The sequence below is a fragment of the Cupressus sempervirens genome, chromosome 9, assembly GCF_028749045.1.
Source record: "Cupressus sempervirens isolate cs-2001-9-10 chromosome 9, ASM2874904v1, whole genome shotgun sequence".
Classification (NCBI taxonomy): domain Eukaryota; kingdom Viridiplantae; phylum Streptophyta; class Pinopsida; order Cupressales; family Cupressaceae; genus Cupressus; species Cupressus sempervirens.
Window position 1 is genome coordinate 571,841,339 of NC_143126.1, and position 143,563 is coordinate 571,984,901.

Below are 143,563 nucleotides of genomic sequence, written 5' to 3' on the forward strand. Positions count from 1 at the left end.
AGATTTGGTCGTTGGTGTGGGTGAAATTTGGAATTTGTTGGGTGCTGAAGGAAAATTTGAGTCAATTTGTTGAAAACTGGGATTGCCCCTTTTATCACCCTATGCCGATATTCCTATGGAGAATTGTCCCACCATACATTTGTTGGCACATATGGAAGGAAAGAAACAATAGAATCTTTCGAGAGGAGGAAAGGCTTGTGGAGGTAGTTATGGGAATGATGGAGAAACTACTAAAGGAAAATATAATGATTACCAAATGTAAGACACTAAAGGAAGAACCAGGAAGGAAAGAATATCAAATAACGAAAAGATAGAGTATCCACTGGAACTTTAATCATTTTGATAACTCTAAGGCAATAAAGAGACAATAGACAAGATGGAAACCACCAACAATAACACAGTTTAAATTAAACTTTGATGGTGCTGCAAGAGAGGGTGTTGGGGCTGTGGGTGGAGTGTTGAGGAATGGAAATGGTGAAGCGCTGCTAGTCTATTTGGGAAAAATTGGTGGAGGAAGTAATAACATGGTTGAAGCAATGGCTCTACTTTGGGGCCTACAATTGATTAATGATATGCAAATAAAGGAAATAACTATAGAAGGTGATTCTAAATTAATAATTGATATGGCAAAGGGAGTCTCTCAGTCAGGTTGGAATATCCAAAACATTATCACAGATATTAGACATATCCTAAATGGGATGGAAAAAGTACAATTACAACACATATATAGGAAAGGTAATATGATGGCAGATGTTGCGGCTACCATGGGATTTGAGTTAAAAGGAATGACATGTTGGAGAAGCATGGATATCCTAAAGGAGGAAATTAAAGCCTTGATTTGCAAGGAAAGTGGGGAGACCAAAATTTGAGCATGGCTAAACAAATAAGGATCAATGCCAAATTTGGCAATATCCTCTCTAAGAAGACGAAGCTTGCTAAATTTAACAAGTACCAAGGAAAGATGATGAGACACCGTCGTACAGGTTGGATAATAAATAGATGCAATTTGAGGCAAGAGTTACTTCGCAATTATGGTAACATAATGCAAAATTTTAAACATTTTCTTTTTGAAAGAACGAAAAAATATCATTACTAATATTGTCAGAGATTTCAGGGACGTTAGAGTTATGATGCAAAGTACACACAAATCCCATAATGAAAAGGTATGGGATTTCAAAGGGCCTCGAAACCATGCTTGTAGGATGTTTAAAATCCCTAGAGATGTTATTTTCAACATTGCAGTGTTGTTATTGATTAAAAAAATCATCGTTTTCAACAAGCTTGAGGGATGTAAGAAGGTTTAGATGCAAATTACTGAGGTTGAGGGGTCAGGAATCATAAGAGAAGAAATGGGTGGAGATTTGAATCAATTAGAGTCAACAAAGATAGAAAATTTTTAGGATAGGATGGCGACCTAGTTCCTATTAAAAGAAGGGGGATTTCTTCCTTATATGCAAGCTATGGCGGGTTATGATGAAAATTGTGCTCTTCAGTTTGTGAAGGGGTGGAATGACCGTAGAGTTACCATAAATGGTATCACATTCCAAGTTAATGAGGAGGTTATTGCTATGGCCACTGGTTTGTCTCTAAAGGGAAAAAAATGGAGGAAGGTTACGAAAATGACAGACAAGGCCAGCATGAATAGCTTTTTTGCTGAGGATGAAGAAAAACCTATTCGCTATAGGGGAGGCTTCTAGAGGGATAAGCTACCGGCTCCTTGGGATGATGTATGTCTGGTGATCATGAAGTATCTCACGCTTGAAGGTAGGTTTGGAGTCTCTTACTATTATCACTTCCCTCTCTTGAATCATTTTAGAAAGAGAGACTTTAGTTCTATTCCATTTTTTCTATTACATTCCCTTGAGGACATGATAAGAGATGTTAGGGAGAAAACAAGTAAGGGCAATAATTTCACTATCATTCACTAGGGCTTGATCTTTAGACTTTACCAATTTCATCTTGCCCTCTATCCCCCTAGGGTTGTTGGTGTTGATAATCAACGCCACCACCAAAATTCTTGTCCAAGTACCAGCACTAGAACTAGAATCCACACACCACATCCTTCGATAATAAGAAAAAAAAAACCAAACCCGGTAATTGAACAAAAGGGTAGTGAAAAAATCAAAATTGAAAAGCTAGTGGAGGTGGAAATTGGGGGTTCGAAGGAGGGAGGAAATGATAGGAGAAGGTTGAGAAGGTTAGCCAAAACACAAGCAAGGTATAAAAAAAGGCAAATAGATTTAGGGTCGAGGAGGCGAAAGAGGAGAATTTTGAGAACAATGAAAGAGTGCTAGAGGAGGAGAAACTTTCTAACTCCGAGAAAGAAAAGGGGAATGAGGAGAAAGAAAAAAGTGAAAAATCTATTGATAACACCTGGGTCTCTGCTGGAAATGTCAATACCACTGAGACTACTCATGTGTCAGCTAGTTTTACCTTGCAGCCTATTACCTTCTATGAGGAAAATGATAAAGTGGATACCTTCCCTATCACCATCTCCTCCCTAACAAAGGAAAAAACCAATGTTTTTACTTACCCCCAAGTTTTGCAGGATGAGAACCAGCCATTGAAAAAGATTAAGGAGGTGCCTAAGAATGTTGAAAAAGGAAACAAGGAGAAAGAGAAGGAACAAAACGAGAAGAATGCACAGATGGAGAAAAGGATAAAATCTTTAGAGGATGGGTTTTACTTCTCTAAATTTGCTTTGAAGGTTACCCATGCTGCTGCTACTACCCTCCAATTATTGATGTAGGAGAAGGACAATATTGGGCTAGACATGGAGGACAACAAACTCCTATATAAGTTTCTTGCTAAGGATTGGGCTAGGGTGTTGTTGGCTGGGAAAAGAAAGGAAAAGGATGATAAATAATGCGGTGGTCTCTAGGGGTTTTTAGCCCTAGTTTGTTTACCTATTTTGCCTTAATTGTTGGTTTACAGTTGTTTCTCAAACTTGGATTTGCTTGTTTATGCCAATAGTTTTATGTTTTGAACTTTCATAGTATGTTTGGTACTATAGTTCTTAGCATTAGTAGAGATGATACTCTGGTAGTTGTAAATGATTGTGTGTTGTTTTTGGGCTGGGTTGGTTTGTTTATGCCAACAGTTTATGCTTTGAACAATCATAGTATGTTTAGTACTATAGTTTTAAATTTAGATTAGTTGTTACTCTATTAGCTGCATTTAATCGTGTGGTGTTTTTTGGTTACTAGCTGTTGTTCTTTGTAGTAGTGGTTGCCCTCTGCTTGTTTCTACTAGTAGTGTGCTAGTTGTCAACTTTTTGGTTGTAAGGGTCGACCCCCTTGTTTTGGTCACTTTTTATTTCAAAAACAAATATAGTGGATTGGCCTTCACAATGGGGGCACCAACTACCTTTTATTTCTTCCCACTAGCCTTCATTTCTTTCTAGCCTTAATTTGATTGTGTACCTTTCTCTTTACTAGAATTAACATATTTTTCTCTTTGAGATTTTACCTTCTTCCTTTTGCATGTAGTCTTTACTGGTTATGATGCTCTCGTCTTTGGAAGCCTTGGGTTTATCAATCTTAGCAACTTTCTCCTTTCTTCTAACTGGCAATTTCTCTAGTTGAGTGATCTTTTTTTTCACTATTGTACTTCTAGTTTGCTTGTTGGTTGGAGCTCTACTGGTTGTTGAAGATAACACTTCAACATCTTCATCTCCTACTGTGATAGTAGTAGATGTGTCATCTTCATTTGCATAATATTTTGCTATATTGAATATTTTATTAAGGCAAATTTATCTTATCTTATCTTCTTTAAATCTTAAGGCAAATTGCTCCACTTCCTGCCTAATTTTATTTTCATGTCTAGTCAGTGTAATTGATTGAACACCTCTCTATCCTTCTCATCAAAGGTTCCAAAGCTTGGAACAATTTGGTTTCTTATTTTTGATAGTATATCTTCCACATAGACTATCAACAAAACTTCTTCAACTTCATAGCCCATAGACATCACACATGAATTTCTCGGTTCTAGTACTTCCATCAAACAAGTGTTGGTATCAACAATAAAACAAATTGTGTCCTTGTATTTCTCAACAACAACTGATTAAATTTTCTCTTTTTGATGCATCTCTTTCTGAAAACTCTTAAAAGTATCCCAAAACGTCACTAGTGAAATTGTTCCCAAACATTCTATAGCAATTCTTAATTTGAACCATCACCAGTGTGTCCTTTGACCATGTCATACTATCTACATTGAGAAATAAATTTTGGATATAAAAGAAAAAACCCTGGAGTACCTAACTATATTTAAAGGATTGTCTCTTATCCTTCTTGATCTTCTCCATGTTCTTGGTTAATTGTTCTTGCATAATCTCACAAAGATCATATTCTACATTTTCTTTCACCATTTGGTAAGCACTGACAATTGTTGTTGCTAGAATGGTGTTCATCCTACTTAAATGGTAGACCTTATATCCAACTACCATAGAAGCATGCTTCACAACAAGATCTCCAATATCATTCATATTTATTTCCCTTTTGTCCCATTTGGATTTGGTCAATTGGATCGTCTCATCTTGTTGTGTAGCTCTTGGTGTTGGTATCTCACCAATAACACAAAATCTAATTACAACCTCAATTGCTTCCTTAGTAATCTTGTAGGGTTGGTCCAACTATATAAATTGATCATGAATGCAACTCAAGACATATATAACTTGTTCATCTCCAAAATCTTTTGGGAAATATACCACATTCATGAGATCCTTGTCAACAATAACCTTATGTTCATCCTTAAGCACTAAACTGTCATCACACATCTAAGAACCCTTTACCGAATCACCAACAAATGCTTCTCCTAGTTTCTCAAATCCAATGTAATGGCTCAAATGAATACTTTAGTGGCTTCTAGATTTCTCTTCGTATGCATAAATGAAAAATGAAGTCCAAAACTCCTTTTATCTACTTTTGCAAACTAGCATCAAATGCATCATCAGTTGAGAAAAACTATACATTGTTTATCACAAAAAACCTTATTATTGGTTGGGTGAGACTTTATACAATGCAACCATGCTCTACATTATACTTAAATTCATCGGATCTAGAGTTTGGTTTGACAATGCTTTCTCCCCCTAAACCAAATTAGGCTTAGTTTGTTGATGGATTACCCACACTTGACTCATTTTCTTTCTAGTCTTTTCAACAGTTGCAATCTTCTTCTCTTTCTAATCATTCACCTTGTTCGCCAATTGGTTTTCTTGATTTCTTGACTTGTGGAACCTTGCAATATGTCCAATCCTACAAACATGGCATCATAGTAGATCTCTAAGGTCCAACATTACCTATGTTTGTCATCAATCTATAATTGATTACCATGTGACCATAGTTGTGGGATTGTGAATGAGTTATTCTCGTCTGATTCAAATGATCCTTGATTGTTCATCCTCGTGTCACACTCATTATCTCTATGGCCAAATTTGTTGCAATTGTAAAAATGACCATTAAACATAATAGGTATATTCCTGCAAACCCTAGTAGTATGACCCATCTCATGACAAATTGAACATGTAGGACTAAGCATATTCCTAGATACATTTGCAATATGACCCACCTTATGACAATTGATAGAAACAGTCTATTAAAATTTCTTACCATAACTTCTTTATTCACCTTTGATGGAGACTTGGCATCTTGTTTAGGCTTTTTGGATCCAAATGATTCACCAACTTCATAGCTGGTATAACCAAGACCATAAGTATCACCATGCATCCTTTGGTTCTTGATTTGTTCATCTGATTTCGCAAAGATTTCATTGAACTTTTTTAACATATCATTTTCATCTTTCATCTCTTCCTACCAATAATGCTCCTCCCAAATTTACTCGATGTTGTCTGCAAGGATTCAAATCAATGAACAAGCTATGATATCACTTGTTAACTGCTAAGTTTGTCGTTGCACCAAAAGATCAACATGTCAATACCTAATACAACCTCTAGACTTATAGAAGACACGAGAAGTTGTTAAACTATATTGTAAATCTAGTGAGGGACATTGGTCCAGTGTCAACAAACCTCTAGCTTCATATGCCAAATTCTTAATCTTCTACACCTCTCCAACATCCTTTTTCATATTATCTATAATTTTAAATTTTTTACCCATCTATCTTTCTATTTCATTGTGCAATGAAAACAAGTCAAAAGTTCATGCAAAAACAACTAAAAGAATTCACTTTTTCACATTATAGGCTATTCAGTTCTAGAGATGCTCAATGAATAGATCTCTCCAAACTCTATTATTTGTTATGTACCAACATCCTTCTAAATTAAAAGTTTTCCTTTAGAAGTTTACTCTTTTGTTAGCTTAGTGTACTGTTACTTTCATTTATTGAGTTTTTGGGATAAGGGTTTTGATAATAAATTTTCTAGGTTTTATTATGTTGCCAAAGTTACTCTTATTAAGACTTCAACTCCACAAGAGTTTTTTGCAACCTTCGACTACAACATAATATATTGAGTTTACTTTGATGTGAAGATATTCTTTCGAAAGAGATTTTCCATGGCAATCATTATGTTATAATATATCATTTTGTTGGTATTTTTCTCTTTCATTGTAAAACATTATTTTGTTTCTACATTTCTCCTCCTAATCTGATTAGTGTAAGAAATTCATTCCACAACTCTACTTCCTTTTACTAATCTCCAAAACTTTTGGTTAGTGTCCAAGTCTATCATGGACTCGGTAGTGTAGGAAGTGCATTCCACAACTCTACTTCCTTTCACTAATCTCCAACACTTTTGGTTAGTGTCCAAGTCTATTATGGATTCAGTTTTTATATGTACAAGATACTGAAATTCTCGTAATTATCTGCATTGCATTCAACAGCATCTATATATGTTATTATGCACTTCTTCAACCATGTATTTTTTCACTGCAAGGCATTTTTGGTCACTTAAATATATTGAAGTCAACTAATGATAAATGAATGACTACATCATTTGTTGATGATCCAATATGTTCCAAAATGTACCCATTGTAATAGTATGCTGAAATGGTGTCGATGCTACTAGTAGTGCTAATGTACTTGCTAAATGGAATTGAAGCTATTAAAAATGCCAAGGTACTTGCTATGATCTGGTCCTTTTGGTTTTGAGGATCTTGTTATGTTCTCTCATCAGTGTTAAGGTGGATATTCATCTAGTCATTTTCATTTTGTTTAGCTTTGATTGTGTGCAGGAGACCCCTTTCATATTCAGTCTTTAGTAACAACATAGCTTGTACAAATATGCTTATCTGAAGTAATATTCATCCAAGTCTGAGGAAAGAAATCAATTTGATCAAAATCTTTGAGCGAACATCAATCATATATTTATTATTTGAAATTCCCTTGCCAATACCTACAGAAAGACAAAATATAGCTTTGAGAACTCCGCTTCAAAGAAAAGGCACAAATATTATGTTTCCTTCGAGTTCTAGATATCAGCATGTTAGTTCACTCAAATTTAGTCCGAACCTTAATCAAATTTAAGGTTTATGCATAAGCAAATTTTATTGTACTAGCAGCTTTTGGCAGGGACTGCAACTGCATCGCAGCACTTCTTGGACAGGTAGAGGTTACTTCAATTAGTTTTTCTACATTGATCTTTTCAAGCAACTTGTGCTGAGCTGACGAAAAATATTTTCAGTATTTTACTTGCACCGAAATCATTCTAAATTTGCTGTAATATTACAAATCAGAATGGCATTGTTCCGGATTTACCATGTTTAGAGTTGTGGAGTGCAAAAAAGTTTTTTGAGGTCAAGTGGAAACAACTAGATGCCATGTATTTCATAAGCAATGGTACTGACCTGGAAGTAAAGCTCATAACAAATATTTCACATATTTTCCATGCTATATTCAGCAACTAAGCAAAAAGAAACATAACAATATAATATACATACTCGTGAGTATGAAAGCTTTGCAGTGATCTAATTCTTGAATCAGTGATATGCATCTCAAATACTACGGCTCAAGGTGTCTTTCAATAATAGGATCCTTTGTGTAGCAAATTTACCTTTACATGACTTGGCACTCTAGGAACTGTGTAAGTTGAAGGCGTAGAGGGTAAAACTGTTAATTTTTTAAACAAGTAAACCAACCTATCACTTATTGAACTTCAAAAATTTGAAACTACAATAGACTGCAAGAACCATTAATATCAGCAATTCTTTAGCCTTGATTTTGAAGTTGCTCCTGCATATACATTCAGATAAGAGATCAAATAAAAGAACAAAGTTAATAGTCATATAAGCAAAAGATAAGACATGCTATCTAAATGTCTCCTTTATGAGAATTGAGGAATGGGTTGCAGAAAATAAATTACAGAAAATAGATTATGCAATTAATCTTTTAATAGTGAGCATAAATTTAAGAGGACACACAAGTCAGAAATCATAGGAGTATGGTGACCTGGGTTAAATTGCTCTGTGCATGTCTTGAGTGGATCTAAAGAAATTCGAGAAAAATTGAGAATATTTTAACAACATTAATGGTAAAACACAAACCTCGGAAACAAAGAAGGCATGAAAACCATATGGTACCCTTGTTTGAAGATGAACAACAGCAACAGGTTCAGGAGACATTGTTTTTGCATTAAAAACATTCACCTCTGATTTTCTGCAATTTACAACATTGAAAAAAGAACAGTTGGAGCAATGGAAGACCAGGAAAAATAAATGATTCCAATTTGAATTATCCTTAAATAATGATTGTGCAATAACAGGAAATATTAGTTACAAATTCATTGTTATGAACCAGAAAACATTTGGTGCAATAGGACATATAGATCTAATATATACGGTGGAAGTTCCAATTTGCAATCTCATGAGACACAAATGGAAGACATACAAACGTTGTTTCAAATTTGTTTTTTCCTTCTACTGTATCTCTGAATGATAATCTTCTTATGTGTAGTGATTAATAGTAATACTATGATTTATCCCGATCCTAGTTTCAGTATTGACTATGGTATTGTTATTATTCTGAGCCATTTTGTTAAAGACTATATCTCTCGAAATAGTGACATGTACTAGACAACCTATTCATCATGTATTTGATAGACAATAGCCTTCACATAAATATAAGTTTCTTCTTATCATCATTAGAGAAAAATATAAGACAACTCGGGACTCAAAAAAACTGAGTGTAAGCTAGAACCATACCCAGTGTTCTCATCATGAACAAAACAGATCAAGTAACCATCGTCCTCCTCCAGATCTAACCCAGAATCCCTGGGTATAAATATTGCCTCGGAACCAAATCTTCCAGGTCCAAAGTCAAAAACCCCTAGCACATTGCCTCCAACTTCAATCTGAAACTTTCCCGCCTCAGGTTCTGCTTGAAGATCGAACTTTACGAGTCCCTTGACCTTAGCTACTGAATCTAGTGTAGTACCATACACATAACGCTGCTTTCTGCATGCATGTTCAATCATAAAGTAGAATTAGATATTTCCCAATCAACCTTGTATCCAAGGCAATAAGATCGACCAGAAATGGAGACAAAATCAGAGATGTAGTGTTCTGGTAAAGAGGGTATGTATAAGTATAATCACTCAGAATTGTCTTACCTGCCAATATACTTTTCATTAATCCTTGGAAAATCTACTGCAGACTCCGACAGTTTCTTTTGTGAAGCCTTCCCACTCTTTAAATTGAAACGCATCTCATATCTGATCACCAAAGTAAAACAGATAATAACTGATGACTCATCCTTTATTTATGCATGGGTTAGTAACTGAAGCACAAAAGAACTAGTTAAGTTGAATGGTTCACATACAATTCATTCTGGAAATTTTTGATTTTTTCTTTGATGGGTCCACCAACCAGTTCCAGGTCCAAGTCAACCAATCGACAAGTGTAGAGGACAACTTCATCGCCCTCCTCCCATGCATTGGCTAATATTTGGTCGACAGTGCCCAACAGAAAATATAGATAAGACTCCTAAGAGATATCTCAGCTTGTTTTCAAAGTGATTGACCAGCCTATGTAGGATAATCATAAAACTGATGATAGTAATACAAACTTATCCACTACTAGTTGTAAAAGAGAAAAATGTAAGTTTATTATTTATTAAATATAACATTAAAAAAAGCAAGGAAAAATGAGTCTTGAAGGAAACTTAAGGCAAAAAGTTCTATAAGTTATCAAGACAATACTATAATATTATGCTTGTTTCTTAACATTACCATTATGAAAGATGTAGCAGTTTGGTAGCTCAAACCATCTCATCTGAAGATCATTTTTGGCATATCGAGGCAGTATACCAAAACGTGCTTTCACTGTAGTATCGTAAGAAATAATGAATTTGCCACCCTTAACCATATCCTGAGATAGCAGCAAGTAAAATTGAGCAATTTGATTTATTCTGGAGAGATATATAGACAACCTCTATCCTATATTTTCTTTATGAAGAACAAAAGGAATCTAAAGTTCTAAGGCTTTAAATACATTATTCATACAGCTGAATTATTTCAGTTCAGATAGTTTCCAATAACTTCTCCATACTCTTCAAACAACAAGGCAATGATATAAGACTACCCTGAAATACAAATACCTTTGGGGCAAAATAGAGAGGAAGATCCATGAAAATTGCATAGTTATCAGTTATTGCAAAGTCATGCATCATGACAGGCTTTGAAAGCGTTATGGGAACTGGATCAAGCATTATTCCCTCCTTCGTGACAACTCGATAAGTAGCATAGGGAGGAGTATGTTGGTAGCCAAATGTAAACATTTCTCCTGCATATAATGGAAAAAGTAATCAGGCACACAAATCTATATTTTAAAGCAGTCTATAGCTTTCTCAAACATCCTTTACGAGTAATTACGTTTACTATAAAATCAGAACGTGTTCTGCTATTGTGATCGGATCAAACTTTGGCTGTGCATTACAGTTATTTGATTCTTCTTTTTTGTTCTAAAATAGCCTTTAGCTTACTTGAACATTCTTTACTAGTAACTGCATTAAGTTTTAACTATCAAACTGGAACTTGTTCTGCTACCTGTATTTGGATCAATCTTTGGGTGTGCAGTGAATGAATGAGTTAATTTCTCATTATAATCCATCAGTCCAAGAGTCTGCAAATCTCCATCTTCAAAGACTTGAAGAGCATCTGCAAAGGAGAAAATAAGAAATAAGTTCAATATAGGATTACTTTTCCTTCCCTGAAACACTAAATAGTTTCTTATCTATTGTATCCTTTTGTGAAATGAGATAAAGAAAAAAATCAACAGGGTAGAAAATATGCTAACAGACAAGCTATTGATGAAGAGTTCCATTCATGTTAGCAGTTTCTTGGTGCTTCACTGTTAAAGTTTTAGGTCAGATAGGAACCTATGCACAGGTTCAGTGTGAATGTGTTCGAGTTCCAAGTGCTTTGACTTAATCTATCTTGTACTTCACCATAGTGATTAAGTGAAATCTTTTATTTAGCCAAATAAGTCGTACCTATAATTTTTCACTAGTCAGTTAGCCTAATCTTCAATCTCATCCTTATAAGTGATAAAGATGCTTTTAAGTATAGCTGGTTTTCTAGAATATTTGATTTTTGGTTAAATTAGTATAAAGATAGGAACAAAATAGAAAGATTGTCACATACTGCTGTAAATTTCTGTGCAGCTGTGAATGGCATCAGTTGTGGAGATTAAGTAATTAAAAATAGATTTCAAGCTGTATCCATATATGCTTTCAAATTTTGAAGATTTCACCATTGTGTGTTTTATGCACTGTTATATAGTAATAAGACATAGCACTAGGTATTAAAATTTTATTCAATCACTTTTATTATATTCAGAGGATCACCAGTTTGAATAGGTTCTATTCCCTGGCTTAACCAATCAGAAATACTGTAAGGGCAAAGGGAAGAAAGAGAAAGTATTACAAGGCTTATCTGCCTCTGAAAGTGCAAGTAGCTTCCCATGATGATATATAAGTGCTGTGTTGGCTGCATAATATGAAAAACTCAGATTAGTCAAGTAAAGAAATATATAGAAGAGCCAAGATTGCAGATGCCAAAATATCAGCTCTTACCAACATAACAAGTTTCTATCACAACAAGCTAATATATAACTAACGACACATTTATAAAATATTAAAAGAAAGAATATCACTGTGCATTAAGCAAATGCCACCCACAGCATGGTTCCTAAGTTAAAGAACTTGCCTGTTCCACCTCCATATGACATGTCCAAGACACCAAATTTTGTACGTAACACATGTATCTGGACCATTAAAAGTCCAAATATTCCTTTAAGATCTCCAACCTGTAGATTAAATGCAGACTAATCATTATAAATATTTTCTTCAAACAAAATCTTTCTTCTTTGACAATATTCTGTTCACCTTGACTTTGGTTAGAGAAGGTAGAAGTCAGATGTTGGTCAGGAATGAAGGATAGAGAAACTTTTTCTGGCAGTAGCATGCATTTTGATGGAATGCAGTAGCCATGGCAGCCTCAGAGGTTATCACTAAATGATAGTTGATGAAATTTCTCAAGTGGGAATTCTCTCTCATGAGCGTTGAAGGCAGGCATGTCTAGAATGTTTCAAAATGAAGTGCACCATGGTTCAGAAGGCGGGATATATGTTTTTCTGCCTCCTACCACTCTAACAGAATTCCATTAGGTGGGCGGCAAAAAGAGGTCACTCTCACAGGGTCAAACCAATAAAAAGTGCATAAAGTTGCGGACTCTACCCCAGCGGGAGACAGTATTCAAAGAAGTGCATATTATAAATGACATGCATTGATGGAAGCAGATCAGGAATATTGTGAACCATCTCAATTGCTTCAAGATTGGTTTCTCCCACATGGCCTCATCCAATCTTCTTTCTATTTCTCCCCCCGCATTATTTCATATAGCTTTTGAAATGGATAAATCATGATCTAAAGTTTTAGCACTGGATTCAACCTACGCAAGTAAGGTTTTAGGGTTGGAGTCCATGTTTTATTAGTACTGGTGTACCCTCTACTTTGGCCGATATCTAGGTAAAGCTCTATGGCTCCCACTGGAATACAGCAAAGAATGTTTTGAAGCCACTGGACATAGTTTAGGAGACTTGAAAGAAATAGATGTTAAGTCCATTTGCAAGTTTCAAATGATGTATGCTTGTTTGAAAATGTCCACAGATTTAAATCTTCCCCTCCCAAAGAAAGTAATTTTACTGGTTTGAAGTTCTTTCCTGTTATGCTGACTTGCACGCCATAAAGTATACACTTAGCATCTGCACCAAGTCCCCCTGATTGTGAAGTTCATTGCTCTTCACAATCAAGAATGGATCGAGTCTGCTCATCGGAAAGGTCTAATGTGGGGAGACTTCCTGGCAGCAAAATGCAAGCGAAAAGGTTCAAGAGAGAATCTCAGAATTAAAGATATAGCCCAACACCTGGAATGTTTAGTAGGGAATCCAGCGAGATTAGCATCTCTTGAAGAATTCAGGGGAAATCTAAGGCTTGCAAGAGGCTACTATTGGCATAGCAGGATCAGATAAGATAAAAAGAGGTAGAAAACTGTAATGAAAGTCTAGAAAGGCAGAGCCAAAGACAATGTGGAAGGGACCCAGCAAACGCTAGATGGCATTAGAAAAGAGTGGAGGAAGAACACTCCACATCAGAAATGAATGGTCTTAAAATGTTAGGGGTATTAATGACCCTAATAAGAAAACACTGGACAAAAACCAACTGCTAAAACTAAAGTGTAGCTTGTACTTCTCGAAGACAAAAAGATCTTGAATGAAAATTTGAAAGATTCCTGAGATCTTTAGGCTTCTGCTGGCAAGGTTATGGTCTAGAGGCAAAAGGTGCTTTAGGAGGCTTATGCATATGAAATGCTATTTCTCTAGCAATGGATTTTATAGAAAGCTCTCAGAATTGGATATGTTGTTCTTTTAATCCTTAAAATAAGTCTTTCACGAGTAAAGTCTATTACGATATTAGATAGTTTCTATTTACTCTCTTCCGTCTTTTTCAAATGGTCACTCTTTTTGTGATATTTCCACAAACTCTTGTTCATTATGGAAACTTTATGTTTCACTCTACAAGAATGTTTCTATTTCCTCTCCTATTCGCTATAGAAACATTCTCTTGTATTTCGTATATATAGATCATTCATGATCTTTTTTTAATAACACATTCATTATTTTGCCATAATATGGTATCAAATAAAATACCTGGCCTCTTTGGAAAAAAATTATTTCTTTTTGAAATTATTAGTTCGAAATTTTCAAAATATTTGCCCGAGTGTGTTCAAAATTTGCATCTTTTTTTCCCCTCAAAGTTTTGCATATTCCTGGTGTGTTGTTGCAGATCTCAACTGAGTTAGTCTCTCTTTTTTCTGGGTGCATCGTTTTCCATGCCTTGATTTTTGAGCCAGCAGAATCAAAATCTAATTCCAGATTCTATCTAAATTTTTTGAGCTCTTAATCGAGTGTCTCTTCAAATTTTCAGAGTCTTCCGTTAATCTGTCTCAAAGTTTATGCCATCTCAGCGTTTCCACGCTTTTCCATTGAAAAACCAGCAAATGGTATATCTCTCACCAGTCTTATGCTGAGAGGTAGTCAACGATTCAACGGAATGAACTACAACACCTAGAAACAGAGAATGATGACAATCTTTGAGTGTCATCACCTTGAGGCAATTGTTCTGGGTACTAAGACAGAGTCAAGGGATGCTTGATAGTGTTGCCCCTATGTTAAATACTTTGACTACCCTTGTGAAGCTTGTTGAGGAGAAGACAGCATCTAGTACTGTACCACAAGGCTAACAAATTTTGTAAGCAAGAAACGCAACTTGGTACCGATCTCTATGCCCATCCAAGACATGGTAAGTAAATACGTGGTAAAGACCCCCAAACCTAAGATGAAAAACTCTGCAAGATTGGTGACAGATTCAAAACTGCTAGGGTGACTGTAAAGGTTGCTACATACATACCCAAGGAAGGAACCTTGGAATTAGATGTCAATAACTTTGAAATGACTAAAGTGGATTTAGGAGTTCTAGACAAGGATGATAAAAACAACTTGTGCGAACACTTTGCGCAGCACACGTTAACACAATCTCAGAAGGGCAATCGAGACAAGAAAGAGCTCAAACAAATCATTACAACCATGGCAAAGTATATTGACTCATTCAATAGTTTTGGACCCTTGCCCTCAGCCCAAGCACCACTGGCCTTTGACCCCAATCCCCCCAACAACAAGAAATTACTAAGTTTGATCGAAAAGGGCAAAATGCTAGTTGTAGTGATGGATGTCTAGATTAGTGGGATAATCAAGGATGGAAACAAGTTCACTTAGGAGTCCAGTATCGTGTTCAATGATGCAAAAGCGTTACTTGGGGAGATATAAACCCAAATTCCGGTTAGGAAAATGGATGAAGGAAAATGGGCTGCTATGGTCACCTTGATTTTGGAGGTTAAAAGGTATGGAACGTCCAAATTCCTAGCTGAGAATTGATTAAAATTAGTTGATGAATGTATGTTGTACGTCTTTCAAAAAGAACATAGGCCTGAGAAATTCCATATTCAAAGTTGTCATTGCTGGAGTTCAAGCAATTGAAAAAGAAATAAAGGAAATGCATGACAGCATGGTAAAAGATATGAAAATCATCAATCCTACGAGCATTTTACAGTATGAAGAGGGCAACCAAGATGCAAAGACTCTAGTGAAACCCTTTGAAGTGGTCATGGAGGCTATCAAAGAGGGAAGAAACCCAACGGCGGTGGATTTCACCAAGATCGCACGGGTCCAACCTATGTTATGTCTTTGTGTTGATCAATTGCCAAGTATGGTGATAGGATCCTGAAACTCAAATAGGACACTTGAAGGACATGGGTATCAAACCTAAAAAGCCCCAGTGTGCCTGTAGTACAAGAGTTCGTGATTGCATACAGGAGCTGGAAACTCGCACATAATGCCACATTGGAGGATGACCGAGTAAATGAAACAGAACCGATCTTATCTGTTTAGTTAGTTTTTAGAAAATTCTAATGTTGGTTAAACTTTGGGGACATGTGTCCACCTGACAATGTTTCAATTTAATAATTATTTCTTTTGATCGCTAGGAGGTTGGCTTTTTAGGGAGACCTCCTGGTTGCTCTAAAACCATATAATGTTTGAACATGAACTAATTAAGGCATAGACAGTACGAATAGTTAGACTAAGTTTATGGTTTTATGAAGTGAAATGAACCTACATATCTCTAAAGCAGAAATATCTTGTCTTTGAGCATAAATGAAATAAATTAACATATGGATGTTGGTTTGAATCTTTGAATTCAAATTCATGGAATGAGTGTTTCTTTGTGAATACAACATTTTGTGCTTTATGTTATCTTTATTGATTGAAAGTAAGTAGGCATTTCATATTTGATTAATTGTTTGGTTAATTACAAGATTGGCTTTTAGTTCATAAGTGAAAGAAAACTTTAATTTTCAGAGCTTGTGATTGATTTCATACTTTTGTTGTATTAAGCTCCTCATCCAAGAATGATGCGAGAAGCCTTATGTACTTTCTGGTTAAAAGTGCTTATGTGTATAGAGATTAATAATGATTCATTATGGTTAAAAGTGCTTATGTGTATAGAGATTAATAATGATTCATTAAAAATTTGTGTAAGGGAGTTTTACCTTCAAAAAATTCAAAGGGTAGTAACCATCGTGTACTTACCCAACTGTTGGTAACTATTTTGTTTCCAAATTTCCAAATAAGGGTAATAAATATAGCGGAACAATAGAGGAGACAAATTTTTTCACCAACAATTAGTTTGCAAAGGATGTTCATAGGTGGAAGGTATAGATTTGATGAGACATTTGCACCAACTACTAGAATTGAAGCTCTTAGATCGTTTCTTTCTTACATTTCTTACAAGAATTTCAAGGTATATCAAATGGATGTTGAATCAACATTTCTAAGTAGAGATCTGGAGGAAGAAGTCTACGTTGAGTGATTGGATGGGTTTACCAGTTAATGATCAAAAGAACATGGTTTACAGACTAAGGAAAGCTTTATATGAATTAAAGCAAGCTCCTAGAACCTGGTATGCAAGATTGGAGAAGTATTCATTAGAGCTTGGATTCAATAGAGGTACTGTAGATAGTAATTTATAATTCGAAGTTAATTCTGAAAACATTTTGATTGTTGAAGTCTTTATGGATGCTATCATTTTTGGTGGAAATGATGACTTCAGATTTTTCTAATGAGATGCAGAAAGAATTTGAGATGTTTATGATAGGTGAGATGAAGTTCTTTCTTCGTTTTCAAACTACTCAAAACTTAGACCGGGATTTTCATATCATAAAGCAAGTATGTGCAAGAATTGTTGAAGAAATTTGGAATGGAAGACTCAAAGCTAGTTAGAACACCGATGGTTACACATTGTAAATTGACAAAGGATGATGAATCTAAGAGTACTAATTAGACTAGATATAGATCTATATTGGAGGTTTTCCATATCTAACTCATATAGGACCTGACATATCCAATGCAGCTGAAATTGTTCCTAGATATCAAATTAATCTAAAGAAATCACATGTGGCGACTATCAAAAGAATATTTAGATATCTGAAAGGAACAATGGGTTATGGTATGATAGAGCTGATGATTTCACCCTTAATGTATACACTGATGCAGACTGGGCGGGTAATATTGACGACAAGAAGAGCAATGGTGGAGGAGCATTCTTCTTGGGAAGAAGATTAGTTTCATGGTTGAGTAAGAAGCAAGATTGTACTTCACAATATACTGTTGAAGCTGAATATGTTATTGCTATTAACTATCCACAAGTTATTTGGATGAAACAAATGTTGAAGGATGTCAGAGTTCCTATGATGAACAATTTACTATTCATTGTGACAATTTAAGTGCTATCAATATTGCAAAGGACCCTGTGTTACATTTGAGGACTAAGCATATTTCAATCAAGCATCATTTCTTGAGAATGAAGGTAAATGAGAAAGAAGTCAAGTAGGAATATATGGCTAACAAGGAACACATAGATGGCATGTTTACAAAGCCCTTACCGAAGGATGCCTTTGAATATCTTAGAGGTATATTTGGGGTAATGGCCCCTCCTTTTCAGAAATGATTGATGCAGGATGGCATCACTCCAGTAGTCTTAATTGACCTGTCCTACAACTAGACTTAACATTTTGGGAGCTGCTCCTAAGGAGGACTAGTTGTGTAGTTGAAAGATTGAGGGTTGTTGAGTTATGCGAAGGGTGCGTTGGTCCTTTGCCATTGATGTCAAAAGGGGAGAGAGAGAGAGAGAGAGAGAGAGAGAGAGAGAGAGAGAGAGAATCATGCGATAAACAATGGTAATCAGAGAAAATCATGAGAGAGAGTTATGTGCAGAGAAGAGATTGAGAGAGAGAGAGAGAGTTATTGCTTTGCCCATTGAAAGTTTTTCACATCATATGTCGTCATTAATTGAAAAGGGGGAGATTGTTGGACTATTGGAGAGCAGAATTGTTGATGGTTATGTTTGACATTAATGTTTTGTCATTGGTGTTAGCATATTTATTTATCAAACAATGTACCTATATTGATCAATGCAAAGATAGGTTTGCTGGAGACACAGTTTGATGCACCTGTGCTTGCAAATGTTATGAAATGATGTTTAGTGATTCTACATGATATGTTTTCCATCTCATATAGTTGTGAGCTGATTCGGTGAAGTTATGGAGGATTTGATGAAGACTGATTACCCTTAGTATTTACTGAAGAATTGTCTAAGACAACGGTCTGGTATTTTGATCAACAAGTTTCAATAGAGCAGGATTTCAATCTGCAATTCAAGATACTTCATGGAGACATACATTCTCATGTTTCTACAGATTTGCTTGAGTATTGTCGATTCAGAAGTCAGTTTGTTCATTGCATAGAGGAAGGGAATTTATTTCTTGGTCAACTCAGTCAGATGATGTATTGTTTGGATTTTTGTGATTATCTATTTGATAATAACATTATAATTATTAATGTAAGGTATTCTATGTGTTCTAGCTAACACTTAGGAAATTACAATGGTTGATGTAATGTATTTTGGTATTAGGTCTCATATTGAGCCAACCTACTACATGTTTGAGACTTGTATAAGTGAATTCATTTGTGAACTCAGTGTGCATATGCAATGTGTATGGATGAATGTGAATGTGTAAGAGGATGTGAGTTTGAATCAGAGCAGAGGTCATAGTTGTTTGAGAAGAGGTGTGACTGGAATCTAATGTTGTAGCTTCAAAGGAATTGTATTGGTATGTTTGATGCTATCAGTCAATTTATTTTAGTGGATTATTGTCCACAATGAATTGTTGTTCACTCGTTGGGTTGTTGCTCATGTTGTAATTGGATTATTGTCCAAGCAAAGTTGTTGCCCTTGTTGTAACGAAGTAGTGAGTTCCATGCAAGTGCCTGAATGCGCGTGCATTCTCCATTGTACCTTTAACAAGGTTATATGTGCTAGTATATCATCTTGTGGATTTGATCCCCACTGAGATTTTTCCCTTAACCGGGTTTTCGTCAAGAACAAAATATTGGTGTTGTCTTGTGGTGTTATTTGCTTTGCATTACTTTTGAGTTTTTAGATCTAAAAAGTTTTGGATGGTTTAATGTTTTGATTTGCTCACAACTTATTCACATCCCCCCTACTCCCTCTCTGTTGTGTGTGGTGCATTGTTATTCCTAATAGAGAGTGCCTCATGATGATGGTTAAGGATCAAATGAGGCCAAAAAGAATAAGATCCTACCTTGGACCTAGGGTTGAGGGTCAAGGACACCCTATTGCAGCTCCCCTACTAGCCCCACATTGATCTTATTGTTGAGGTGAGAAAATCATACAAGGTGAGAAGTTGACATGAGGGAGAATATCATAAAGCCCTCACTAGGTATGTCATCTCATAATAATGGTTAAGGACCACATAAGGTTGTACTGCACATAAACCAAGTCATTCAAGCGCTTCTAAGTAAACCTATTGTGTTGCTTTGTGTGTATGGCCTCAAAAACGCTCGAGTTTCACTCGCAACCAAAAGTACTACAAGGCTGCAATAATATTTGGATGGCAAGCTTTTGAAAATTAGGTGTTGTACCATAATCTTCCCACCACAAATCTACAAAATCAAAAAATGTCGTTTATAATTTGGTAAAGATTCCAATAAACTTAATGAGCGAAATAAATAGTATAATAAAACTAAACAAATGTTCTCTTTTACCTAGCTGCAAGGTGTCTCTCCTACATTTCCAATTAGGTGAAGAAAACAATGACCCAAGGTCTTGAAGGTCCAAATCAATAACTAATCTCCAAATACATGTGTCTATGCCAACCTAAACGTCTGCATCTGCTCTGAAAGTGTTCACAAGAAAATCAAGGGGTTCAAGTAGTAGGCAACAAAATGAATATGTTGGTAGAGATGTTGGTTCCACCTATGATAGATTATGTTCCGTCTAGGCCTACATTTGGTCTTACTTGACCCATACAAGTGTTGAATGGCCTCTTTGGTTTTATCGGTAGCCTCACATAGATACCCCATGGGTTGCCAACTATTTTGAAACCTATGCATACAAAAATAAAGAAAATCAGCGAATTGCAATATCTAAAAAATTAAATAATAAATCATCAATCAAGGTTTCAAAACTTACATTTATGATCTCCTACATCACCTTGTAAAATCTGACATTATAAAAATTCTTCACAATCTTCTCTACATTAGGCTTCTTGGCATAAGGACTCTCCAACCATCTCTCACTCACAAAATATCCACTTCAAGTTGTGCAATATGGAAAATATGCTTTGCAAGGTGAGAAAGTTAGTAGCGAAGTGTGAGACACCCAATCACAAGAGATCCTTACCATCAATGTGCTCTCTCACAAGACTTGGGACTCATATACAGTTGTAGATTTACTTTTTCATATTCCTTCCATCTTTAACCATCTTCTCCACCCAACTCAATTTCCGTAGGTCCTCAAGGAACAAGTCAAGACAATAGTCAGCACAGGGGCTCCAAAATAATGTGTGATGGCTATCCATCACAAGTCTACCAGCTGCCACATATGTAGTTACATTATCACTCGTAATCTGGATGACATTACCCACTCTTACTTCCACCACCATCTTATCCAACATGTTTCACAAAGCCTTTGTATTCTTCACTTGATCAGAGACAACAACTAATTTTAGAAATACTAATTGTACCCCTAAAGCAACTAGAAAGTTGATGAGCATCCTATTCCTACCATCTGTCCACCAATCAGATAAAATGGTGCAACCTTTTTGTTCCCAAATTGTGCTTTTCTCTTCCACAAGTTGATGAAAGTTTTGGACTTCATTCTGCAACAACGGCCCACTCACCTCATAACAACTTGGGGCCTTCAACACCTTACCAAACACGGTCATTGCAATGACTAATTGATCCCAATATGGACTACATAAAGCATTGAAGGAAATATCATTGTAGTGCCAAAATCTTGCAACTACCACCTTTGTCTTCTAGTGCATCTCTTTGTTCCATGAAATTCAGGTTGAGCATCAAGAGAGTTACTAGGAACCCAAGATTTTGATATATGCCTACCCACATTTCATGATCCTCATATCCATGGCCCAATGGAAGAAGCCCCTCCACATGTTTTCAACCCTATAGAACTAAAATCTCCCATTGGGGCTGCCATGGCCTTTGTTGTCCTCTTTTTTGTGCATATGCTTCAAGGCTTGCCAAAGCCTCCCTTGTAGTCTCTTCCAGCCAACCATCACACGGTATAATATCATAACATAGAATCTTTGCAAGGTTATACTCCAATTTTCTTATGCCCCACTCATCTCCTTAGGCACATCTCAATTTGGTCTTCATGTCCCATGTTTCCATAATTTATCTCTTGTTCTACCACCAGCCAAATGGCATTGAAAGTCTACAAGTCCAACAATAAAGAAACAAATATTAGATAAGTCTGAGATCAAGTATACATTATAAACTAACTAAGATCATTTTTTCTCGGATTTTTAAAGAGGACAGTAACCAAAATGTTGTCTAAAACTAGTCATTAAATGTAAGTTAGCTCATTTAAATTATATAAATTTGGCGACTACCCTTATTAAAATCTGATAAATACATTTTAGTTATTGCAAATTACATATAATTTTAGTTCACACTACTTATTTTATTTCCTCATTTTTTTCACACTTGTTTAGTTCATTGCTTTCCTAAGAATTGTTGATGCAGACAAGTCAACATAGGATACATTAATGAGGGCATGGACAAGGTGAATGAGACCATTAGATCTTTTTACTCAAGGAATCAAACTAAATGTGATCCCCTATGGGAGGTCATTGATTGAAAATGGCACAATCTACTTCACAAGCCTACACATGTAGCTGCCCACTACCTTAATCCGACATTTGAATTTCACCTAGATTTCAAGGGCAGTGAACAGGTGTTGAGTAGACTCTACAAAGTTGTAGAGAAAATGTATTGATACTTCAATTGAAGTACATAGTCCATGAGATAAACTTCTTAGAAGACATATGCAAGAAAAACCAGACACTAATGATGCCAAGTAAAAATCTATTCAGGGCATAATTTAAAATTTAAATATTAAACTTTTCTATCTATGATTTTGTTACCATTTTATGTAGATAGAGTCAAAGTTAAGAAAAGATTATAGATTGACTTCTATTTTTTCTTGTTTCAGGGCATGGTAGGAGATGTTTGGTGCTCTGCCAAATCTACAAAGGATTCCAATTCTTATCTTGAGCCAACCATGTAGCTTCAAGATGCAAGTGTAACTAGAGTATGTTCAAGCATATACACATGTTCAAGCATATACACTCCAAAAAGCACAACAAGTTGGTAGTGAAAAGATTGGATGATCTTGTATTTGTTCATTACAACCTTTGCCTCCATCACAAATAGATCTTGGGCACTGGTGCATCTTGTATCACTTTAGAGGAGGCTGATCCATAGGCGGAGTGGAACACTGAGGTTGATGATCTTTTCTTCAATGATGAAGACTTGGAATGGGTTGAGCACATATACCATGAAGCAAAGGCAATAGCAATGGCAAAGGCGGAGGCTAGTAGACCCACTAGAGGACCTTAAGAGTGAGGATGATGTGAATATCATGAAGGCTGAACCTAAGACACAGAAAAAAATCACAGCTATAGAATCTTCTAGGACCTATCTTAAGTGTACACATAGGAAGGTTGTGGGACCGAATGGGTCACTCATATAGGCTGCTCTAAGCCTTAGTCAACTAGGCTCTAAATTTTATTTTGAAATATGTTTTGAACTTTTGATTCCATGAATATTGTATACATCTGACAGTGACATTATTCATATTTATAGTGTTATTTTGTTTAATTTATTTCCTTCAAAAATTCGTATTTGACTTATTCAATTATTGTAAACTTGTGAATGTGCGCAAAGTATCTTCTATTTATCTCAGTTTATTCTGTTTTTAAGGTTAATTTATTAAATAATGCATCAAAAAAGTTTTAAATCTTTAAAAATCTTTGAATTTCTTTGGTTTTTCAATTTGTCAAGTTATTGCCAAGTTTTTGTCGAGTTTGTGTGCGAGTATGAGTCCAAGTCAAAAATCAGATTTTCAAGTCTGAGCTGAGTATGGGTATTGTAACACTAGCACTGACTATAGTTGTCTCAAACATAGGATTAAGGCACATGTCACAATCTTGTCTAATCCTATCCCTCAAACTTGTCTTTATACGCAAGCCATCTTATAGATTCAACCAATCCATTCAAGCATCCATAATAAAGCAAGCTATTCTTTCCATTCTCTCAAGGAAGGTTATTTTGTTTTGCAAGTGATCATGGGGTGTATGTTGTTCACAATCAACTCCTACATTGCATGCTTATTGTGGTAGTTTTGGTAGATTATCATTTGTACCACATCCATCAATTTCAAGGGCATCTTAAAATAAGTAGTTATTGCACTACATGATTTTTATGTGGCTCTTTTACTCATAGATTTTAGCAACAATAGATTTATTTTTTCAAAGTGCACTTTCCATCTCTAGCAAGAAACAAAAGGGGTACTGTACAAATGAAAATGTGCCATAGGTCAAGGTCATGGTTGACATGGAGAATGTTTCTCAAGGTGGCAAGGAGCAATGAGATGCGGTATGGCATTTGCCTTTGGCTTATTTATATATTGTCTCCTACAGTGCAGGTATAGCATTTATGCTGGCTTATGTGGGATGTCTAGGGTTACATGAGGATTGCTGCTGTGGCATCTGTTGTACAGACTTCAAGTTATATTTTGCCTATCATTTGGTATAATTAAGAGTAGTTTGTCATAGCTGTTAGATGCAATCTGGAAGTGTTGAATAATCATTGTCTTGAATGATTAACTAATGGTGAGTAAAGAGAGAGAGAAAGATTAGCAGCGGTTTACTGTGTGAAGATCATGCCATTCTTTTATCCCATATGACCTTGGTCTCCAAAAGTTTAGTAAGTTACTAATCAATTTTGAAGCTAAGTTGTCAGTTCAGGTCGGGGTTCAGGTTCAAAGAACCAGTTCGCCAATGGAAAAAAATTGAAATGGTTTTGGGTTCATTAATACAAATACATGATTATACATACATACATACATATATAGCCTAGAAGCATAAATTAAGATTAGAATGTCACATAGTATCATAAGAGAAACAAAAATACTATAAACTTATAATCATAACGTCATATCAACATCAAAATGTTAGAATAATAATATTGAGTTCAAGTATCATTGTTTTGATTTTCAACAACTGGAACTTTACACTGAGTTTTAATCATCTGATGGATTACCTAAATCTTGATCATCTTCTTCTTCATCAAAAACATTAGTTGATTCTCAAACAGTGCCAATGCTAATGTGACCAGCTGCACCAACAAGATTCCCACTCTTTCCAAGTCTTCAAAACACTTATACTTTTTCACAGCACAAAGAACTTGTCTGTTTGTATTTAACATTCTGCTTGAAAAATGTTTCAAAAGTAGCTTGCAACTCCCTTCACCTACTGACGATATCATTTAATGTTTAAAACATGATTTATCGCTATAGAGAGCTTCCAGAAAATCGGACAGGGGTCTTTATCAGCAATTAGATATAAAAGTTTCACTGGAAGAAATCTTGAGAGCCAGTTTAATTTGATGTAATAATTATCTGAACTTCAGCAAATTTTGTTTTCTAATGTTAAAGATCTATTCAAATTCTGTAATAATTGTTTTCCGTAATAATTTATAGAATATTTCTCAGAGGAACTGTACCTAGTCCGCACTTGGTTTGCTTGGGTCTGCTCTGGCTCAACCTTGGTTCGACCTGGGCTCGTCCTGGATGAATCAGCCTGTCTGGGTTCAAACCCTGTTTGAACCCACAAGTGAACTGCACCTGAACCAAGACCTGGTTCGAACCCTGGCAAAATCAGGTTCCCAAGCAGGCGAACCGGACTTCATAGTTTTGAAGGGATAATTTTGCAATCTCTACATATGCATGCATCTATACTTGTGTTCAGGTAACAATAGACAAGAGAGCTGTGTATGACTCAAAAACAACTGTACAATGTCGAAAGATAAATATCTAGTTTCAATTGGAGCGAGAATCTTGAATTGATGAGCAATGTCATGATTGCACATGACATAATTGTTTAACAAGAACAAAAGAAACTGCTATAATAACCACCTGCTAAATTTGCAACTCGATCTTACTATGTCATTCAAAAGCTCTCTGCATGTTCTGGGCACTAGATGAAGAAAAGAAAAAAAGAACAGGATGGGGTTAACAACATATACAAGCTACATAAACATAGAATGAGGGCAGTTACCTTCATAAATTTTGCTCTCCCAAAGTACTCCTCTTGTTTCAGGCGTGATGTCTTTATATATCGTGAGACATAAGTGGCTTTACCATCTTTAATTCTGAGACCATGGATCATTCTGTGCAAAAGCATTACATTAAAAAATGTAAGATTGAAAGATTAATACTTTGGCTCTCTGCAAGATGTTGAACATGTTAAGGACTCTATACCATGTAAGATCAGATTAACCACTGATGGTACATTCCACAATGAAATGCATACATAAAATAATAGTTTAAATTGGCAAAGTTAGGTTCTTTTTAAGTGCTTGAGCTCAAGGTAAGACTTCATATCATTATATTTCTTCTTTACTGTGTCTCAGAGAATATTAAATAATACTGCTTCATTTATTTCATGTATTATGCTCTTGATCTCTCATATTTGTTTTGTCTTTTTAACTGTCCATCCATTTCTGGGTCGGAAAAAGAATAAGCAGCAAAGAAAGCAGAAACAGGGATAACAGTAACTTGTTATAAACTTCCTGTTATTTTTGTTTGATAAGGGTATAGTTGTCAAGCTAACAGTGCTGTTGACTATCTCTTGGGATTTCTTTATTTTGATATTTAATTATAAGCAGTTCTTTATAAAACATGTTGAAGAAGAAAGATTGCTTAGACACCCATAAACATTAGCTGCAGCATTAACTTGTCAGAAATTTTCTGAATGTCAAGACTCAAAATAGTAAATTTAACTATTATTTTTGGTTCTTGATTGTATTAAGTAATATCCATTTGAAATTTGAGATAATGAAATCTTACTCTTCAATTTCTATATTCTAATGTTGTCACTTATCCACCCTTCAGACTTAGAACCATCCTCTGAGCCATGGTTCATACAAGGTAAATATATTTATGAAGCAATGCTATTTTGTTTTCCATGCCCTTTGCAAAGGTAGGGTGCCATCTTAAGTCTGATACCATTATGCAACTTTTGGGCATCTGCTGACTAATCCAGTTTTCAGCTTTGCTACCACTGTTAGTATTTGCTAGTGTTAGGGCAATCCTTTTCAATGAGAATTTGAATGCTATGCTGCAGGTGTTTCTGTTCAGGAAGAAATTCTTCTATTGGGAGTTTGAAGCCCTGGCCTATTACTGAACTCTTTCAACTTTGAAAGTTAAAAGATCTCAGAATCCATGGGGTTCAATTATAGGCTGAAATAAAGACTGATTTCTGAGATGAGGGGAGCATAGAATACAAGATCTGAGGTGTTAGAATCTTCTTGTGAAGGTGAAGTGGAGCTCAATCAGTGCCACAGATAATATACAAAGCCCGCAACATTTATATATGCAGCAATAGAACTTTTGCATTCTATTATGGTTGAACCATTTGGCTAAGCACTCCATAATCTTAGCAGACAACTGAACCACCAGAAGGCCATTCTTCCATAGTGTAAGAAACAAAGCACCAAAGCAATGCAACAAACTGATGAAGCATAGAGTGAAAAGAGCACGGTCCAACACACAAGATCCATGGATCTTCACTATATTGGATGCCACATGCCACAGGAACCATTCATGGTCATATCTATCCACTACACTAACATCATGGTTCATTTCTAGTACATAGGATTCATGATGTGAAAGCAGTTCCTTACGACAAAAGGTTCTAAGTCAGTAAAAGTTGAAGAAGATATACCAAAAAGAATACATTCCATATTGGGGAAAATTGTCATGTCCTCTTTCTAGAGTGGACATCAGAGACGATAGAGTTGGCCTATCATTAGAGTCTCGTAGGCTGGCAGTGGTGTTTAGGGACTCAGTCAGGGTACACAGTGTTCGGATTTGGAGTTTCAAAGAGTAGGAGAGCAGTTGAGATAAGTTCCTTAATTATAGGAGGAGTTTCCTACATTTTAGGAGGTGGAGATGGGTTACATTCTTGAGTCTCTATGAGATCATTCTTTGGTTTCAGTTTCGAGAGATTCGGAGACATTCCTATTTTTTAGGAGTATCCTTATTTTTGAGAGATGAGACTGTCAGTTATTTCAGATTATCCGACATCAGTCATAGGTGGTGACGGGTTTAGTTTCACCTTGTAGAGGTGTCTTGGCTATCAGTTCACTATTTGAGAAATATTTTAATATATTTAAATATTCTCCTAAGTTAGCATTTTAATAATTTAAATAAGGCTAAGTTATAGCCATTTTGGAGTAATAAGGGGTTTTTGGGCCTCATCTGGATGAATATCCCTTGGTGTAATAGCTCGTTGGAAAGGTCTTGAACTTTTCTAAATATTTCTCTTTTGACTCAGAGCATTTCGGTGAATGGATTTCTTTCTATTGGGAAAAAGGTCAATTTCTAGATACTTGACCACTTAAAAAATGAGAAATATATTATTTTATAACCCAACGCCACATGGAGACACTTTTAGGGTTCGAGCTAAGTATGGTGGGCTATAAGGAGCTAAAGACAAAGTTCTAAAGCATTATTGACATATTACATTTTGGATTTGGGTTTTGGGCTCTGATTGAGCTTTCAGCACTTGGGACGCCAAACCCACTTGCTTTGCCTGTTTGGGACGTAGCCCCCAAAACAGTGGTTTGGATTCTTAGCAGTCAGAAGCATCTTGGAAATTGTGCATTGTTTCTTCAAGGGAATGCAGTATTGAGTCAGAGTTTTAGTTGGGGTTTGGGCATTTTATCCACGTGTGGGCACTTTGCAACTGTACGGCCGCAACAACTATATTCTTTCCCATGTGCAGCACTTGGAGAGTTGGAATCTGGCCGTACTTCTTTCTAGGCTCATATTTCTCATTCATGCCTTCAGGTTGGCTTTGTCCTTGGTTGTATTCATCTAGATATGATTATAAATCTTCATCTGGTTACTTATTAGGCATATATTCAAGAAAATTTGCTTGAAGCGACTTTGTTTTAAATATATTTGGAATACATTATCAAAACTGGTTCATGTTATTGTACTTCTATTATTACTTATTGAAAATCATCAAAAATACAAAACAATCAAACCCTTTTGCAACTTCTGTCTAGCTCTGCAAAAAAAATTTAATAAATAGGGAAAACAAATTTAAAAATATAAATTTACAACAGATTAGCAGAAGAGATCCATCAGGGGTCTTTCAGTGATATCAGAGCCTAGAACCTGCCAGCCTGTTGGAAAAGAAATCAATTTAGTTACAGGCCAATACCATGGCTAGAAATAAAAATGGGTGCTCTAAAGTTTCATCTTCGTTAACAAGCACAAGTAAGATGCCTCTTGCCAAGACATTCAATGTTGCAGTTATGAGCAGCTACTATCAGTATTGTTCTCCTCCTAAGGAGATACGCAACCTCCTTTCCTTTACAGAATTTATGGGTGTACCTGAAGCAGATGATAATTGGGTATCTACAAGCTCCTTTCAGCAGCAAAAAGAGAAAGAAATATTAAATGATAATAAAGAAGCCATTGGTCACAAATTGGAAGAGATTACAATCAGGGGACAAACTATTAGAGATGTTGGAAATGTGACACCAAGGTGTGAGGCCTATTCTGAAATTTGTAACAGCAGTTCAAATCATGAGGTAACATTTATTTCAAATGGAGGTAATGATGTTGATGATGGTATTCAACTTAAGAATGGGATGACAACTTCAGTATGCAGGCAGTCTGATTTTGAATCTCATAGAAGCCAAGTTGAAGACTTCTTTGTGCCACTTCTATCTAAGCATGTGAAGAATCAAGATGGGTGTTGTTTGATGATTGGAATGGAAGCATGGAGGAGGCTCCCACAACTCTGATTTGGGGCAGCGATAGCTTACACCCTCCTTGTAATACGGTAACTCTTTCACTTGGGAATAGTCATGAAGGCCCATATGCAAGTGGTGGCCATGAGGCTTTCTATGATAATACACTTAAAGGGGTCAAAAATATAACTAGAACACATCATAATAATTCTGAAGTTCATAACAGCAGTGACGCAACTTCGTTACTTCAAGATGTGGAATCCTTTGGTCAAGAAGAGAACTATGATTTGTATTCTATATTTGAGGGTACACATGGTGCAAGCATAGGACGTGATGATGGAAATGGTACAAGTCATCATAAGTCTGATTTTGTGTACTTTGGGGTAGATGATATAAAACATTGTCAAAGGTTGAATAAATATTGGTTAGATAGAGTTATGCAAGCAAAGATACTTGCTGCCCAAGCAAGACAACGTCTCCAAAGAGTCAAAGAATACCATAATCAGATAGATGATGCAAGCAAACAAAGGGAATCATCCATTAGATCTTTATTTCTTCCAACGGAAGAAGAGGCCAGTGCTGATTTTGATGGAACAAGTAATACAGAGGGTCAGGATTATTTTGGTGAGTTTGCACAAGAGAGTAATCCGGACATAGGTATTTCAGAGGCATTGGGTGATGAGACTTCATGTCATGATGAGTCTGATTTGTTAGACCATACCCTAGAAATCAGAGTAGTGTGTACTCATAGTGACATTGAATCCCAAGATCGTGATTCGGTTGTCTGTGCAGACACATGGGGAGCTGATGAGAGTGAGCATAGTGTGGTGATAGCAGTTTCATCATTGATAGAGGAGGTGGTCTCAGAGGTACAAAGTTGTAGTAGTATAAATGAGGATACATGCATTAGTGAATGCATACTGGATACTCCTTACACCGATGTACATGACTCTGACACAGTATCCTACCATAGCGTAGATTCAGAGGTAGTACACATGCCCGAGAACTATCATTTTCAGACTCCTCATCACTTAATTAGACAACTTAGGGTTGATGATAGGAGGGTAGACATAGTGGTTGAGCACTTTGATGTCACTCGACAGATGTTATCGACACTCAATTGGAGTGCTCTTATGACTGATGAGCAGGATAGTGGAGGATTTTCCATGGCAGATTTCCATGCTCTTCATAAGGCTATGGGTATATTGAAGTAGGACTTATACTATCCGTGTTGCGATAGTGCGCTCCCATCTTCACAGGATAGAGTTATTGATTTTAGGCACCTAACTCAGTAGTTTGGGAGACTGGTTGGTGGGACCAGAAAACGATCTAGCATTATGTCAAGCAATTTCCGACATGGGCTATCACATCTATATCACAAAGACTTCATCCGAGATCATGGTTACAGGATGATGTGGGTATTAGCAGACATGATGCTTTGGACAATTATTACTTTCGTGGTGGTATCACAGTGGTTGCGGAGAGATATGGCATGATAGAGGTTTCCAATTATCCCTGTTTATACCTGATGGATGGGTGTTGGTTCAGATGGTGTTGGAATTTGGGTGTTGTTTTGTTTGACGCCTTGTCTCATAGGGATTCCAATATGTTACCACCTTGGTTGCGGGAACACTCTCATCCAATGAGGGATCCTAGTATTATCCTATGCAATGCATTTGATTGGGCAATCCTTGATGTGTTGTTTTATTTCACAAACCCAGGAGTGTATATTAGAGTGGCGCAACAGGAGTTTGTTCATTGCTTGTGGACAAGCAATCTCCGGGAAGGGAGGATTTTCATGTCCTCTTTCTAGAGTGGACATCAGAGCAGAGTTGGCCTATCATTAGAGTCTCGTAGGTTGGCAGTGGTGTTTAGGGACTTAGTCAGGGTACACAGTGTTCGGATCTAGAGTTTTAGACAGTAGGAGAGCAGTTGAGAGCAACTCCTTAATTGTAGAAGTTTCCTACATTTTAAGAGGTGGAGATAGGTTACATTCTTGAGTCTCTACGAGATCATTCTTTGGTTTCAGTTTCGGGAGATTCGGAGACATTCCTATTTTTTAGGAGTACCCCTATTTTTGAGGGATGAGACTGTCAGTTATTTTAGATTATCCAACATCAGTCACAGGTGGTGACGAGTTCAGTTTCACCTTGTAAAGGTGTTTTGGCTATCAGTTCGCTATTTGGAAAATATTTTAATATATTTAAATATTCTCCTAAGTTAGCATTTTAATAATTTAAGTAAGGCTAAGTTATAGCCATTTTGGAGTAGTAAGGTGTTTTTTGGCCTCATCTGGATGAATATCCCTTGGTGTAATAGCTCGCGCTCGTTGGAAAGGTCTTGAACTTTTCTAAATATTTCTCTTTTGACTCAGAGCATTTCGGTGAATGGATTTCTTTCTATTGGGAAAAATGTCAATTTCAGGATACTTGACCACTTAAAAAATGAGAAATATATTATTTTATAACCCAACGCCACATGGAGACACTTTTAGGGTTTGAGCTAAGTATGGTGGGTTATAAGAAGGTAAAGACAAAGTTCTAAGGCATTATTGACATATTACATTTTGGATTTGGGTTTTGGGCTCTGATTAAGCTTTCAGCACTTGGGACGCCAAATCCACTTGCTTTGCCTATTTGGGACGTAGCCCCCAAAATAGTGGTTTGGATTCTTAGCAATCAGAAGCATCTTGGAGATTGTGCATTGTTTCTTCAAGGGAACGCAATATTGAGTCAGAGTTTTTAGTTGGGGTTTGGGCATTTTATCCATGTGTGGACACTTTGCAACTATACGGCCGCACCTAGCAGCCATATTCTTTCCCATGTGTAGCACTTGGAGAGCTGGAATCTGGGTGTACTTTTTTCTGGGCTCATATTTCTCATTCGCGCCTTCAGGTTGGCTTTGTCCTTGGTTGTATTCATCTGTATATGATTATAAATCTTCATCCGGTTACTTATTAGGCGTATATTTAGGAAAATCTGCTTGAAGCAACTTTATTTTAAATATATTTGGAATACATTATCAGAACTTGTTCATGTTATTGTACTTCTGTTATTACTTATTGAAAATCATCAAAAATACAAAACAATCAAACCCTTCTGCAACTTCTATCTAGCTCTGTAAGAAAATTTTAATAAACAAGGAAAACAAATTTAAAAATATAAATCTACAACAGATCAGCAGAAGAGATCCATCAGGGATCTTTCAAAAATACACGTGTTTTTACACACAAAATCATACACATCAAGTTGGCTAGTAATCAGACACTCTCAATAAAAGAATTGTTTGAGCCATAAAATTCCACTTGACCAAATAACAATACACATTACTCTTGGATGCCTCATGAAGAGTGTATTGTTAAAACTTAAAAGCATACTCTTGGAAACCTCAAAAGTATATGTCTGATTTAGATCATTTTCCTCACATGATTCAATCCAATTAAACATTTCGCATGATTTTAAAGCTTTTTAGAGATTTCCAATGGTCATTTGAAGTGCACTTGTCAAATGTTAAAAGCTTTTAGTTTGCTAGTTTTTTCCCACATCTTGGATAGAAAGTCATCCAGAAAATCCAGTTTAGATGTAAAGCTTTTGTTTGCTATTTTGAAGATGTTAAGATATAAAGGTTGACTCATATTTAATGTATTTGGAGCAGATAAATTTTCCACAAAATCAAAGGCAATAGTGGGGATATCTTACACGTGGTCCTTTATTAGATTTTTCTGCATGGGGCAAGGAATTAAGGTGTGAGATGTTATATTGTCCCCATGCTTCCAATGTTCGGCGATTATGCAAGCTGATAACTTTAGTAGGCCAAAATTATATTCAACGTCTGACAACATTGGAGATACTATTATTTGGAGAAATATTTCAGTCATATTTTGTCGAAGGTAGACTCTTGGAGGTGTGATATATTTTTTTAAATGCATTGATGTGAATGGCCATTTGTGAAGAACCAAACCTTAAATGCTGAAAACTATAGTGGTTGGCAATAAATTAGGTCTAACAATTATTAGGGCTATTTGGATGGTTTAGAACTTCCGCATTTGCATTATTCATCGATTGCATCTGAGTTTCATTTAATTATATTGATTGGTGCTGATGTCTGTATTCTGTTCACCCACAAAGGTCTGAATGCACTCCAAAATCCCTCAAGTCTTCATTTCAGCAAGCAGGAAGTTCCCAAATCCACCAATGTATCCAGAATTGTGACATTTCTCACCACAGGTCCCACCTATCCTCTTAAACAACTTAGAGCTTCATTGATAGTTTGATTTGACCCTGCAACTACTAGATTCAATTTGAAGGCTCCAAGAAAATTGTCCTTTATGTGGTTGGGATGGAGTTGAAAGGAAAATCGATGCTCATCCATGCCACCTTTATTATTGCATGACCCAAAGATTTACAGATCATCTCTAGGCCACTGTTTCAGCTCTTTTTCAAGTGATTTCATCATCATTGCACAAAATTTAACACACCATCAAGGGTATGGTGAATGTATAGGAGGCTCTTCTAACAGGCAACATTTATCATCCTAACAATAAGGTATGATTCTCCTACAACAAGTGAGATCGCAGATTTTCACAACGTGTGTAAAGTCTACGTGTTTCCCATTTTTGATGACATACAGGTGATATATGACATCCTTTTTCAATTTACAAGGACGGAAAAAATAATCTAGAGAAGAACAAAGAAAGAAAAGTAGTCATATAGCCAGGGCTTTTGTTCTAGTGAAGAAAAAGACAAATGTTTTGTAATTTTACAAACTAGGCTCACCCCAAATGTGTAATTGACATATTGTACTTTCAAGAAGAGAGAAACTCAAAGAGTAGAATCAACCTTGTTTGAAAGTCTTCATTAACACTGTGTTTATGGATTTGTCTGTGATTGATTGGCTAGTTAGACGACTATAAAAACCTTGCAAGGCTTTTGCATAGTTTCTATTCACAAACAATAAAAGAAACATGTGAGTTTTTGTATGGATTACTAAGTAGACTCTCCTAGTATTCTGCAGATTCATTTATCCTTATTTAATTGAATGTGGGTATTGAAGATAGTTTGCTTATACATAGTCTTCAGTGGAATTTTCCATTAGGTTTCCCTCTAAGATTTCAGTAAATTGCATGTTTGAATGAGCTTGAGCTCATGACTTTGTTGCCCTGCTGGAATTGGCACCGGTCTTCTGTTAACTCCACTTTGCATCACGCCGACACCAAAACAATTCATTAAGATCACTTTAAGTTATGATTTTGGTAGTTTTCCCAACCTTATAGCATAAGAAGTATACCTCAATATATCCATTTCATTAAAGCTCATGCCTAGTAGGTTTTTCTACTGTAAAAGGTATGCAGCCTTGACTGTCAAACTAGCACATTGGTATAATGTGACACCAGTTTTGGGACACATTGCATAAATGATATAATTTGTAACAAGGAAAATATCCAATTACATTATTATCAATCAGTTCAGCATTTCAGGGAAAACTTTCTTGGTCTTGCAAAACTAAAACTGGAGGAGGTCTCACCCACCTCAATAATTGGTCCTAAATTGCCCAACCTGAACATAGGTTCCATGACACTCCACCAGATTTGACACCCTTGGCACTTGGGATGAGATCCAGCCTTAACAGATTTGGGGTCCACAAATCAGATCACCAATATCTACCATAGGTCATTTAGGCCTCGATCCTTCCTGGATACAGAAATTGACAGAAAGAGTATGTTGGGACTATTGTTGACCAAGTGCAGGTTATTTTATACTTACTTCATGCATGGGATTGAAATACAGTACAGTGATAATACAAAGGGATTACTTGATAATGATGGTGGTGATAACGATGATGGCCCAAGTGACAATTCTATTTAATGACTTACATGATATTCTTCCAACTCTTTTTTCGTTGTATAAGTAGCTTATGATTTTCTATGGACAGACAGCTGCTCTTTCAAAGCTGAAACTTGTATCAATATTGTGTAAGTAGTTTATGTTTCTACATGGAATCATGAATAGACAGCTGCTCTTTGGGAGGCTAAACTTATTAACTAAGATTTTTATTTCGTGAAAGTATTCAATTTAAAGCTTGGACCTTCAGTTATAATTTACATTAGTTTGATTGTTCTTTCTAGGCATATATGACTTGTAGACTACTTAATTCAAAATTTATTTTTAAAATAAGTATGATAACCATTTGTTTGAATTGTTTAGAACTATAATGAACAGTAAAAAATGCCAAAACTATAATATGCATTAAGCAAGCAACTTTCTGGATGTAGAGAAGCAAACAAATTTAAGTTTGTCTGTTGAGGAAAGAGATCGAAAACAGACCCATCTCCATCAAACCTGCATAAAATAAGACAGGGCGTTGGAAATTTCCATCAGTTATCTATCACACCTATTACACAAATCATAAATAAATTGCTACATTAGAATTACAAGGAAACAGAAAGCTTACAGGACCTCTGCTCATTTACGCCTGCATTAACTATGAATAAGTATGTGTTAAGATTAAAAGGATTATGTACCAGTAACAATCGTCTAATTATACCCCAATTGTTTGCAACTTATAAACAGTGATCCTATATGGCCAAACAATTAAACTACTATACTGCAGTCTGCTAAGAAGATCTAATAAATGTTCTTCAATAAGTGATTTCATTCTTGTTATAGATGTAATCAGGTAGCATCTAGAGCATCAGAATTCTAAAAGCATTGATTAGTAATTTGAGACAAATAGAAATCTAACCACAAATAAAGCAGTTTGAAGTTTTTTCTTTTTCCATTTTTACAATGGTGAAAATGAAAGAAACAAAATATGCCAATTATATGACTAGTATGGCTTAATTTGACTTAAAAATACACCCAGAAATAGGAAAAGAATGAAGTGCTCAAAGCATCTTCCCCTCATAAGGAGCCTATCTATCATAGGAACATATGGAAAAAGCTACAAAGAAACACTGTCCATGAGCTAAAATGTAGTGAAATGACGCAGCATCCTCGGAGCAGCTATAATGGCAGTAGGTGAAGGAAAAAAATGACTCTTCATTAGCAGCAGAAAGAAAATCTAGAGATGTCAATAATTGTGTAATAAGCAATTTGAACAACAAATAATGTCATCCAAATAATGACCAAGGATGAGAGGTGTTGATAAGATTAAGATAATAAACCACTAGGTGTGTTCCTAATATCAATGGTCAATGATATCATGCAGGGCATCATAGAAGGGGTGGCACTGGCTATCAAAAATCTGGACCAAGTAGAAGGGGCAGCAGTCACCTATGTAGTAGACTGTGAAGAGCAATCTAAATCAATCTCAAAAACATCGCATGGAAGGTACATTTCCTGCATGGTCATCTAATATCTGCGTCAATGCTGGAAGAAGCCAAAAGATTACTTTATTCACTGATAACTGAGATGACTAAAAATGATAAAATATACCTAGTGGGCCTAGAACTTCCTTAAGTGCCTATGGCCTAGAGGAAACACCCTATGTAATAAACATATTCCTGAATGGTCATCTAATACCTTTGTTAGTGCTTGAAGAAGCCAAAAGATTCTTTATTCCACTGATAGTTGAGATGGCTAAAATGATAAAATATACCCAGTGGGCCTAGAACTTCCTTAAGTGCCTATGGCCTAGAGGAACCACCCTCTGTAATAAACATATCCAAGAATGTCTACATAAAAACGTCAAAATAGTTCTTCCAAGAATATGTAAATAGAAAAACAGTAACTCTCAAGGATCTCATAAGATACCAGTCTTCTGCAACTGATGCATTCTTGCCACCCTCTGTAATAAACATATCCAAGAATGTCTACATAAAAATGTCAAAATAGTTCTTCCAAGAATTTGTAAATAGAAAAACAGTAACTCTCAAGGATCTCATAAGTTACCAGTCTTCTGCAACTGATGCATTCTTAGTCTCCAAATCTTAAATAATAAATAATGAATAGTTAAGACCATAGCTTTGATTGACATAGGTGCTACTCATAATTTCATTGATGAGGGAGTTGCAACACATAGGAGACTTTAGAACAAAGAATGTGGATGGTTTCATGGTGATGGTAACAGATGGATTCACCATTACATGCACTAGGATGATCTCATAGATAAACCCTACAGTATTTGAGTATTGAGGATTAAGTTCCAGACATCTTCACTAAACCTTTAGCATTGCCTCACTATCTTGTGTTATATCAGTTTCTTGGGTTGAAAGTGTTAATGTTGTAGCTTCAGTCGGATTGAATGGACATAGAGATAATCCTTCTAATGGTTAATCATCAATTAGGCAATCTCTCTCTCTCTCTCTCTCTCTCTCTCTCTCTATATATATATATATAAAATTATGTTTATATATATGTTATTGTTAATATATTGACTAATGATGATTAACTTATAATTTACCATATAGAGACATGTCTCTTCAAGAGACCTGTCTCCTCTTCTCATATTTATATGACATTCAAATCTGCATTTGGAACACACAGAAAAAAAAAAGGTAGTGTTATTACATTTGCAGAAAAATGATCCTATAAAACTCAACATGGTATCAGAGCCAAACTGCAAGTGTAAGAAAGGAATAAAGGATAGAAGAAACAATAGCAGCTTGGATTTTGCACATTGTAAATATACAATAGCGATTGATTCATTTATCGAACACTTGATATCAAAAATAAATAAGGTAGTTCTATCTGAAGAGCGATGGCGAGATCTGAGGCAGAACTCTGCACAAGGATATACCAATCAGCATTTCTATATGCATTTAGAACCTGTTCAAAACAGTTACTCCCAATCAACCAAATCCACATAGACTCAGCCAACCCAGCAACCATACAAGACAAGTAAAGAAGAATATATCAAACAGGATAACCAGACAATATTTATTATAAGACTCTTGAAAATATATTGATAGTGGGCATTCTCGAACTTCAACGTGGAACCAGATTTCTAATCTAAGACACCCAACATTTGTATAAGTTCGTAAAGAAGGACACGAACAGATCATCGCAGAAAATATTATCTTAGGTGGATCAGAAGGAAGAGATTAGAGGCAGCGAACAGAGAACCAAATATAGATATGACAACATTAAAGTGGATTCAGATAATCAATTAAGAGAACTGAATATAAGAGTTCTAGCAAAGCAACAAGGATACTTATCAAACACAGCATCTAATAAACCAATTGGAGAATTGGCTGTACAACGATACTGAACAGTGACAAATAAAATGATTTGATTCAGAAATACATGAAGTCCATTTCAACGTAGTTGAATGTGCCCAGTTTGTACCAAGACGGAGGTTATCAGACGCTTATGCAGGATAACTTAGAACTGTAATAGAGCATATAAGTGACATACAAATATAAAGAGGAAAGAGGATGGTATAAGAAGTTCTATGTTAAAGAGAAGAAAAATATTGTGAATATATAAAGATTCTACAACTGTGGAAGTAATGTGGATGAAATGGTCCAAATATATATAGAAGAAGGATTTACAATAGATTTTGAAAGAAGTATATAGACAAATTTGAGAAGAGAAGGAAAGCGCTTGCAACTGCGAGAATATTTGCAAAAATTGAAAGGTTCATTTTTTTTAATATTTTGGTATTATAACTATGTAAGGAAGTTGATATGTACAAATAACATATTGTTATCATCCAAACTCTAAAGTACAAAGATTCAGTAGAAGAAGTCTGTTACAAAAAAATTGAAGATATCAATCGCAAAATCCCATATGTTCAGCTAAGGGACATTACAGTGGTTAAAAATTATCTCAACATAACAGACTCAACGAGATACTATACGTCAGAGAATCAATTGTAGAGGCGATGAGTTACATCGATTCGGCTTATCATTATGTTTGTATGACCAAATTCACTACTCATGCAAGACATAAAATATGGTGCTTGGCACTAGAGAAAGATGTTAAGTTTATAACAGTGATAATCTACTAGTCTGAGAGTGCAGACTGCACCTAGGCTTCTTCCTTTCAAGTATCATTTAAGGCATTAAATATATAACTTACACCTCTTGTGATGGGTGGTGATTTCTGAGATAAATTAATATTAACACCAACTTAACACATTGTGTTAGTTATTGTTTATTGTTAAACATCTTTGCTAGTCACCGATTTCTGGGAGAGGAGTTTGAGCCGACTTAGAGAGGATCATGTCCCTTTGAGGGACATGCCCTTTGGTCATGATATTAAAGGAGGGTGTTATTGTAGTTTGAGGACACATAATAATTACAAGTCGGCTCCCTCAAGCAATAATACCAATTCGAATTTATTGCAAAGATAAATAACATTCAGTTCAGAATAAAAGTTGACAACTCCTCCATACTTCAGAATATTAAGAAGTTCATTTTCAGCAATCAAGGATATTATACAAGTCTGACTTATTTAGTACAGAATTTGCAGAAACTTTACAAAAGAAACTTACTATTGGTGCAATATACAGAAGTTTTCATGAGACATCCTCATTTTATAAAGGCTGTGATTGTTCATCAATATACAAAGATATTGACATCGAATATTTTCTAAAGGAGCAAGTGCTGATATAGACTCCGTATACAATTAAAGATAGAAGTAGGTTTTATTCCATGAAATTCCTCATGATTGGTGGAAAGGAACAATATCAACATGGTAAAGTTGAAGAGAATAATAATACACCGGTGGTATGTAATTGCGACAATTGGATAGCGTTGAAGAGAAATACAGATTGCAGATTGAAAACAGTGGTCCCAGCATGCCAAAGACATAAGAAGGAACAAACTCAAAATTGACAAGTGATAATCCAAGTCAACATGTGTTAATGGATCTATGATAGTGTTGAAGTCGGAAGACATAAATTGTAGAAAGATGACAATACCAATAAAAAGAATGAAATTCAAGGAAAATAGAAGCGCAGTCAAAATGTAGCATTCTCGTATTTGACCGCAAAGACATTATATTACAAAGCCATTAATCCAAACTGTTAATATATGGTGGCAGATATAAGAAGTGTATAACGTGGTGACTCAATTTTTTCAAAGGACATCATTGTTATGATATCCCAGAGGCTGGATGTGATACGTAGGCAAATAGGTCAAGTTGTCAATGTTGCAGTATATTGATGAACAAGATGTCATAGACATGTATATTATTAGATATGTTCCCTTCGATCATGCATTGATTCATGATCACTATTTGACTTGAATTGTGGAATGTCGTTCTGCTGAATTGTGGGGTTTCCTTGGAACATATAAATGGAACTACAGATTTATTATATTGGTCGGTGATGTAAACTATCAACATGGGTGGCCACTAGAATTACACATGTTGATGAATTTATATTGTATATGGCTAGAAAAGACTGCTCTCCCAAGACTAAGTTTGAGCATTTAAAGTAAATATTCACAACCCTGGGGCATTTTAGATGTTTTGAACATCTTGGAGAGATAAATTTTCATTGTGAAAATGTGATAATAATTAAGGAGCATATTCTGTGTTTCTTTTGCTATGACCAAGTTGCATGCATCATTTTGCTAGTCGTCGATCTCTCTATCTGGCACAAGTTCTCTAATACGTGAACACTATAAGGAAAATTATGACAGTTCAAACTCTTGATGGAAGTGGTAAGTTTGTCATCCAAAATATATGCTTAATCTTACCAGACATTTGTCACTCGCATATTATGTCTCAAGGATGCCAAGAAAGCTCTCAGTAATGCATAAGTGGGAATTTTACATTGAGGGGGGAATAAACCAGTGTTCTATTCCCATTTTTTGGCATATGCTTATGTAAAGGCATTTTCTTACTTGATGGATATGGACCTTCATTAAAGCAACTTGTATCAAGGATGCACAGATAAGTACTCATTAGCTTTGAGTATTACATTTATCTATTACTATATTCTCTCTCTTAATTATATTCATACTATTAGAGTTATTTTCCTTGATCTTTTCCTTTATGTGTAGGGATGTTCTTGCAGGAAAAGAAGGTTGGTACCTTATACATCCTACCAAATATTGTGCAAACTCAATCTTATGACAGTAGTTTCAAAAGAAGCTTTGATTTAGAATTCATTAGTCATCTAATGATCTAGCTGGATAAAGTGAGGCTCATGAAGTGAATATTTTTTATGATTGAGATTATGAGTATCCTTTCATATCAAGAAGGAGTATGAAACTTCATCAGAGACAACCTTATACGAGGAGCTCAGAAGATTGATATTTAGAGGGAGTCTAAAAATACGTGTATGATTGTATAATTTTGATGGGCCTACCCCTGTGTACGTCATGAGGAAGTGACGACTTGTCACCAGAAAGTCAAAAGATTGATATCAAATTCAAAGGGAGTCTAACAAGTTGTAACATGCATCCTTGAACAAAGAGGTCTGACTTCCTAGGATCTTTGCTTAGAGGGAGAATTTCGAAGTACAATTCCTTGTTCATGAGTTCTTCTCCATGAAAAGTTCTAGCTGAAATTCCTTAAGAGAGAAGTTTGAGGTGAAAATCTTCTTTCCACCCTTTGACATGGTTTGTGGTGGATATCATGAGAATTACTATTTTGCATGTGTGGATTATGTCACGAAAGGTGATGATCTTTCATTGATGTATTTGTGAGGTCGATATTGTAAGGTGATGATCTTAACAATGGTTTGACCTATTATGATGATTGACTACATTAAATTGTTGTCCTGGAGTGTCAAATATCTTGATAACAAAAGTATCATGATAGACTACATTAAGTTGCTGTCTTGGAGTGTCGGAGATCATGATACTTGTCATGATGAAGAACATGACATTTTGATTACTTGTCTTATAGACTACATTCAATTGTTGTCCCGAAGTGTATCAAAAATCAGATAACTCATATCCTTCTAGGAAATAACATATTCTTTTGGTAGGCATCATGAACATGATGTCAGTGCACATACCAAGAGAATATAAGTGTGATTGATATTTCTTGTTGAATCATACTTCGGATGGTATAGAAAGATAACGTCTAAGTTAATGAATATATGTTGATATCCTTAAAAAAATGCCATTCCAAGAATATCATATTGAGATGATATCTCTCTATGCTTGAGAGCATAATGTGTTCTATAACAATCCTCCCTAGCTAAGAGGGAGTGTTAATGTTGTAGCTTCAGTTGGATTGAATGGACCTAGAGATAATCCTTCTATGGTCATTGGTTAATCATCAATTAGACACTCTCCTATATATATATATATATATATATATATATATATATATATATATAGATATATATATATATATATATATATATATATATATATATATATATATATATATATAGATATATATTGTCTAATGATGATTAACTTATAATTTACCATATAGACATGTCTCCTCTTCTCATATTTATATGACATTCAAATCTGCATTGGAACACACAAAAAATAAAAGGTAGTATTATTACATTTGCAGAAAAACGATCCTATAAAACTCAACAGAAAGAAGTTGTCCTTGAGGGATCCATAGTCCTCCTCTTGTTATACAATTCTCATTTCCAAGAAGCATTTTTTTCCTCAATGGGTTTTCTCTTTAACTTTGTTTTGTACTTAAGTGCCTCATTAGGCCTTATTGTCAAGTGTATCTTTTAGTGACTTACTCTCTATGAACAAATGGTACGATGGGGACTGTAAGGCGTCTCATTGGATCCTTTGATCGACCTTCATGTCCCATCACCCTTCTTACACCTCCCTTCAGTACTTCCACCACCAACTCATACACAATAAGAAGCACCTCCACATTTCCCAGTGCAAGTGTTACCTTCTTGTCTCCCTCCATTGTTTTCTCAAGCTCATTTGGCATATCCTCTTCCCCAGACATTCCTGACCAGAAACCTTTCTAGGTTACACCCCCTCTGATTGTCACCTCTTATCCTACACCACCATCAAGGAGGTGGTCATAATCATGCATTCTAGTAGGGTTGTTGATGAGGAAGATTTTCAAGTTGAGTTCTTCATACACGACATCACAGTTTTGGGGTCCTACTTGGCTGATCTCTTCAACCAGGTTGTTTGCATGGGTTTTCCCCCCTCTTGGTCACACCAAATCAATTATTTGATTGTAATGTCCCTTGTTGGGGCCTTAATTTATCTTATATTTCTCGATTAGAGTTTGTATTGTAATGTTTCCTACTAGGATTAGCTATTCATCTTATTAAATTTTAGTTATCTTTAACACTCATATCCAATCTTATTACTAATTCAGGTTAAAGGCGGAAGGAGTAGATGTTATCCAAGTTTCCTAGACACCAACTTGCAATGGATTCCCCCAAAGCTAACAGATCCAAGCCCTTAAGCCTTTTTGGAGTCAATGCCTATAAAGTGCTTAGGGTCACTGATACTCACCCTATCTTGGGACAAAGATCCATTGCTTGGAATTTATACAACCCCCTCCTCGATAGCATTACAACTCCTCTTCTATAAGTCAAATAGTAATAGGTTTTGTATATATCTATTCTCATCTTTTATTGCAACTCTTCTATAAGATTCATTCCTTCCTGATCTCTTCCTTGTGAAGAGTAAAACTCTATTTATAATCACTCTTCCAAATTGATATCATCAACTACAATAATGGATTTGTATCTTGATAAGAATTAATATATTTATAATAAAATTTGTGCTCTACCTTTAAGGGATTGTATACTGCTGAATTTATAATCTATAGTGTTTGTAGTAATGCATGATTTATTTCTACTTTTTTGTGGTTGGTATGTCAGTTTCATCAATGATTCATTGTTCTATGCCTTCTTGGAATTTAGATTGTATACTACTGAATTTATATTCTATAGTGTTTGTAGTAATGCACGATTTATTTTTTCTTTTTTGTGGTTGGTATGTCAGTCCCATCAATGAATCATTGTTCTATGGCTTCTTGGAGCCTTCCAAACTCCATCTGCAAATGTCCCAAATACTACCCCTACATCGTTAGTTCTAATAATTCATTAATTCCCTACAAGTGGAATACAAGTTCTTCGTCATTGGTTGCAACCCATAAAGACTTACTGCGTGGTAATGCCAACATGGGTGCTCGACGGCTTGATGGATTTGATTTAATTCACTTTATTAATGTTAATAATATCATGAATGTTGATAGATATTAGTATTATTGATTGGTGGATTAATATTATTAAAATTACATGAATTAATAATATTATTTGTACATTGATTATTAACGTTGATTAACTAATAGTTAATTATAAATTTACCATTATTATTATGGATAATATTATATTATATTGACAGCATGCAAAAATGCAATCAAATGCAAATCGACAAGGCAGTGATCTAACTGCTTTTTCCCTCAATCCCGTTCGGCTCCTCGGGACGAATTCAATGCTCCTACCTAGGAATGGTTAAAAAGGATGTTGAAAGGACACATGTTGGCCATCAATTTTCATCCTCTACTTTGAGATCAATCCACTTAGCTTCAATGTGTGGGTTTAGGGTTGGGACCATAGCTATGTCCAAATGAAGATCATCACAATGGCAAGATCAAAGATAGTTCAAACATAGGCGGATGGGTGAAAACCTTCCTCTCCACAATCATGTTGAGGTATCAAATACCAGTGTTCCTAGGAATGGAAAACTTTGGGTGATACCCACCCAAATTCCGTCAGTGGCTACAGGGGCTAATGCGGTCCCTCTTGGATCAGGCTCTGGGAGCAATAATCTCTCAACCCCCCAATAGAAGGAAAAAAGAAACAACCCTAATGACACCAGAGAGAAAATCACTCATAAGCTAGCTAATCAAAACCCTCCTCTGGAGAACCCTAGGGAGGAGTATCAAACCATCATCATTAGCAACCCGCACTCAGAGGAATTATGGGAAACTTGTAATTCACAGGGCATCTTTGCGAAATGATGTGGCTCTAACCCCAACCCATCATACTTCCTTGAAAGCATGGCTTCGATCTTGAGGCATCAGGTAAGTATCACTAACCTTCTTAATAATACATTGCTTCTAGATTGTAATTCATTAGAATTAAAAGACAAATTACTAGTTGAAAAACCCTTTTTCCTTCTGGGTCAATATGTTAAATTCATGGAATGGAACCCTAATTTCAATCCAGAAACTATTAACAATCTAATGATTCCCAAATGGGTATCCTTTAAAAAATTTCCTATGGAACTCCTTAATGTGAAAATCCTGAAACAAATTGGAGATTCGCTGGGTGGATTTCGGGGGTGTCTAGGTGATTTTGCCTCTTCATCAGACATCAAAATCTTAGTTGATGTAAAGATAGGCGAAACCACTTTGTAGCCCACCCGAATTATAACTAATCAATCCATATATTACCTTATCCCAGTAATCTTTCAGGGGTCTATGGATGGAAGTTTTCTATGGCTCCCATCGACAGAAATCCCGATCTCAGATGTAGAAACAATTAACTTCTCTGAGCAGTGCTGGCATAAGATGGGGTATCCATCTCCTTTGGAAACCTCTACTGATAAACAATCCCAAATGGAGCCTGTTAAGGACATGGCATCTCGTCCTCTTCTTTCGATCTTTCCAACCTCTCTTCAGATTAGTGATCACAATGCGTCTCTCTGCATTTCCCTTAATCTAGGGCAAGGAGGCTTTACTATTCTGGATGGATCAACTTCCCCTGTAGGAGATATGGTAGCGAATAGCCCTAAGCTACTAAAGGAGGACATGGCTAAGGATATGAGTCTTCAGGAAATTAACTATAATGACAATTTGGAAGTTTCTCCTGAAGACCCTCTCATCTCCCATCCTATGAGATTAAGGTTTGTTGTCATATCTCCTCTGGGTTTTATGGAGGAGGAAGCTCCATCCCAAGGTAGCAAAACTTCCTTTTCCTCTAGGTTGAGTGAGCATGAAAAGGATGATGTTTGTGACAACTCACTGAACAACTTATTAATATGTGTATTGAGGAGGCAGTCCTTGAAGGCTTAACTATGAAAAAAGAAAAAATTATTAATAAACTCCTAGCTTTAGGAGGCGAAAGCTATACACATGAAGATCTCAAGAATGATCTCTTAAGGATGGAACAAGAGGATAACCTAAGGGGACTGGAACAATTCCAGGAACCAAGGTCTTCTCCTAATTTTTATAAGCTCTCAAAAAAGAGAGGAAGAAAATCATTGAATGAATTGAGGTCTTGGGATGTGGAGGCTAATGGTCAAACTAAATTAACTACCCTTTTTGATGTAGGGAAGGGGAAGGTCCTTCCCATGGCCAAATGAAGGTCATTACGAAGAATGTTAGGGGCCTAAATGCCCCTAACAAGCAATGCTTAGTTAAGTTTTGCATCTCTAACTACAAACTTGACATTCTAATGATCCAAGAAACTAAATTGAATCAGGATGAGCTTAGTTCCTTTGGAATGAAATTAGGCCCTAGAAAAAAATTTGGGAGCCCGACTATAGGAGCCTTAGGGGGTCTAGCTATAATTTGGAACCCTTGGCATATTGACCTGGATCTAGTTAAAATTGAAAGGCATTGGATGTGGATCCTTGTCAAATTTCATAATATGCAAATCTCTTTATTTAACATTTATGGGCCAATCCCAATAGTTGACAAAAGGAACCTTTGGAAGGAACTGGACATAGCTATGAGCCAGTCAGCTTTCCCCTGCATTCTTGGGGGAGACTTCAACGTCATCTCCTCTCTATCTAAAAAAATAGGGGGCCTTTCAAATCTCTCTCAAGCATTAAAGGATTTCAATAACTAGTTATTCCAAGCTACTCTTCTCGAAGTAAAATCCAAGGACACTGCTTTTACTTGGAACAAAAGAAGACTTGGCTTCAGTTAGATAATAGAGAAATTAGATAGATTCTTGTTGTCGGGAAATATACCTGAAGCAGTCGCATCCATGATTTCATAAACTCTCCCCTTCTTAGGGTCGGATCATTATTTGGTCCTCTTATCAACTGAGTCAGAATGCTCTCCTACCCGTAATCTTTTCAAGTTTGAACTAATGTGGTTTAAGGATGCAACATTGCTTCCAACCTTAGAACATCGGTAAATTAATGCCAAAATAGAGGGGTCAAGACTCTATAAGATAGTCCAAAAACTCAAGTTCATTAAACTCAACCTCATCATATGGAATAAGAAGTTTGGCAACATCTTTGACTCAAAAAGGTCAATAGAGGTAAGCTTAGCCCTAATCAACTCGGAGGTGATGTCCAAAGGAATGGACGTTGATGTTTATACCAAATAAAAAGATCTTAGTCTTCAATTAGAAGATATTCTAGCCAAACAAGAAATATATTTGAAACAAAAATCTAGGGAAATTTGGCTCAAGGCAGAGGACAAGAACACAAAGTTCTTTCATAACAGCACCAAGCAAAAAAGAGCTTTTAACAAAATCTCTAAAATTACTAACGACTTTAATAAATCCTATGAACAACCAACAGAAATTGCACAAGAAGTTGTAAATTACTTTAAGGACATGTTAAATAATCTAGAAGGGTCCTCTCTCCAACATTAGAATTTACTTCTAAGTCACATACCTAAAATCATTTCTAAGGAGCAAAACAACATTCTTCTTCACAGTTTCTCTAAGGAGTTAACAAAAGCCCTCTTCCAAATGGCCCCAGATAAATCTCCAAGTCCTGATGACTTTCTGGCTAGCTTTTTTCAGAAATGTTGGCATTTTATGGGGGATGAAATTATCGATGCCTTAGATAGTTTTAGAGCCTTTGGTGGCCTCTTGAAAGAAGTCAATCATACATTCTTGGCCTTGATTCCTAAAAAAGCTACCCCGGAGAGCTTTAAGGATTTTAGGCCTATTTCACTTTGCAATACCCTTTATAAGTTATTGTCTAAAACTTTGGCTAATCACCTAACTGGTCTCCTCCCCACCTTAATTAATGAAGCTCAATCAGGATTTGTTCCAGGTAGATCTATCTATGATGGTATGATAATAGCTCAGGAAGCTACTCATACATTTCCTAAGAATAATATACCTAGCATGATGATTCAATTGGACATAAGCAAAGCTTATGATAAAGTAGATTGGCGATTCCTTTGCAGATGCCTCTCTGCCTTTGGCTTTTCCAAGCAATGGATGAATCTAATTTTTGAATGCATTTCAACTCCCAAATTTTCGGTCTTGGTCAATGGAACTCTGAAGGCTCACCTTTTATTTTCATTATCATGTCTAAAGCTTTGGGCAGAATGGTGAATAGCTTCAAGCTTAATCATCCCTTCATAAAATTTGCATTTCACAAAATTTGGAGGCAAACGACTCATCAACAATTCGTTGATGACACCATGTTGTATGGGGAGGCATCCTTCAAAGAAGCCAATACTCTTAAAGTAATCCTCCAATCTTACTCGAAGGCTTTGGGTCAAGATATCAATATGACAAAATCAGAGATTTTTTTCTTTAATACTTGCCCTGCCCAGGAATAGGGGATCATGAAGATTTTGAGCATCAGACGGGTGACCTTCCCCTATAAATACTTAGGAGTTCTTCTAGAACTAGGATAGAAAAGTACTCATAGCTAGGAAGCCCTAGTCTGTAAGATGAGATCCAAGATACAAACATGGAAAGGTAAATGCTTATTGCTTGCAGGGAGAATCACTGTGCTTAAATCTGCTCTCTCTAGCATTCCCATTTACCATCGATCCTAGAGCTACCAGCCTTTCAGAGAGATCGCCTCAACAAGATTCTGAGTGATTACCTTTGGCAGGGCTCTAAAGATAAGAAGAAATATGCTCTTCTAGCTTGGGATAAGGTATGTAGGCCTAGACAGGAAGGGGGCTTGGGTATAAAAAATTTAAAGGATTAGGCTATGACCTTGGGGGCCAAATTAATATGGAAAATGTTGCAGTACCCCAATTTAAGATGGGTGAGGATTCTCTTGAACAAATATTTGAACCCTAATGGCCCCCTTAGTGTTCTTAGAACCAAAAACCCCCCAAGAGGGTCCAATTTTTGGAACTTCCTTCTCTAATGCAAGGCAATCATCGCTAACAAAGTGACTTGGAAAATTGGAAAAGGTGATCAGGTAAGATTTTGGACACAACTCTTGGGAAGGCTTCCCAATTTTATGTAAACTTTACAATTTTCAAACCTCGAGATCTATTCTTGAAGCCAGTCTGGGTCCCTACCTTATTAACTATGTGAACTTGGATAAGGGATCCCCATGGGGCTGGAAATGGAAATCTCTTTCCATCTATCAGTTGCCTAAGGATGAGGAGGTTGCACTCAAGTACATATTGGGGCTGAGAAATTTCTCTTTCTCAAGCCAAGATGATATTCTCATTTGGGATGGATCTAAATCAAGAAATATAATACCAAGGATGGCTATTCCTACCTCTCTTCTCTTAAGTTGCACCCAAAGGTAGAGCTGCCCTACTCTCTGTGTTGGGATGCTTTATGTCTTCCCAAAGCAGGAGCCTTCTTTTGGCTTGCTCTTCAAAATCATATCTTGACAGCTGATAGAATTAGGAAATTTGGATTCATAGGACCTACATGCTGCTCTCTTTGTTATTCTACAGGGGAAAATATGGACCAGTTTTTCCTCTTGTGCCCAAATGCTTCCAATACATGGTATTGGATCTGTAGGAAATTGCACTATAAGATAGCCCTACCTAATCTAGTCTTGAATTTGATGTTTTCTTGGCCAAAGTTGTACTCTGGCAACATTTTTTATAGTCTCTGGTTTATTGCTCCATCCATCATTATTTGGGAACTATGGAAGGAACGTGATAGAAGGATATTCAGAAATTCTAGTATGAGTTGGGAGCAACTCACTCTTAAAATTGAATCTATTATTATTGAAACAATTAATTGTAAAATCTCAAGGACCAACGAAACTTCCAAACCGATGTAAATCTGGGACTCATTAATGAGATTTTCATGGCCAGGTTTAAAACTTCCAGTCTTTCTGGATCAAGGGGGTAAGGTTAGCAAATTAAGTAGAGCTCAATGTAAATGGACCCCCCCGTAGAAAACTAGGTCAAACTAAATTTTGATGGGGCCTCTTGTGGCAACCCTTGGACGGTTGGGATTGGTTGCTTTATTTCCAATCATAAAGGTAATATACTGACCAAATGTATGAAACCCATTGGCAGGGCTACCAATAATGAAGCAAAATTCAGAGCACTAATTGAAGGGCTATGGCTCTACCAAAAAATTAATCTTAATCAGGTTGCAAGAGAGGGGGATTCTGCTATTGTGGTCAATGCTTTTAGAAATAACTCCACCCCTAACTGGAGGTTAAACTCTCTCTTGTCTAGGGCCCTTGACTTGGCCTCAAGCATCAAGCACTCCACCATTAACCACATCTACCGCAAAGGGAATGGCGTGGCGGATAAACTGGCCAAAGAAAGGGGCTGGTGATAGAAATGAAAACATTTTTTATCAACACTAGTGTACACCTTAATTATATTGCTATTTTAATCATTAATCTCTTGACTAGTTTATTTTAATATTTATTTACTTTAAGCCTTTTACTTTCCCAAGGCGACATTTATCTTGTGTATCAATTGGTGGTTAACTCCATTTATTGCTATATTTTGTTGTGTCTTTCGCATTAATGCTCTCTGCCCAATACTCGTGCTTTTAATGATCATACTCTTCGCTAGGTTGGATGACATTTTTTCTACCTATTTATCAAGGATGGTTTTTTTCATTCAGAATATAGTGGTATGGAGGACTATCCTTCATTGCCATGGACCCCAATTCATCAATTGCCCTAACAGGTATTGAACTAACTTGGATATTGTTGCCATGTTTATTGCCATCTCCCGTCATTTCTATTCAGACCATGAGGTTATTGGTAGTCTTTGTTGGGAACCTTTTGTTGAGAATCTTCTTGGAGACTTGGACACTATCATCCTTAATATTAGGGATGATATAACCATCCCCTTGGCAGAAAATTACAATTAGGGTGTTTTTTAGTGGTGAATATTCATAATTTTGTGAATTTTAGAAAAATTTTGCTAGTAATTTGGCTAATAATTTAAGATTTAATGCAACCTAAATCGCCACATTTTTATTAAATTTAGTTCTAAAATATTTAAAATCACTCAATAATTTATTTTATTAAAAAATTTAAATTCAAAGATTCACCACAATATTCGATACATGATTAGATTTGATTCACCTAAATATTATATATTATCGAAGAAATTAAAATTAATTCACCAATTATTATCATTATTATTAGTTACTTTAGGGATATATTACCAATATTTAGTTTTCACTATTGATTTAAAATATAATGTAATTATCCTCGTAACTTCCATGAGATAAAACATGTTCAATTTTAAATTGTAATATTCCATGACGATTAGCGAACTTCCTATTATTATTGAGATTCGCCAATATTTTCTACTCAAAAATTATGATTTCAAAAAATCGCCAATGTAACTTATATTTAAAATTTAAAAATTGAGAGATTCGCCGATAAAAATAATTTGGTTTTTCAAAATAATGAAAGATTCGCCAATAATTTTTATCTTTTTCTAGAGGGGGGTTTCTTAAAGTTTACCCTGATTACAATATTTGTAAAGTTTTTGCAAATTCTAAGTGATCAAATCTGAGATAATACCTTTCTCTATGCTTGCTGAAGATGATCTTCCTTAATTAGGCTTGTATGAAGAAATGTCTATAATATATTTATTATTCTGAATTTTTTTATCTTTGCATTAATTCGTAACGAGCAGACTTGCTTAAAGGAGTAGACTTGTACTTGTTTGTGTGTCCTTTAACTCCAACCAAACCCCACATATATAAGGTAACAAAAGGGTATGTCCCTTGAAGGGACATGACCCTATCTAGGTCGGCCTTTACCTAACTTCCCATAATCGGTGCCAAAGGAAGATAATCAATGTTTGTTGCCAAACTAAGGTTAGTTTAGTTTCATACTTAAGTATCATCACCCAAGGGAGATGCCGATCATGCCTTAGACAAGGAGCAAGTACCAATAGGCCTTTCATGCAAGAACAGATCTGAATGATCTTGTGCAATCAGATCAGTATAATATCGAAGTTACAGATTTAACACTCCCTCTAACTTAATAATAATACTAAGAGATAACATATCTAGCATCATCAATTACGATGAATAAGCATAGAATGATACTCTATATCTATTTGAATCTTCTCAGCATGTGGTATGATTGAACACATGATACAATGTCATATTACTTTACCTGTGATATGACATATCACTAATACTAGTGATAACAATATTGAAAAGAATACAATATACAGGATAATATCCAAAGAATAATTAAATTCTTCATTTATCCAAGTTGTGACTCATAGGTACAGGCATTTCGATATCACAACATGGTCCTGAGTTAAGATCTGCGAGAACACAGCATAAACTCTGGAGAATAATAAAATTTTTCCTTTATCCAAATTGTGACTCACAAGCATAACAATGTCTACATCACAATGTGATCTTGAACTCCTCTAGATCTGACAGTAGATCTCTATTGTTTAGCACATTATCTAAGAGATCGTCATCTCTCATAATGTCTTTTATACAAGTGTTTATTATCTCAAAGATCATCACCTCTTAGATAATGAATTCAAATGGTAGAGCCCATAATAGTCAATAGCCTGACAATAAAAATTATAGGGTTATGAGTTTCAAATCCTTCAAGTTGCTCCAAATATCCTCTTCTGTAATCTTTCCATTCAGAAATGTTGTTTTTACATCCATCTGATGTACTTTCCATCCCTTCGATGTTGCAATAGCTAGGACTACTCTTACAAAGATGTATCTAGCAATAGGAGCAAAGGTTTCTTCATAATCAATCCCCTCTTTTTGAGAGAATCCCCTGGCTACGAATCTGGCTTTATATTTTCCAATGCTACCGTCAGCAACATGCTTGATTTTAAATATCCACTTCGAAGAAACAACAAATTTTCCTTTAGGTCTTGGAACAATTTCCCAAACATCATTCTTCATAATGGATTGATATTTTTCCGTTATGTCACCCTTCCAAGCTGTATGTTTAATAGCATCTGAAACATTGGTTGGTTTTGATTTAGACAAATCATTCATGTTTGTTGCATAACTAGAAAATCTTTTGGGTCTTTTGCTTTCTCTAAATGTCCCAGATGGTGCAACAAAGTCTTGTGCTTCATCTATTGTCTTAATGGCCCAAAGTGGTCTTTTCTTAGAATTTTGAGTTTCTTTAAGATTGAGATTTTGAATTTCATCTTCAATTTCTTCAATGTTCTCCCTCTAAGACTCACATTTAGTATTTTCTTCAGAACTAGGTAAGGGAGAGGGATCTCCAGAACTTAGGGCTCTTTTGAATGCTAAATCTTCTTCAAAAATTGCATCCCTACTAAGTTCAATATTTTTCTGACCAAGTCTGAAAATCCTATATGCTTTAGATGTTTCACTATACCCTACAAAAATACCTTTCCTCCCAGAGGGTTCTAATTTAGTCCTCTTTTCTTTTGGAACATGTATATATAGTATATACTGGGCACCCAAAAATCCTAAGTTGACTTATATTAGGTTTAACCTTAGTAAAGACTTCTTTAGGAGTTCTATCTCTAAGATAGGAGTGAGGACTTCTATTTTGAATATAGACAATAGTACAAGAGGCTTCTGCCGAAAGATAATATTCTAGATTTTGATCAAATATCATAGCTCTTGCAGCTTCTATAATTGTCCTATTCTTCCTTTCTGCTACCCTGTTTTGTTGTGGGTTATAAGGAATGGTATACTCCCTCTTAATTCTCGTTTCTTTACAAAACTCTTTAAACAAATCTGAGGTATATTCCCCTCCATTATCAGTCCTAAGAGTTTTAATTTTATGTCCTGATAAGTTTTTTAGTTAAGGTTTTAAATTCTTTAAATCTCTTAAGGATTTCTTCTGATTCTTTTCATTTTAATAAGTAAATCCAAGTTTTCCTAGAGAAGTCATCTATATAGTACTAGAATCCTCCAAGAGAAGGAACAGACAGAGGTCCACATAAATCTGAGTGGATTAATTCCAAAACATTGTTAGTTTTTCTAGTACTATCATGAAATGGACTTTTGGTGTTCTTACCCAGAGCGCATCCTTTGCATATGCTTGAATGATCTTTACTTAACTTAGGTAAACCAATAACCATCTTCTCCATAGTCGATAAGGTTTTGAAATTTAGATGTCCTAACCTTCTATGCCATATTTCATTTATATCAGCAGCTTCATGAATTAAGGCCTGAATGGGTCGACTAGGTTTTGAATTTAATTCATACAAGTACCCCTTTCTTTGACCAATCAATTTTGCTTTCTTAAATGAGTTCTTAGCCCAAGTCATTACTTTACCATCCATGAATGCAACATTATGTCCATCATCTTCAAGTGTTGTAACCGAGATTAGATTCTTTTTTATTCCTGGTACATATAGTACTCCTTTGAGATGTAGAGAACTACCCCACTTTAGTTTCAAGGTGCAATTCCCAATTCCTTTGATTGAATGAGCAAAATTATCACCGATGGTAACTTTGCCATCCACTATCAATCACCCATGCTTTGCTTGATACTTCATTTGATAGTGCCGAATACAATACACGATTCTCAGGATCATAGCTATCTTCTTTAGTAATGTTTGTACAGTTTACTTGTTGTTTAGAATTCTCAGGGCAATTAGATCTATAGTGTCCAAACTTTTCACATTTGAAACATTTTACTTTGGATAGATCTTTCTTAGGTTTTTCATTCCTTTGATTACCCTTCTTCTTGAAATGATTTTTCTTACCTTTATAGGAATTTGTGTTGAGAACATGAAATTCTTCGTCTTCAGTTTTCAACTTTCCCCCTTTCTTAAGTTTTCTAGATTCTTCCTAAAGAGAATCTCCCTTAAGTCTATTGAAGTCAGGAAGCTTGTCTCTAGCAATTGCTCCTTGTGTGAACATTTCCCGTGAATCTGGTAACCCATCTATAGCCATCAATGTTAGTTCCTTCTCATCAATTATGGTTCCTATACTTGCAAGTTCATCCCTTAGACTAGCAACCCTTAGGAAGTAAGAATTCACTGATTCTCCCTTCTTTTTTGTATATGATTTAGTTGCATTGTTGACCTCATATGCATTTAATAATGCATTCATCATATTAAGTGTTGTTTGATGTTTCGTTAGCATGGGTACTATTTCATTTTTTACTCCATCTAATATGATATGCATGGCTTTCCTGTTTCCTTTACTCCAGATAGTTTTATTTGCTTTAATAGTAGGTTTTTTGGATGTTGAACCAACAAATTGTTTTACATCATTTTCTTCAAGAATCATCATGTTTATGAATTTCCAAGCATCAAAGTGTTCTTTCCCATCAAACTTGTCCTCAGGTCTGATTGTGTATGCCATTGAAGATAGAGGAATGATGCCAGATATCTATATCAAGTTTGATTGTCTAATTTGCAGAGCCTAGGTTCGACTACCAGAGCTCTGAACCATGTAAAGTTTCTACAAATTCTAAGTGATCAAATCTGAGATAATACCTTTCTCTATGCTTGCTGAAGATGATCTTCCTTAATCAGGCTTGTATGAAGAAATGTTTATAATATATTTAATATTCTGAGTTTCTTTATCTCTGCATTAATTTGTAAGGCGCAAACTTGCGTAAAGGAGAAAACTTGTACTTGTTTGTGCGTCCCTTAACTACAACCAAACCCCACATATATAAGGTAACCAAAGGGTATGTCCCTTGAAGGGACATGACCCTATCTAGGTCAGCCTTTACCTGACTTCCCATAATCGGCACCAAAGGAAGATAATTAATGTTTGTTATCAAACTAAGGTTAGTTTAGTTTCATACTTAAATATCATCACCCAAGGGAGGCACTGATCATGCCTTAGACAAGGAGCAAGTATTAATAGGCCTTTCATGCAAGAACAAATCTAAATGATCTTGTGCAATCAGATCAATATAATATCGAAGTTATAGATTTAACAATATGCTCTATGTAAGGGGTGAGCCAATCCGAACTTACCCAATTATCTTTACGCAAGACCCGGTACACTTCTGGGCAGAAAGGGATGTTTATAGGAGGAATTTACGCTTCCTCCTTCATTTTTGCTCAATCTTTGATCCTATGGAGAACGATTCACTGGAAAAATACTTTGAGGAGGAGGATATTTTACAAGATACCTCCCTACAGGTAGCCATGGAAGACCTTTGAGATGCCTTTAGGGTTGAATAATGTTTTTTATTAAGGACTTCCTCAAAAAGACTTATTTGTGTATATAAAAACTAATGCCAAATAAGTTGGGTGTCGGCTTGCTTTTTGCTTTGCTTAAAATCTACTGCTGACAAGTTAAACCTTCGATAGACCTAAAATTTTGTTTAATATTTACACTAGTAAAATTTTCATTATCTTAACATTTTAAATACACTCTCTGCTTTAAGGTTTTATATGTTTACTAACCAATTTAATGCAGCCCATCATCTAACTGGCAATTCAAGGTGGTGTTTTTGTTTCCCTCTGTAATTATTTACTTTACCAGTTTGTAATCATTTATTCTGTATGCTAGAGCGTTCCTACATTCTTTAGTTATGGAATGATGGGATTGTTTAATGTGATTGTCATCTTTAGCTTCAGTTGGGTTTTCTTGGGTCAATCATGGCAAAATCATGGATTCAGTCGTGGGCTTTTTTGAGCTAAAATGGGTTCTTGTTCTTTAATACCCCTCTTTGGGTCCTTCTATGGTTTGGTTTCTCCTTACTACCAAGTTTTTTGCAGGATGTGGGACTTCTTTTGGGTTTCTTACAACGTTGTTTGGCATCAAATGGCTGCTTTGACTCCCCTTGCAGGTTGTCTCTCCTCTGTTTTGCAGGTTCATCTCCATAGAGTCTTCGACTCTTGTCTTCTACCTCTGCTTTATCCATCTTCACTGAAGCTCGTTATGTCATCCTTCTTATGAGTCTTCAGCTCTTGTCTTCTACCTCTACTTTATCCATCTTCACTGAAGCTCGTTATGTCATCCTTCTTATGTTATGTAGCAAATTTGAGTAATAAAGCTCTTTTCTACAATCAGTATGTAATTATGGGGGTTTATCCACCTCTCTGTAATCTAAGGGAAATCTCTCTTCTAAGCCCTAAGGGCATCTGTAAGTATACAGGACTTCGGTCCCAGGGAATACCGGGGGTTTTCTTTACCCCATTCTTTTTCTCTCGGTGCTTGCACTTGAACGGGGTTTGTACATATTTTGATATTAATATTATACAAGCATTTGCCTTTTACTGATCAAAAATAATAATAATAATATTCTTATATTGACCATATATTGGTAGCTTTTAAATATTTAATTTGATTACATATATTAATTATTATTTAAGGATTTTTTATTAAAAAATAACATTATTTACTAGAATCATTATTTGATTGTTTATTAGTAACATTGATTATTTCTTAATAATATTATTCATTATTTACTTGATATTTAGTTTTATTATTTTTAACATTTTATTTCTAGAAGGGGATATACAATCTTACCCTCCCAAAATTGCTTGTTCTCAAGCAATTCGATGTTTACTCATTATTTGATAGTGAAAATTTGAATCTTAACTTAAGACAAGTTTTCTCTCATTTTCTAGAGATGATCTTAGGTCATCTTGTTGCCAATCCTATTTGCATGATAGTAGGTCTCAGATTTATCTCTCGGATTATTGTATTATTCAAGATAAACCAAGTTTAATCACACCAAGAGTACATACTTGAAGATGTATGAATGAATATGTGAAAACACAAAGTAGACACGAAGCAAACACATCAATGCATGAGGATACAAAGCATACATATTGATGCATGAAGACACGTAATATACACTTAATCCACATTGTTTGGTTCATTCCTATTAATCAAAAAACAAGAAATGAGAAATGCATCTTTCAAATTAAACCATGATTTAGCTCGGTACGAAAACCTCAAGAGGGTGCCCATAAACTACTCAGACCAACTAAGCCCAAGATTGTGTAGTGTCCCATTATGACAACTCACCTTTGGGCCCACAAGAGGCAAGAATGTCCTACTACGACAATTCCATCCCTTGGGGTGGCCTACTTAGCTTGGGGGAATTGGTAAACTATAATTCCCAACTTGTTCATCTATTTGATCCAATTGATTACAATACAATCAAGACCATAGTCTATTCATTATGTGTTTCTATTAATATATACATATATTTTGATTAGTTTTCATTTAGTAAAATGATTTTGTGTTTATCATTTACCCTACAGGATCATGATCTAATACCAGTTGTAATGTCCCCTGTCGAGACCTTAATTTATCTTACATTTCTCCATTAGAGTTTGGATAATAATGTTTCTTGATAGGATTAGTTGCTCATCTTATTAGATTTAGGTTATCTTTAACACTCATACGAACCTTATTACTAATTGAACTCAAAGACAAAATGAGTAGATGTTATCCAAGTTGCCTAGAAACCAACTTGCAATGGATTCCCTGAAAGTTTACAGATCCAAGCCCTTAAGCCTTTCTTGGGTCAGTGTCCTCAAGGTGCTTAGGGTCATTGGTCCCCACCCTATCTTAGGGCAAAGATGCATTGCTTGGAATTTATACAAGCCCCTCCTTGGTAACATTGCAACTTCTCTCTTTAAGTCAAATAGTAATTGGTTTTGCGTATATCTATTCTCATTTTTTATTGCTATTTATTTTATATATATAAGATTCATCCTTCCCGATCTCTTCCTTGTGAAGAGTAAAAATCAATTTATAATCATTCTTACATATTCATATCATCAGATGGAATAATGGATTTGTATCTTGATAAGAACTAATATATTTATAATCAAATTTGTGCTCTTCCTTTAAGGGACTATATACCATTGACTTTATTATTTGTAGTATTTGCAATAATGCTTTGTGGCTTGCGATTTATTTATGCTTCTTTGCGGTTCGTACGTCAGTCCCTTACATTTTTATTTCTAACCATTCATATATCCTTGCAATTGGAATACAAGTGAAGCTTGCCTCTTCATCATTGATCGCGACCATAAAGACTTACCACATGGGAAAGCCAACGTGGGTGCTCAACAACTTGGTGGATTTGATTTAATTCAATTTATTAATGTTAATAATATTGTGAATGTTGATTGATATTAGTATTATTGATTGATTGATTAATATTATTAATATAACATGATAAATAATTATTTTTGTACATTGATTATTAATATTAATTAACTACTAGTTAATTATAGATTGATTAGTATTATGGATAAAAGTATTATATTGATCTTATATTGGTAGCTTTTAAATATTTAATATTATTAAATACATTGATTATTATTTAAGGATTATTTATTTATAAATAATACTATTTACTAGTATCATTATCTGATCGTTTATTAGTAACATTGATTTTTTCTTAATAATCTGTCATTATATATTTAATATTTAGTTTTGATGTATTTAATATTTTATATATGGAAGGGGATATCACATTGATACACAAGACGGGTCCTACATTGGGTCCCAATAGTTACTACACATTATGTTCGGGCACAACCTCCAAGTTATACACCATGATTATTCATATTCTTCTTTTGAGGGAGTTGGATCACCTTTGTATCCAGGCCAAGGGGCGAGCTGGTTTTAGACAGGATTATCAGACTATAGATCACATCTTGATTCTCTGGGGCCTAATTGAGGAGGCGCACCATCACTCCTTGAAGGTGTAATGTTTCTTTGTGGACTTCTGTAAAGCTTTAGACTCTGTTCCTAGGATAGCCCTCTTTCAGAGACTTCAGGATATTGGGAATTCTAAGACTCTTCTAGCACCTTTCATGAGAATCCACGAGATGGTTTGCAATCATCTCAAGACCCCTTTTGGGTTCTCAAACTTTATCAGGAGCACTATTGGGGTTAAGTAGAGCTGCCCCTTGTTGCCTACCCTCTTTGGTATTTACATTAACAAGCTTGATAGGTATCTTCAGGACCACACTCTTCTAAGGGATGGTTGTCTTCTTCACCAAGTTATGATCTCTTTTCTACTCTTCATGGACGATGCCAATTCTTAGCTCTCTCCTTAGAGGGTTTACAACAACAGTTGAACAGTCTTCCATCTTTTTGGACGTCACGAAATTTGACAATTAATTGAGGAAGACCAAGGTGATGGTCTTTAATGCTCTTTTAAGACCAATTTCTTACTCAAGGATTTGGAGATGGAGATCTCATCCTCTTACACATATTTGGAGGCAAGTTTTTTGGGCCCCACTTTACCATGACATCCACTCTTAAGCTGCAAATATATAAGGGTTATGGTTTGTTGGCCCTCCTAAAGCAGTAGTGTTTTCAACACCATTTTCAGGACATTGTGTCCAAGATGACACAAATGGATACACTTACTAGACTTGTTGTCCTTTATAGTTTGGTTGTGCAGGGTCCTTTGTTGGTTATAATTGGGCTTATGCTGAGTGGGTTCAAATTCTCCTCTTTCGAGACATAATCCAATGCAAGAAATCCATCCTGCACAACATTATTCCTGCAAATTTTAGGGCTTATCCCTTTAGGCATGAGGCCATCTTTGATCTCGTTTGGTACCTTCACTGCCTTTGGGGCTTTTCTGGTTCGTTGAAGGGCCGTCATAGATACCCGTACCTAGCCTATTGCTCTTCAAAGATTACCAATGCTTCCACTCTCCCTTCTAGTCGGGCTTACAATTGGTTTATTGAGAAGTCTACCCTTTTTGGTTCTATTGGAATTGAGATGGATTGCCTTCCCCCTTCTAGTACTCGCTTGATCCACCACCCATCTTCGTCCTCCCTGCCAAGAGCTGAATAGGTGCATCCAAGATGACATTTACAGGCAGTTCATTCATACTATTTGGGTTGACCCCTAGAAGGGGCCTCTTCCCAAAGATGACCTTGCAGAGCACTTTTTGGAGCTGGACAATGGACTCATTGTCCATATTTCCTACTTATCCCTCCATTAGTCGCATTCCCTCAGGATTCCCCTTGGCTTCTTTAGGGTGGGATCACATAGGCTCCATTGCGAGACGGATCACCTTATGGACAGAAAACATAGGATTTTCCATCTTTGCAGCATTGGGAAGTTTGGGTTTGAGGAGCACTTCATTTTTCATTTTCCTCTATACTATGAGATCAAAGGGAGGTTCTATTGCCTCTTCGGGGAGGCATGGTAGCTCTCCATTTTCTTCAAATATACGGATCAGAGATGTCTTGCCCTGTATTTTCTAAAATCCCTTAGGCTTCGAGACCACACACTCTGGTATTGACATCCCACAATGCCTCTGCCTTGTCAGCTTATTACTTCTGTTAGAAATGGAAAAAGAAATCTGTAAATAAGCAATACCAGGAAAGAATCTAAGTGATTAAATGCATGAAAAGATATTACCATAAAATAGGAGAGAGAAAGCTTCAAGCTCCAACACCATGAGACAAGATATTTGGAAAGGGGAAAGCAAAGAAAACCCCTTGTGACATTATGAATGAGGCATGAAAAGCCTAAGAAGAGAGAGAGAGAGAGAGAGAGAGAGAGAGAGAGAGAGAGCAATGCTCATACAATAATTGAGAAGAGGAAAAAACCTCATTGTGAAATGAGAGAAGAGGGTCATCTCTTAAATAGAGATGAGAGAGAGGAGTTAGAATGTAACTCCCATGTCTATGAATGCCACCATTCACAAGTGTGTGAGGCCAAGTGTGAGATTCCTCTTAAGGAGGAATAATCTAAATTACAAATTACAATAAATATTTGTCCTCACATATTCCACTAGAGGACAAAATAAGATGTAGTGGAAAAAGGACAAAAAAGAAATATATTAGGATACCTTGGCTTATATCCTAATATATTACAACAATAAAGGAAGAAGGTCTAACCTTGGTTTATAAATACACCAAGGAAAGATTACAACTTCTAACACCCCCCTTTAATCTTTACTTGGGGTAATTACATCAAAGGGCATTAAACCCATATTTTTACAAAAAAAACTGCAACTTAATCTTCAATATGAAGTAATTTGATTGTCTTCAAGCCATATGGAACATATGCAGATCCAAGAGAAGTACAGGAATCCTTTGAATGTGATCAAGTGGAAGCATAGACACATCTTCATATGTGAAAAATTGAGAAGGTTCCTTGATGGACCACCTGAAAAACAGAACAAAAACAAGACAACTATCCACTAGTAGAATTTCCTCTTATATTCAAATTAGAAATCCTTTTGAATAAGGATAAGAAAATTTTCATAGAGACATAGAGGAAAATAAAACATGTTACCACAAAACAATGGAGATAACCTGATATCAAGATAAATTATATGCTCAAAAATTGTCAACAAGGACAAATTGAGTAAAAAGCTTGATCAATGCTCTCATGAAAAATATATTATACTAATGCACAAATGACCACAGACAAGGCCAACTAATGATACTTGCATCAATCTTGCATCAATCACGTGGATATAGACAGTGCACTTAATGAATCATCTCACTGCAAGTTAATGGGGGCGTCCCTCCATAACATGCATGACTCATGATCTAAGCAATAATGTATGCAGATCATTATCACATTAATATATAAAAATAACATTAAGGAGAGACATGCTGATCAAAGTAGAATTATCATGATTTTTGTTAGAATAATCAAAAGAATGGATTATGAGGATATAACAACATATTGCCTTCAAATTGGATCAAATTATCTGAATTTGGAGGGGAAACTCCAATAATAGCATCCTCTTCATTGAGGAGCAAAAATGGAACAACATGGAGGGAAACTCCATAAAAATATTATCCTATCAAAATGGAACAGATAGGATCAAATGGAGGGAAACTCCATATAAAATGAGTGCATACCAATATAGGATGGAGGGATACTCCATGGGCCAGATAAGGAAACTATGTATCAGTTATACTGAGGGGACCTACATAGTTATCCTTGAAAAAATTGGCTCCCTATGCAACTCAAAAAAAATATCATATAAATCATGTAGATCAATGGTATAAAACCATAAAGTGCCAACATGGGCATAGAATGATGCTATAAAAGCATAAAAGTGCAGCTATGGGCACATCAAAATATCAAAATGAAGGCAAATGTGTAAGATTACTCATAATCCAATTAAGTAAAATGATTTAAGGAAGATCAACTAAATATAGATATCAGGTATAAAACTCCATTAAGGGTAAACATGGGTATTTAATTCATTTTTTGAAGGTATAAATAAAATTATATATTTATCTAGGTATATATGTGTGCACCCATATATACTTAAATAAATATATCTAAAAAAAAATCATAGTATGAAATCACACCAGTACAATTATTAAATCATAGCTTAATGCCACAAAATTACTGTACACAGTGCAGCCGGTAAAAAGTTGAACGCTTCGCTTTATGGGGGCAGAAGTGGATTCTGCACACTTCCATGGCATGTTTCTTCATCCAAATTACAATTTGATGACACAAGAAAAAGACATATGTTTCACACCTTTGTCAAGGCTACACTTGCAGATATTGATACTACAGAAAAGTGTGCAAAAGACATCACACTGCCAAGAGGAGAAACGTGGGCCATTCACAAATTTGGTGGGACATGTGTCGCTCCTTCTGAAAGAATATGGAGTGAGGTAGGAATTATAGCCGAAGATCCATCAAACAGAAAGGTGGTTGTTGTGTCTGCAATGTCGAAGGTTACAGACATGTTATATGATTTGGTGTGCAAGGCTCAGTGCCGCGTTGATTCTTATCTGACTGCTCTTGAAAGAGTGCATGAGAAGCACAAAGCAACGGCCTCTGATCTATTAGATGGAACTGATATTAAAAGTTTCTCTCACAGCTTCAAAGTGATGTGTACAATCTCAGAGCTATGCTCCGCGCCATTTACATAGCTAGACATGCTACAGAATCCTTTTCGGATTATGTTGTTGGGCATGGAGAATTGTGGTCTGCACAGATACTAGCTGCGACAATCCGAAAGATAGGTATACTGAGCCAGACCCTAGGGATGATCTATCGGGCATGGATGTTGCTAGAAAGGAACTAGTTGCTTTGCATCCTTGTTATATATATACTCGATCTGCCCAATATTGCTAGGCATCGAAATCTATCAATGCAAGCATATCAAAGGAACACAAGCATCACATATACAAGAACATCTCTGTTATTACCGTAGTGCCACCCTTTTTAATGCACTAGCAAAGGCCAACATCAACATCCGGGCTATTGCCCAAGGTTGTTCCGAGTACAATATCACTATGGTTGTGAAGAGGGAAGACTCAATTAAGGCCTTGAGGGCTGTCCACTCACGGTTCTATCTTTCAAAGACAACATTGGCTGTAGGCATTATCGGGCCAAGACTAATTGGAGGAACTTTTCTGGATCAGCTTAGAGATCAGGCAGCTGTTCTCAAGGAGGAGTTAACATTGATTTGCGAGTAATGGGGATTATTGGTTCTACAAAAATGGCTCTGTGTGATCGGGGCATGGATTTGCAAACAGAGTTCCGTCGGTCGTGTCTAGAGCCGACAGTGTGTACCATTTCTTTGGGGTTATTGACGGCCATGGTGGATCCCAGGAGCGTCTCCATGAGGCTTTGGCGGAGGAAATCCGCTTGACGGACCCTATAACGGCAGCAGAGTGGGAGCCCATAATGAAGGCATGTTTTCTCAAGATGGACATGGAGTTCGCGAGGCTTTGTGGAAATGGGAAGCAAGTGGACAGGCAGCAAATTCTTGGTGTCCGGTGGATGTAAAATCATGCAAAATGTAGAGAGACGCTGCCAATGCCGATGAAGGGCTTAAATGAGACGGGGAAAATGGTTGGGCGCTTGCGGCTTATGGTAGAAATAGTTGGGGAACATGGCAATCTAAGAAGCCATGAGAATTTTAAAAAAAAACGCAATGACAAATACCATCCTCATACAAAAAAAGAAGGGAGGATAGGCAAGACAGATATCAAGAGAGCACAGAGTGGCTTAAAAGGAAAAACCCTTTGGCGGCAAGCCTCCCAAAGGGGGTTAGATGAAAACTAATAGAAAATAAGAAGTAACCTGCACAAATTAGAGCACACAAAAGTTAATCAGGTTTGGTGGAAAACCAGCCAAATCCAAAAAAAAAAAAAATCAATTTCTTCCATCTTAAAAAGATTAAAGAAGAAATTAGTGAAATCTCTCTCAAGAGTCTCCTTCGAATCGTACCTTCATGCAAACACTCAAAACAAAGATTAAACTGCTCTGATACCATGTTAGAAATGGAAAAAGAAATCTGTAAATAAGCAATACCAGGAAAGAATCTAAGTGAGTAAATGCATGAAAAGATATTACCATAAAATAAGAGAGAGAAAGCTTCAAGCTCCAACACCATGAGACAAGATATTTGGAAAGGGGAAAGCAAAGAAAACCCCTTGTGACATTATGAATGAGGCATGAAAAGCCTAAGGAGAGAGAGAGAGAGAGATAGAGAGCAATGCTCATACAATAATTGAGAACAGGAAGAAACTTCATTGTGAAATGAGAGAAGAGGGTCATCTCTTAAATAAAGATGAGAGAGAGGAGTTAGAATGTAACTCCCATGTCTATGAATGCCACCATTCACAAGTGTGTGAGGCCAAGTGTGAGATTCCTCTTAAGGAGGAATAATCTAAATTACAAATTACAATAAATATTTGTCCTCACATATTCCACTAGAGGACAAAATAAGATGTAGTGGAAAAAGGACAAAAAAAAAATATATTAGGATACCTTGGCTTATATCCTAATATATTACAACAATAAAGGAAGAAGGTCTAACCTTGGTTTATAAATACACCAAGGAAAGATTACAACTTCTAACAACTTCCTCGTTCACACAGACTCATTTAGCGTGTGGTACCAAGCTGTTATTTGGCACCGCACCTTTTTTGAGATCTGTGAGGTCCAGGATAGTGTCCTATCTGCTGCAGCCTTCCTCTCCTAGGATCACTCCAACACAGTCCAGGGTTCTGACTGGCCCTATTGATAATCTTTCAGTTTGGAAGTTCTTCACAGCTATTTGAAACCCTTAAGTGGGTTTGAGAGGGTTCGCCCTTTCCTTCATTTTTTTTTTCTCTTCTTTTGGTTCACCTGTTGTTGTTTGTTCTTTGGACACCATTTGACCCTTTGTGGTCTCTCATTGGACATTAATAAATTTATTCTATCTTATCTTATCTAAGTATCATTTGAAAGGGGTTGTTAGCATGAAAAGAGTCCATATGCATCTATATATCTTTTATCCAATTCCTACACCTATTAATCCTATTCACACTAGCTCAAGTTCACTCAATGGGTTAATCATCTCAACTCACAGACACATAATTTTACATTTATTGTTTTCTGCTCCAACATACAGCTGTACACAATCATTCTAGAGTTGTACCCTTTCATTCTATAGCTGTACATAGTCATATCAAAGTTCTACACTTTCTTTCCACAGTTGCATGCAACACATTTCCTCTTTGTACAATAACTGTTTTTTGTTAAAATGTAATCAGACTACTGGGGGGTATCTGACCATCTCCAAGAGATTTGAGCGACGTCTCAGACATTCTCAGCAATCCTAGGGATATGTCAATTTCCACAGTAAAAAGGACCCTGCTGTTGCTCTGTATATGAGGACGCGAGTTGTCGTTTGAGAGTAATTTAGTATTTGCACTCTCACAGTCCATGAGAATCAAGCATAGCTTCTGAAAAGACCCTGTGAGAGTTTTTAATCAACATTTTGAATTGCCTTCCATATATCATCATCAGTTTAACAAAGGGAGTTGGAATCAGGGAGGTTAATAGAAAAGCATCAGCCACAGTAAAATCACATGAGTCTTTCTAGAAGCTTTGTTCAAGCATCAGATTTCCAATTTGTTCCCTTTCCTGATGAGATTACCCAGCCTTTGAAAATCATTTTTGAGGATTCCTCAGCTCTAGTCTTTTCAACTTTGTTTATGTTGTCAGGAGCAGGAATTGGTCTCCAAATTTACTATGGCATAATCTGAAAACTGAAAATAAGTATAAGGGCAATTTAGATCCCTGATTTCTCCCTACTCAGTTTTCAGCTGCTGAATTGTGCAAAGTTTGCATTAGTTATGATGGGTGATTATTTTAATTTAAAAGCAAAGTAATTTCAATTGAAGTCTGATTGTAAGCATTACTAGATTTAAAAAGAGAGAGGCCCTGCTCCTCAAAGTTTTGAAAAAAATTAGTTACAGTTCAAGGAAGTAATTACCAGTGATAACCAGCAACTGGAGTGAATTTAGGATTTGGACCAACTCTTACGAACTCTCCATTCAAGCATTGCTGGCATATACACACAAAATTATGGTTAGTTAAGTGAAAAATAAAAATTAATTAAGATTTATAAAAGTATATACAGTGGAAAGCTTAAAATACTAGCACAATATTCAAGCATTGCCAGCACGGAGACAAACTAATGTTTAATGAAATGAAAAGATTTGATTTGATGGAGCAAGTACATACAGCAGAAACTTAAACAGACTATCTGAAATACTTCGAACTTTTAGTTTACAAAGTTGCTGAAATATAGTACATAGTGTTGATAATGTGAAGTTTAAGGGTCATCTACTCTTTCATTTCTTCAGTATGTTCATTTATTTGTTGTCTCTTCATATTCAAAGAGCTGAACACTTGTATAAAAATGAATGCAGATTGTATTAGATATATTGTATCTCTGAAAAGTGAATAAAGATATTGTCCTGCTTGAAAAATGGATGAACTATCCTGTTAAACCACTATAAAACTGTAGTTTTCAGGTTAATTTTCCAATTTCTATTTCTTTCTTTTGAATTCTATTTCTTGCTCTTTCATTCCAACACATTGAGCCTAAAACTTAAAACAGCTGACATGTTATTTCTTATCTAAAACATTTAAAGTCTCAAATAACAAACAGCATGCTCAAATTGCCCACAGCATAAAGTTTAAACAGCCTCCATACCATTTATCATGGAGAGTTTCTGTTATAAAGAAATTGCATTTCAGGTGACAGCCCATAATTCAATCATCATAATGAACATAAATTAAAATTCCAAATAACAACCACCAGGCCAAATGTCTACTCATGGGCTACTTACAGGAAGATGTCCCTCGATTGTCACGTGTGGATTAGGGTCGGTCTCCTCCACAGGGGCGAAATTTCCCAAGAGATAATGAATTGGCTTTTTGGAATGCGGATACAAACCCTTTACCACTATTTTCTCCACACTGTCGATCAGCCATGAGAGAAGCCCGCCACTGGGGCGAGGCTTCACAACCTTGTAATCCTCTTCTCCCACAGTCCCCATGCCAAATCAAATTACAAAACCTTCTCCGCATATGCATTATCAATAGCCCAAAACTGATTGTTCTTGATCATTCTAGGAGACAGGGACCCATTCACATTGGAAAGAAGCGTAATGAATTATTATTTTTATCACGCACTTCCATTCGATACGACAAAGATTGTGATAATTTAAGGGGCATTTTTAGACCTGGTAGACGTGTTCATACATATAAAGCTTCCATTTATTCCAGTTGGATGGACAAGATTCACGTGATCCCATATTTGGACGCTAGCCTTTGGACCCATATAATGTCTGACACGTAAATTGTTGATACCATTTTTGATAAGTAGGAGATAATTTTCACGGCAAGTCAAATTGTGATATTGTTATCAAGATTCAAGTGTGACATTTTGAGTCAAACTCACTGACTCATTTTCCTTATTGTACTAATGTGATGATTTAAGATCTACGCTTTCCAATTTTATTTTATTTTAATTTTTTCCGTAATACCTTCTAATAAGCTCCCATTGGGTCTGTTTTAAACAAGGTTGGCTGGGCACCAGAAGTGTTTGACTGTTGCCGGTTTCTGATTTCCTCTTGACAACTGCTAAATTTTAGTTCATGCCTATTATTTTAGACAGATTGTTGGACGGCTGGTTATGTGATAGATTAAGAGACTCCAGGTTTACCATTTTCCCCAAACTCCTTGGGATTTCACACATTCAGAATAATTAAACCCTCTAGCAATCCCATGTTTGAAGGAATTCCACCTCCCAAGTTGTTGTTTGATAAATCAATACATTTAACCAGTGCCAATGATCTTACAAACTCCGTCTCCTGTACTTTGTTAATGATTGTTACTCGATCTACATACATATCAATTAAATGAATAAAAGTGACATTAATTTTCTCCCATCCTCTCTTGCAAATTGTAAGCAGTTGCAGATACTTGATTTGAATAACAATCAAATGAGACGGATCATTCCAAATTGGATAGGGAAACTTTCAAACCTCAAGATTTTGATCCTGAGATCAAATAGATTTTGCGATTTCTCATGGCCTGCACACTTGAAATGGTAGCTGGAGTTATTCCTGAAAATCTGTTGGACGACAGATCCAAGATTTGTAGAAGTGGCAATGTTCTAGCTTCAGAAGGTATTTTGCCTCAAAATCTATTTGATCTCAGGATCAAAATCTTGAGATTTGAAAGTTTCCCTATCTAATTTGGAAAGATCCTTCTCATTTGATTGTTATTTAAATCAAGTATCTCAACTGCTTACAGTTTGCAAGAGAGGATGGGAGAAAACAGTGACTACTGAAATATTTAATGTCACTTTTATTCATTTAATTGATATGTATGTAGATCGAGTAACAATCATTGACAAAGCACAGGAGATGAAGTTTGTAAGATCATTGGCACTGGTTAAATGTATTGATTTATCAAACAACAACTTGAGAGGTGGAATTCCTTCAAACATGGGATTGCTAGAGGGTTTAATTATTCTGAATGTTTAAAGAAACGATATTGCTGGTGAAATCCCAAAGAGTTTGGGGGAAATGGTAAACCTGGAGTCTCTTGATCTGTCACATAACCAGCAGTATGGAGAGTCTATTATTTTAGACAGATTGTTAGACGGCAACAAGAGGGCTAGCATATCTTGCTAAGTTATAAAATATGGCATGATACATAAGCTAAAATATATATATAGAAATAATAGTCAAAATCACAGGCATCACTGCCGATGAAGAAATATCTCTATAAAATTATGTTTATGATTGTTACCACCAAATGTACAAATCTTGAGAGATTGAAAGTATGAGTATAATTAATCATTTTAATCATTTTAGATATATAAAAATAAAACGTATAGACACTATATTAAAAGTAAAATTTAGATTTGGTACAATTTTTACTTTTAAACTTATAAATGTTTTCTTCCTAGTCTCTTCTATGTTTTTCATTCAAATTATTATAAATTTTACAAATAAGCTGAATTTTATTTATTTTATAAAATAGACATTACTATCAAACTTTATATTGTTCTAATAAAAAATTTAAATAATCTAAGCTTGGCAATAGTGACTTAAGTTTATATTTAAATACAAGATTCTAGATGTTCCATTTGAAACCTTATAAGATTTTATATGTTCAATTTAAAGTCTAGTTAATTATGAACAAGTACCACATAGTATAGTGACTTAGTACTTACCTTTAGTTTTTATATAAATCTAATTTTAATTTAATAAATCTATTATAATATGTTTAAAAAATTAATAAATATAATTATTGATATATTATAAATAAATTATAATATAAAAATAGTAATATTTTCATAATAATATTATAAAATAATATTTCTTAAATAATTATATACTATAAATAATATTATTTTTTTGTATTTTTGAACGACAAAAATTATATTATAAGAAAATACAATATTAAAATATAAAAATCTAAATCAACCTATTTACATTCAAAATATTATTAAACAAATATGAATAACATTAGCGTAATAAAAATCAGTCTTAAAAAATATTAGTTTTAAAATCCATAATATAAGAGGTAAATGAGTTCACCCAATCAAATTGTAGAAAAATATTTTCTAAAAATTGCAAAGTTATAAATCTTACATCTATAATATACAATGTAACAGTTTAAAAAAAAATTAAAGAATAATTAATTCGAACATGTAGAAACCAAAAAAAAATTAATCATTGTTTAAAATATAAAATTCAAAAAAGTATCACAATAGTACAAGTAGCCTACTGTAGGTGCTAATAATACCATTTTCCACCACTATACTCCACCATTCAAATAATAATAATAAATTTAAAAAATAGATAGAATTACTGGAAAAAAAAAAGGACTTATAATAAATCGTCACAAACATTTAAAATACATAAAAAATAAATTGTAAATACAATGAAGAACAACGGGAAATTAAACATATAGACAATTGCACAGGGAATTTCTCATCATGTTTCAGCATGTAATTAAAATGGATAGTTAGTACTTGCCGGTAGGCTAATTAGTACTTGTCAGTAGGCTAAGTACTATTGTGACATATTTTGGATTTTACGCTTTAACTAATGATTAAATATTTTGATTTCTACAATCAAAATTAATTAATTTTAACTTTTGTTATCAAACTAATATGTTGCATAAGCATAGATGCAAGATTTTTAACTTTACAATTTTCAGAAAATATATTTCTAAGATTTGATTAGGTGAATTCATTTAGCTCTTATATGGGTCGGGTTTGATGGATTGTAGATTTTTATTAAGGTGACTATGATTCAATTTTAATTTTTTTTTGAGTGTAAGTGGGTTGGTTTAGATTTTTATATTTTAATATTGTATTTTTTTATAATATAATTTTTATCATTCAATTAAAAATACTAAAACAATGATATTTATTATATTATATAATCATTTAAGAAATATTATTATATATTATTATTATAAAGATATTATAATTTATTTATAATATAATAATATCACATTATATATATGCAATAATATATATATATATATATATATATATATAAGATTTATATTATAATTATAATTAATATCGTTAGAGAAAACTCTAAATATTTAATATTTTTATTAATTAAAATATTTTATAAATTATAACAAATTTATTAAATTAAAACTATATCTGTATAAAAACTAAAGGTAAATACTAAGCCACTATGTGGCACTTGTTCCTTATTGGCCCCTTCTTAATTTGCTATTGACTTGGAGATGAGGGCTTTATAGGCAAGCATCATATCAATATAAATGTTGAATTGATATTAATACTAGCAATTGCACATTTATCATGCAATAATTAGTCGATAAGAATGATTTGTGTAGTTGATTGAAAGGAAAAGAAGAAGTATTATGGTTAATTTTAGGATTATTATTAGATTAGGTTAGAATTAAGTTTGAGGTTAGGTTTCAAGTTAGATAAGATTGGAGTAAGGATTATGATTCAAATATATCTAAAAAAATTAATATCAGTTAGGATAAGGACCTTGGTACACACACAAAAAAATTCTTAAAATTAATTTTATGGTGTAGGATTAGGGTTCACTTATTTAGATTTTAAATAGATTAGGATTCAATTTGGTTGTGTAAATATTAGATTTAAGTTCAAAGTTTGATTTATTGGAAAAGATTTTGGAAGGTATTGAAAACTCATTTTTTTAGGGTAAGGACTCAATTTCTACTTATGATTTAATAAAGTTTCATGTTAGGTTAAAGGTTAATTTATTAAGATAGATGAATTTATGTTTTCAGTAGGTGAATACAAATTTCAATCCATACACAAAATTGAATTAAGTTAGGATTCACATTATATTTAAGGTTTATGCCATAGTTATTGTAATTACATTATGATTAAAGTTTGGATTAGGGTTTAGCCTAGCATTAAGGGTCGAAAATGATTAAGGTTAGAGTTGGGATTACAGTTATAGTTGGGATTGAGATTATGGTTATAGTTAGAATTTACATAATAGATAGCTCTAAGAGTTGTGAGAATATAATGGCCCTAGAATATATTATTATAATATATGTAAATAGATGATTATATTATGTATTATGTTGGCATTACAATAAATAAATTTATTTTAAATGAATAAAAAAAATTATAATTATGAAAATAAAGAGAGGTAGAAATTAATTTACACATATGACAAACATTTCTAAATTTTAAGTCTTTTCTATGTAAAACACAAATCAAATTATAAAATTAAACTATAAATTTAAAACTAAAATCTAGATACAAGTAAAATCTTGCTATAGAGAAAATGAAGCAATACATTGGGCTAAGATTATCCAATCAGTAAAAGATTGAATTGCAGGATGGAAAGCGAAATGGTTATCTTTGGTGGGTCGTGTTGGGTGGATATTTTGCAACCGACAATTTTGGGTAAAAATCTAGTCACAAAATAAGATGACCAGCCATAGCGTGTGAGACAGAGTCTCTCCTACCTTAAAGGGAAGACTCCCCCTTCTCACAGTTCCTTGGATCAACTCAAGGTAAGCAAGAAGTCGAGAGATTTTTATAAAATAGGTGTTACCAATATTCTTTCTTCTTATCTTTCAAGAAAGAATCCACTTACTCGTGGAGCAGGTAATGGGTAGGGTGAATCTCTAACTACACTTCTATCAAGAGATGGAAACAATGATACCAATAAACTTTCACTAACTCAAAGGCTAGCTAAAAATGTACCAGTTTGGCTCTAAGTCCAGTTGTATTTCTAAATGAAAAGCTTTACAATTAGGGCACAAAGACTCCTAAAAGTAAGAATACTTAACTATTTTGGGAATTAAGAAAGAAGTATAAGCTACAAACAAAGCTTCTAGCTATATTTCCACAACTGCTCCCAATCAAAGCTATGGCTTCAATTGCTTCTTAACTCTTTTCTATTCAATTCACGAGATACAATTACCAATAACACAAGATAACATGAATCTAAGACAACTTGGATGAATTATAGACAAAGCTTACAATTCACAAAAGTAACAATCTCACTTAATCAAAGTTAAGTCTCAACTACTCCTTTGTATTCACTTTCTCTAAAAATAGTGCTTACACAAACAAAGTTCTGTTGGCACAATTTCTCCAGAGCTCTCTTGCATAAAGATAATGATTTTTACAATGAGGGAGAACTCCTTTATATAGCACAAGAGTTGAAAAAAAGATGGAGGAAAAAGTGGGAGCAACTCAACCAACTTTGACCTAGTCTAATTATAGAAGAAAATATAGGGTTACATGCAACTGCACATACAATTCGCATTACATCTTTTACATACACATGTAACTCGCATTACATGTAATTACACATCTTCATGCAATGCATCCTCTCCAACGAAAAACATGAAAGACGAAGAAGAAGAAGACAAAAAGAGAAGGAAACAATCCTAAAGGGCATTGTACTTGACAATGCAATCCCAGATGATCACAAGATCGAAATTTTCTATACTTTGTACTGTTACATTCACTTTGATAACCATGGTGTTGCTTCTTTTGATAACCTCTAACTCTCGTTGATGAATTTTCCATTGTCATTTGAAAACTTGATGGGATCTTGCTTTTCTCACTCAAGTTGTCATGAATTCTCCTTTGTAGATTGGCACATTTTGGATTCTCTAACACTTTAAAAACCTTCTTGATGATGTTTGGATGTAAAATCAGAACAACTTTCCATCACCACCTTTACCTCTCTCTTTTTAAAGTAAAGTGTTTGGTGCATGGGAATGCATGCAAATGGAGATCGTTGATTTTCAAAATGTGACTTGGGCTTTCAAGATGTCATTGCACGGAAAATGGATTACATGTAAATGCAACATGTAATGAGGAATGAAAAGTGAGATGACATGCAAATGTGAATGGTGGACGAGTTTTTACATGTAATTGCAAATGGAAGAGATGCAAAGCATGTAATGACATGGGAAATGAAAAAATATGTATTTGCTCATGGAGGCGTGAATGCATATGGAGAGGCGAGAATGAAAATGGAAGAGGAAAATGGGATTACATGCATGTGCGGATGGTGAATGAGATGGAAAATATGTAATCACATTTGTTGGATGAGATGCAATGTGTTGTGACATGGACAATGGAAGTAAAACGTGATGATGCTTTCGCATGAAGTGAAGTAAAAACAAGTTCTCGAAAAAGAACTTGTAACTTCTCCAAAGTGGAGAAAATCAACAAGCAAGCACAAAGCACAAAAACAAGCACAAAACAAACACATGGCTTTGGCAAAAGACTCAAACATATCAAGATGCAATGCACTTCAACACTTAAATTCAAATTTGGAGTTTGAGAAAATTTCAAAAGTGTGAAAATGAGAGTTTTCATCATTTTTAAAAGAAAAATGCACTTTTCATGACATATATATGGACAAATGTGCAATTTCAAGCTAAAATATGCATAGAAATAGCAAAATAAGCATGAATTGATGAGCAAGTTTGACAATGTCCACTTACTTGGAGGTTAAAAAGCCAAAATAGCAATTTTTATAGACTTGAAGACCAATTCTTCCTCAAATCCGAATTTTCAAACAACTTCTTGATTTTTTTTGTACTTGCATTTAACAAAAATTAATGAGCAATGAAGGGTCAAATTTGACATGAAAGTGCCAAATACATGGTCTCCAAAGACAATATCATGCATTTAAACTCAAAAACAATCCTTCTTGATCAAAGGTATGGGCTAGAAATGCATTTTTTTAAAAGTTTTTTAAACAAAAACATAACATTTTTATGCAAAAATCTGGGCTGTTTTTGCAAAAACATGATCAAAAAATGCATGTTTTTGAGTCATTTTTGACTTGTAAATGCAAAAACAACTCCCCCAAATGCATATACATGGATCAAAATGCAAAAATGTGACTCCGAAATGCAAAAAAGTGAATTAAAACTCTAATTTTCTGGGCATTTTAAGCAAAAACGTGATTCATAAAAGACATAAAACAAAAACATTTTGGCTTTTAAACACCAAAATATGTATCAATATGTAATGCAATCCCAAAAAGAAGCCAAATTGATTTGCTTTGGAGTCAAAACATGGAGCAAAAGTGGATTTATTTGAAAAAAATTCCAAAAACGTGCCCTAGATGGGAGCTTGGAAAAATGTTTTTTAGCAACATTAATCCATTTTTGATGTTAGAAAATCCATTGCCAAGCAAAAACCTACCCTATTGGAGAAAATCTCTTGCAAAACCATGAAGTAAATCTCTCACAATCTCCAAAATCGGGTTCTTCAAGGGCAAAGACATGTTCTTCTTCAAAATCATACTTTTTGGAGGTCATTGCACATATTAAAACATCTTTTTAGTTAAAATTGAACCTTTTTGGGTCAATAGCATATTTTAAAATGTGCAAACAATGCAAATCAAACCTTTTTGGGTCAATGACATGTTTTAAAATGTGCAAGCAATCAAAATTAGACCTTTTAGATGCAATTACACATTTTAAGTTATATCTCACATTTTGGATGCAGAGACATAAAAACTTAACTTTTGATGCAGTGACATCAAAATGGTCCACCTTTCATAACCTTTTAATGTAATGACGTCAAAAAGGTCCACCAAGTTGAACTTTACATGCAGTCACATATAAAATGTCCACTTTTGATGGATTTTACATGTAATTGCATATAAAATGTCCACTTTTGATGACTTTAAGTCATTTAATTCACTTAAATTTATAAAAATATTACGAAATGGGCCATAAACAATATTTATTTATCATATTTGAAAATATAACATATAAACATCATTTTAAAATAACATTTAAATAAATATTTGATTTTTAAAATCAAAAATTAAACTGAAACTATATAGTTATATAGTTATATAGTTATTTTAAGTGAAAAATTAAAAAGTAACTCAACTTAAAATTATAACATAAAGTGCACTATAGTCACTTTAAGTTAAAAATTTAAAGTTAAAGTAACTTAAAAACATAACATAAAGTGAATATAAGTTATATTTTTCAAGAAGTGAAAGTCAAATTGAAAATATAACATCATATTTTTAATTCTTGTTGTTGCACCCAAAAGGTCCACTTTTGAAGCACTAAAATGGACATATCTTTTGACTGACAACTTCGATTGACCTCTAAGTTAGACTGAATCGAAGAGAAAAACAAAAGGCATGACATGAGAAAAACCAAAGAACTAAAAACAAACAAACGCAAACTCAAAGAAAATAGCAGACGATGAAGGACTCAAAAATCAAGCAAAGGCTAAGCAGAAAACAATATGAAAAAGACTTGACGAAGCCTACAATAAAAAGATTCATTATATCAATTGGTATCGATTGGTTAATCAATACTAACCAATTAAATAATGAACTAAACTTAGAGAAATGCAAAACTAATTTAAAAAAATTTCGTACTGTTCACCAAAAAATGTAGGACAACAAGTCGCATTCTTTTGGTAAGAACAATCCTTAATACAATTCCTAACTTTGTCATGTCGATTATTTTCGCTCCTAAAGGTGTTAATGAAATGTTGGAAAAATTACTAAGAAATTTCATATGGATAGGCAACATGGATCCACTTGTGTCATGGGACAAAATCTGCCAACCCAAAGATGAGGCTAGTGTTGGTCTTTTCAATATGTATGAGAGAAATTTGAGTTTAGGTGCTAAAATTACTTGGAAGTATTATGAAAAACCATCAGTATTCTAGTCAAAGATCATTAGAGCTAAATATTTGGATGAGGATGATCTAGCTAGGATTTTTACTGTGAGGAATCCCCCTTCTGGATTTGCTATGTGGAACTTCATGATAAAAAGTAGAGTGATTATCCTTCCTTACATATCCTAGGTTATAAATTTGGATGATATAGCATCATTGTGGGCTGATTTCGAGAATGACATGCCCCCATTTCTTCTATGTGTAATATTCCTAGAGCTCAGTGAGTTCTTGAACAAAGCTAGGGTGTTAAAGTTTTAGATTATGTTTTAGTGGAAATTCATGATAGTTACCCATCAACTGTATGGAAAGATTTGGAGTATGTACCCATCCCAGAGAAGGAAAAGTCCCAGCTGAAAAGGGTTCTCCAAGGTAGAAGAATTAATATTAACCATGAGGTGGATAGGCTAATATGGGCTAAGAGTAACAGTCATAGATACTCAGTTAAAGATGGATACAAATCACTAGTTTATAAGGGTTATAGGGGTAGCAAGGAGTATAGGTTATGTTAGCATGATTCAGTCTTACCCAAAGCTAGGGCTTTCTTATTTCTTTCTCTACAAGGTAGAATCCTCACTAGTGATTGGCTGGAGAGGCTAAATGTAGCACAAAGATTCCTTTGTTTAATGTGTGGGAAAGTTAGGGAGGATGCTAATCATCTGCTAGAACTAGTTGTGATTTTTCCTAGTCATGTTGGATATAAATTTTGCATAAGCTTGGTTGGTATGGTCTACTTCCTGTAATGCCTCGCTAGGGAACCCAAAATAAATTAACTTGAAGTTTCACTAAGTTTTCCAAACATTTTTTTTTAAATGATAACAACAAGAGATAATATAGCAAAAGCAATAACTTGCATACACACAACCATCATAAACAAATTACATCTCCTAAGGGTCCTATGACGTTGAATCACATAAATAAATAAGTTTTATTAATATTAAATCTGATACACAACAAAACCACATCAAAAAATTATTACAAGTACAATTCCAATTCAATAATATACCATTACATAAGATGCCACTTGACATAACTAGAATGCATAATCATCCACTGTAAAAGCCATAGGATATGAAAAGCTCAAAGAATATACATCAAGGATAAAATACATCCTCTCATAAGATCTATAATAATCAAATACAGTACAACAAAATATAACCATCCAACAGAATACAAGATCAAAAAAGAAAAGAATAACTGCACAAGTACATCCAACAACGACATCCAACTATCGGATCTCAATGGTATAAGAAAATGCACTACCACCCAACCTCGTGGAACCTAAATGGCCCACTCCCACCGTGTTGAGGAGATAACCTCAAGTCCCATACATGATATCAATCCACAAGTCATAACCAACATCTAGGTCAAGGAAACACCTGATAGAAATCTACCTCAAAGGTACCAAGACATAAGTATCATCTAATCCTAGAGGCAACAAAGACACATAGGAAATTTACTATGTAAGTAGACAAGTGTCATCGCATGAGCCAACTCTAAAGTTACCCTGGCATCCTCTCTAGACTTTGGCCCCCTAGTGTCTCTATGTGACACCAGTATCCTTTCGTACAAACCAAGCATACTAACAAAGCAAAGTCACAACCAAGCATGCTCTCTACTCCCATCCTAGCTTGTACTAGCACTCTAGACATGGGCGAGGAAAAATGTTGACTCTTTTAATTCATTTCATTCCCATTTAATAAAATGTTATCACTTATTTAAACAACTTACAATGGATTGTTCAGCCAGCCACTTAGGGCTCCAGTCTCCATTGCAAGCCACTTCTCAACATACACATAGATTACCTACCCTAAGCTCATAAAAAGTACCAATCATAAAATCACAATTTTCACCTTAGTCCTTTACAAGCAACTAGAAAACACCTATAGATAAAACACAATATTCACCTTAGTCCTTTACAGGAAATTGGAAAGCACCTAAAGATAAATCACAATCATCACCTTGGTCTTATACAAGCAACTGGAAAGCACAAAAAGATAACCAATCAAAAGCTCAAAAGTTACAACAAGAAAGTCACAATAATCACCTCAATTCTATACAAGCAACTAGAAAGGACCAAAAGATAACTAATCGAAGACTCAAAGGTTACACCAGAAAAATCATACCATTCACCTCAGTTCTATACAAGCAACTGGAAAGCACTACAAACATCTAGATCAAACTCATCATAGAAAACATGTGACTACATTGCAATGGTCAGGTATAAAAGATCATACACATAACATCATCTTTAGAACAAAAACCCCCAAGCCTCTGGTAAACATCCTAACTGGTCAATGCGCTAAGTCAACCCCAAACCCAACACAAAAGAAAACATACAACATAGTAGTGTAGTTTCATAGATTTTGTTTGGTTTTAAAAACATACGATTTTGTTTAAACAACATGGATCAATTTTTTTTTTTTTTTTTTGAATCTCAGATTTAACAAAAGTTTACAAATTCCCTTTAATAAATAAATTATTATTTAATTAAATCAATATTAGATTTAAAAGAATAAAATTATAATTATACCCTATTGGTTTAATTCAAAACTGAATTCCCAACTTGAAATTCATTAGTTAAAGTATATATATTTAAAATTAAATAATAACTTAAATTAGTATTATAATGATTATTAAATCATTAATAAAATAGCATTAACATTATCTATTAATAATAATAATCATCATCATTTTAATAATAAAGGTTATTAATAATAAAATATTTAATATTATTTACATATTCATAATATTTAATATTAAATATATTACAAACTTTTAATTTAATAAAATGATATTTTAAAAAACATTAAAAAAACATTTTAAAAAAGAATCCTCATGTTTTAGGTTTGTCGGCTTCGCTAGCTACTGTTGCTAGCCTTGGTTGCCTTCGCAACCAGCTACGTAGTAGCATGGGACAGGGGATCATGCCCCCGATCTCCTTTTTTTAAAATTTTATTTTTTATCAAAAAATATTTAAAAAACAACAGAATTGCCTCCCATTAAAAATTGCTCAACCCAATTTTTTAGTTGAAAATTTTGAAAACAATAATTTTGATCTCTTTTCCAAACCTACCCGAATTGTAATTAGTCAAGAGCGCAAATCTTTAAAATTTACAAGATGGGTTTCAAAATTTCAATTCATTTATAGATGTTTTTCAAATGAAGAATGATAAATTCACAAACAAGGGTTTCAACCCAATTGAATTCTAAAAACAATTTCATTCAAACACAAAGAAGACAAAGATTTCAAAGAAAGAAACTACTACGCAAAACCCACAAGATCCTTCCTAGATCTGATGCTAAAACAACCAAATGCATAGAACTCACAAGCAATTTTCCTTTCTTTCAAAATCCTCTTCTCGAAAATGGGTTCCTCCAAACCTGTGTATGGAGAAATGAACTCTAATTCCTTAATAAAAAACTTTCTCTAATTAGGGCTTTGGTTTCACAATCACGTGAAACCTTTTTGTTAATTATTATATTATATTTTAATTTTTATGTGCAACATTTTTACAATTTAATTAAAATAACTTTATTAAATCAATTTTGTTCTCTATTTTATTAATTCACGAGATGTTTTTAATAAAATATTTATTAATTTAACTAATAATAATATTTAGAGTTTATTATAAAAAAATGAAACTCCTAAATATATTATTATTAAATTAAACAAATATGATTATGCCAAAATTAGAACTTTAACTATATTCTTTAATTTAATTATTTTATTTAATTAATTTCTCAATTAAATAAATGTCATTAAATATCTATTTTTCTTTATAATTTTTTCATTAAATTAAATCATTAAATTATCTTTTAATTTGATTTAATTGTAACTGAAAATCACCACAAACCCACAAGACTAAATATGAAAACTCATTATAAAGAAGGGTCAAACTCTTGAATTCACATCACTTGATGAATTTGGAAGGGTAAAACTCAAATAGTTGTCCTACTTTTTAAGACAATTGGCTTAAGGTTAGGATTTGGGCTCAAGAATTATCTCCCCTCTTTTACCATTGAGATATTGTGATTGGGCATGCTCATCCAGGCAATTATCAGGGAAGTCAATGCCCGATAACTACAATCTACATAAAATTCGAGCATGTAGATACACATATAATTTAAACTAAACAAGCAATGGTGGGAGTGATGCATCATGTAGATCCTGACTAGTAGGTGACTACGACTCCCTCCCTCAACCACATCATAAAATTCAAACATAAAGTAAAACATACAAGTACACATTACACATTCAAGTATGGGGTAAGTATTCCTAAAATTGCATATAAATCATTCATCTAACTAATCATCATGAGATAACTACAATCACTACATGAACATACATATATCATCATCAAAATAATCATGAACACATGAAATAACTAAGTCATTCATCACATACATGAGTTGAGTCTAAAATTGTGTTGCATAAAAATGTAACTAAGGAAATAACACTAAACAACTAATGCATCTTCCTACATGATTATGCAAACTTCAAAATATGTAAGATAAACATGTAAAAAGCATAACATGAAATCAAAATAGCACTATGCGAACCTCACAAATCACCAAGTGGTTGATGATTTCCTTGCTCATGAGATATGGTTGCTCACAATTCCTGCAGCATAACAATGGGATAGATAGTGCTTGTGGAAATGAGGAGAGGGCTCTCCTTTTATAGAAAAAGAGATGCAATGGATGGCTAAGATTGAATGCAAGATGAATGGCTAGGATCTCTCAGTATCGATGAGGTGTCCATGAGGTGGAGGCCAAGTAGACTCCACATGGATTAAGGTTTTGACCATTCAAAGGGGGCAATATGCTCACACGTGTGAGCAACCTTTGATGGTGACATGATCAATGAGGTGTGAGAAGCATGGCTTCTCACACATGTGTGAGACAAATTTATTCTCATGCAAGAGGACAAGTGTACAAGAGGTGTGAGAAGGCATGGCTTCTCACACATGTGTGAGACAACTTGATTCTCATGCAAGAGGACAAGTGTGCAAGAGACATGCAAGACATGAGGGATATGGGAAATGTGAACATCTCTCACACATGTGTGAGGATTCCTCACACATGTGTGAGCACACACTTAGGATTGAAAGGAGATTAGCAAGGATGATTATGCAAAACAAACATGATTAAGGAAGTGGGTAGGTTTAGCAAGATGTGTTAGTTAGGAGTAGTGAGGTTAGGTGAGGGTTAAAGGTAGGAGCCATGTGCTCAAATTGGATTAAATGTAATATTTAATTCCAATGGAGATTAGGAGGGAATTAATTAAGTAAACGAAGTACTTAATTAAAAGGTATGGGTTAGGATGCAAGTGGGAAAGCTAGGATTTTAAATAAACCTTAGTTTATTTAAATCAAGGAAAGGAAAACATAATTAAATTAATGTAAAATTTATTTAATTAAGGTAGGGGAATTAAATAAATAATGAATATTTATTCAATTGGCCAGGTTAAGGGTATTTGGACAATTTTAGGTGTTTACAGAAATAACATCAAATCAAATATGGTAACCAAATACTGCTAATCATAAAACAAGCCTAAAATAATCTAGCAATCCAACATGAAAAGTAAATTAGAGGTAGGCATTACACTTCTTCCTTCTCTTCAACAACTCCTTTTGGGGTGGCCCCTTCTTTATAAAGGTACTTTCTTCTTAGAGATTTGGAGAATTTCTCCTTCAGCTATGGTGTGGGAAATTTGGTGGAAACAGAACAAAAGGATCTTCAACAAGGTTGTTATGGAAGTAGAGAAAGTATGTGATCTAATAGAATCTTTCATTGGATAGTCTATAAATGCCTTTTTTATGAGGTCTAAGTCCCTCTCATCTACTTTTGGGTTAGCTGATAACACTATTTTGAATAATTGGAGAAATGTGAAAATTCCTTTTAAGGGTGTCCTAGTAGGTAAACCTAAAAAGTGAGATGTTAGAGGGAAAATCAAATAGGAAAGGCCCTTGGAACCTTTTGTCAAATTAAATTTTGATGAGGCTTCAAAAGGCAACCTAGGACATTTAGGGATTGGTGCAATTTTAAGAGACCATAAGGGTGCTCTCTTAAAAGTTGTGTATGCCAGGGTTCCTGATGGATCAAATAATGTGGTGGAAGCCTCTGTGGTTTTGGAGGGAATCAAGTTGGCCATTTCATTCGGTTTCTAAAAAATTTATATTGAGGGAGATTCTTAGATCATCACATCTTCTCTTATTTCAAAGAAGGTGGTTAACTAAAAGTTGCAATATATTTTAGAGGAAGTTTGGAGACTACTTCCTAGTTTTTTAGAGTTCAAAATATCCCATTGTTACTGGGAGACAAACAATACAACAAATTGGCTAGCTAATTTAGGAGTTTTGCAAAATGAAGGGTCTTGTGTGATGGAGGGTGTTTAGCTCAGAAATTGTTTTCTAGATCACAACCTTCCTTGAACCTTGCAGGAGGAAATTTTTTAACTATAGCTTGTGGACCTTGTCCTTGCTTTCCTTTGGTTTTTAGTTTTACTCATGGAACTCTCTTTTGAATGGCTTCCTCAAGTCTAATAGAGATCCTTAAGCTCCTCTATTCTTTCATAGAGCGCTCTTTCACATTGTTGCCTTTATGACGGGTTCTTGGTATTCAAATGTCTTGCATAAGATTTTGGACCTTGCTTCTCTCAGCTTCAAAGTATACATTGCTTTGTCTTTTGTAATTTCTCTTTTTCTCTAATAAATTTATGGGTCTTTGACCTTTTATCCCAAAAAAAAACTTGGTTTATATAAATCTATTAAAGATATGTAAACAATTTATTTTCTGCATCATTTCATTTTTATCTAAATAATTACTAAATTAAAAAAGAAAGAAATGAAGTTTAAAAATAGAAATAAATATGTGTAACATATATTTTAATTTTTCTTCTTCCTTGTAAGTCATTTTAAATTTTAAAATTATTCAAAATTATATTTCTAATTTTTCAAAATGAATCAACATAAATTGAAAACTTAAAAACTAAAATCTAGAATTAAATGTAAACTTTGTATATTTTTTCTAAAAATGTAAGTATTTTTATTCTATTTTATGTTTTTGTATGATTTCAAATTACAATTGATATGAAAATAATCTATCTATATTTTTACTATAAACAACATAGTAGATGCTAGAAATTAATCTACACATATAACAATTTTTTTCTAAATTTTAAATCATTTTCATGTAAAAACAATTAAATGATAAAATTAAACAATAAATGCTAAACTAAAATTTTCATACAAAGAAAATCTTTCTACATAAGATATGTAAACTACATTTTTTTTTTGCATGCATTTTATTTTTATCTTAATAGTTACTAAAAAATAAATATGTGCAAAACATATATTTTAATTTTTCTTCTTGATTATAAATCATTTCAAATTTTAAAATCATATAGAATTCTATTTTCAATTTTCTAAAATTAATCAACTTATTTAAATTCAAAAAACTACAAATCTAGACTTAATGTAAACTTTCTATATTTTTCTAAAAATGTAAGTATTTCTATTCTATTTTATATTTTTGCATGCATATCATTCCAAATTGTAATTGATATGAAAATAATATTTCTATATTTTTCTTACAAACAACATTTCTATGAAATAATAAAATCTAGATACAAATGCAATATGTTTATTTTGTGTTTAAAATTTTTGTATTCTATTATATTTTTGCATTTCAAATCTTATTACATTATACTCCTATGGGACTTGGTGCCTGAATTTTTAATGGAAGAATGCAATCTTAAGTGTTAAGTTTTTGATAGGTATTGAGTACTGAGTGTGATGTTATTTTGTATAGGAGTGGTGTCAACAATAAATTCATAATGGGATCTGGCTACTCAAAGCTCGTTAATCCCTGCCATTTGATAATTTGCAAGATGGCAGCTCATATGTCATTCTTAGACAATCTCCACTTTTCTGTCAAATTTCTATGTTCGATCACTAGTTGTTGTTTTTGTTGTTGGAAATTCTTCTAAGATTTCTCCAGATCTTCATCTTGTAGTGCTTCAACTTTCCTTCGCCAGCTTTGTGACAGTGATGTCAGGCAAGGGGGTTGTGGGAAATTCTCCTGCTCATTAGTTTTTTGTCTACATAGTTTTTGGGGATTTTGTTATGTATTGTCCATTTTGGTGGTTGGTTTCATATACATCTAACTCTGTCATGGTGAGGAATGAATGTTTTCTTCCTACTTCTTTCCCTTAGGAGCATCCTGAAGCAGTTTATTGTTATTAATACTTAAATATTAATTAAATATAATGGCTCTGCCCATTTTTGCCAAAAAAAAAGTAGTTTAGTCATGAATCTAAAATCAAAATTTACATATAAATTGATTATTATTATTTTTAACATTTATAAAAAGCATGAATCATTATCAACATATGTGATAATAAAAGTAATACAATTTTAAGATCTTTCATAAACAACATAGATCTACGAGCACATGATGTTTGTAGAGAGATGAATACATTTGTAAATCAAATCTAGCCTATCAAAAATGATTTGAGCATGAAATTAAAACAAACCTAGAGTTGCATGAAATTGAGGAAAATTTATAACTAATATGATTTAGTTATGTTTACACATCTTTGTTGTCATGTATGTATTACCATTTCAATTTGTTTTCTCAACTTCTTTATAATCTATATGCATTCATGTTGTAACTACTCACTATGTATTTATTATTATGTTAAACTTGTCAAGCAATTCAAACCAATATATAAACTTGTGGGGTTATAGTCTGTGCATATATATGAGAAACCATAATGGAACAAAAAGAGAAAATAATAGAAATTGGTGATAAGAAAAAAAATCCAATAGAACCTTTCCAATGTTAGAAATGAGAGAAAAATATAGGTTGATTAGTAAATTGTATGAGTTAAATAGAGGAAAAATAAGAAACTTATGGAAAAAAATATATAGAAACTTTTCCACAAGATTGACAATGCTAAAGGAAACTTCAATTTTTAAAAATGAGTTTTTTTACATCAATAGAAAATCATAAAACTGAGAAGTCTTACAACATTTCCGTCGAGTCTTGCAACATTTTGGTTGAAAAAAACTAATTTGGGAGCAAAGCTTCCACAATAAGCTTATCTGCTTAATTAATAGTGTTGTCACATCACTGACACTCTATATGATCTCATTGTTCATTTTTTTTCTTATTTTTTGTATTTAAAAATTGAAATACTTCAACCAATAAGAAAATTGAAATTATATCTTAGAAAATGATTTTTAAAATATTACTATCAAAACTTTAGAATTGTAAATATATTTGTTATATCAAACAAAAATGCCTTCAACCAATAAGAAAACATAAATTATATCTTAGAAAATTATTTTTGAAAAATTACTATCAAAACTTTAGAATTTGAAATTGTATTTGTCACATCAAATTGCTATTGATATTGACTTGGAGACGAGGGCTTGTCTTTTTAGGCAAACATCATATCGATATCATATCAATTTAAATGATGAACTAATATAAATATTAATAGTGTTGTCACATCACTGTCACTCTATATGATCTCATTGTTCTTTTTTCTTCTTATTTTTTTGTATTTAAAAATTGAAATACTTTAACCAATAAGAAAACATAAATTATATCTTAGAAAATGATTTAAAAATTATTACTATCAAAACTTTAGAATTTAAAATTGTATTTTCCATATCAAACAAAAATGCCTTCAACCAATAAGAAAACATAAATTATATCTTAGAAAACTATTTTAAAAATATTACTATCAAAAATTTTAAATTTAAAATGTTATTTGTCATATGAATTAATTGCAGGTGGTCTAATGAAAACATTAGTTATGAGAGACTAATGATCATTAACCAGCCACTGTATTTTAAGATTTTTATAGGCAATGGAATCTATGGGATAGGCAACATGTCCAAGCTACCTTAGTAAATGTTCACTATTGAATAAAAAAAGGAGAAATTATTAAAAAAAGCTTGACTTAAAAAATAATGATGTATGTATAGCTTTGATATCTAAAATATTTATGTTTTAAAAGTAAGGTTTTTCCTGAAGCAAAATATTGTTTGGTCTATATTTATTCTTGATGAGGTTAAAACAGATAGATGGGTCATTATAATAAACAGTTGTTATGTAATAGTAGGTGGGTGCCATTGTGTTAAATGCATGGTTCTTATATTTTATATATTTGTGTTTTAAAAGTATTTATTTTCAATAAGGTTTTCATTTGTGAAGAAAAACTAGTATCATATTTATTAGTTCCTGTCGTAGGTAGGTAACTAATGCATTCAATGGATGCCAACTTTTTCTGATTGATTGAGCCAATCAAGTAATAGAATTTTTTGCCAGTATTGGTTTTATATAATGTTTATATTTGTCATTGAAATATTTATTGATCATCTTTTCTTTATTTTTTCCTTCAAGTTTTTTGTTCTTTGAATGAACAGTCAGTGTTTTGGAATTTTTTTCCTTCAACTTTTCATTTGCCAATGCTTTTTAATTCTGTGCTTTTTGGAACCAGTGAATAAGGATGAAGACAAAAAACTTGTGCCTGGGAAAAGACACATTTCTACCATTTTGTGAGTTGTGGGCTGTCAACATTATTTGATACGAACAAGTGCATTTACTAAGTATGGTCTTAGTTGAAAATAGGCTATAAAGTATTGTTTATAAAGTAAATACTTAATGTGCATTTACTGAGTATGGTCTTAGTTGAAAATAGGCTACAAAGTACTGTTTATAAAGTAAATACTTAATGTCAGTGATTGTTTCTATTCTATCCATTTTATGGTTGCGTGAGAATTTAGGTATTGTGACATTAACTTTCCACACAATCATATTGTTGCAACGTACATCTCCACTCACACGCATATCCATTTGTTTGACTGCACAGTATTCAAATTAAATTATACAATCTTATATTTATTGCAAGTTCCCTTGAAAAATGGTTGAATTGGATACAATCATTCTTAATGTGGGTGTTCATAAGTTAGAAACGGAGATATGATCATAGATGTATGGTTATTCAACTAAGAGAAATTTGTAGAGTTCTTGGTTCTTATCAGGTATTGTAATTACCGATTTACTTAAAATTTGTGATAGTTTTTTTCCTATGTTTGTCAACAAATTTGTTTTCATTGAGGTGTCGGATGCTTGCTATTTTCATTTTAATGTCAAATTTAATGTCTTCTATAGTAATTTCTAAGTACCTAAATATCCTCCAAATTTTTGTCCTGGTGATGAGGAGGATTGTCTTCGGAGAAGGTTGCAGATGGGGTGTTGAGCATCTGCACTGTACTTCATGTGTAGAGTAATGGGTATCAGTGTCTTTGTTCATCCTTGTACATGATTTAACTGAAACCTATGAGCGCTTCTATGAGAGCACTCTTCCCTTTTGTCTGGTGTCGAAGGTGGAGAAGTGGGTGCACCTCCAACCCTTTGTGTCACTTTGGCTTTATTCAATGTGAGCCCCAAAAAAATTTCCTGTTGTGTGAGGTGTAAACCCTGATTTGGTTTCTAAAATGTCTTGATTGAATGAAAAAGTAAATTTATTTTCAATTCATTTACATTTTTCTTTATCATTATAATCGACAGCTACCTGGCTAATAGTATGGGAAATTGTTTCAGAGATTTCTCACCACCTGTCAAAGTTAAATTTTTGCCTTTATCTCCATCTCTTTTTTGATATTCTTTATCATTGTCTAATATTTATAGATGGATATAAATATCGATGTGTTGATGTGATCTCATAAGAAAGTTTTACCATCTGGGTTTGAATGTGTTCCACATTGCATCACTAGTTCTAGATGTCTTGCCAAGATATTGACTGAGAAATTGTAATATATATGGATGAAACAATTTTACTTATATTTGTGCTCGAATCTTCAATGTTCAAATTCAAGACCTAATATATGAAAATAAGGCTTTGATTAAGTAATCTTTGCTATGAAGAATGTGAATGAGTTTTCATGTTGTCTGCTTGACTTTATTGTTTTAAACACTCCAACCCATCTCTTTCCTTACTATATTCTGACTATTAATCAATATTGATTGTCGTTAAATTCCCTACTGACCGCCTATAAATCATGATCTTGTTTTCTATGTTTTTTCATCAGTTTCTGGATGCAAGTGCTAGTAATATTATTTTATATTATATTTATTAATAACTATGTTTTATAATTGACGATTGTGTAACTCTACACTAGAGAATCACATATGCCTTGCCTTTTATGCATGCTATAGAAATAACTAATATAATTCATGATAATCAAGCATTTAGTTTAGGTAGTACATTTTCCCATATAATTAGTGATTATTTAGTAAATGCCTAGATATGACAAACTTCATAATTTTAATTTGAACAAAATTGTCAATCGCGGGTCTTTGAGTAGTGGACAAAACGACGTTGTCTTACTCAATAACTCCCATCTGAGCGTTTCTCAGGATTTTTTTAGTAGATCATATAATGTCTATAATGAAAATTATGATTAACCTTGTTATATGATACTATAGTTAACTCCCTTTCTTTTGAAATGTACAATGCAAGTGAATTTTTGGTTTATAATCAACATAGTATGTTGCTACCCATGATGTCTACTCTAAGAATACTAAATATTGCTCAGATTTACGCTCTCAATGTGCAGATTTTCACCAAAAACTTCCATAATTGACAGATAACTCTTTTCACATTCTAACAACAACAACATGAAATGATTTTCTCTTAGGCATAGCTCTATTCACTTAGGGAAATCTATACACAACTTGTGAGAAATGCATGATTTGATATTTTCAATCATATGCTTCAAATTTGATATTTATAATAACATATTTTAATACCAAGATGTATATTGAATATTAAACTAAATCATTTTTTATATTTTTATATTTAATTATTATTAAGTTAACTTAGTTAATATTTAATCATCATTTGATATTTGTGGTCACTTAAATATTAGAAAAATATATACATAGTGCTCTTTAGGGTTTTGTAGAAAAAAGCCAACCCAGACATTCATGAGGTTGTCCCGAAAGAACTGTTAATTTGCAACTTCACACCATTTTTGGGGGAATTTCGAATCCTCCTTGTGGCTTTGATCATCATCTTTCTTGTTTGTTTCTTCATTACAATACTCCCAAGATTTAAGTTCAATTAGAAAACTATCAAAATTTTATTATTATATTATTGAAGATCCATTTGATGATCTAATTGGCTTTCATTTAACAACCTTGTAGCAGGAAACATGTATATATAGTTTGTAGTTTGTATTTTATGTATGATTTTATTATTGTTCTTTATCATATTTTTATTCCTTATTTGCCTTTAGTTTTGTGTATAACGATAGAACTATTTTTCTCCTCAACAAAAACAAATTTGATAAAATTTGTAGGCTAGAAATTACTTTTTCTTTCATTTGTTTGTTTTAAGTAATACACGGTGCACTGGTCTAAATGGAGTGTGAAATTTAGTGTCAGATCTAATCATTATTTGTCTAAAGCTATAAAAGTGACAGGTTTTGTTTTAACAATTTTTTAAAAATGTAATCCCTTTTCAGGAAAGATTTATTTTTCAGTTACAAAACAAAAATTTAATGTCTTTGAGATACCATTTTATTATGTAATTCTTAATTGAATTCATGTATATCTAAAATGACATGAGAGTATTTTTACAATTATTTAAAAATTAAATTAGTAAAAAAATAGAAAAAAATTATTGACCAACTAAGAAGGTGGATAGAGAAGTAAGTATAAATATATATGAAACAATCAAATTCAGAATATGATATCAATGTCCTTTTAAAATTGTAGGTTCTTTTATTATTTATTTAATTTAACATTTGTTTTAACAATTTTTTAAAAATGTAATCCCTTTTCAGGAAAGATAATATTTATTTATTTCTTATTGTAGTAAATAAAATAACTTCAAAACAATTAAATAACTTTGAACTTTAAAAAATTCAAAACTGATATGTCTCAAAATTATTTAGATAGACGTATTTAAAATATTTGTAATAATTAGATCAATTTTAGGTATATGTTGTTAGAGCATGCATTCTTGTTGTATTAGACACATTTTAATGCATATTATTATATTGATTGATCACATGCATGTCTAGCTTAATTTCACTAAGTTGAGCTTAGTTGAACCTATTTTAGTTTAATTTAGTCTAGTTGGGATTTGGTTTTCCTTTTCACTTGAAGTTTACATATCATATACTACTTAATATGTTCTCCATTTTAGAGACATCCTTTTCTATAAATTATTTCATTGTAATAATCTAACAGTCATTCATCTTGCAATCGTGCAATATTTTCTTCTCAAATTTACCAATTTTTTTCTTTCTCCCTCCTTGTGCAAGGTTTTCTTATTTTACTATTTAATCTTAGATGTGCTTATATTGAAAATTTTAACATGGAAGTAGTAAAGAATGGATTGTGTTTATTTTTACCATTAATGTCCTCAATTTGCATACATGTAACAAAGGGACTCTATAGAAATTTGACATTTTTTGCTGAATAGGTTTGCGATGATGACGGTTCTTATTGATTTGTTGATTATAATTATTATGGAAGAGATACTTAGCCCATTTTTAAAACTCTTCATTAGACATGAGTTATTTTGAAAATTGTGCTCTTTGTATGGCTATATGTATTGGTTTTATACTAGTATTATAGAGAACATGTAATTGTTAGATAGTGGACTTTGATCATAGATTTCAGATAGACTCTAATCAATTTTTTAGAAATTAGTCCAAAAAGTACCACAAGCATTACCAAAATGTTAAATTCAAGAACCTGTCGATGTTATTATTGCACGAGAGTTCTAATGAAACATGATAATAGCCATACTTTTATATATAAATTTCATAAGAGGAGAACGTTATGTTTTCATGCTACATATCCTAGGTCTAATTACGTTTAAATATCCTAGGTCTGATTAGGCTTAAATAAGATATTATATAGTTTTTTGAAATATATTCAGATATATTATCTATTATGGTGGATAACAGTATAAAATAGGTTTTGTTTAATGTGCAAAGATCTTCTATTATTTTTAAATTAGGATTTGTGCTTTAAGAAGAAAGAAAATTTTGCATTTCTTTGTATATGTGCTAATGTTTGACATTTGATTGGGGAACAATGAAATCAATGTCCATTTTGAAATATTTTACTATCTAAAGGAGCTTGGATAGTACAATTCACTATCTAATTTTCAAATAAATTGTGGCAGATTTAGGCTACCAACAATGTGGGATCGCATTTATATTCCAAGTCCAAGTGGTCATTGGGATTGTCCCTTGAGTGGTGCAATTGAGTTAGCACATTTGGAAAATGTATTTGCTATAGAATGCCCAAATGTTGAGAAATCCTTGCGCATTGTTGTTGGTGAAGATTTTTTGCAAAATAAATATGGTACAATACATTATTCAAACATTGTTTCAAAATTCCTTACCAATTGCATGGATCTTTTTGAAAATGAGAAAATTGTAAATCAGCTAGCAAATGGATATGTGAAGAACTACTTTAGACCTCCTGAAGACTACAATGCATATATTAATGCATATGTAATAGAGATGAGTAATGCACCCATAGGTGGCTTGTTCTCCCTTGAAACTTTAAGCTCTTGTTCTTTTACAACTTGTGTGTATAATTCCCTAAAAATTATGATACTTAGTTTCTAGATTTGATTGTGTAAAGATTTTTGTCATCAACGTTTTGAATCACACTACGTGATCCATCATCAGGATGAGAGAGCAAGAGATGCAAAAATAATGTAAGTTGCAGATTTAGCAAAGACTCACCAAATAAAGGAGACCAAGAGAAAGCGATTGCACATGACCCAAAGTTAGAAAAAATAATAATAAAAAGAATGGTGTGAAAGACTAAACAAGAAGGCATCTCACAATTGCAAGCAAAAAAAGATTAATAGAAGGGAGAGAGAAAAGAAATAGCTGATCTAAATCCAAGTCAATCTGTTGTGGATCATGCATTACATGCTCATCGTTCCCTATTTTCTAAACAAGATGCATTGAGGATTACAAATGTTTGTAAGGCAATGATATTCCTACAAATGCATATGTCTCCTCCTTAAATGTTATGGGAGATTTTCTTGTCATTGGTCAACATTTGATAGTAAATCTGATGATTGAATGACTTGTGTAGTGAAAACATTTATGTAAATAGATGTAATGATATTAAAACTATGTATTGTAATCTTCTTGTAACAATGTGACATTTTAAGTTAGTATTGTTTATGTCAATGTCTCTTCATAGATAATTATAGTAAATCATAGAAGACAATGACACATCTGAATTAAAATGTAAACTTATTTTATTGAAGCAATAAAAATTTAACAATGAAAAATGCAAACCATTTTCAAAAAAATTGTATAAGAAAGGAAGACATTAATCAATGGATCTATTCTTTTATAGATGATGTCTTATTAAAAAGTAATAAACCTTTTTTTGGTAATAATGTCCTATTCAATGATGGCTATGTATTGTCATATCTTGTACTGAATTTTTTAAACATCTGGTTATTTCCATATTGCAAAAGGATTAAAAAAACCATTTATTGAATATGTGGAAATCTTACTTGTCTCATAATGTTGAATGTTTTGAATTTCAGGAGCTATTGGAGCATGTTACAAGTACTTCAAATTTTCAATAGATCTAACATCATCAATTGCAACAATCCAGTATGTTTCCATACCAACTTTTCCAAATACAAGTTCAATTTTCACCTATAACTACATTGATATAGTAACGATTAGTACATCTTAAATCATTAATTAGTTTCACTTGTACTGGTTTTATTTTTCGTAAACATTTATGTTTATAAGAATTAAAAAATAGATTAATCTTTATGTTTTATTGTGTTGTGATATAATTCAAATTCATTTATAGTTTCTACAGTTTGAGTTGTTTGCAATGCATTGATATTCTTCCAATTGCTTATGTGTGCATTGCTAGTTTGACCATATGCGCCCATGACATTCTTGAGCAAAATGCATTTAGTTCTAAACATATGTAAAGAGTAACAATGGACAACCTCCTCCTGTATTATTTGAGTTTTTAATGTACATTTGATTTTAAAATGTGCCATTTTTGTATAGAAAAATATAAACTAGTTGAATTCTTATTAGTTTCCCATCAACAATATTTTTGCAAAAGAAAAGTTAAGATAAATCATAGAATTCATTAAAGCTTCCCAAAAACTAAGAGATGTTGCTTGTTGTGAACAGGTTTTGCCTCTCCACATTGTCTTAATATGATTACTCTTAATGCATTTGGTATAATAAACCGCCCAACAGATCATCTTTTTGAAAGTCCTCAATCTAGTGTCCTTGAAAAAATCCAACAACTTGCAAGTGAATGCCAGAGAAAAAAATTGGAAAGATATTTTTTTAAGAACAATGTAGCAATGTTTCCATACAATGGATGGGGAAACATTCAGCCAATACCTAAGACCAATCAAATTCATGTTCTATCTCCATTCATGACAAATGGAGAATTGATTTACCTAAAATATCTAGTACGAATATATTGGGAAGCTCATATCATATTTCATTGTAAAGATATTATAATCCATTTCCCTCAAGGAAATCACACCATAGAAGACTTGACCAATATTTTCAATCTAGCACGCAAAACATTATTTTGTCAGCTATCACCATTTAGGGTAGATGTTGAAGGTGACACACTTGTATGCATAATAAATCTTCTCATATCATACCCAAACCTTTCTCTTGAATGGATTATAAGACATGACAATATAAAGCTTGTAGGACAATGGTATGATGATGAAATAGGAGTGCTAGCAACTAAGACCATAAAACATCATTACTCATATCATTATTTATTTTGAATTTCTGAATAGTGACATGTCTCCTGGAATTCATCTTGTAGAAGATATTGGAAGATGGTGCACCCTAACTAGATGAATTAACTGTTACCACATGACAATTTCTAGAAGTAAATACATATGATATATAAGATTACGCTCCATTTTTTGTGCGTTCGAAAATACTAGTGCAATATTTATATGCTCATTTGCATATTATTAATGTGTGTATATCTAAGTTTAGCTAACTATGTTTTTTGCTAGTATGAACTAGTAATAATTTCAACAATTACATTTGATATGCATATAGTCAATAATACTACAAAAATAGTCTATTCTACCATCTCTACAAGGAGAACTAGTGATCAAATAATCAATTTCATATAATATTTTGATTCCATGACAAAAAAAGTATTGTTAATTTTTTTTTCTCCTTTAGATTTATGTTGCTATTCTATAAGATATCCAATCCCATAAGTTTATCTTGGAAAGTGGTGAATGATAAGAACAAAAACTTGAATATTTTACAAAAAAAAAAAAAAAAGTCAGAACCGCACAAAATAGAGAAACATGCTTGTAAACATCATGTCTCATATGATGTTAATCAAATTATATGAGAGCATACTATGAGTATGATATCATTGGTTTTGAAGGCAGTGGTCCTTTCTCAATATATAAATTCCTTGTATAGAAATATCACACTTTAAGAATAATGTGTATTTTGCAATGCCCAGTTGTTGAAGAATATGGAATTTATGAATGCATTGAAAAGGTGAATTGTTATAGATTGACTTGTGATTGATCTAATAGAAATTTTGTAATTTAAGATACTTGCAATAGTATATTATTCAAAACTAAAGCAAAAGCATGCAAAATTCTCTTCTACATACAGTCATAATCTTGTGCATGCCTACTTTTGCATGATACTATACATGAATTCTCATTTATTTCTCTGAACTGATGTAAATTAATAATTTTATTTATACAAATTTTCCAAATTCCTTCCTTATTAAACAACATGGAAAATTTGAAGAGCAAGATGTAGGACTGAATATATAAAATAATTTTTTTCTTCCATTTCACATTGAGGCATAATCAATTTTTAAGTGGCTAGTTGAAGTGAATATATTCATGCGGCAGGGTTAAGACATTTGAGGAAGACATCTATTCTCTATAAATTTTAGTCTTACATCAAGAGTGAATCAAGTTGATCGCAAGTATCTCTGATAAATTGTCAGAAGACAATGTAACTTCTTGAAATAGTATTGGAAGTTGAATTTTGTGCTCTCTCAGTTCTATTGTTCACTGTGAACAAGACACCTACTTTCATCTCATTGTTGGCTTTGAACGTAATATTCTTCTATGTAATTGAGAAATATTTGTAATGTCTATAGCAAAACATTTAGATATAGTAAATGTTGATGATCTTATGTTGATTATGTAGCCAAATGTAAACAATAAGTGCAAGTAGTAGTTAAAGCACTTTTAAATTAGTTATTATAATGGTATATACATTTTCATAATTCATTTATAAGTTCTCTTATTCTATTACACATAATTTTATAGACAATTATGTTTTTTGTTTGATTTTGATTTAAAAACCTTTCCAATAAATAACTAACCTTGTAGTTGTTATAACATATGATGATAACAATGTTTGAAAAATGTGACTTCTAATTATTTCTTCTATTCAAATAATCTTGTTTATGTAAAATGTTTATTCTTTTCACAAAAGCAATTACAACCATGACTATTTTAACACCAATACGAATTGCTTATTTAGAACATGAAGAGATGCCAACTTTTTTTAAAAATTAAACATACCTCTAGCAGTAGAGGATTTAGTTTTCTAGCACAAAGAGTACAACGGTCTAAGGAGATGACCTTCGAGTCACTATGGGTCAATATGCTATAGAGATAATAGACTTAGAGAGTAAATGACGACAATGGATTGGAACATTTCAAACTCTATAGAAAGCTGCAAATGCATATAGACAAGCAACTCTCTCCATCAAAGGTGTAACAAAATTTGTAGATTGTCATATTTGGCATATAATATAATGATGGAAGCAAAAGATGGGATGCATTGTGTTTAAGAGTTTTTATAGGAAATGATATCATGATATGGTTTACAAACAAAGTAATCCTCCCATTGAATTCAACTAGCTTGCTCATACAGTGAAATCCATACAATTGTAATGTTAGTTTGGCAAACACTGAACATATTATGCACCATAGAAGCAGTTCTACTTATGTAACAAACATAAAAAGAATAAAGCAACCCATGCATTCCTCAAATGTCCTGGAAGTACTATTAATCTTCAACTCCACACCATTTTTTGAGGAATTTCTAATCCTCCTTGTGGCTTTCATAAACATCTTTCTAATTGTACAAACTACTTTCAATAGCTAATGGTGCATATGGAGAAGCATATCTCAAATGATCTCATATGATGGTTATATTGTTGGAATCCATTTCATTGATGTTAACTTTGACTCTTAGGTGTAAGCTTTATACATTTATGTAAATATATAAGTTTTCATTTTCTTGACCAAATTATTTAACTAATATTTTATTAAATTCTTTTGGTTTTTTTTTTTTTTTTTAAAAATTGGGTTACCATAAGAATCATCATTGGAGAAAATATAGGTTATTGTATATGTATTATTTGTTAGAGATATTCATTTATGCTTGGACGTAATATATTTAGAGTTGTATAAAAAAGTAGCGTACAGAGAAAGCTATTTTTTTGACTTTTAGAAATATTTTTTTGTTTTTACAATTGCACTAATGCTCTGGAAACTTTTCTTAGTATGAATATTTAATTTTTGAGAAATATTTATATGTACATTCCATATTTGTACAGTAGTCTATGTTGATCAAATAAATAAGATTGACAAATGAGTGTCAACACACTTAACCATTTTTACGATACATGCCAAGTACACAATGGAAGCCGAGCTAGAATTTCTTTATATGCTGAGTCACAGATAGTGCCAAGCAAACTACAGTTGATGCCGAGCAGAACACATTATAGTATATGCTGAGCTATATAGAATTCAACATATATCGAGTAGATCAGAAGACAGTGTGTACCAAGCATTGCGAAGTTAATAGGAGCTGAGTGATTCAAGAATCAATAGAAGCTGAGCAATGCAAAAAAACTAACAGGAGCCGAGTAACGTAGGAAACACAGTGGATGTTGAGCAATCTAGAATAGATGGTGCCAAGTATCAGTATTACTTCATGTGCCAAGCAACGCAAGATTAGTATAAGAGTTTGTGCCAATACAAACCAAGATGTAAAATGGTTATGCATGACTCATGACAAGATAAGGAGATAAGATCAAATCCTCCCATTTACCTATGCAGTCCATATGCAACCAATCAAAAAATTGGAATTGCATGCAGCCAATGGATGAATTTCAAGGGTTTGAGCGGGAACATTTTATCCAAGGATGCATAACGATCCACTAATCTTTATAAGGGAATCTTGACGCCATTGAATGAGAGTTGGAGAGAAGAAGGAATAGTATAGCCTTTTATTGAGGTCATTGTAGAGCATTGGTGTCGAAGATTTAGTGGAAAGGAAAGCATTTACGCATCCAGTTGATCAAAATAGAATAAGGAACACAATCAACAGATTAGATCTAGCAGATCAACAGCCTTATGTAAATCCTTTAACAGGGTGGCATTCTAAGTTGAATGTTCTTAAGTCCTCTAACAAGGCACACTCCTAACAAGGTGTAGAAATCCTTTAACAGGATCACATATTAACAATGTGTTGTAGCCTTTAATAGGGCAAACCATCAGAAGTGGTTGAAATCAATTGCTGCAGTAATTTCGTGGGTATCATCCCCACCCCAGTTTTACCTTCTTATTCTTGGAGGGTTTCTGGGTCACCAAAATCTCAAGTGTTATGTGGTGATGCATGTTTGTCTCTTATGATTGTTCAATGTTTATATGCATGCATGTTAATTTTAGTTATATGTTATTAAGGGTATAAAAGTGGTTAAAAGGCCAGTACTTCTGATTCACCCCCCCCCCCCCCCCCACACTCAAAAGATCTCTTTCCATTAAGACATTCCAACAATTGGTATCAGAGCTAAGTTCTCTCAAGGGGAAGCCTAAGAGCTTGGAGGAAAAGATATGAAGATGGAAGTCTTCAAAATTGGTAAGATCATTGAGAACAAGGTGATAGATGTGCATCTTGCTCTACACAAGGTAGAGGAAGCTAGAGAGGAATTAAGAAAATCCTTAAAAAGAAGGAAGGAAATAGCTATAGCCAAAAATGAAATTCACTACAAGGATATTAACACCACACAAGTATTTGCCAAAGGAGATTCCAAAGAATTTGATGCAGCAATAGCAGAATTGATGGAGAAAAATAGAGCTCAAGTAGAAGAGATAAGAACTCTTAAAATAGAGCATGAATCATATGCCATGATGCTTTGTGAAATCACTGAATAAAAGAAAAGAGTCGTTGAGGATAAAGTCATGATGGAAGATGACAAAAGAAATCTTGCAAACAGACTTGAAGAAAAATGTGCTGAATTAACAAGGATCTCAAACATGCAAATGGATACACTTTCCCAAATGATGAACCTTCATCATGAACTTAATATGAAAGATATTGAGATCTCTACTTTGAGGATGCAAAATGAACAACTATAGAATGAATTTATTAGAGGAAAAGAAACAGCAGAAAATCTCAACAAGTCAAGTGAAGCTGTTAAGTACTTTGAACAGTTGCTGAAATCCCCAAGATTAGCCCATGATACATCAGGATTTGGATACTCCAGCACTAAAGTTGGTGAATCATCAAAGAGTGTTGAGCAAAGGAGTGACAAAGGTAAAGATTCTAAACCCACTTTTCATTATTGTAATAAAAAGGGGCATACTGCTAATGTTTGTAGGAGTAGAAGGATCAATCAGCCAAAAACACCCAAAAGCAGGGGTTATTGTCACAAGTGCAACATGCAAGGACATATGACAGAAGACTTCAAGTCTAAAGTCACAAGGACACAAAGATTTGATGGACATTGCCATAATTGCAAGAAGTATGTACATAGAGCCTTTGAATGCAAATCAAAGCCTATGTGGACACCAAATCAGCATGTAAGAAGGGACTACTATGAACACCATTACAATTGGGACTGCAATACAAGGAAAAGTTGTCAATATTGTCAAGAGTATGAACATATACCCCAAAACTACATAAGAACACATTTCAAGGGAAACTATAAAAGATGGTTGAACCAAACTACTTGCTTCAGTTGCTTGAAAACTAGACACATCAGCAGGAATTGTCCAAAAAAGGCCAAGGCACCCAAGACTAAAGTAAATAAGGGCAAAGAAAAGATTGATGTGGAACACACCAGAATAGACATGAAGAAGACATGGCAAAAAAAGGATGAATCAAGCACATCCAATGGAAGGGTCACTTCACCCATGAGGTCAAGTGATCATTTCTCATCCAATTAATCACAAGATGAGCCTATAGGGTTGATATATATAAGGAAGTATCATACATCAGCCCTAAACCATGAAGAAGCACTACAAGGTATAAATCTACATGAGACAAGATGCCAAGACAAAAATTTTGAATGATGATGCCGAGTTGTCTTTGGATGTCGAGTGAAACTGCAGTGGTGGCCGAGTTATTGACAAAGTTAGTAGATGTTGAGTGAGAATAGCTGCCGAGTGGATGTCGAGATGAAAAACCTTTGGAAGCTAAGTGACAAGTAAAGGTACAAAAATGCATTAAATGCAAGGTTTTTGAGTCGCTTAAAGGTGAAAATTGATTCATTTTTGAGCCATTCAAATGAAGAGCAATTACCAAGAGCATGACTAAGTGATTTTCAAGCTTTCATCCAGCGATTTACAGTGATTCTAAATCTAGCCAAGCGATCTAAGCATTTAACTAGGTATTTCCTTCAGGTGCCAAGTTTTACAGTTTGTGAAGTTTGCTTTAATCGTCAAACCCTAGTTCAGTTAAAATGGCATCTAGTTCAAAGATGACCCAAGGGAAAGAGAGCAATGAGATTCAACTTGTCAGCAACGAGGTTAAGCAACCTGAGTTTAGGCCCATACTAGAAGTTGCATATAAAAATGATCCCGTTGGTGCCCTATCTGCCATCCCTGAAAAAGTTGTTATGGTTCAGGATGTGCAAAAGTGTTATAACTACAAAATAGGAGCCATAGGAGACTTGGAAATCTTTAATGCCTTTAACAAACTCTATGATAATGGTATATTGAAAGATGAGTTTTCTATTGAAAGATGAGTTTTCTATCATAGAGAAGAAGGGTTTAACCAAAGCCCTAATTTTTCCAATCGTATTCAAAACTGAGTGGATATGCATAATACTTAGCAAAATCCATGATGGATCATTCTGGCTAGAGCAAGGACTAGTCAAGATTACCAAGAAGATGGTTCATAGGGTTACAGGATTTCCAACCCTAGATCGACCCAAGACACTAAGACGTGAAAAGAAGGAAACAATAGAGAGGAACACAGGTGCAAAATGGAATAACAGGGGAATGACAATTGACACAGTAAAAGATCCCCTACTAGACTTTGTTGTGAGGATCATATCACATAAATTTTATCAGTCCAATAGGTTGAATAGTGTACCCTGCATAGCAGTGGATGTGGCATATAAGCTTGTAAAGAAAGACCACACTATGACCTTGCAGAGCTCATGTTGCAACAGATTAATGAAAATCTTGGAGCTATTAGAAAGTCCAAGGGAGCACAATGTAAATTTGGGTCAGTACTAGTTTGTATGCTCTTCTATGTGATGAAGGAATTCCCTTCATTTGGTAAAGTCAACTGGAGTCAAAATAAAACTATTGTTGATCAAATAAATGATTTCATTGCACAAATGGTAGATAGCTTTGATGATCAAATGTCTATCTATTTTAATGATTTCAAGATTGCAATGAAGAAAAGAATGAGGATACCAATCTCACTAGTGGAAAAGCATGTAAACGACATATGCTTTATGGTCGACATTGATTATACTTACATTCAAGAAGTCCTTCCAAGAGTAAGATGGCTTAGACCATTGGGATATGAGCTTGATGTTGACCAAGCTTCTGCATCCATCACAGCACTACTTGCAGAAGAAATGGACAAAACTGCAAAGGCATTTGGAACATATGATATTGTCAAATCAAGAGTTGTTACGGAACTCAAGATAGCCACAGTAGTAAAGGAAAAGGAAAAGTTAGTAAAGAAAATAAAAAAGAAATTTGGTGTTGGAGAAACAAGTGCAGCAGGCGAAGGAGAGGACATTAGTGAAGGAGAAGAAGAAGGTGATGATGAGAATGATGAGGATGAACCAAAACAAGGGCCACTTGAATTGTCACAAGGCCAAGGTGAAGACAAAGATGAGAGTGCCAAGGAAGCAGAAACCAAGGAAGCACCCATCAAAGGCAAAGTTATCAAAAGGAAGACAAAGACACCTCCTACTTCTCAACCCTCACCAAAGAAAGTTGTCATGCAAATGCCCAAAAAGCCAACAACCAGAGCTACAACAAGGGCCTCTACACAAAAGACCAAAGAGGAAGCTACAAAGAAGAAGAAGATAGTCAAGAAGGCATAGGAAGAGCCAAGGAAAAGAAAAAGATATGTGGCTCAACCTAATACTGATGAGGAAGATTAGACTGAAAAGGTAAGTCATCCTCCTAAGTCCTCAATTGATATATTATGTGAAAAGATTAGGAATGGAGACTTAAGTGAAATAAACAAGATTGATTTCAATAAGTTCAGTAAAGAGGAACAGAATAGCATAGAAGAATTAGTCTATGCATTAATGGCATAGTTCAAGTACACACCTCTTGAACTAGATGGACAATTGCCAAAGGAATTGTCTAAAATTGTAGGAGACAGATGGCATTTCTGTCTAATGATGGAAAAGGAGATGAGGGAATCAACCCTAGCAAGCATACTACTTGATTTGACAAAGGAACAGGTAATTCAAGTAGTCAAAAGGCATAACACTAGGTTTACACCTAAGTATAGGGCATTCTTCATTCTCCAAAACAAAATTGAAGAATTTGTACAAAGAACCACAAGAGCGTGGAAGAACCTATATAAGAAAACTGAAGATGTCCTTGAAGAGGAATAAAAAGAAGCTGCTACTAAACCAGAGGAAAGAAGGAAGAGGAGAGAAGAGAAGACAAAAGTAGAGAAAAAGGTTGAAGAAGAGGAAAACAAGGAAGAAAGAGAGGAGGAAGGAAAAGATGAAGACAAGGGTACTAATTAGTAGCAAAGTGTGCAAAACACACAACCTCCAACTCCTAGTCCTCCTCACTCTACTACCACACCTATAGAAATCATAAAGATTAAGGATGTTGTTGACACCTCTTGTCAAAACATCAACCCATTAACTACAAAGGATCTCACTAAGATCCTTGACCAAACAACTTTTCAAGCACAATTGTGTACAAGTCCCATATTGGTCAGTGTAGATGATCTCCAAAAGTCAGTAGATAAACTCAAAGAAACCAAGGTGTCACCACAAGAACCACCTCAAATCACTCAACCTATTGGACATTCATTTCTACCACCTCCATCACCACCAAGAATAGCCATACAAGCTCATCAGGAGCTGAGTGCAATAGTAGAGGAAGTCACAAGCATAACAGTATAGGCAGCAAGTACACCTCTAGCAGTAGTGGTACAAGAAGAAGATAGGGAAGAAACACAAGATAAGGAGTCTGTAATACAAACCCTGGTTGAATTGCCCAAAATAGTTACTCCTACCAAACCCATTCAAAAGCCAAGTACTAAAATGATGACCTTATATGTTAGTACACCAAGCTAAAGTTCTAGCAGGATAGCCAGGACCATTCATTATGGCATTCCTGAGCTTGATGAAGAAATTAAAATACCCTATTATGATCCAAGCACTTTAACTGAAGAAAAGATGAATGAGATACAAAGTGCATTGGATAAGAGAAGGAGGCAAGAAGAAATGAGGAAAGCTCACAAATACAAGTGGGCAATGAATGAGATCAAAGATATATTTAAGGATGCCTTCAGCCTACAACCTCCAGATTCAAGCAAGCCAATCCTTGAGCAACTATCTGATATAGTTGATCAAGTGAATAATGAAGACTATGATACAAATGCAAAACTTTTGGAATGGTCAAAAAAGAAGTTTGAAGGCAAGGTCAACCAGAAGATAGCTAATAACATAATTTTGGGACAGGTTGACCTAGCTAAGAAATTGGAAAATGTTAAGATTGTATTAGGGAATATCTTTTCCCTTTATAGAAAATTGTGTGATTTTTCCAGGTTCACACAAGAAATAAATCTGAAAGTTTTGAGCCTTGAGAGAAAACTTAAGATTTCCAGCATGCAACTACCCTCAAATCCTACACAGAGTGAAAAGAAATTTACTCAAACACTTCACACTCAGAGGGAATTAGCTGCATTATCAGCAGAAGAGGCCACTATTAAAGAAAAGCTGATGCAAATACAAGCCTCTATCACTCCTCACTTGGAGATATTACATAAGGAGCAAATGTATGCAGAAACAGTCCTGAAGAAAGATCCAAATATTTCTACTCATGAGGGACTTGTTGATCTAGCAGCAGAGCTTACAATCCAAAACAAGTCATTGGATATTGCTTTGAATAAATGGGATGTAGCTCTCAAGATACTCCTTGAGGTAAATAAGACATTTTTGGCCAAACATGGCATTACCATTTAGGACCCTTTGACATCAGTATAAAAAAGGGGGAGATAATATTAATATTCTAAGGGGGAGATAATATCATAAGGGGAGAGATATATTAAAGGAGAAAATAAAATACATTAGGCACAGTGACACAAGACAATAGAATTCATGATATGGCAAGGCATAATCAACTCAGGGGGATTCATAAGGTATATTGTTGTTCACAATATTTTTTTTTTAATTTTGAAAATGAAGAATGTACAAATAAGATTTAAATCATGAATGATCAGTTAAGTATTTTTGACACTCATGTCAAAGGGGGAGATTGTTGATCAAATAAATAAGATTGACAAATGAGTGTCAACACACTTAACCATTTTTACTATACATGTTGAGTACACAATGGAAGCTGAGCTAGAATTTCTTTATATGCTGAGTCACAGATAGTGCCAAGAAAATTGCAATTGATGCCAAGTAGAACACATTACAGTATATGCCGAGCTATATAGAATTCAACATATACCGAGTAGATCAGAAGACATTGTGTACCAAACATTATGAAGTTAACAGGAGCCGAGTGATTCAGGAATCAATAGAAGCCGAGCAATGTAGAAAAACTAATAGGAGCCGACTAATGCAGGAAACACAGTGGATGCCGAGCAATCCAGAATAGATGGTGCCGAGTATCAGTATTACTTCAAGTGTCGAGCAATGTAGGATTAGCATAAGATTTTGTGCCAATACAAACCAAGATGTAAAATGGTTAAGCATGACTCATGACAAGATAAGGAGATAAGATCAAATCCTCCCATTTACCTATGCGATCCATATGCAGCCAATCAGAAAATTGGAATTGCATGCAGCCAATGGGTGAATTTCAAGGGGTTGAGTGGGAACATTTTATCCAAGGATGCATAACGATCCACTAATCTTTATAAGGGAATCTTGACGCCATTGAATGAGATTTGGAGAGAAGAAGGAACAGTAGAGCCTTTTATTGAGGTCATTGCAGAGCATTGGTGTCAAAGATTTAGTGGAAAGGACAGCATTTACACATCTAGTTGATCAAAATAGAACAAGGAACACAATCAACAGATTAGATCTAGCAGAGATCAGGGATAGACGAGCAGATCAAGAGCCTGAGATCAGCATTAGATATTGCATTAGTTCAAGTGTATTATTCTAATACTCTCTCGCCATTGTATTAGGAATTTGGAAATCCTGTTGAGTTAGGTAGGTTTAACAGCCTTATGTAAATCCTTTAATAGGGTGGCATTTTAAGTTGAATGTTCTTAAGTCCATTAACAAGGCACACTCCTAACAGGGTGTAGAAATCCTTTAATAGGATCACATATTAACATTGTGTTGTAGCCTTTAACAAGGTAGGCCTTTAACAGGGCAAACCATTAGAAGTGGTTGAAATCAATTGCTGCAGTAATTTTGTGGGTATCATCCCCACCCCAGTTTTACCTTCTTATTCCTAGAGGGTTTCTGGGTCACCAAAATCTCAAGTGTTATGTGGTGATGCATGTTTGTCTCTTATGATTGTTCAATATTTATATTCATGCATGTTAATTTCAGTTATATGTTATTAAGGGTTTAAAAGTGGTTAAAAGGGCAGTACTTCTGATTCACCAACCCCCCCCCCCCCCCCCAAAAGATCTCTTTCCATTAAGACATTCCAACAGTCTAATGCTCCTAGATTGTTATCTTAAGTCTTGTATGTTTTTAATTGTCATAATATGGAGATCATGTTTTTTTTTTCCTTTAAACAATTCCATCAAGATAATTTTAACACTATAACTAATTTGGTTAAAGTAGTGTCAATTTGGAGGCAATGTTAACATATAATAATTAAAATATAAGAGTGTATATGGAAAAAGATTAAAGTAGTGAACAATTGACAAAATCATTACACTTGGAAGTAGAGTATACTAATTGAAAAAAATTATGGCTGATGTACAAGAAGTCATAGAAGAGACATAAAATAAAGAAGACTTGCTATTTTACCAATTACTGTGTATTAGTAAACGTTGTACATATCAATATGAGATATCAAAATCAACCTTGCAACATTGACAAAGAGCTTAGAAAGCAAGGATTATCTAGAATGCAAGAGTTCAAATACAATGTTGACAACTGCTTATTTGACTCTGTTGTATTTCTACTTGATTTCACCAAAACTTCAAGTAAATTATGCAATGGCAGAATAGATTACTTTTGCAAATGTCTTGAAAAACAAGATCCAGAAACACTTTATGCATATAGTCATGAATTGCATCCTCTTGCTATAGAAGAACTCCTTAATGTGAACAATGTCAACACCTATTTGAGGAGAATGTGCCTCCTTGCACAAGAAAGAAACACAAGAAATGAAAATAGTTTATGGGAGACATATTTTGTATACAGTGGATGTCAAAGTGGTTAAATATTCATATTTATGTTTTCTCATTGACAACAGGCAAGAAATACCTTGACTTCAATCAAAGTTTGAGTGAATCTCGATACTATTTACTCTTTCATGATTCAAATCCATGAAATGGACATTTTGAACCTTTGATTAAAATGCAAAGATTGAAACACATTCACCACACTGTAAAATTGCACAGCCTAAAATAATAATAAGGGAAAATAAACAAGGCGTACAAAATGCACTACATAAACAAGAAGAATGATGAGAACATTATTATCATAACAATAGAGAAAGTGACTTGAATAGTTCTCAAAAAAGTAGTTTGACAAGTTTGAGGTTGATCAAAAAATACATCCGAAAAGAAACAATATCGTGTAACAAATATAATGAACAATTAAGTAAAAATACTTTTACTAATTATGAGAACAAGGGAAACCTCAACATGTATCAAGAAAAAGAAAAAAAGAAGCCAAACACAAATGACAACAAGAGTGAGGTATGAACTTGCAATACAAGACACACTAGAACATTCTTATCAAGTTTGTCAGACTCTAGAATTCAGGAAAGATATGAGATATCCAACAAATGAAACGAAAGATGTATATACAATACTAAGCAAATGTAAATGGCCATCTGACACTTTGAACATATACAAAATATTTTTCAAAGCTCTAAAGCAATCTACTCTCCCAAAATTTGCAACCCCTCAAGACATTTCTAGAAACAAACCTTTGCGACATGTAACAATGCTTGCTCAATTAGAGGAAAGGATTGTATCTTTGAGAATTTTCTTTGCACAAATATGGTAACTTGGACATAGAAGGCCACAAATGGGCTTAACTAGGTCTATAATAAATGTCCCTACAAATCTTAACATTATCCAAAAAGCACTTTCCCAAACAATAGATAGCACATCAACTATTGCAATTTCTCTAAACAAACGTCTTCAATATAAGAATGCTTTCCAAAAAGGAATGGTTCAACCTAATATTATAATGCAAGTTTTGTATGAATTGATAGGAACATCATTGTATAAAGCAGAAAATGTGAGAATAAATGAATCATGGTTACAATTACATGATATAGAACAAGAACTTCAATCAATGAGTGACAATACTTCAAGTGACACTAACTTAGATAGTGATAGAGACAATGAAAATCATATAGACACATTGATACATGGATTTATAGATGCTAGAAGCATACACAACATGAGTGAAAAAATCATTGATTTAGCACCTACGCAAGAATTTTATCCAATAGGAATTTTCAGACATAAACATTTTGAGGAAATGATTTTGCAACCTTATTCTTTGGAGAACCCCACCTTTGAAAAATTAAGTTATCAAAAAGTTGTACAATGGGAGCTTTTAAATTCAAGTCATGTATTTGCACTATACATGACAAATCTATTTTTCAAAACAATTAAAATACTCATCCACCAAGTCCTCTCAACAATGTGGGTAAGAATTAAAAAAGGTCAACTGAAAGGTAGGAAAGTGGTTGCTAAAAATGTCAAAAATAAACTGAACTTGGAAAAGATATTGAAATTAGGCATTAGCTACGTAGATTTCAAGAGGATTAGAATATCTCCAGGCTATTCCCAAATGTTAAAGAAAAATATTTTTGCTATGACATGACAATTAGGTTCTCCCACTTTTTTCCTCACTTTTACAAGTGCTAAGAAAAATTGGGAACCATTACGAAACAATTTACATAAATTCTACAAAAAAATAGACACTGAAACAGACAATACTAAAAGAAAAATGTATGATAATTGTGACATAGACACCCTTGTATGCAAAGACCCTATCACATGTGCACAATACTACCAACACAAAGTGCAACAACTACAAAAACTATTTTTCAACAATAAATTTTTTTTGGCATAATTAATGACTTTTTCTCAGTCACCGAATATCAAAATAGTGGAAATGAACATGACCATATGTTGATTTGGGTTGAGAATGCCCTGATTTACAACAAAGAAAAGAACAAAAAAATAGTCAAATTCATTGACAACTACATAGCCTGTTGTGTGGACCACTTAGAGCCATCTTTAGCAAAATTACACAAGCATCATCGCACAAAATATTGTAAGAAGACATCCAAAAAAAAATTTGTCGATACAACTTCCCAATACCTTTGTTTCTAGAAACAATGATATTAGATCATTTATTGGAAAAAATAGAATCGTTGTTAATACAAACAAAAGATGTTTTCTCAATCTTGGAGAAAGATAAGTATGATATTTCATGGACATATGAGATGGATTTTGAAAAACTACAGTTTAAAAACTCTGAATACACTAACTCAATAAGATGTACATTAGACAAACCTACTCTATTTCTAAGAAGAAGACCTTTTGAAATATGGAATAATAGTTTTTCAAAGGCAATGCCTATGTTATGGAAAGCATACATGGATGCACAATTTGTACTTAACGCATATGCTACAGCTATGTATTATAGTTCATATATGGAAAAAGTTGACAAATGCATTTTAAAAAATAAGAAATGACCATCAAAAAAAATATAGATGCAATTCACATGATAATAAAACTTGGAAATGCTTTACTAAACTTACAACAAATGTCAATACAACAAGTAGCACATCTAGTGCTCTCAATGCCACTTAATCAAAGTTCAAAAAAATGTACATTTATTGATACAAGAGATGATGACGAGAGAGTCTTTGTGCTTAAATCTATAAAAAAATTGAACAATGAGGTAGATTATTCTGAAAATGTGATGGCAAAATCAGTTATAGATTAGAATCTCTAAAGCATATATGCTTTGCTAAATTCGTCTCACAATATCACAAAACCAAACATGTAACTAGTAAGAAAATAAAACCAAACATTATACATTACATAAATTACAACAAGCATACTAATCCAATTAACTACTATAGAGAACAACTTCTCCTATATGTCTCATTTGTGGTAAATGTTGACACACTCCTACATAACTTTCAAACTTGCCAATTTGCATATGAGTATCATGAGGAAACAGCTGAAAAAAATTGTGCAAAATTTGTCTACAATGTTAATACAAAATGGGGAGACATTGAGAAAGAAGAGAATGAGGTATATGTTAGAGATTGGAGTAGTGAAGAATCAAATCCAAAAAACAAAATCAATGCAATCGATGAAGACTATGGTATTGTAAAAGACTTTCAAACAACAAAATATGTCATCCATTGCATTTCAATTTTGAAATAAGCAAACACCCTAAGATAATAGATAACAATGATTACCTAAAATTACGTTGGGCACTTAATACCAAACAACAAATGATAGTTAAAGATATTCTTATAAGAAAAGAACAAAATATAGCAACCCCAATATACCTATTTCTCACAGGTGGAGCTGGCACAGGTAAAACATTTACAGCAAAGGCTATTTACCACGCACTCATTCAACTATATAGAAATGGCATAAACAATAACCTGGAAAAACCAAAGGGATTGATAGTTACATACACAAGGAAGGCAGCATATAATATTGGCAGTGTTACAATACACTCTACATTGCACATTCTATTCAACAAGTCAGAATTCATCCCATTAAGCAACGAGACTCTAGACAAGATGTGCAAACATTATTGCCAACTACGTGTCCTTCTCATTGATGACATATCCTTAGTAGGATCTGCCTTCTTAAGATATATTGACTTATGCCTACGTGATATAATGCAAAAACCAACAATCTATTTTGGAGGTTTGGACACAATCTTTTGTGGTGATCTATACCAAGTATTGCCCATTTTAGATTCCAATTCTTTTGAAAGAAAACCAAGTACTAAAGAACTATTGCCTTACAATTTTTGGAAAGACAATATAAAGTGCTACTCTTTGACAACAACTATGAGACAAAAAGATGTAACATTTTTTTTATTTTGAATAGAATACATACAAGAAGTCAGACAACAAAAGACATAGAATACCTTAATGACAACTATCTCAAACTAATACTAGTTGTCCTACACTTCCATATTTTTATTTTTTATAGATCAGACATAGCTGCACATAATAATAAAATACTATCAGACATGCCTAGTAAATAAAATGACATTGAAAGCTATTGATGATATCAAAGAACAATCCCATGCCATATGCCTTTATACCCATAAAACGTCACTCCCAATTGAAATACATGTGAAGCCAGGGGTTCTGGTTGAAATATACTCAGGTAAGTATAACACTGAAGATGGTATTGTCAATGGCTCTGATGGTATATTCAAATTATACAGCAAAAAAGACAACAATGACATCATCTGGATCAAGTTCAATGATGCAAACATAGGGCACCAACAACATAAAAAATATATGATGTATACTACAACAATGAAATTCACCATGATTGGGTACCCATATTGCATATTGCAAGACCAATGCTATGAATTACATCAAATAAAAATATAACCATAAGGAAACAATTCTCCATACAACTTGCTTGTGCTCGTACCATTCATCAATCCCAAGGCCTTACAATGGAAGTACTAGCTTTTGAGCCAATAGGTATAAAACAACATGGTTTAGCATATACAACCCTCTCACAAACATGAACAATTAACAATTTATACTTGGTCAAGCCTCTTATGCCAAAAAAATTCAAAGTGAAGAAGACCATTATTCTAGAAATGGAATGGCTACAAACAACTTCATCATGAAAGCTTGACTGCAACAAAATATGTTTAACATCATCATCACTCTTGACCTTATGCACACTAAACACTTGTGGATACCATCCACATATATATGACCTAACCAATGACTACCATATCATATCTTCAAATATTATATGCTTGCAAGAACTTAACACAAAAGAGAAAGAACCAGTCTGTTTCAGCAACTTGTACAACCAATTCTCAATTATTGGTATCCATTGTTTAATGACTTTGACAAAGAAAACCATAACTACTACCGAAATTGACCACCACATCTCCACAAATGTGGAAACCCCAATAGTGAGGATAGAAATAGAAAACAAAGAAATAAATATAACTAATGTTTGTGCAAGGCCACATACTTACTTAGAAGAGATAGAACAGGCTCTAGATAATGTAGTTAAAAGCATAGAACCAAATAAGATATTGTACATAGTAGGAGATTTCAACGTCAATATGCAAACAACAAACAATAGAAGTAGAGGTTTGACATCCTACATACACAACCATAACCTCAAACTCCTACTAAATACTACGCATAGTACTAACTGTTCACTTATTGACCATATATGGTCTAATCTTAATTCAAACATATGCAATATTTTCAAATCAGAAGCATATTAGACTAACCACTTTTCAACTTTAATCACAATCCACCCAACATTTGTGACCAACATATTGTAAACATCAATGCATTCAAAAGAAACATGCAAATCAATTAGAATTGGATCAAACATCTATAATAATTCTATTTAACAAGCACAATATTAAAAACATATAAATACAATTATGAAAGAATTATTCTATCCATGCATTTTATTGATTACAAAACTATAGCTATTCAATCATGGTTTTGTAGTTTGCAGGGTACAATAGAAGTACCCAATATGCAAAAAAATGACACAACCACTGCCCAAGTCAAAGTGGAAGTAGCTAAAAGAATTGGAAAAAACACACTGTTGAAACAAGATTAGAATGCAAAAGGGTATAAATTTGTTCTATAACAATTAAGCACATATTATTTTTACAAAACAAACAAGACTTGACAAAAACATATTGACAATACATAGGTCAAAGGTAAAAACAATTGGTACTATTTCATTTGAAGAAATTAATGAAAGAAAAATTAGTAAGATCTTTGAAGGGGATGTATTAGTTGTGTACAAATACATCCTTGACAAGATCAACAAGACTCGTGAGGTGCTACGTGCTGATGTCACAGATAGCAAGGCAAACATGACAGTAACAGTTAATGTGAAGGATTATTTGGTCTAGCAATATGAAGATAAATTGATTATAGGGATGGGCATACGCATTTTTTATTTTCAGTTGGAGCCAAAATCTAATTATGACCATGGCGACCACGACTACATAATTGTGGTGAAAGAGACCACCATCATTGAAACAATTCCTCCAATTTGCATGAAATACAACTTCGTTCCAAGCAGTACAATTTGTCAGCTACTAAACAATCCAAATGAGTATCCATTTGGAACTGTTGGAGCACTTGTAGTTGGAGCAAAAAAATAGGATTACTAACAACATTTAAGCTCAAAGATGGCCATGGCGTAAATGGCAAAGCACAGGTAATTTTGTTTTAGTACAAATATTATTAACAACCACTAGCAATATGATGCATACAATAATCAGAATAAACCTTAACATTCATCTTTGTGTAAAGCTAACATTACCACTATATTGCAGCTTGAACTACATCCAAACTTGGGACATCGTCATGCTCTAGCAGATGAAAGGTTGTGTCGTAATGAAACTCCAACACTTCTATTCTGCAACATTGTCACAAAGGCAGAAAAAAAAAACATTCCATACAGGAGCGTCTACATACATTTGCAAGTTAAATGACTCAAGAACTCTTCAAATGCTTAATGAATTGTTGTAGTAGACATATGAGGTAATAGAAAATAATTCTGATAGATTCATTTTCTAAAAAACTTCTCTCACTAACATTCATTAACTATCAAATAGGTTTGTGGCATTCTGAGAGTCACCAATCCATTCTCTAATCCTTTCACTATCTTTTGCTCACAATGCAATTACAAGTTAGATGGCTTTGGTATTCTCAAGGAAGGATCTGGGTACTACATCAAGTGTAATGAAAATGTCAACTATGTACAAAAGATCCATCTTAAAATAGTCTTGGCTACAGAAAATAAGCAGACAATTTACTGTTTAGTTGACCATTCCATAATAAAAGAGTTGCTCCCACAAATTGCAGAAATCAAATATGAAGACTACATAGAGAACAAATCCAAATTTGTCTTCACTTTGCGAGAAATATCAATAAAAGCAAGGTTCACACTGACCCAGAACAATATTGTTAGAAATGTCACTCTCCTCCCTCATCATGAAGAGGTCTAAAAGGTAATATACTTCAAGCCTAGTTGTAGTATACATACAAGAAAAAGAAAAGAAAAAAGGTTTTCAACTTTACAATTTTTAGAAAATATTTTGCTAAGATTTGATTGGGTGAATTCATTTAGTTCTTATATTGGTTGGGTTAGTTGATTTTTATTCAAGTGAATGTGATTCATTTTTAATATTTTTTTAATGTAAGTGGGTTGGTTTATATTTTTATATTTTTATATTTTAATATTACGTTTTTTATATTATAATTTGTGCCATTCAATTAAAAATACTAGAACAAATATTTCTTATATTATTGTTAGTGAACAAATTGTCCTCCAAAGAAATAAATACAAATTAACCCCAAAAGTCCAAATAGGAAGACTGAATATGCACTAACAATTGGGTCACTTCACTATTGAAAAAGTGTAAGTGCCCTCTAAATTTATCCGGGTATAGCTCCTCGTGTATGATTTACAATGAATTCACAAATATACAAACTCAGATGCTTTTAACTAGAAAGCACAAAAGGTTTACAAACATCTATCTGTAAACACGAAATAAATGTAGAAAAACTAATCTGATTGGAAGGAAATAAACCGTAACTGACACACAGTTCATCCATCCGAATGCTACATTACAAAGAGAATGAAACCTTGAGAAAGCAAAGAATCAAAGCTTCAAAGACATCTTGAAATCAAATGTATTCAGAAAATAGTGACACTAAGATGCATTTAGAGAAAAATGAAATCTATACAAAGATCACAAGCAGTGGAAAGAAAACTACCTAAACTCAAAGTTTTGGTGTGCAATTATCTTCCAAATCTCCCTTCTTTAAAATGTAAAAGACTATACATATCTTATTACGCGTGCATCAAAATCACTACCTAGAAGAAAACAAAAGTTTCCCTCCCATACATTACGCTTAAAAACAAAATCTCCCCCTTTTCTAACACAAAGTTCAGAAAAGAAAAATAGCTCTGCTCTTCCACAGCCCACGGTCTGCTCTCTTTCCCTCCGCCGAAGAACTGGAAAAATTGGAACCCCTCTTTCGTTTCATGGATGCATATTTATTTCTTGTCCATTCGGTTGGCCCTTTTCAGTTTTACTAACTGACTCTTCAAAATATTTATCATCTTCTTGTAATCTTACTTTTCCAGCTTCATTTGTATTTTACTGCTAGTAAGATAAGCTTTCATTCATATACCCAAACTTTAACTTGCCTGACCCAGAATAATTAAATATCTTCCAGGATACATAAACATGAATACAGGCTCTTTTTAGTTATATCCCTAGTATCTGAATTGAAATGGATCGATCGTGGGATAAACAAGTGCAACCATATTATCCCACCACTTGTATTCATTAAGCCAAGTCACCCTCCATTCTCGACACACCTGTCCCGATTTGATTTCAAACATTATGTAGTTCATTACGCCATATAAAACTATTTACAAGTACTTTCATGTGCAAGCGATACATATCCATGCTTTTCTTAGGTAAATGTTACCTCCATGGATGATGTGTTTCTTATTTCCTTGACATGATAATAAAGCTTCTTTGTTTTGATCAGTCGATGAGAGTGTCTATCATTAGGAGTAATTATGAATCAATCTGACATGATTATGAAAACACAACTATCTCAACGATTCACCGTGGGTTCATATTCCAAACTTATAGCCATTGATAGTGTTGTTTTCACTATTGAACTGGGGATCTCTTTGAGGGACAATCGAGTCTTTCAACTATATATCTGAGCACTTCTAAACATATCTTTTGGCTTAGCCCTTTTACTTCTGCGCATCTACCAATGTGTTTGTGCAATTCTGAAACTCCTTAAGGTACCCACGACTCCTTTCAACATACCTACGATTCCTTATTCACATAGAGGATAATCGGTTAATCCATTATGTGTGGCGGCTTCTCCGTTTAACTTTATTGAAACTAAATAGGGTGTGGATTCAACATGTTGCGGAGACATTTGACACATTGTTATACTGAAAATGATGGCTTAATACTCCTTATCTTAGAGCTCAATGCCTTGATTGTGTTTTCTCACATGGAGTCGTCGCTCTAGAACTCTGCTAGATTTTGGGATCAGGAGGCTTAATTGAAAACTGATGGATATATACTGGTCTATCATGTTTCCATTGAATGTCTGATGGATATATACTGGTCTATCATGTTTCCATTGAAGATGATCAATCAATCCTTATCAATTGTGAATTCGTGTGCTCGTGAACTGATAAAGGGATTAGAGCACCTTGGTTTGCATGTGTCTGAATTTCTGGTGGAGCGTCACCGATGATCAAGATACTGAGACAAGCCATTAATGTTATAATGCTATGATACCTTGCGGGTTCTTCTTGTTTCTTATCAATGTCTCTTCTCCACATGTTTTTCTATGTGTTGGTTGAATTCGAGCATTCTGTCAAATGACCCATGAGCATTACTTGTGATTCCCACATTTTGTACCGACTGCATTACAAACTCAGACCTCAAGGCACTCAACGATCTTAAATCAAGCACGGGTCCTTGCAGCGTGGTAATTGAGCATACAGTTATTACCACCACCAAAGGTAATTTATTCTCCGCATTTCCACTTAGCGGCATTACTCCCATTGATGTCACTATATAATGCACTCGTATGCCTTTCCTTGTGATGTGGAGTTCGTGAGGGACTACGGGTGATGTTCCTACCATCAGCATTCATCGTATCCAATAACAATGCGTTGCGCAAAGTGCCTCACTTGGACATCCTATCAACTATCGGACGTTTAAATCCACATTGGCACTTGTCTCGAGCTCGAGTCGGGAATGGGTGATAGACATATACACATTGTGCCATAGTTGGGCTTCATTGTGAATGGACGCGACTGCTTATCATAATTCCTTCAGGCTTTATCGGTTGGATGATGCTTTGATTAAATATTTTGCTTGCGCCTGCAACTCTAGTCAACATATGGCATTCTGTCAAGCATGTGGCATATATCCTCTGTGACCTCTGGCCTTCATTGTGGAAGTTGTCATTTGATATTATCGACTAGGAAACCTTTTTACAAATGAGATGAAAGTGATACGAACCTCGTGTGGGATTGTTTGCTAATAATCAGGGGTAAAATATATCATTAGATAATTTTGGCATCTAATTAAAATAGAGAAAAATAATTTATACGTATTATAAAGTTAAAAAGTTAACATCTATAGAAATGTAATAGTTATAATAAAAATCAAATATAAAAAATTCTGATTGGTCAACTGCAAGTTTATTTAATCACAGTTAACAACGATAATCCAAAACACGATACAATAGTACTTAGCCTATCCACAAGTACTAATAATAATAATATTAGCTTTCTAAAAGAAAATGACCATCACTAGACATTAAAGATTAATGTGCTCATTCCCTAACATTCTAAGCTGGGCAATCTATCTCCATGTCCACAACACCATGACTGTAGAAATATTGTTTCTTTAATAGATGTCACTCAAACAACAGTTGCAAACCAAATGCCTTCTAGAAACTTTATTCAATTGTTTCTTTACGATAATATTTTTTTATGAGATTTCAAACCAATAGTAACTTCAATCATAACCATGGTAGGATCAAATTTAGCAGCATCGACACACACTACAAACACAAGTTGAAATTGAGCAGGTAAATACAAGAAATCATTAAGCTTTTCTACATAGTATAACAACAACTATTTTCATTTATGAAGAAGCACAATTATATTAAAATATACTTGCAATGAATGTTTAGTTCTACAGAGCTGCCCATGTGAGAGAACAACAAACAAGGTTTTTTACCCCATAAGAAAAGCAAGATTCAATTTCATAAATCTAATATATGCAGTTCCAAAAATATCTAACAGAATCCCTTGAAGAAGAAGTAGCTAAGGCCATAAATCATTTGGCAAGCATTGTTCATGTATCGAACTATAGCTTTGTAAATGCAAGGTATCAGTCCTTCCATTAAATCGTAATATAGAAAGAAAATAAATTTTTTTTTAATGTTCACAAGAACAAATAATCTAAGAGATGAAGAAATTATATTGAACTTCTTTTAGATATGGAAATTCTAATATATAGATATTGATGAGGGAGCATGTTGTTAATTCTTCCTATAGTACTCCCTCATCTTGGGATTGTAAACCATAATCTACTGTAGAGATCACCGTGAAGGGTGAATTTCAAAGTGTTACAAAGAAGTAAAGGACTTGACACATTAGCAATTGATTATCCCAAAATTTCACTCCAAACATAGAATACCCAAAGAAAATTTCAATAAAAATAAATTAAACCTAGCCACCCTATTTTCTACTTAATTTTTTCACTCAAAAAATAAAAACAACTATCCGGAAAAAAAAAAGAGGTTAATGGAAAAAAATAAATAAAAAATAAAAAATCTTCTTTAATAGAAAATTTTGTCTCAAAGCATAGTATAAATGAATTTTTAGACAATTTGACCAGTTCCCAAGATATCAACTAATATGCAAAAGTAACTTGAAAATCATAGTCTCCTGCCTTAATGGCAAGGACTAATAACTTTATGTTTTAGATTCTATTTGTATTGTAATGAAAGTATTAAAAGAACTTGAGTGAAACATGTAATTTGTAATTATAGAAACATTGCCTCAAACAAAAGAAAGTCAAGTAGTTATGATGGAAGGGTTTATCTATTAAGAAAGTTTGAACCATCTTTTTTAAGCTTACAAGCTATTGTTGGATACACTTTATAAACTACATGAATCAATAAGTTTTTTACTTTTAATATTGAATATTCTTGTAATTATAATGTATAAAAATTATATAGCCTAATATTATTCAATATAGGATTACAATGCTTGCATAAATGACTACAACTAACAATTTTGGATTGAAGCAAAAGTTTATAATGTTGGATACAATCATTCAATTGTATGTTATCTTTGATTTTACACAAATGTCAAATATATATCGATCAATCAATGTATGTGTAGCTCACTCAGGATTCAAAGGAAGTTTTAATGTATGATGAGTGTTTCAACATTAACCAAGTTCAGAGTCAGTGTCTACCGAGCTCACCCGGTCGCCTAAAGAAAGTCTGCATGGAACTAGTGTTAACCGAGCTCACTCAGTTACCAAAGAAAAGTTGGTATGGAATGAGTGTTAACTGAGCTCACTCAATTACCAAAGGAAGTCTAAGGGAAATTCATTTCTGAGTTAGTGTTGACCGAGTTGGGTCAAATAACAAAGGATTTTCCTGCATCAATATATTTGTTCTAACAATTTTGTTGGTTAGTTCTAGCTGACTTATGGGATGAATTTCATTTGTTTGAAATTTTATTCAAATTAACTTGACAAGGTAAAAAATATAAATATAAGGTCAAGTTGAGGATTGAATCAAAGAAGAAGCATGGGAATGAAAAGATAAATCAAGGAAGCAAATTGGAAGGATATCTGAGCATCTGAGTTGACCAAGCTGTAAAGAACATTCTGATCAAAGAGGATCAAGTATTCAAGCCAGAATATAGATATGAAATTAGAAAATACAGTTGCATCAACAATCAGTCATATTATTGTTACTCTTTAATAATTGTAGTAGTGAATCAAATCTCCTAATAGAGTTAGCTTAACAACTATTTGCCAAATCCTCTAACAGGGTGGCATTTCTAGATTAAAGTGTCTAAAGACCTCTAACAAGACCACTCCTAATAGGGTGAACTAACTTCTTTAATAGGTTCACACCTAACAGTGTGTTTTGTAACTTTTAACAGGGTTGGCTCCTAACAGGACTCACTTGAGAAGAGTGAAAAATAGTAACTAGTTACAATTGGTGATTTTTTCCAAATTGGGTTTCTATGTTAAATCTTGGTGTCTCTTGTATTCATGTTATTTGATTTATGATTCTACAACTAGGTTAATTAAGGTTAATCACACTAAACATCTTAAGAAGCAATTATTTCAGTATTTTTTGAGTGATCTAGTAATTCTTAGTGTTAACCAAGTGTTCTTGTTTTAACTAAGTTACATTAGCATTTCAATTTCGGTAGAGTTTAGTTGTAATGCCCCGCCAAGGGATCCAAAAGAATTAACCTAAAATTTCACTAAGTTTGCTAAACATTTTTTTTTTTTTAAAGTAAGAAGGTATAACATTCACATCAAACACATAGTAGCGGAAGCAATATCATGTAATCATCAACAAACATACATCACAAGTTACATTCCTTAAGAATCCCAAGACGTTGAGTCACATTTAAATTTAATTAATTTTAAGTCTAACAACTCCCACATACATATGAAAGAATAATCAGAAAGTCCAATGTCCATAATATACATTTGTTCCGAATGCCTCCTGGCAAATTAATTCGGAATGCTCAATCATCCTCTATACATGTCACAGGGTATGAAAGGCTTAAAAGAATATACATATGTAAAAATAGAAATACATCAACCTCCACGAATCCATGATACAAAGTACAGTAAAAATATATGAAAACATTCACCATACATGATACATCCATACATCCATAATGATAAACCATCTATCATTAATCACAACTAATCTAAGTGTGTGGTTCCTCCCAACCATCAATAACATCATTAGACCATCATGGGCCCTAGCCATCCCCCATGCGTAACATCCCAAGCGAAGAGATCATCGATAGTATAGTAATAGGGACATCACTCCTAAAACATACTACCTCATATGCATAAAGAAATCTAACCTACTAGAATAAAGCATAAGATGATCCTCCAAAGTAGAACACACCACCTAAACATTAAGAACAAGCATCCCAAGAAGCTCCAGCCATGGTAGCACCAAACGGATCTCAAATGGTAAGAGTAAAAGCACTACCACCCGACCGTGTGGAACCTAAATGGTCCACTTCCACCGCGCTGAGGAGATAGTCTCAAGTCCCAAACAAGGTATCAAAACACATAACACAAGTACTCTTTAAGTCTGGGAAATCCTCAAAGTACACTAACTCAAAGGTTCTAACATAGATAGACATCTAGACCTAGAGGCACCACAAAGACACGTAGGAAACCTACAATGCAAGCGGAAAAGTGTCATCGCAAAAGTCACGTAGAAGTTACCCGAGCAATCCCTTAGGAATCTCGGGTCCCTACTGATCCTGCGGCCACTAGTATCCTCTCGTACTGACGAGGCATACTATGGAATGCAAGGTCATAACCAAGCGTTCTCTCTACCGCATCCTAGCCTGTACTAGCACTCAAGGCATGGGAGAGAACATACAATTATCTTATTAGGTTCATTTAAGTCAGTATTTAGGTGAGATGTTTTCACTTATTAAAACAAACAACTTACAATGAGTCATCCCCAGAGCCACTTCGGGTCTCCTGTCCCTCATTGCAAGCCACTTCCCGACACTACATGTAGATAACCTACCCTAGGCTCATGAAAACACAAAACACAAAATATCACCTTAGCCCTATAGAAGCGACTGGAAAGCATAAAAAGATAAGCCACAATAATCACATCAGTTCTCCACGAGAAACTGGAAAGCATCAAATAATAATCATAATGATCACAACAGTTCTCTATCAGCAACTGAAGGCATCAATGATAAGTCACAATACCTAATGGTTCTTCAATGAGCAACCAGAAAGTATTCCAATACTAAAACACAATACTGATCGATGACTCATAATGGTTATGTCAAACATGTCACAATCATGACGTCATCAAGAACAATTACTTAAAACACCTCAGTCCTCTCAAGAGGCTGGAACACAATAACAACTAGTAAACACATCCATCATAGAGCATAGCATCACATTACCAAGGTCAGGTATAAAGAGATCGAGAACAAATCATCATGTCATCACATTCGCATAACCCCCGAGCCTCTGGTAACAACCTAAATTGGTCAACGCTAAAACAACCCTCAACACCTTAAGCATAACCAGTACATAGAGAACATCATAATCTCACAGTTGGGATTGAATAATAATATATTGTTGAATTAATGTAAGGTTTTAGTCTTCATTTTCAATGTAAGTCTTCAAGTAGATGAGATTCATCATTTACCCCCATAATTTACCCCATTCTTATATTCAATTATAAAGTCCACTTACCCCTTTGATTTAAGTCCATTTCCTTAAAGTATTCCAAGGATAATTATTTATTTAAAATAATCTTTATTGAATTTAAATAAAATAACTATCACTTTATATAAAAAAACCAAAATCATTAATAAGTCAATAATTATATAACTCCGTTAATTAATTAATCTTAATTAAAATTATATTTAATTAAGCTAATCAACAATTATATAACAAATCTTATTAATAAGCCAAATTCATCATTAATTAAATTTAATGGAACTAATTTTTATTTATTAATTTTTAACTAAATTAATCAATGAATTTCAATTAAACATTTATATTAATACCTCCTTTCTTTTTAATAATAATTAACAAATTATTATTAATTAAAAATTCATATTTAACATTCTTAATATGATAACAAATTATAATACATTAATATTAATATATTTTAAATAACATAAAATATTTATTAATATTAATTAATAAATATAAATATATTATTAAATAAAAAATGTTATTAAAACTTTATAAAACTAAGACTTCATAATATGTAAAGGACAAACTAATGCAAACGATTTAATATCGCTGCAGGCTATTTAAGCCGTCGGCCTCCATATAAGGAATCGTGTGGCCCCTGTTCCCAACGTAGGTACACTGCGTATGCAGTGTGCAGAAAAGGTACAGGTCGGCTGCCGATAGTAAGGAGGTACGAGGGTAAGTTTAATATTGTTTTATTTTATTTTATAATTTTTTTTTAAAATTTTTTTTTGATTTAAACTTTTGAATCTACCTCCATAATAATTACTATTATTATTATTTTTGATTAAAATTTCTAACATATATATTATGCATTTTATAATTTAATTTATTCAAATTTTTATAAAAACAATAATTCCATTGCTATATATATATATATTTAAATTGATTTCATCTATATTTTGATGGAGAAAAATATTATCAATCATCCCAATTTAGAATTTTTTTTGATTAAATCCTATGTTCTTTAATTTAGAAAACAAGGGTTTTCCGATTTCTACGACTACAAAAGTTAATAAACAAGCATCTAATAATTCACAATATTGAAATGTTTAAACTTTAATCATAGAGAATTCGGATTTACAATCCACAGACACGAAGAAGACAGGAAAGGATATTTGCATAATTAATCAGTAATCAAAACACAAGACCCTACCTGAGCCTGATGCTAATATGCAATCCCCGAAAAATGTGAGAGAATTCGCTCCTCTTCGAGAACTTTTCTCTAAAAAATCTTTCCTAGAATTCTCCTTTTGAATTCGCTTCCAAAATTTGTCTCCCAAAATTCGTGTCCCCCAAAAATGAACCCCCAAGTTGTGATAAGATGTTTTCTCCTCAAATTGGGGTACTAATTGTGCGTTCACCCGAGAAGACTCTTTGCTCAACTGAGTTAACTCCAAATTAACCTTTATTATCTTTTCTTTTATTTTGCATTCATCTTTTCATGCACATTAAGTTGTATTATTAAATAACTTTATTTACAATTTCACTTGACTTCTATTTTAAATTAATTTATTACTTTAATCTCATGTGCACTTTATGAAATTAAAATAACATTATTATTTTCTATTATTTTTATCTTTTAATTAATTTCTCATATTTAAACTCATGCTTAGATCATGCGATCTAGAATCCTTAATAATTTAATATCTTTCAACTTTTAATTTATTTTAGAAACTTAATTGATAACATATTTAATTAATTTAAATAACAATAATATTTAGCATTTATTTAAAAATGAACTCTAAATATATATTATTATTAAATTAAATAAATATTATCATGTTCTAAATTTATCTTTGAACTTTTATCTACAAATTAAATTCTTTTATTTAATTAATTTCTCAATTAATTAAATATTAAAGATATCATATTAATTCTCCATTAAATTAAATCATTAATTAATCTTTTTAATTAGACTTAATTAATAGAAAATACATCAAGGACTCATAAAGCAACATATGAAAACCCATCATAGAAGAACACATACTAAATCAAACAAAAGGGTTATACTCGCGAAATAACATCATTTGATGCATTCGGAGGGTACTTAACTCAGATACTTGCCCTAATTATCAATTAGGACAATTGGCTAAAGGGTTTAGGAATTGGACTTAAGAGTTTATCTCCCCTCTCTTACCATTGAGACAATGCGATAGGGTACACTCATCCTGGCAATTCAGGGAAGTCGATACCCGGTACCTGCAACCTGCATAAAATCCACGCATGTACAAACACAATATTCTAAGCTAAACAGACAATGGCAAGAAGTGGTGCATCGTGTAGATCCCGACTAGCAGGTGACTACGACTCCCTTCCTTAACCATATCATAGACATCATACATAAAGAAAACAAACACGCACACCATACACATGCAGTATGGGGTAAGTATCCATCATAAAGACATAGGATAATCCATCTAACTAAACATCATCAATAATCTAACAACATTGTATAATCATCATACATTCCTAAATATAGAGTACCAAGTAATCTCATCATATAATAAACTGAGTGTAAAACCACATCTGATAATCTCTAAGATAATAATACTAATCATCAAAGATAAAATTGGCCTAAAAGAGTTTGGCAAGGATAACTGAAATGCGACTTAGGGGTAGGCACTACATTAGTTTTGAATTGTATTGGCATCTTAAGGGATCTTGGATTTTTTTTTGTGGTAATTGATTCACCCCTCTCCTCTCAATTACTCATCTTATATTTCCAACAATTGGTATTAGAGCTCTTGGTGCTCGTAGACAAGGTTTCAAGGACCTAAGCTAAAGATTAAGATGTCTTACAAAAGGGAGATGTAATAGTGGTAAGAAAGGTACTAAAAACACTTCTTCTTGTTTATGCAATTAGAGTGTCATCTATTCAAGAAATGAGATGTGATCATAAGAATGATATAAACTTGGATGCACTAGTGGGAAGGTTGATGTCATTTGACTTAGATAATTTTGATAATCATGTTGCTAACCTTGAGTCTACATTTCAAGCCAAGCTATCACTCAAGAAGAAAGTTGCAAAGTCTAAAAGCAAGAAGTATGATAGTGAAGATGAAGATGGCTCTGATGATGATCTTGAAGTCATTGAAACATTGCTTGCAAGAATATTTTTCAAAGGCAAAGGAAAGTACAGAGGCACAGTTCCTTTGATCTAATTTTCTTGTGAAGAAGTTGGTCACATTGTTGCAAGGTGTCCAAATAGAGAAGGTAAAGAAGAAAATAAGATTGACAAGTAAAAAGGCAAGAAGGATTTCAAAATCTACAAAGACTACAAGGATAAAGGTAAAAAATCTTGTTACATGGCTAAATATTATGATAATAGTGAAGAATATCAAATGGTTTACATTGCTAGTAAAGATGAATCAAATGATGAGAATGATAAGATGACCCTCATTTCTCATGTTAGTAAGAATGATACATAGATTATTGATAGTGGTTGTTGTCACCACATGACTGGTGATAAATCTAAATTTGAGCACTTGGAACACTATGATGGTGAGACTGTCACATTTGGAAATGATGAACATTGCTATGTAAACAGAAAAGGTTGTATTGCACTAACCAATGATCTCAGATGTGTCAATTCTTATTGGGTTGAAGTAATAATCTACTTAGTGTTGCATAGTTGAATAACATTAGATTCAAGGTAGAATTCATAAATAGGAAAGCCAAGCTGTTGGATGGAAAAGAAAATCTAGTTGGGACTAGAAATCAAACAAAAGGTAATTTGTTTTATCTAGACTTCACTGAAACTAAATGTTTGCTAGCTCAGACAGAGGAACCTGAGTCACAGACTATGGGAGCCAAGTCTCAAATAGAGGAGACAAAGTTGCAGTCAATGCAACCCGAGTTGCAGCCAATGCAACCCGAGTTAGAAATAGTTCTAACCGAGTCTAAGTCAGAAAAAGTCAAGTTGCAAAAAGAGGAGATACTGAAGAAATCTAGAATGCAAGATTCTAGACCAGCTGGAAAACCTATTTCTACTAGACATAAGCTTCCCAAAAATGCGATTTCAAAGAGGTATATCAGACTACATGCAGATCAATGATTGGAAAACTCTAGTATGTAGTGCGCACAAGACCTAATATAGCATTAACAATTGGTGTGGTGGTTAGATTCTCTACTAATCCTAAAAAAAATCATATGATGGTAATCAAAAGAATCATGAGGTATCTGAAAGGTACTAAAGATTATGGTTTGTGGTATAAGAAAGGAGGCAACTTTGAATTGAAGGCATTCACTAATGTTGATTGGGCAACAAGTGTTGATGACAAGAAGAGCAGTAGTGGTGAAGCACTTTTTCTTAGAACGAGGCTAGTATCTTGGACAAGCAAGAAGCTAACTGTATCTCTTAGTCTATAGCAAAAACATGATATGTTGCTGCAGCAGTCAATTGTTCCAACATTATGTGGTTGTCAAGTATGAATGAGGAGATCAAGGACCCAATAGTTATCTTCTCTGATAACACCAATGCAATCAACATATCCAAGAATCCAATGATGCATACTAAGACCAAGCACATTGTAATAAAATATCATTTCTTGAGATAATTGGTGCAAGAAGATAAAAAGATAAATCAAAGATAAATCAAGGAAGTGAATTGGAAGGATATCAAAGTATTTGAGTTGATCGAACTGCAAACAACATTCAAATCAAGGAGGATTGATTATTCAAGCTAGAACACAGATACGAAATTAGCAAATATAGTTGCATCAACAATCAGGTCATATCATTTTTACTCTCTAATAGTTGTAACAGTGAATCAAATCTCCTAATAGAGTTAGCTTAACAAATATTTGCCAAATCCTCTAACAAGGTGGCATTTCTAGATTGAAGTGTCTAAAGGCCTATGACAATGCCACTCCTAACAGGGTGAACTAAATTCTTTAATATGGTCAAACCTAACAATGTGTTTTGTAACCTTTAATAGGGTTGGCTCCTAACAAGGCTCACTTGAGAAGAGTGAAAAATAGTAACTAGTTGCAATTGGTGATTTTTTCCAAATTGGGTTTCCACGTTAAATCTTGGTGTCTCTTGTGTTTATGTTATTTTCTTTATGATTCTACAACTAAGTTAATTAAGGTTAATCATGCTAAACATCTTAAGAAGCAATTATTTCAGTATTTGTCAAGTGACAATAATTCTTAGTGTTAACTGAGTGTTCTTGTGTTAACCGAGTTACAACAATATTTTAGTTTCAACAGAGTTCAGTTTTGATTTGTATTGACATCTTAAGGGATCTTAGATTTGTTTTTGTGGTAAATGATTCACCCCTCCCCTCTCAGTTACTCCTCTTATATTTCTAACATATAATGATTAAAAATTTACACACTAGAAATGGTCATGTTTGTGAATTGATTCTTTTGTAAAGTCATATTTTGCAAATTTTTTCTATGAATGTCTAAAGTTAGTGAACTATGTAGCAATATTCTTTGGAATGTAATATTTCCAAAGAAAATGAAATTGTATGAATGAAATGAGTGTTGCATAAAATATAATGGTGCATTTCATTTGTTACAATCATAAATTTTGATGTCCTTAGTATGTGTAACTACTTTTAATTTAGGAAAGCATGAGTAATAATGTAGATTTCTATCATAAGTTGAGACATTTTCAAATTAATGACCTCATAATAGTCAAAAGAGATATAAAGTAGTAAGTAATTCACTATACATGTTAAGTTTTATCTCTATTATTGTTTAAAAATATGAAACAATGACCTATAAATTTCATTTTTATTTTATCAGTAAATGCTTGAAGCCTTATAATTACATTATATCATAATGGCAAGGTCGGCAAATGTATGTGTCATTTATGATGCTTGTCATTGCTTTATCTAGATTTCCTATATATTTGTGTTTGAACAACCATTTGCATAATGTTTGTCTGGTTCCACTAAGCAATCCATAGCCACAAACATCGTCAGGATGTCGCTGAGAACTCTATTACCAGTCTGTATTGTTCATAAATTCCTTCACCAAAATTTTGAAAACAATCCTTTTGATTAGGTCGTGAGTATTCTGCAAAATCATCTCCATTTTTTGGAAGGTCTGAATAGTTGACGCTTCATCTACCATACTTTGGAAGGTTGATCTTAATTTTTAAATTATGTTGAATGTCAGATGGACATTTTATGCTCTTAGTTCATCCATCAATTGAAATTTTATTTGATTCTAACCCTTTTGTTACCTACATCTTGGAATGGTATCAAGGAGATCTTTCCCTTCTCAGTTTTTGGGGATATTAATTCAATGCTACACTATCTATCTGGTTACTTGTTGATTCAGAAATGTAAAAGCTTCAAATGCAGAGATATATCTAACTAACCCATTTCATCTAGAATTCCTTACAAATTATGTTTTTTTCCTGTTTACTAGCTCTGTTTAAGAGAACCATTATCTTTTTGCCTCAACTTTGAATCCTTTCTTCTGAGATGTTAATGTCACTTAAATCTTGTTGTTACTCTTCATATAAAGCAACAATATTTTTCGTAAGATCAGAGCTTGTCCTTCTTGCGATTGTTATAATTACTTACTATTTTATCAAATTTCGAGCTGATGAAAACAATGGCCTATATTAAACTATAGTTATGTAAATTATTTCTTTACGCTTCAAAGATACATATATTAAGCAACACAATTGAAATAGACAACTCAAACTAAGGTTATTTATAAATTGACCGTATCAATTATAATTATAATTTTTTTAATAATAAAAAATTCCTTCAGTGCATAGGTTGTTGATAAAAGAATAAGAGAACTAATAGTCGACCAAAAAATTTATTGACGATGAAAACTAGCCATATATGAAAGTTTAATTTTATAGTCAATGTCATTAGTAGTGCTTTAATTGTTATTGGGGTTCAATAGAGGAAGGAATTTCTTGATTAACTAATCCAAAAACTAAAACCTATATAGGATCTCTTTGCAATAGTATTATCATTGTTAATTCTCAATGAGTTTGATGACAATGGGTGTATAAATATCATATGATGGTGTGATAGTAAGCTCTCTTCCATGAAATAATTGAAGTACAATTTGGATCTAAATCCCAAAGCAGAGAAGGAATATTAGGTCTTGGTGGATTGAGTTTTAAGTAGAACTAATGTGGAGGTATAATCAGAAGCTAATAAGGGAATGATAAATTACTTGGAGAAGAATGCGTGTGAATTGTATTGAGAAACAAGATGAAACTTCTATAATAAGATTTCTTGCAAGTGTGTGTGATTCAGAAATATAATTATTTATCTAAAGATTGATATTTAGATGATGATAATGTGATTGTAAAGAATTTCCAGTAAGAATGAAATCAACAAACTATAAGAACACATACTTTACATTGGGAATAAAATACATATAAGAAGGCAAAAAATGTGCATAATTATTCAACAAAGAGACATCCAATATGCTAACACTCTCTTCAATCTAATAGCACATTGACTATGTCAGTCTACCTAGAAAATATTTTTATTAATACACTTTCTCACACCCTCAATATATAGGCATAGCTCCCGTAGAACACAATCATAACCAAAATAATGGATATCAAAACCATGGTGTCATGCAAAAGCCTCATTATTGCCTTAGAAAAAAAAACTTATAAGAATAGTTACATCATAGATAACTTTGCATAGACATCACATGATGTAATCAATAATCCTCTAAATGGTAATTTCATAACAAAAAATGCATATTTTATTCCATAAAACTCAACATATACACCATAAAATATAAGGATTGATTTTAGAGGGACCAACTTATATGGGGCCCATCTAACATGCAAAGATTGTTCACTCTTTAATCTTAGTGCCTTTAATTGTGAAAATGCATTTAGCAAGTCCACAATCAATTGTAAATATCAAACTTATACTCTACAACCTTCATGAATTTATATGAGAATTAGTGCAATACTTCATAGAGAACCTAGTTTATAATTATTTTCTAATTACACTATAGGAACCTAAGGATACTTTTTCAAGACTACTTAAAGTAAATAAAGTATACATAGAATATAAACATTAATACCATCTTAATAATGACATTTTCTTACTTGACATTATATATTACAATTATATCCTTATGAAATATAAGTATAATTAACTAAATGAATCAAGGTCTGTTACATTTATACACCAAGAGAAGCTATATGAGGTCACTAGCTTGATAATGAAATCTACAATGATATACAGAGTTTAGTCTTCTCTATCAAGACCTTATTGTTCTCAAGTTTTTCTCTGAAAAAGTCATATTAAATAATAATATGTTTATTATAATCGATAAAATTCACTACTAACAAAAAAAATAAGTATGCTTAAAAATAAAAATAAAAATCTAGTGAACCCACAGTAGTGGATACACTTTTTTGGAGGAATAAATTCCTCCAAAAAAGCACACCCATGAAATTTTAGTCAACGAATTTTAATAGAAAGTCCTCAACAAGTTTCGATTGAAACTTATTTAGTTTTGATGGAAACTAATAAAATATTAAGTTTTGATTAAAGCTACGTGATAGTTTCAATCAAAACTATTGTGACCCAACTAGGGTTTAAAAACCCCATGCCACTGACCCTAGTCATCATTTTCATTGCACCCTCTAGGAGTTTCAATCATAACTAAACAATTTAGTGGCATTTGGCTCACTAACCATCGAATCAAGTACAAAATTTCATTGTTTCATCCTTCAATAATTTTTTTAATTAAATTATATATTTTCTAATATTTATATTGTATGTATATATCATTTGTGTATGCATAGATATATATTGTGTATATATGCATATACACACATGATATGTGTATATGCATATATATATACACGTATATGATATGTGCATATGTATATATGTGCATATGCACATATATATGTATGTATTTGTATATACACACACAAATATACACATGCATATGCATATAAATTATGTATGCTTATGTGTGCATATATATATATATATATATATATATATATATATATATATATATATATATATATATATATATATATATATATATATATATATATTTGTTTGTGTCTGTATGCATATATACAGACATGTATATATGTACATGTGCATGTATGCCACACACATTATGTACATATATACATGTCCATGTATATATCATGCATGTATGTACATGTATATAGATACATGTTTGTATACATGTATCTAAATATAGATAGATACACACACATGTGTATGTACACAAGCACATGATATACACACGTGTTATATATATGCATGTGTATGTATGTATAATTATCTTACACTTAGAAAATTTAAGAATTGAAGGTATGTACCCTAAATCAACAACTCACATTTGGAACCCTATTTATAGATAACTTGTGTGGTCACTACTACATTTTAGGCTAATTTTCAATGGGAAAACATCGTAATTGTGATAGGAAACTGTCACATGATTGACAATCAGAAGTGTTGGATTTAGTGTGTCGCTTGTGCAACTAAAACTTACATAGTTGCGATAGTAAATGTCATCACAGATGACACCTTTGATGGCCATATGGTGTGCAATACAAACCATCGCAAAATAAGGCACTTTCAATATTATGACGACCAGGTGTTGCATTTTTGTGACATAATCTTGTCAAAAATCTTGTTGCTTATTGTTGATGTGTGACATCCCTCTGATGAAGATGTTATATATGAGATAGAATGGTGTCACAATGTTGCAACACTTCTTTATCAAATAGTCCATTGACTGCACTTGTATTGCGATGAGATTTTGGATGCAGTTACAATTAGAGCAATGGTAAGTTGTTGCCAAGTTGCGATGTCAAGTTGTCGGAAAGCCCACTAGTCACCTTTAGAGTGCAACAAACCTTGTGACAAAATTGCGATAAGAGAGATGAAAAAGCATCACACGATGCAACATGGGGTTATTGGAAAGTTGGTTGTTGTATTGTATTTTTGATGTTTTCCCATTGCAATTACAACAACATATATATGGTCTTTGATAGGGTCGTCACCTTGTCAAAGATCACCTTTGAGATGCCAAGCTTGAGTGCAATATGAACAACTCTCTGGCATTAGCCTTTGATCCCCCTCCTCCCTCCAACAATTGCCATCATTTGACAATCACAAGAGTTGTCTAGTCTCTTTTGTAAGTTAAAAATTAAAGAAACAAATATGAACACGTGTTCATTCTTGTTGCTGCAATTTTTAACTTATAGAAGCTGAGAGTGGAACATTCTTGTGGCTGTTGAATCATGTTCATTGTAGGGGGTCAAAGATTAATGCCATAGAGTTATTCCTATCACACTCAAGCCAGGTGTGTCAAATGTGATCTTAGAGAAGGCAAAAACCCTATCAAAGACCACAATGCATAACCTGAATTACATATATTGCAAAACCACGAACACGACCACATATTAAAAATGATAGAAAGTCAGTCACATACTAACCGATTGCATATCTATGGATGTACCAAAGACATTCCTTAGTGATTATTGTAATAAGAATCCTATGAACCTCTTTTTTAAGCTAAGTAATCTTTGACCAACTGCAAATAGAAGGGTCATATTACACATACACAAAAATCTAGGCATGCAAAAAATATAAATATTAGATTCCTTTTTATAACAATGAGATTGTGAAGCATTAGGTTGAATTAGAATTGTATGTCTACCAATCATACAAACATGAGAAGTTGGATAATATAGTTACATATGAGATGCAACCATCCAAGTTTCAATTCCCAACTAATCATCAATGACAAAGCCAAATAATGAGTCCCACCCTACCCATTCCTTTCTATAAAAAATAATTTTCTCCATATACATGATAGTTGAGAAATATCCAAAATTAACTCATATTACTAATGCATCGACAATGTCCATGCTAGATAGTGAACCTATATTGGCATCCAAAGTTCACTTCTTGTAAGATGGCTCTCCAATGTTCATACATAATAAAAATGTTCAAACATAGATAACATGAGTCAACGACATAATTATTTAATAAATTGTTGAAACCATTTTCTAGAGCTCATTGGGGCAGATATCAAGGCAATGAGAAAAGCCAAAATAGATCAACATCCTCTTTCCCATGAAAACACATTCTATGAAAAATTGTCCCTCATGGTTCACAAGGCTAAATGAACATCCTAAATTAGGACTCCTTTAAACACATATTTATGAACTAAATACAAGGAGCGTATAGAAAATTATGATAGATCAAATGATAGAAGATAAGTGATATGTAGGAAACCTATATAGTTGAAATTTGGTACATATATCACATATGACCATATATATACAACTGTAAAAAATTTGTAATAACCATAAATGTTAGGAACTATTATGTATTTGAGGCTCATTATGACCTACTATGTATCCTAGTCCACCCACATCAAGGTACTACTAAATCAATAAATATGACCCCATAGAACCCATTAATTTATCCACCTCTTACTACCCTTTTAGCCCACCCATAAATTTTTCTTGGACCCTAACTTAGCACACATAAAATATATCCTAAGACCATTAACCTAACCTATTTTGAGTAAGAATTAGTACTCCTTAATTTGAATAAGGATGATTGTAAGTATTTGTTTGGATCCCTTTATATATGCATTAGGACCACTTATTACCCATCATATATCATAAGGGATCCTAAGACTCATTGATGGTTCATATGACCCATGTTAAGACCTTTATTATATGTTAAGACCCATGAGGACCCACCACATATTAAAAGGGATTATAATGGGTCACGGGACCATTTATGACCCTTATACCTTAGGTTTTAATGCATTAAGATGGTCGCTTAGTATTCTACCTTTAAGATCCTAAAATTTAACTCTAACAAATAACATGAACCTAGGTCCCTAAGACACCTTTAAATGTACATGTATATATCAACTAGAAACCATAACACTTGTAGTTTAGAAATTCATGTGATGGATTGGTGTTTGCTTTTGAAATTTTGCACATGCCATCCTATGTTAGGACCAAAAATTAACTTGTAGACCCTTATATAAACACACACATGAAGTTACCATGTGATATGTTGACTTAAAGATAATCTTCAAGTAAGATATCCTAGCTAGGACCCTACTAAACATATTTGCCTGAACTAGAAACCATGAGATCTATGTAAGGAAAGAATGATAGATAGATTTTAGATGTTTTATTTTATTTTCTCCCCTTAAGTCATCATCTTAGGATCACTTTCAACATGTTCTACGAACATCCTAAATTAGGACCCCTTTACACATATGTATGAACTATCTAGATAACCTAGTTCAAATTGATGTTTGGTTTTAGTTTTTTCCCTTAATCCATCCTTTAACTTCAAGACCCCTTTCAAAATTATGAAATATTTAATTTTTATTTTAGATTTTCCCCTTAAGATATCCTATTGGGATCCATTTATGCACGCATGCACATGATACATGTATATTCATTCAATTCATGTTTAGGACTTAAATATGTGTATGTTTATTTCATGTTTAGGACTTAAATATGTGTATGTTTATGTCATGTTTAGGACTTATTAAAAGATACATTTCATGTATGTATAGAACTCATATTGTCTTTTCATTTCAAGTAAATATAAAGTTTATGTATGTGCATGCACACATATGTGTTGATCTCCAAGTCATGTTGACAATTAGTGTCAACACTTAGTCATTTCTGAGGTACAGTTGGTTGGTCATCACTATGACCAAGCCATTCTACTAAGGTTAAGAAATGTATTTGATTTGTGTAAATCTCATGTATGGACCGAGTAGTAGTTACTACCAAGAAAATCAATGGTTGTTAAGTACTCCAGTATGTATCAAGATAAGAAAGTATACCAAGTGATAGTCCATATTGAGCAGTGTGAATATCGAGTGACAACTTATGGATAATAGTTATGGTCAAGTACCAAAATGTTTTATGCTGAGTAAGAAAATTTTGGTATATATGTTTGGAATGACACAAACACTTAGGTAAACCATTTTGGCCAACTTCTATGCATGTTTTAATGATCAAGGAGTAATTCAAGGAGATGACTATGCATTTTATTTTGATCATTAATTCCTATGCAAGACATGCAACCAATTAGAAAAAGGGAATGAATAAATAGAAAAAGTTTTGAATACAAATTGTTGATCTTGTTTTAGAAGCCTCACTAGTTGCCTATTTAATGAAGATTCAAACCCTAATTTAATGTGCGAGTGAAGGAGATAAGTGTGTATGTGAAAGAGGTTATGTTTGGATGTTAGAAGCAAAAACTAGGTAGAGAAACAAAGTAGTGAAGTGTAGAACATAGTTTATCAAATCATAGAGAGAGGATCAAGAATTGGAAAGAAGAGATCCGTAATCAAGAATCAGAGTGCTAACTAAAGAATTAGGTACTAATACATTCTAGCAAGTGAATTAGGGCAAATCTCTCTAGAGAGTGGTCCTAATAGGCTTATGTAAATCTCTTAATAGAGTGCTTACTTTGTTGTAAGTTTTAAATCCTTTAATCAAGGTAGACTAGATAAGTCTTGTAAGCTCTTAACAAGGCAAACTCTGCATAGGGTAGATCACTTGAATTCGATCAAACATTGTTTCCTTAATAGACACACTTTATTGCTATAGTAATGTAGATTTGTGGGTGTCATCCCACCCCAGTTTTACCTTCACTGATGAGGCCAGTTTAAGGCCTATTTGGTTCATGTTTTTATATGTTTTTATGGATAGGACCTTCAAACTTTTATGAGTTTTTGATGGACTTGTTTAGACTATCTATGTTTATACTATGATATGTGTGTGCTCTTTGATATTTCTAAGATTAAATGAATATGTTGTACATATATGTTATATAGTTACATGGAATGAAATATTGTATATTTATATCTTGCATTGATTGGGTAGTTCTTCATGTAGGCATGTGATAAGAACAAAGCAAATATAAGAAAAACTTATTATGAATTTTATCTTGGACATGTATTGTGATTTTTGCATGTGCGCGCTAATATTTTGCAGAGATGGTGAGTCATCAAAGGAAGAATTCAACATCCAAAGACAAAGTGTTGATAAGAAGTTGGTTGAATTTTTTGAGCTCTATGTAATGATTCTATTACTTTTAGTTATTAGTAGTTACCATTGCGAGTAGAGTCAAAGCGGTATTCAACCATTATGGAGTAAATCTAGAAGTCATGAACTCTTGAATTCATGTGAACCTGAACACAACTTGCTCCTAGATAAAAGCGCAAACCTGTGTCACCTTTTATAAAGAAACATGATATCAGAACGTGACAATTCAACAGTAATGACAAAAAAATAGTATTTTTGTTTAAAATATGAAGATGATGTAAACTGATAAAATGTGTAAAATTGGATGAATTTTATGCCTATAATTTCTATTATTTTTTTGAGTAAGAATTTATTCATTTTATTTTATTTTGAAGTCCCTTTTTCAATTGTAAAAAATATAGGGTGTAGTTCCCATCAAACAAGTATATGCAAATCATCTTTTCTTGTTCTAATTTGAAAATATCTTATAGATGACATGTATAGCTAGTGAACAAAAAAAGAAATAATTATTTTTGATATATATTTTCTTTGTTATAAGTACTCAAGTTCGACCTTATTAGAATCCAACCATTTTTTCCTCCCGTCAAAACTTCCCTAAAAAATCTATACCTTACTGGAAAAAAATTACATATTCGTGAAGAGGATTCTCTCCTCTAGAGATAAATATAAATTTTAAATTTTTTTGATATGATTTACTATTTTTTTTTCCTTTTTTGAGGGAGCATCTTCTGAAATGTTGAATTATCAACTTATAATATTTGTAGATTATAACATATTATAACTAATCAAAACACTCAAAAATTTATATAATGATCATACTAAATCTGAGATCTATAAAAAGGGTATTTTAAGTTTTTGAAAAAAATTGAGTTTTGATAGAGAAATGAGATTTGACCAAAACAAGTTTTAATATCATAAACGGTGACACAGATTTGTGCTTTTACCCTCCTATATTAAATTATGTTGTTTTATATCTTCAATATCATCATATCCTTGATGTTGGAGGATCCTAGATATAGGGAGTTATGTTTTATGTTGATGTTATAAATAAGTTGGAGTTTAGATTCCCGAGTTATCTAGTTTTTGTGTGGAATTTTCTTGTAATCCAGCAAGAGTGATAAATACAATTTTGTTGATACAATATGTACTTGTGTTTTACTCATGAATGAAATGATATTTATAGTTATTAATCTCTGGATTGTTATTCATTCACTCTTTCGTGGGGCCCCACGTGGGAGGTGACCTTAGTTCATAGCTAGATAGGAATCATTTTACAATTTCATAGAAGTATTTTGAACTCTGTTGCTCGTGTAACCATATGGTAACATAATTGTTGGTTTCCTGTTTGTAGCATTATTCCAAAGCACTGGGTTAGAATTTTATTTCATTTCTTATCTTAGTATTTCCTTCAACATTTCAATTGCATAGTTATGATGATACTTAAGATGGGTTAGAGCATATAATTTGTGGGCATCGTTTCAAATTTACGTCCCTGGTTAATAATTTAATGAGCTGAGTATGTTATTCTAGTATGATATTTGGCATTGCTGAAATATAAAGTCATTATAAGAAGGATGTCCAATCCTTAGTTATAGAGTCATTATACCGACCAACCATTCACCTTGGAGGGTTTCGAGGTAACCAAATCTTTTGTGTTATGTGTTTGTCATTTACTTTCAAGCTTATCATTGCGATCAGTAGATTAGATATAACATATCATTTATGTGATTTGTGATATTGTTGAGTTAAGGGTTAGTGGTGATAATTTGATATTTGTCTCAAAGGAAAAAAGTTTTATAGATCCCCATTCACCCCTCCTCTTAGTATCTTACTTTCCCCATAGACTTTCAAGAATTGGTATAAGAGTTTTGTTCTCTTAGAAGAAGTCTAACTACTTGAGAGTTATGAAACTGGAGATGGAGGACTACAAGTTGGGAAGATCATTGAGAATTAGAAGCTTGACATACAAATTATACTACCACAACTTGGGGCAACAAGCAAGGAACTGAAGAAAACCTTAAAGAGAAGGAAAGAGTTGGCTATTCAACAAAATGAAACCCAATATCATGAAGAAGACACCGAAGGCCTACTTGACAATGCAAATTATAGTGAAAGTGATGCAACAATAGTAGACCTATTGGAGAGGAACAAGATGTTGAATGAAGAGATTAGAGGATTAAAAGAGAGCATGATATCCAATCAGTAAGACTATGCGAAGTGACTAAACTAAAAAAGAGAGCTGAGGATGACAAGATAATAGTAGAAGAAGACAAGAGACAAATGTAATGTCCCCTCTTTAGTTCGACATGACATTGATCATGGCTTTTGCCTATTCCAGACTCTCGTAGGCAAATGGTGTGGAGAGAGAGTCAATTCTGTGGATCAGATGGTCATATCTTGCTCTTGAAGAAGTGTTAAGAGGTTATATTTTATTATTATGTGTTATTGGGGCCTACATGTTATAATTTTAAGTTGAGTTGCACTTTTTATTTTATAAAATTACTTTATTATAAAAAGTGCATTATAATGAGATTTTATAAAGGATGTTTCTAGAAGTTCTAGAAAAAGTGCATTATAATGAGATTTTATAAAGGATGTTTCTAGAAGTTCTAGCAACTTCTTAGAAAAGTGAATAAATAGAGGGCTGAGCCTCTCATTTTGGACATGCTTGGATTTGAGATTTCTTCTACTTCTTCCATTGTGGAGCAAATTTGTAGTCTCTTGGGTCTGCAAATTATTATTTGATCTTTGGGAACGAATCACTCCCTTGGATTGGCGACTTTGAGGGTGTGAAATATCACCTGAATTGTTGCATTTGAGGAGTTGGTAATTCAGCCATCTCATTTGGACTTCATTGAGATTCAGTTATAAGGGTTTACTTTGGTTGGAATAAGGGTTTCAGTTGTGCCCTAGCATTTGTGGATTGCTTAACAGGGTTTGAAGACACAGTTGTGCATTATTTTCAGACTGCCAATCGAGGGTTTGGACCCACGTTTTTGCTCATAACTCCTAATTGGCTTGACGGATGAATTTCATATTTTAGGGGGTTATTCAGCAACCCTAGGCGCCCAGATTTATTGCTTTTGGAGTGACAAAAAATGCTGCAATATTTTTATCTAGCAGCCATACCAGGCCGTACTTATACAGCCCTGTCAGTTGGGCAGCAGCATCAATTTTGTGAGTCGGTTTGGGACAGATTGTGAGGTCTTTGTGTGGCATTAATTTAGCATTCATATCCGGCAAAATTGGAGCTATTTCAGGTGCACAAACTGAAGTTTTGATTGCCAAAATATTGCATGTTATGGATTAGAACAGTCAGCACTGTCATTGCATAAATAGTTATTTCCAATCATCAATAACTATTGTAAAAGTTTCATCCTTTGCATTCCAAATCTGAACTGGGTTATTGTTCATGTCATAACATTGCATTGTCAAGAGCTTGATGTATTAGAAGTGCATAGTTGTCTCTCATTGTAATCAGTTCTATTTGCTGTCATAAAATCAGAATTGCATTGGACTTCATATTTGAGTTTCATATTGTCATCTATCTCTTAGAGTGGTAGTGTTATAATCTGGAATTGTTGTTCATACATTATTGGCATCATATATTGAGGTTTCGTTGTACAACAATTAGTAATATTGCAGCCTTATTCGGTTACATGCCAACTGTTTGACAAAATTCCTAAGTCCAGTTTGAGGGTTTCAATGGCCTTTATAGTAAGGGTTTCAGTGGTCTTCTACTTCTTCCATTGTGGAGCAAATTTTTAGTCTCTTGGGTCTGCAAATTATTATTTGATCTTTGGGAACGAATCACTCCCTTGGATTGGCGACTTTGAGGGTGTGAAATATCACCTGAATTGTTGCATTTGAGGAGTTGGTAATTCAACCATCTCATTTGGACTTCATTGAGATTCAGTTATAAGGGTTTACTTTGGTTGGAATAAGGGTTTTAGTTGTGCCCTAGCATTTGTGGATTGATTAACAGGGTTTGAAGACACAGTTGTGCATTATTTTCAGATTGCCAGTCGAGGGTTTGGACCCACGTTTTTGCTCATAACTCCTAATTGGCTTGACAAATGAATTTCATATTTTAGGGGGTTATTCAACAACCCTAGGCGCCCAGATTTATTGCTTTTGGAGTGACAAAAAATGCTGCAATATTTTTATCTAGCAGCCGTACCAGGCCGTACCTGTACGGCCCTGTCAGTTGGGCAGCAACAGCAATTTTGTGAGTCGGTTTGGGGCAGATTGTGAGGTCTTCGTGTGGCATTAATTCAGCATTCATATCCGGCAAAATTGGAGCTATTTCAGGTGCACAAACTGAAGTTTTGATTGCCAAAATATTGCATGTTATGGATTAGAACAGTCAGCACTGTCATTGCATAAATAGTTATTTCCAATCATTAATAACTGTTATAAAAGTTTCGTCATTATAGTAAGTGTTATGACACGTGGTAGCGACAAACTGTATGGACAGACCTACGTCACCTTCCATTAGGGGCCCACTCTGGGGACATCACAACAAATGGTCACTAGACTTGATGAAAGGACATATGATGTGCAAAAGCTCAAAAATAATCAGCTGGACATGGTAAATCAAATGTTACATGTAAATCAAGAGTTGAAAAGGAAAGATGCCAAGCTTCTAGACTTTCAGATCTCCCCAAAACTATTAGACACACCATCTCCACATAGGATGTCTCATAACCTTTGTAAAGGTATAGCTTCTCCGATCCTATAGCACCTCAAACTATTCAAGCATACATCTAGCCTCTACCACATCTTTTCCTATTTTTCAAAGCAAATTGATCTCCTCAAAATTAAACAAAATTTTCAATGAAAACATAATCATTTGGTGGCTCATCTCCTAGCCTCATCTTCTTAACAACTTCTTCTCTAATAGACAAAACTTGATAGGGAGATAACTCTGATACCATATTGAAAAAATAGAATAGCAGAAACAAAATAGAGAAAGAAAGAATTTCCAACTTAATTTTATTGAATATTAGATGCAAATTTATACAATAGCTTGACCCAACAACATTCCTAAATGATTGTTAATTAGATTGACAACAAACTACTTCATGATTTACAACACACACAAACATGACTGTTAACTAAAACTTATGGACACCTAACTCAAACACATCTACAATAAGAACTTTATTCAAACTAGAATTCCTTGACTCACACCTAAACTAAACTTGTGTTGCCAGCAACTCAACAAATTTTGCCACATGTGCAACAATTATTATTGACTAATGTTGGAACATTAACTTCAACAACAGGATCCCTTGACATCTCATTTCCCTTAAGAAACTATTCAATAGGCATGATGCATTTATTAGAAGGGGAAGGGGAAGAAAAGGGGGAACTTCTGAGAAATATGAAGGAATGAACATTGGCACCAAATATAAACCCAAGGTGGTTAATATCGATAGTAGTTGCTCGAAGGAAGAAAGAGCTAACACAAAGGGATTTATTCCCTTTAGAAATGGTGAATATATATAGTTGACAAAATACCAAGACATATTTTTTTGGGGATATGAGGATCTAAAGACCTTTAGAAATGGTGAATTCAAGCACAAAATTCCCCTCAAGCCTTAAGCTTCTCCCTTTAGATAAGAGTAGTGTGATTACAACCCTATGGTCTCAAATGCCATCTTTAGGGAAGTTCACAAGATGTTGGAGGCAAGAATTATCTAACTGATACATCATTCAACCTAGATAGCCAACATTGTCCCAACCTAGAAAAAGAATGGGGAGATTAGAATTTGTGTTGATTTTAGAAACTTGAATCAGGGATCTCTAAAGGACAACTATGCATTGCCCAACATGGATCATTTACTGCAAATAGTGGCTAGTTCTGAAATGATGTCCATGTTAGATGGATTTTTGAGCTTCAACTAAATTGAGGTAAATCTGGAAGATCAGTTCAACACAACGTTCACCACCCCTTCGGAAATGTTCACATATAATAGAATGCCCTTTGGGCTTATTAATGTTGGTGCCACCTTTCAAAGTCCTATGAATTCCTCTGTCTCTGATCTAAAGGATAAGATCATCATTATTTACTTGGATGATCTGATGGTCCTCTCCAAGAAAAGAGAAAATCATCTAAATGACTTGAAGAAAATGTTGAAAGATGCAAGGAACATGGGATTTCACTCAATCCCAAGAAATCAGTCTTTTGTGTTAGAGAAGGAAAATTGCTAGGTCATATAGTCTCCCAGGAAGGCAACAAAATTGACCTAGAATGTTTTAGAACTTACCAACAACTAAATTTTCTAGGAAGCAAATCTGGAGTTAAATCATTCTTTGGACAGGTGAATTTTCTAAGATATTTCATCCCTGACTTTTCCGAGATCACCAAATGCATAGTTGATATGATGAAATGAAATAAAAGTTTAAAATGGAATGATTTTGAAAGAGATGCTTTCAATCAGATTAAGAATGCTATAGCCAAAGCACTAGTGTTGATACATCCAGATTACACTAAGGAGGTCATACTGTATTGCTACACCTCAGCTCATAAGCTATCTGCAATACTCATGCAAGAAAAAAAGGAAGG

At 33.7% G+C, this 143,563-nt stretch overlaps 1 protein-coding gene across 1 annotated transcript; it reads right to left on the reverse strand.

The window, feature by feature from the left end:
- Nucleotides 1–7,815: 7,815 nt before the first annotated feature.
- On the reverse strand, nucleotides 7,816–68,732 carry LOC149539953 (carotenoid 9,10(9',10')-cleavage dioxygenase-like). The gene is made up of 14 exons (XM_089801168.1): nucleotides 68,510–68,732; nucleotides 67,648–67,718; nucleotides 35,816–35,830; nucleotides 25,784–25,895; nucleotides 12,155–12,254; nucleotides 11,873–11,935; nucleotides 10,994–11,104; nucleotides 10,546–10,730; nucleotides 10,178–10,316; nucleotides 9,769–9,886; nucleotides 9,560–9,661; nucleotides 9,153–9,404; nucleotides 8,496–8,607; nucleotides 7,816–8,184 (listed from the first exon to the last, which is right to left on the reverse strand). Exons 1-14 carry the CDS (start codon nucleotides 68,717–68,719, stop codon nucleotides 8,161–8,163), a joined length of 1,614 nt encoding a protein of 537 aa, XP_089657294.1. The 5' UTR covers nucleotides 68,720–68,732; the 3' UTR covers nucleotides 7,816–8,160.
- Nucleotides 68,733–143,563: the final 74,831 nt, after the last annotated feature.

What these genes read in the sequence shown, in the direction of transcription:
- LOC149539953 (XM_089801168.1), bottom strand. Translation starts at nt 68,719, where the DNA reads ATGGGGACTGTGGGAGAAGAGGATTACAAGGTTGTGAAGCCTCGCCCC. An exon ending in CAATCGAGGGACATCTTCCT is followed by an intron (nt 67,719 to 68,509) that starts GTAAGTAGCCCA and finishes TGTATATGCCAG; the next exon opens with CAATGCTTGAATGGAGAGTT. An exon ending in GGAGAGCAAAATTTATGAAG is followed by an intron (nt 12,255 to 25,783) that starts GTAACTGCCCTC and finishes TTTAATCTACAG; the next exon opens with GTTGGAGATCTTAAAGGAAT.